Consider the following 144,179-nt stretch of genomic DNA (forward strand, 5'->3'; position numbering starts at 1 on the left):
AACAATTAAGGCGATGCACTACGTCATGTAATATTTTAAATCGAGCCGCTATCAATAACAGCCCTTAAGTAGATGGCGATAAGGTTTAAATTCCCGTTTAACACCATCCGCCTGTTTTGATTTATACAGGGTGGCGCAGATGGATCGGGTGGTTTTAAAATACTTGTCAAACTGTCAATTTTAAAGGTATTGGATTGAAATAAAGTACAAAACGTGTAGTTACAATGGAAATTTATTAACAAAAAATTAGTATAGTTAGTTTTTAAAAATTACATCCATCAAATGCCCTCTTTCTCGAGCGACGCATTCTTGGAGTCGGTCCTTAACGTTCCGCATTGCCCGCTCAAGCACATCACCAGGAATTAATGTGATTTCGTTGTGAATTGCTGTCTTCAACTCCTGAATAGTCCGGGGTTTGTTCATGTACACCCTTGCTTTTAAATAGCCCCGAAGAAGTCATATACCGTGAGGTCCGGTGAATGAGGGGACGTACAGTCCACTTCAAAACCACCCATTGCCCCCCTCGTTTGTTTTTTGTTAATAAACTTCCATAGTAACTATACGTTTTGCACTTTATTTCAATCCAATACCTTTAAAATTGACAGTTTGATAAGTATTTTAAAACCACCCGATCCATCTGCGCCACCCTGTACAAGAAAAAAACATGGCCAAAAAGTGCCTTTTAGTTTATTTTGTGGATGTTCAGGCACAAATTTTATTTTTTTCAGATCATTTTATAAATAACTTAATTTGCCACATTATACAATAAAACCATAACTGAAAATGGGTTAGTAAGTAGGAGATTTTGAACTTTGAGCATTTTTCATAGGCCTTATACATTATTTTTTTCTGGGCTTATAAAAAGACTTATCTAAAAAATACTCGATTATTTCAAAGGCCAAGATGTATTCTGCTCGCAGTATTTAATTAAAGCATCTGAAACCTTTCTAGGCGACCACATTTTCAAACCAAAAACACATGATTTTGAATTACTACGTAGTGCATTGCAATAAAATAATTTTCTGTTAACTTGTAGGTAGGTTATCGCTTGTCTGAATTTTTGCCACAATCAGTTCCAATTTTGAAAATGACACATAAATTCTAAACAGAGTTTAGGTTGTAGATAAAAAACCGAAATTTGTATATTTTATGATTAATAAAATGATTTCTTCTTGGTGAATTGCAAGAAAAAGCCAATAGGACAGTGGAGTAGATAAAATGAAATAGTGATTTATTTTAAATATTTTTATTTGTTCTTTAGATAGGTACATAACTTAAGAACACATTTATAGACTGTTTCCAATTCTTTTAATTCTCATTAAATGTTTTCCAGTAACAATAATAATTCTATACGCTATTTCCAATGATTAATGTGTCCTCGTAAACATTCAAATGTACTTTACATTAAACGGGAAAGTTTATAAAAAAAACTAAATTATTTAAAACTAGGAATATTAAGTTAATAGTAGGTTCATAATATACTTTTACGCAATATTTCAAAAACTTACAATCTAATTTGTGAAAATATGCTTCATTTATTAAATAAAAAGATTAAATAAAAATTAAGATTTTTATAAATATTGGCTTTAAATTTTATTAATAATTTTTGGACCAGAGGCATTTTTACAAGCAATTGAATATTTTTAATAATAATTCTTTCTACTAAGTTTTCAAATACAAATTTAAACATAAGTAGTAGTATGTATTATTTAAAAAAGTCAATAATCTTGCATTAGTCATTCTGTGAACCTTCTAAGGATATAAAAAAATATGTCATATTATTTTACTGAATTTACATTACAATTTCACAAATAGTTTTATAAAACTTAAATTACACTGCAATTAAATGAATTGCTACAATAATAATTTATTTACAGCTTTCTTACAAATATGTATATTATTTACAACTTTGTAGGCAATAAAAGCAAAGATATTTATTTTTTACAATTTTCAATTTGAAGTAACATTAGCATAGCTTCGGATATTCTATTTACATAAAACATTGACTGTGGGTGATGTGAAGAATTCTGTTCTAGGGTCAATTTTTTTTATGTATGTACCAAATCATAGCCCTTTACAACCTTTACAGTCCAGGTGTAAATGTTACGCGGCGCGTAAGGTCGAATTAGTAAAAAACTTGACTTATTACCACCACGGCATGGATAAAATGGTCTTAAACAGGGCTTAAGGCCATTACCAACGCTACTAAGTAAGACTGCTGTGTCAATGATGTTGGCTTTGGTATTGTAATCTTTTTCACTGTCTGGGGATTTCGAATCACAGAGGCCCATCTGTACTTGTTTCAAATGAGATAGTCAATATTCAATATTATAGCTTCTTGTGGCATGAATGTATGAAATAGTTCATGAAAACGAACAGTTGCAAAATAAAAGTTTGAAATCAGAACTGTTAATCTGTGAAAATATCTGTATCTGTGTTTTTGTCCTTAAAAAAAAAAAAATCGCCGGCGCCTGCGCTGCCACTGCATTTGTCTATTTCTAATGTCTGCACAATGCTTTCAAATTATTACAGATAGTCTTCAGATGGAATAACTATTACAACTTTACTCCAATAACGCATAATATTTATTAACATATGTTTAAAACAATCTAAAAAACCTAATTTTTGTTCATTGCTATAAAACTTGTATTAGAGAGAAATAATAAATTAAAATTTCTCAAAAAGCGATGCTATACCTCTACCCTCCAGTAATAAGCGATGGTATACCTCTGCCCTTCAGTAAAAAAGCGATGGTATACAGGCCCTCCGGTAAAAAGCGATGGTATACCTCCAGTAATAAAATTTTTTGAGAAAGTTTTAAAGATTATTTTTTTATATTAAAAGTTTTATTTTAATGGAAGTATTTGGCATATTCACTTTAATTATAAATAATTTAGAAGAATTACGAATAAAACAGTAGATACAAGTCCATTTAAAAATAAAGTTATGTGAATATACACGGTGTCCGGAAACTCGTAGTACAAGCGGGAAACTGGAGAATCTACACCACATGGGGAACCCAAAAAAACATTAAGTTTTTTGATTTGAGCATTTTCAAAAAAAAAAAAAACCAAAAAAAAATATTTTTCGGCTATTTTAGGGTTAAAGTTTTTTCTGGTGTTTAGGGTTGAATAACAGATGTTTTAACCCTGCAGAGCAGAAATATTTTATGATTACACCGGGTTAAATGAAGGGTGATTTCAAAATAATGCTTCAAATCCGAGTTTCTTCATTTGTTTTACTTTCAAATAGTTTTAATTAGTTGGGTACTTTGATCTTCAGTAATAATTTATAAGAATTTGAGTAAAAAAAAAAAAAAAAAATCAACTTCAAACTCGATTTACTCGATAACGAAAGCTCAAATAAAAAAAAAATATACTACAAAATCGACTCCAAATGTGATGTAGATTCACCAGTTTCCCGCTTGTACTATGAGTTTCCGGACACCCTGTATAATGGTATTGTGGTAATTAAAAAATAATAACAAACAACATTATATATATACTTTCTTTCCTACAAGAAATTAAAATAGTGGTATAATATATATAGTGATTGTCCTTAATAAATTAAAATAATAAGAACAAAAAAGCAAACACCAAAAAGCGAAACAAAAATTGCAGCTCCATAATTTTTAAAATGTAAATATTGTGAGATAGCTACATAATTTTTAATTTGATGGAAAAAAGGTTTTGTCTGCTGATGTCTGTTAATCGATTAATTATTTTTAGATTAGTGCAGATTATTCACAAATAAATTATCCAGTTTAGAAGTGAATATGCCACGGGAAAGGGTTTATACATACATACAAGGGTCATATTTCTATATGTTTACAATAATAATATTAATTAAGCATTTAACAATATTAAATCCACTGTTTTTCTAGCAGGAAAGCTCCCTTTATTTGTGTCAACTAAACCAGTCTTATAATTTTTGCTTAGTTTTCTAAATTTACATGCATTTATTAACAATTTTTAAATTCAAACGAATCTTCACAATTTACTTTAAACAAACATTAAATTTCATCTTAAAAAGGCAAGAATGTAACATTTTGAATAAAGTATTTAAAAATTTTGTAAAAAAAATTCTTATTCGTTTCACTTTTACACCTGCTTCCATCCAGCCAGTGCTGTTTTGTAGTTATGACTGGATAATAAATAACATACAGTCCAGGCTTGGTAGATGTAAAAAAAACATTTAAAAAAAAAAAAAAATGTGCTAATTAAAATAATTAATGTGGTTTGAACCAACAAAAATAGGAAAACTAATAGATAAAACACAATAATTATTATCATGAAAATAATATATTTTGTATTTGCTATTGGTTCTCAGTAACCAATATATTCGTTTACCTATATCTGACATATGAAAATATAAATATTTAATGGTAAAAATAATACTTATACTGATTTGGCACAAATACAATATTAAAGTAATTACTAGCACATATTTAAATAAAAAGTATAAAAAGCTGATTAAAAACACCAAATAAAATAATGTATAAAAATCTGTTTAACACTAATTAAAAGAATCATGATTATTTAATAAAGACACCAAAACATGATTGTAAGATTAAATGATTAAAAACACCGTTTATTTTAATTAGTCAAGTAAATATTATGTCAAGCACCTTTTGGTGGGTACTTTGAAACTTGCGTACACATTGAAACAAAAACATTTGCCTCAAATTGAAAACGCATACAACATAATGTCAACTTCAAAATGAATCACAGCTTAAAACTATATAATAACACCGGTGTAATAATTATGTTACCAGAACTTAATTAACAGTTACATTAAATTTACACAAAGTCGTCAGACATGGAAACAAATTTAAAGACAGTGAGGGAATGAGACGCAATAAATGTTTTTAAAAATGCAAAGAAACGGTCTAATTGTATTTTAAGAACGAAGCGACAGTTTATCTACAGAATTGGCTGAATATCGAAATTTTAATAATGTTATTGTTTCTAATGACAAATGTCCATTCCATCATTGTCAAACAATTAATAATAGCTTAATTTTATTTATAAAAATATTTTATCAATCACATACGCCTTCAATTTTCGTATCTAGTTCTCTAAGCTAGGGTAAGAAAAAAGGAGCATCAACAAAAAAACATAATTTCAGCATTCAAAGTTAAGTTTTAAATATTCAAGTTCGTTACATGCAATAATTCTATTGCACAATTACACTTCTATAAATATTTCTATCACTCGAAATGTCAAAGACAATAATTGAGGCCTACAGTTTATTTGGTTCAAAGTATTTGTCTCTCGTCAGCACACACGGACACACTATCGGCCTTTAAAATTTTTCTTACTCACAAAAGCACCACTTTTTCTATTATTAGACGAATGCCAAATCTGTTATGACTGTGTCAGGATAGTCCGTATGACCAGCTTAAGCAACTCTCAGACTTCTGTCCCGTCTTCCCCTTCGTCCTCGAACAGGGGACGGTCGGAGTCCGTGGGACTCTTCTTCCTTGGCTTGGGAGGGATTCTAGGGGGTACCTTTCCACTTGACCTACCCAGCGTGTCGTTGTTGGCTGCCGCCGTATCGTAGATCCGGCTACCTGACAAGGAAGGCGCGGGAGACTGTCTGCTACTGTCACTGTCGTTCAGTGTAAAGCGTTTAAGGAATCCAGTTTCCGGAGTGGTTCGCTGTCTTCTGTTGACAGGTTCTTGGGGCTCGGCATTCGGTGATAGCTGTAAATGGAGGGAATTGCCGTTCATTCTCGGGAGAGTAGAACTGTACGGAGTGCTCGGAGCTGGGGAAGGCGCTTTTTCGTGCTCTTCAATCGGCGTATACAGAGTAGGCAGGGGTCCGTTGTAACTTCCGGGAGTAGCTGGTAGAGGTCTTCCTCTCATTGGTGAGAACTGTTGCTCTAATCCCGCTTTGTTTAACGACAGAACGGAGCTACCGTCCGCAGTCGTTCTGAGTCCCAAGTTATCGTAAACAGGTTCCACATACTCTCCGAGGACTGAAGGAGTGATGGTACTAGCTGTGCTGGACCAACTGGGGACTCTGGGTCTTCTCGGGATTGTGACATATCCTTGTCTCGGTATAGCAGTCGGCGGGCAAACTGGCGAAATGAAAGGAGACTGCGATCTGGAATGCGGAAGAGTTCTGAACATGTTTGTTCCGTAGATAGGGGAGTGTATGGGGCTGTGAACTTGGGGTTGGGGAGGAAGTCTGGAGGTGTCAGGAGCGGTAGATGCAGAAGACGACGCCGGAGAGGCTTGCGCCGCTCTGGGAGGGAAAGAGAGCAGGTCCGGAGGGTAGGTGCGAGACTCTCCTCTGACGGAGTGCAGACCAGAGCTGGTGCTGTGAAGGTCTCCCAGTAAGGCCTCTCTGGAGCGTTTGGGCTGCTGGTCAGCAAAATCCATGGAACGGCTCTCATCTTCATTGGGGGCTGAAATGAAAAAAGAAAAAGATCAGTACAATTTAATATCTAGGTATCTGCTACATTTACTATCATCTAAAACTCATTTCTATCTGCTATAAAAACATAACAAGGTTAATGCCAAGTGACTCATCACCTCAGTACAGAGCTATAAAATCTAAAATGAATTATACACAGTGACTGGAAACTTGTAGAACAAGTGGGAAACTGGTGAATCTATATCATATTTGAAGTCGATTTTGTGTCAATGTGATCAATACCCGGTGCATGTGCGTGAAACTCGAAGTACACGAGCGGAACACCCGTTCACAGTTAATGTTGGTTTCATGAGAACAGACCGATTCTTCGACTTTGTAAGTTTTTGTGTAAGACGGCTTTTATTTGTGAACAGATTACCGGAATCTGTTTTTCCTCTCTCATATAATCCGGCCCTCCTCAAGACCTGCATTAATAAATCCCTCCCTACAGCCCCTATCTTAACCCGCCTCACAATGCTACCCAACCGGGAGGCGACATAGCTCCCCTACTTTTACACTGTACAGTCAGGGGCGCTCTTGTGAAGTGTCACATAAAAAAAAGATTGTGTTGATAGGGGGGTAATGCAACTATAAAAGTGATGTTTACAAAGTTATTGTTTTATTTTCAATTATAAAAGTATACGTACCAAATACAGAATCATTGTCCAGTAGAGTTTTATTGAGTTCGGACATCTCAGTCGCACCACTCATGATAGAAGTTGGGGCGTCATATATTCTCGGGGGCTTGGTGACAGGATTCACTGTGGTGATGAGGCTCTTCTCCATCTCGGGGATCACGGAGCCTTCGATCAAGGCTTCCCCGTTGGAGGAGTGCATGTCAGACTTGAGGTGCCTCTTATTGTCCCTCCTCCTGCAGAAACAGAAGCACAGCACCGCGATTACGATCATTACAGCAATGGCGCCAATGGTGATGCCAATGACCATCCCCATGACGTCGCTAGTATGGAAGCCAGAGTTAGCAGCCCCTTGAGTTCTGCTGACGGATAAAGAAACGACCCTTTCTTCAACACCTGCGGGATTTTTTGCGACACAAGTGTATTCACCTCTATCATGATATTTCACGTTGGAAATCGTCAAGTTGATGTATCGTGTCATATCGTGGCCACTCCTGTGTATATGGTATCTTCGATCACCAGACCTTCTGGAGTCCCCGTCAATGACGCGAGAGTTCTGGATCCAGTCGAGCTCCGGTGGAGGATTTCCGATAGCTTTGCAGGTAAGCGTGACATTTTCACTTTGAGCTTCCATCTTGTTATCGTGCAGAGGTTCTAGGATGCTGGGCTGACACGCAAAGTCTCCAGACTCCGTATGACTCCACATCACTTTGTGGAGCAGGGCTGGTTCTGCGCAAGCCGTCGGTGACGTGTACAGATTATGATCCATGATCCAATTTCTGAATGGCATTAAATTACAGTCACACTTCCACGGATTGTTGTGCAAGTCCAGACTGGACAAATTCGTCAAGAGATTGATTGTGTCGAGTTTCACAAAGCTCAGATTGTTGTAGGCCAATCTGATGGTTTTGATTGTATGTGAATTTGTGAATGCTCCTACACCCACCTTGTGGATGTGGTTATTGCTCAAATCTATCTTTTGAAGATACGGCAGGTTTCTGAACACTCCATCTTCTATCTTTTCCAATTTGTTATTGCTCAAATTCACCAATCTCAACTTTTCCGTATGTTTAAAAGTATCTGGATGCAAAATCTTGATGCTGTTGTGGGAGAAATCAAATTCAATTACGATTCCGAGAGTGCTCAGGCCATTTTTGTTAATGACCTGAATGTTGCAGTTTCTGAGGTAGAGCTTTTTCAGGTTGCTGAGTCCGACCAATTGGAAAGCGTTCTGGGTGATTTCGTGCAGCGGGTTTCCTGAGAGATCCAGGTTTTGTATCTCGTTGCTTAGCTTGTCTGGGATGGTGGAGAGACTCTTGTTGGAGCAGTCGGCCGCCTTGTTGCCGGACACCCACTTGCACTCGCACAGAGCGGGGCAGTTGGTGGTGAAGTCCGAGGCGGCGGCGGGGGCGGGGGCGGCTAGCAGCAGGGTCAACAGCACGCTCAGGACGGGCAGGGTCAGCAGGGCGGGGCGGGGGGCACCCATGGCTGACGCGAGGAGGGCGGGGGCTCCACGCAGCTCATCCAACGCCAAGGGGCAACGGGGGACCTGCAACAATCCAACACCAACAATCCATCAGATAAATAATATATCAAAGAGTCACTAAATTAGTCACGAATAGATGGAAAGAAAAGATAGCCCCGCAAGTAAGATATCTACGCAAATTACATTTTATTTCAATTCAATTCAGTTTTAAGGAAAAACTGAACTAAATAAATATTAAAACAAATTAGTATTGCCAAATTTGTGGCAGTCCATTATCTCTGCATACTCGTGCTGCTAAATGGCGTGATGATTATTTATTTAGTTCAAATCACTCTCAAAAGGAGAAAAAACGAAGTTTTTTATAAAAAATATAGGAGATAAAATAAATAAAAATATTACATGTATAATTTTTTATATTGCGTAGAATTAGATTAAATACTACTAGATGTGTAATCAAAAAGATTATTCTATTTCTTATAAAATTATACACGAAAAATAAATAAATTTTCGTAGCGGAATTGAGACAAATAAAATAATACATCTCTTGGAGGATGATATTAGGAGACTTAAACTTCTTTAAAAACATCAGAATTACTAACTTGCGGCATTTATAAATAAATATACATTTTCAAATGTAAAAAAACTCATATTTCGCGCGAAAACTTAAACCAACCCTACACGGGGCATAAATAAGTTTAGCTTCAAACATTGCCGTCTGTGGCGCTAGTTGACACAACAAAAAATGACAGGTGTTATAACCGTTATCATAACTTTTAAATTTTGCATTCAGTTCGCAATTATCATTTGTAATGAATAATAAATAAAAATAATTAATAAAATAATTTGTAATAAATAAAAATAACTGTTCATAATTATTGCTTGTAAAACACAAAACTCAAATAACTGTTACAACATGGAAGATTAGAAGCGGATATCATATGTATTAATAACTTTAAGACGATTAGGATAAATTGTGATTAGGTATTTATATTTTAAAATAAAATATATATATATACACACAGACGAAGATAATGACGGGTAACGGATAAATAAACTGGATGCATTTGAACTAAACTGGTGCAATGTCAAACCGTCAAACGTCACGCACAAGTTATTTGTTGTTATCTGTTGCGCGCTACCTGACGGGAAAAGAAGAAACAGTTGCTGCATAAAGCCATAGATAATTTGGATAAAAAGGGCTCAGATAGTATGGGAGGCTTATTTTGTCTAGGTCTAGGTAGAAACCATTGATCTAAAATGACTTTTTAGGTTCATGGTACAAACTGAGGGTTTATTATAACATTTACATTGGTACCTACCTGGAACAACTTCTGCAAGATCAATGTAGGGGAAGTGAATGAAGTTTTATTTAACAAAGGATTGCCTTTTCCATTCGTTTAGTTTAAGTTTGACAAAAACGGCCATTTCTTAGTAGTTGTAAGATTCACAAATATATCTTTAACGTTTCTAACTTTTATGTTAATCATATCAGTTTGTTATCATGCTTCCTTATCTACAAATGTAATACCTTAGCAAAGTAAACTTATCGTTTCTTGACCGTCATATTTCATTTAAAATATTTTTTTGTACAGATATCTGATTGTACGAGCGAATAAAAACATAGTGAACTTTGGAATCTCAAATTTAGCACCGATTTTTTTAATATCTAGAATTGCTAGATTAACGTAAATATATCGAGCTAAAAATATAATTATATCATGCTACGGAGCTTTGAAATATATAATTACACAATGATGAAAAAATAAGATAAGACACTCATGATTTTTTTAATTGGTCAAAAATTATTTTTATATTTTTTCGAAAGATTTATTATTTATAATCTAAATATACAGATGTATTTACTTGATAATGGTGGTCACCAAACACGGCTAAAGCTATTTCAAACCACGTTTAAATTCTGAGTGGTTGTCTTTAACCAGGGCCATACTGAGCGAATTTCCCTTCTGTAACTTGCCATAAATATATTATTTTAAATTACCTAATCAATTGTAAAAAAGAAAAATTAATTATTTAAAATTTACTTGCGCACGCCTGGATTTAAACTCACGACCTCCAGATTCGTAGTCGAGATCTTTACCCCTCAACAATGGAGGCAGTCAAATGGATGTAATGGGTGGAAGAAGCCCAAGTCGAAGCGATGAGTCTCGATCCGAATATGACAAGGGGAAGAAGATGATAATGAAGAAAAATGATAGTGAATTATGATGAGATAGTGAAAATGATAGAAATTCTGGCGAAGCTGGTTAGTGAAGATAGTTATTAAAGAAAAAAATTGTATCGAACGCTTCCTTTGCGTATTTTGTAATTTTAAAATGGAAAATAATACATTACATTGGAGTCAAGTGTCGTTATAATTTGAAATAAGAATTAAATTCATGTGCAACCCTTTTTTCTCGACAACTTGTGGCCCTTGTAGGGTTAACTCACTGAATGTATATCGCCTAGAATAGCGATTGTAAGAAGCATAACCTCATAATTTAAATAAAAAATAATTAACCCCAACACAGGTTACTCCTAGCGAGGTTTAAAATTGCAATGTAAACAATCATATCATGTGAAGAAACAATAAATAATACTTATCTAACAGAAAACTGATTTCGCCGTTTGACAGATAAGTCCTTTCAATTCCCAGACCCCAAAGAAATTGATTATCTGTCCAAAAAATCAAATTTATCAGATGGGAGAGATAATTTTGTTTACTTCGGGCACAAAGACACGCCTATAACACACTTCAACCGGTTAATCTCTTCAGTGGGATAAACAAACAATAAATGTCGTGGTCGTGTCCTCGGGTAAAACTGATAAAAATTTTTTAGAATATCGAAATTAATTTTTGAACAACTAATTTCGGTTATCGGTGTGTGATTGTTTGTCTCTTTGAAATCTAGTTCAATGAACTCAAATTTGCTTTGGTCATTTTCCAAATTGGAATCAGTTGTTCGTAGAATTTAGACAAACTATAAAGTACCCACCTACCTTATAATGTAATTGGAGCTGATTTGTCAAGAATCAAAAATTAAACTTGACTATTCCGTGATTTTTAACGGGTCTGCGCTAGTCGTCAAACATACTAATATTGGTTGTCCGTGATGTGCGCTAGTTATTCCTCCTTGAAATCTGGTTCAATGAACTCAAATTTGCTACGAATTTAAGCGTAATTTTCAAAATTGGACCACATTGTTTAAAAAATTCAGACATGCGTTAAATTACCTACCTATAACAGATTATTTTATTTACAATTTTCAAAATTGCAACTGATTTTTTGGTCAGACTATCCCGTGATTTTTCACGGGTCTGCGCTAGTTATAATGTATATAAACATTGATCTGTCGGTGGCGCTTGAGAGTCGAAAGGTCTTATGTAAATTGGCGACATTAAAATTAGTTTTCTTTCAACCCGGTATAGATAACACGTCTAGTGATTTTCTTTTCAGTGGTTTCACCCATATAAGATTTACCCACGTAAGAAATATGTTGATTTCATTCTCACATACTTCCCGACTTCCCAGCAGACGACAGGCGACTTCCTGCGGCAATAATTTGAACCCACTGTGACCTGTCCCATGTTTTATTCAACATTTTTAATATTTCCCCGTTTTCATGCTTTATTCATGACGTATTAATATTTTCTCCATTCTTTACGTCACTTCGAGTGGATTTCGGTGTCAGAATGCTTCTTGATTCATCGACATGAAAAATCTAAGACATGAGAAAAAAATTGCAAAAAAATTTGATATGGAAATAAATAGTAATAATTCAAAAAGGAAAACCAGTAATGAAAAAAATCTGAGATTGAGTACGTTTATTTTGCCCGGTAGTGTAAAACGAAGTTTATAAATGTCAAATGATTTCTTAAATAATTTTAATATGAATGTATATTTTTATTTATTTTTTTACATGAATACTGCACAACAGTTCCAACTGCTCTCAACCGTCTGGAGCCAGTGAGACTATGGTGTCCCTGATCGGGGTATATTATGAGGTTGAAGGTTGACGTTTCAATTCTGAATGGTGGTCTTACACCAGGGCGATACTGAGAGTATCTTCCACTCTGGAATACTGACATACATGTATTTTAATTTATAGACACCTTCAATTTTTGTAGAAGAAAGTGTTTTATGTATAATTAGTAATTTTACATAAAACACTACTTTTTTTTTACTAAAAGTGGTTTTAATTTTTTGTTATTTTTATTCACTGATATTAATTAATTTGCGAAAAAAAACAGTTATTTTATAAACAAAATCTGGTATGTCTGCAGGCAGTTTGATAATACAGCAGTGACGCGTAATAATAATTACACAGCAGAACTTGTTTACAAAGAAATTGTTTCTTTTATTAAAATTAAATTTTAAAAAAAAATTGGAGTTTTACAAATAATTAAACTTAACGATGAATAGTAAAAAACACGAATTAAACCATATTTAATTACAAATATTAAATAATGAAGCCATCTCGTTAGTTAGCCCTGGGAACTCAAAAATGCATTAGGGTTTCCCAGTGTTCAGAGCTCCAAGCTCGAATCTTAAAGCAAAAGTTGTGAGGATTGCATGATAGAATAAAGCAGGCGTAAAAATGTACCTCTCCAATCTCTTGTGCTCCTGGGAAAATTTTCATAAATAATTTATTACTTATAACATGCGAGACAGTCTGAAACTACTACTTCATGGAATCTAAAATATTAATTACGGTTGTCGGTGCGTGGAAGTGAAATATTCCAGCATAATCGTGAAATGATATCAATTTTGATTTGAAAATTTTCAAAATTGAAACTGACTGTGAATTCAGACAAGCGATAATGTAGGCACCTACTATAATCAGAAAGTTATTTTATTTATTTTTCGGAATAACTTTATTGAGTAAAACCTCAAATTGTAATATTTAATTATTGAAGACAATATTAGCGATTTCTAAACGAAAATCTGAAACGGAAAAATCAGAAAAGGATACGGTCACATCTAGGACTCGAACCCAGGACCCTTGTATTTCCGGGACACCGCTCTACCACTGAGCTAATGGGACCCTATCCCCCTCGGTCACTTTTAACTGTAGAGACACACTAACACTTCTAGACTTGCAGAAAAGTCAATAGATGTCGCACATTAAAAATAAAAATAAGATAGGTTAATCTAAAAAGACGCTTTCTAGATTGCATTTAGTTCGGGTTGAATCTTGCGATCATACATAAAGATAGTTGCCAGTAAAAATGTGCGGTGAAAAAATGAAGACAATGTTGGTAGTTCTTATTCGAAGTATGATACAGTTAAAAGTGACCGAGGGGGATAGGGTCTCATTAGCTCAGTGGTAGAGCGGTGTCCCGGAAAGACAAGGGTCCTGGGTTCGGGGTCCTAGATGTGACCGTTTCCTTTTCTGATTTTTCTGTTTCAGATTTTCGTTTAGAAATCGCTAATATTGTCTTCAATAATTAGTTATTTTATTGTATTATTATAAAAATAAAAATTCTATTTTTGAAATGTGAATTTCTCTTTTATTTTTACGAAGGTGGCAATTTTTCAGGTTTACTAAAGGTAAATACCTATTTGTCACCAAAAGCCCACAGTTATAATATTTGTTTTTGAAAGCAAACCCGAGGATAATATTATTTTACAAAGACTTTCAGCTTCACCAATCCCACCTGCGCCAGTTTTAGTAATAATTTTGATTTTTCTTACCTCTCGGGCATTATGTGCTCCTGGTATATTTTGTGAGAATTTACTAAACGAGAGGTGCCGTTCATAATTTATTTACCAGTATTGAAATTACTTGAGTTGTGAGGATTGCACGCGTAAGGCGAATCTTTTACTTTTTCGCGTTTTTGGCAGATAGTCGATTAATTTTCCTTTATCGAGAGAGTTTTAATAATATTTTATATTTTGCTCACCTCCCAAGACGTATGTGCTCCTGGTACATGTGTGTCCTAATTTCAAACTGTAAAACTGTTCAAAGTGAAAAGAATTTTATGTCGGCTTTCTCATTTTTATCCTTTAACTTTTTGGGTTTATATTTTATTTTGAATCAAATATATTTTAACTCTTTGTTTCCATGTATAACTGAAGCAGAATCGCGGGGTATTATAATTCCAATTTCGAAAATTTCCATTAAAATACATTTTATATTATAGGTGGGTACCACTTTATTGCTTATCAGATTTTTTATACAGTCAGTTCCAATTTTTAAAATAACACTTAAATTCAAAGCATATCAGAATTCTAGAGTTGATTAAACCGGAGATACAGACAGACACGCAACCGAAATTCGTATTTTTGATTATTATTTTCATGTTATTATTATAAAAATTAATGATTCAATTTTAGTTTTAGATTGAGAACACAAACTGTTTATAATTCACTGAACCAAAAACGCTGAGAAAACTGACAACCAAATGATTGGAATAAAAATGGAACAGTCGGTACCTATAGCAGAAAAGAATTTTGAGACGGTGCATAAAACGGAGGAATACTTAACGAAACTTAAGCGATAGATGGCGCTAGTCATAAAGCTTACTCCAGAGTCTGTCAGATGTCGCTAGAGTGTTAACATATGCTTGTGAGGTTAGATTGACAGGGAACAAGCTTCTCAAACCAGATAATTACCAACCCTCGAGTAATGAACAGTGTAGCTATATCCAGACATATTATAATATAATATGTTATTTGTAACGTAATAAACACAATTATAAGTAGAACCTTTTACTTTTTAACAAAGGGTTCCCAACCCTTAAATCTGCAAAGTAAGAACAGATATAACATATAATAATAATAAAATTGAATCGGTCTTTCCTGAATTGAAATTGATATTTGATATTCGTCGCAATTGGTGATTTGATGATTTTTTTGGGAATATCCACAAACGGGGATCTAGGGGATTTGAAAAAATATAAAAGTGAAATCCCATTTGATTAATTTGTGTTATTTCTCAAATTACTAATTGAAAATAATATATAGTATATTTGCGGCATCAGAGTGGATACTATCAGTATCGCCTTGGTGTTAGACAACCATTCAGAATTGAAATGGGTTTGGCCGTATTTGGTGGCCAGTCTGAATAGTCACGTACTTCCCAACCTCCCTTCTCTCATCCGCACTACATTGAGCCTTACAAGATACCCCAATTGGGGATGCCATAGTCTCACTGGCTCCAGACGGTTGCGAGCAGTTGGGACTCTTGTGCGGTTTCACATTATGAAAAAGCCGTCAAAGTTGATATTTGCCGGCCAATACGCGCGTGACGTCACGGTACATACAATTGTAATGATTTACAAGTTCACTTTGAAAGCTCATAATATTCATTTTTGGAGATATCGAAAAACTAATATTCCTGCGTTATTAACTTTAAATTCATTTTCAAGAAAAGAAATATAACATCAATCAGAATAATTTTCTTAGGGGAATATTCCCGGAAGTCAGGATAAATGTCTCCCCAGGCACCCAATAACAGGGCAATAAGATATAAGAAGTCTTCTCTCATTACTGTGGATTGGATGGCAGAATTATTTGCTATTTGCATGAGCTATAGCTCACACAACTCAGTTCACAGCATCCCGCCAGCTGGACCCGACAGCAGATCTCATTATCCGGAGACAAATCGGCTCTCAAGGAAGTGACGGGGGTGACATGACGGCTCGAAATACAAGACTTAACGTGGGTTATACGTTCACTTGGGGACACTGCCATAAAGAGTAAAAATGAGACACTTAAAAAACTTAAACTGTTAAATAATTTATTTGACAGATTATTTTATTTTTAAAATACATGTATTACACACCGGTTTTCATTAAATCAGTTACTCAAGATTTATTCGCACGATTAAAAAAAATCTCATATATTTTCACAATTAGATGATTTTGTCAAAGAAGGAGCTGTGCAAATTACATGACGACAGAGCTCACCGAATTGTAGTGGGACATACAAATAGATTTAGAATAGTTGTTCATATTTTATATTTAATTATTATGCTACCCTTATATGTTACTGTTAGCCTCAGAGAAAAAGGAAAAACATGAACTATTAACGATTCAAGATATTCCTTCTCGTACCCCACATTTATAGCAATTAGAACAATTAAATATATCCTAATAGTATGTATTATGCAATCTTGATTGGAGTAAAAGATCATTTAGTGTCTCACCTTAAATTTTTACAACAATTCAACAATATTTTGGATAGTTTTCTCTTCGGAAAAATACATGGAATGCAATTAGCTTTCGTAAATCAAGGCTGTCACAAAACTAAAGAAAGAAATACATCGTCACGAGGAAACTCTAGATTTGGTTGACTCCAGAAACAGTTATTTCTCATTACAGAAACACGCCGCTTCAACAAGTCAAGGCTTTTTCAGAGCAACGCTGTCTCATTTGGCGCTTTGAAATGTATCCAACGTGCGGCTCCGATGACACCGAGAGATACGTGTTAGAATCTAACAGTTAGATGTACGTCTACTATCTACGTTAGACTTTAGCGACACTAATAAGATGGATGCGCGCCTAGAGACGACGCAACATAGACACTTCTCAAAGACATTTCATCGACATCCCGATACAAAATGAGACGATTTTACTTTCATAGAAATGTATAATATGGGAAGCAAGTAAGGGTCATTTAGGGAGAGGTAGGAATGATGGGATAGCAAAGGAAGGACTAGGGGTGAGATACCAGCGAACGATTTATTGAAATATATATATACAATAATTAAAAAAAGAACACAAAAGATCAAAATTAAGAAAAAAAAATTGTTGCGACAAAAACTCTTCAGTGTGAACCCTTTAATTTTGGGATTGTAAGTAATTATTAAGATTGATGGAAAATGTCACTTTAATCAGCACTAAAAAATCACGAATTGACCATAATTATTAAGAACAGTATTTATGTATAGGAATAAGGATGCACATGTACTAGATGCACATTTGAAGAATGCAAATACGCTCAATCGGGCATCTACAAACATGTGACATATAAAATAATTTAGTGGAACAGTATGACGAAGTAATCATCTTTGTAAATTGTATCCTGTTAATCGTGTTATCTTTATAAATACTTCGCTATTTGCAGATAAAAAAAACTTCAATACAATGGAGCTTATACATCAGACAAAAATAAGCGATTAGGGTATTCCGCAGAACTCAGTTTTGAGGCCTTTTCTAATTATGAATAAGAAATAATTATTAGCCAAATATTAAATGAAAAAAATCAGAAGGCTGCGGGTTCGATTCCCGTCGGCGGCATTCATTTTTTCTCGGAAGACTTTTCAATTTAGTGTGGATGAAAACAAAACATATTTAAAAATACGAATTCTATAATGCTTTTTCCTAAATTTTGATACTGCAATACGGTCCAAAATTTTCACTCACGAAGGAATAGGAAACACAACAGAGCTTTATGCACTATAAGTGAAACTACAATAATTGATTGAGGAAGAGGATAATATTAATAAATCTAAACGAAACATGAAATAGAACAAAACACAGAAAAATAAAAAAGATAACCAAAACCACTCGACCATTGGGACCTATTTATTAAAAGGGAGCTACAAGCCAAAAATGTGTATATTCTTGGTAAACCTTATATGCATTAAAATCGCTTGACAAATGGAGTCTAGAAACGTTCGATTTCAAGCACTAAACTGGTTTTAATTTATTTTGTAAATAATTATAAAAGAAAGCAAGAAAGTTAATCAAGTGAAACTGTCACAGATAATCTTAGCTATAATACTGTATTTTTAAAAATTGTTTCCTTTATGCTTTCATACATTTCTATAAAAAAAATTTTTTAGTAGAGTACATTAATTTATATTTTTTATTGATTAATTAATTTTTTTATTTGTATTCTACTCAAGCGAAACGATACGGGAATAACGGAAATCTAAAATTTATCTAAAGCATATTTTCGGTATTCATAATGTACACCAATTCGTTATAAAGATTAATCAAAATAGTGATTTGGCATTAAGCTTCGCCTTAAAAGAAAAAGTTTTTTCAAAACATTATTGTTACCAAAATGATAATTGTAGGGAAACCACAGATTAGGTGAAAAAACGGAAGGTTAGATAACGGTTTTAGATTTGTTGGAGGTAAGAGTAATGTGGCAATAATGTAAAAAATTGAATGTGAAGATATTGAACAGAAGTTAATCAAAATGACCATGTACACATTTTACACGTAGTATCCAAAAATAATCTTTTGATATTTGAAGTCTTATAGGAGCAGGGATTAATGGCGGCTGAATTAAAACTTAACGAATCAAACACGATTAAAACACAATATTTTCTAAATTAATTTGTTGTGAAATAATACGGATTACGAAAAAGCGTGATTATAAAATAAAATTATCTGACAATGATCGAATGATTTTATTAAAGCCGTAAATACCCAACGATTTGTAATGGCTACTGGCATATCTTATAGATTAAATATTGATCTTATTTCTATGATTTCCTAGTTATTGATTATCTCGAGTTTATTTATATCCCAGATTTTAATTGATGAATCATGCTTCAATTTAATTAACAAGATATGGAAATATGTCGTACGAGAAGTAAATAATAACATTATCATATTTTTGGTTTATGTAATTGAAAAATTTATCAATTTAAAGGTACACCTGGACTGTGAAGCAGAAATCTGATCTGAAAAAGTGAAATCTGAAAAAGTGAAACCTCTCGAACGGAGAACTTCAGCGTTATGAAATTTGGACAGCTTTTCTTTGCATCGCGTTGTTTCCATCAGTAACTTTGAGATATTAATTGAACAGTAAAAATATTAGACAAGGCACAACATTTTTCAAACAAATTTCAAAACCGACAGAGAGGCGAGAAATTTAATATTATATGGAATTATAATTATAATATTATAATAAAAAAAAACAAACCGAGCAATATTTACACTTACGTTTTAATCTATAATATTGTATTATTTTTCTTCTCTTTGTGTTTTTTTCTTCTTCTTCTTTTTTCAAAATATGATGTGATTAATTAATTAAAATGCAAAGCAAACACCAGTTGACTACTTTTATATTTTAATCCCTTTATGTTACTTTACTATAGGTTTTAATTTATTTTTATATTTTATTCTTTCTCTTTTTTCTTTGATGAAAATAACTTTGTAAGTATTACATGGAGGACACGTAATAAAAAAACACAATGACAACTAATCAAAGAGTTCGATAAGATGAATACATGTATAAATAAAACAGGCGAGACATTCAAGGATACATGTTAACCAAACAACAAATAGGCTTAGTTAATAGAAACCTGCCGACCTATAATAAGGGTTGCTTCAGAGTATGAAGGCCAAAATTGCATTATTGGGAATAATAAAATAAAGGATTCACGAATGGAAGCACTTTTTAGAGATGACCAAGACTCTCAACGTGTAGCAGCACCAAGGATCACGACGAATAACTCAGGAATCAAACCAACATAAAGCATGATTGTAAAGACATTTTTGAGACGGGACGTTACTAGACTGATCATAACGCTCAAAGCATCTGGATCCAAAAAAATGCAAAAAGATGACAAGAAATATGTTCAATTTGGATAATTCAGAAACTGAACAAAAAACCATTAGCACACAAGCTTATTATAAGATGTCTAGTGAAACCGAGATGTCAGTAAATGATAAAATGACTAAACCTACTAATCAAACCTCGCAAAACTAAAATAAACAGAAAAGATATGTACAAATTTTTGTAAACTTTAAACTCCAACTTTTACAAAACCATTAATGAAATCCATTACGGTAACAATCGAATAAAAACTGGTAATTTTTCGTTGAAAACGTTGGTCTTTTTTGCATAGATGAGTGGGTGAATAGTCAGAGAAATTTAAGAGATTAAACACAATGAGATTTCAAAATCACATACTTAAAGTCATGCGCAGAACAATGCCGCAGATTGATATCCACAAAAGTAATTAGAGATATACTTACATAGACACAATAACTGACTAATCTAAGATGAATATGTAATGACCGATTATCGGTACTTGAGCTTATTCAAGAATACAACAGGGATACAGACGGGGAAAAAACCCGTGAAAACCCAAGATAACAATAAGGAGGATTTAATAAGAACACTATAAAAGCGGGAAGCAACGTTGGCAAGTCAGAACAGAACTGTGAAGATGAAGTTGATAGTGAGCGTGTTTTTAGTGGCTTTGGCCTTGGCTTCTGCCGAGTTCCAGAGGAGTTTGGAAGGGTAAGATTATCCACCTTTTACCTTTTTTAAACTTTACATATGAGGCTTTGTGGCTTCCGTCAGGGCCTGAGTGAAGGGATTTTAAAAGTAGAGGAAGGAGACAATCCGGGTCTTGACGGGACAGTAGAAAATGAATTTGTTCCAGAGGTTATTGGTTTTTGGACCACTAGATTTTAATTTTCCCTTTACCTTTAACGATCACTTCATCGCATAAGATCTCAACTGATGGTTAAGAATACCCACCGGGAGTGAAAACAAAACATAGTTGAATCTCTGTGATTTTTGAAAATTTTTCCATAGCGAAATGATAATATTAATGATACAAAATTAGCTTATTTACAGGAATTAAATACATTATTCTAGCTTATTTGAGTTCTTCAACACTTTTAGAATCTTCAGAATACTAGGATAATAGGAGTTAAAACTAATAATTATGTATTATTTTCCATTGTAGAAGCAAAGTCTACAATGTGTTCCCAGAGAGCGACCCCCACTTCGCCCTGTTGAGCACCCTTGAGCAGATTGTCGATGGAGTCGATTTCTGGCAGCGCGCCCATGTCCTGGGCCGCGAGGCAAGGATTCTGGTTCCCCAGGCGTCTCAGGCTGTCTTCGAGTCCCTGCTCGAGAACGCCGGTATCTCATGGACTATTTTAATCAACGATCTCGAGATGTGAGTAATGTCTAACGACAAAAAAACAACAACGAGTAATGAATACAAAATTGAAGCATAATGTAAAAGTCTCCGAAAACAGAAAATAAATCTATTAAAATTGCACTTTTTATTGATTTCGTTAATTTGTGAATTTGTTAGACAAATTAACAAAATTCATAAAAAGTGCTATTTTGATAGACTTATTTTCTGTTTTCTGGTCAGTCTCCGTATGTAGACGTTTTATTGTGACGTCTAAATGTCATTTATTATATTTGGATGATTTTTGCTATCCCTTACTTGAAAATATATATTTTTTTATTACAGCACCCTGGAAAACGAACGTCACGTTAATGAAATCGCAAGACTGACCGCCCCCAAGGACTCTAAGATCAGTTTCACCGCTTACCACCGTCACGCTGCTGTAAGAACTATAAAACTTTTTTGAGTACCACAGAAAACTATTATTATTTAATTCTACCTGCATTTCCCCTAAACATCCAACACTTTTACCGTCATTGTTTTTTCAATTGGTCTCACAAGTCTCAATTCCAAATATTCTATCGATGTTTGAAGAACTATAAGTTGATTGTTTTTTATAGATCAACACCTACTTAGATGGCCTCGCAACCCAGTACCCCAGCAAAGTGACTGTCAGAACCCTCGGCAAGTCTGGCGAAGGTCGCGACCTGAAGGCCATCATCATCTCCACCACTGGAGGAACCGGCACCAAACCCGTTATCGTCGTCGATGCCGGAATCCACGCCAGGGAATGGGCCGCCCCCGCATTGGCTCTGTACATGATCACCAAGCTGGTTGAAGAGATCACCGAGAGCGATATCGTTAACAATATTGACTGGGTTATTGTTCCTCTGATCAACCCCGATGGTTATGAATACAGCCAGAGCTCTACTGCCGTAAGTACAGTGAACTGATTAGTTTATGTTTTTGTAGCTTATGTGGATTGCGTGAAAAAAGAGTGGGTCTTAAAATGATAATATAAAAACACCTTAGTTGGGGTTACAATGCACAAGTTATTTCTCTGGTTCTTCGAAACCGAACAGATTGAATTTTGGTTTTTTTGTTGTTGTTAATATTGAGTATGACGGTCCGAAGACGACCCAATAAACAGAAACAATCAAAAGTTATATTTGTTAACAAATGATGAGCCATTTATAAACCACTCGATATAAACACCTAATGAAAAGAATCTGTCAGCAATTATCTAACTATATGCTTTTTTACTGCACAGAACCGCCTGTGGAGAAAAACACGCTCCACCGCCTCCTCCACCAGCTGCCCCGGAGTCGATGGAAACAGGAACTTCGACTTCCAATGGATGGTTGCCGGAGCCAGCTCTTCCCCTTGCTCTGACATTTTCGCTGGACCCAGGGCTTTCTCTGAGCCCGAGACCCAGTACCTCCGCGACCTGTTGGTCGAATTCAAGTCAAGGGCGAAGGCTTACTTGGCCATCCACAGCTACGGAAGCTACTTCCTGTATCCCTATGGCTACAACGGTCTACCAACGCCCGACAATACAGAGATCCACGCTCTGGGAGTTAGGGTTGGTGCTGCAATCGATGCCGCTTCTCTGGCTGGATCCACTAAGTACTTGGTAGGAAACTCTGGAGCTGCTTTGAATTACTTGGCTGCTGGAGCCAGTGATGACTACGCGTACGGAGTTAGCGGCGTCAAGCTGTCCTACACCCTGGAACTACCCGGAGGAGGAAGCGCCGGATTCGATCTGCCTCCTTCGAGGATCGCCCAGGTGGTCAAGGAGAGCTGGGAGGGAATCGTCGTATTGGCTCGTTATGTCCTTGCCAACTAAATAAATAAATCGTAAATCTATTCAAACCAACCCCCAAAAAGTCCTAAAATTTATTGCACTTGTAATTTAACCACTATCATTTAACAACATTGTTATCAATAAAACCGATTTTCCAACATAAGACCGTTTTCATAAAACCTTCCACATACAATAAGCCTATTTGTTGTTTTGTTCACAATTTATTTTTGAATTTACGCCGCTTACCGATGTTAACAGAAAAACAGAATATTCAATCATTCTGCATGTAAGACCAACATGCCAATAGGGAGGAGTATATTGCTCCCGAACCAAATCTATTCCGGTTTATACATATTTTGCGTCAGTGAGAAGAAATGGCAATCCCTTTGATAATAATAATAATAATATAATATCTTTATTGTGACAAATTTTCAAACTATAATATAGAAATACATGAAAGACTGTTTTGTGTACATTGGTTTATAAATTAGATGAGTATATAATTTTATCAACGGAAAGTAATATATAAACAGTAGGTAAAATAAATTTAAATAATAGAAATGTTAATGTAGTTATGTGTTAAGTTTTATCATAGCCCGCCTCACTAGGCCCAGCCTGTGTTGAGGCAGCTATCTACCAAGTTTATTTAAGGTACTATAACGTACCTACAATTATATAAAAATACGAACACTCAATAGTTAGGTAGCATCAATATCAATACATCGTTTACCAAGTTCGTCTATAGTCCTAATAATGTACCTACAATTATATGAAAATACATACAATAATTAGGTTGCATCGATAACTGCAAATTTGGATGAGTGCACCGGTAAAGGCCCTATCATTACTTTTGATCCAAATTTTTACGCTATCCTTGAATTTTTTTTGTGAATGACATGTTTTTATTTTATCAGGAAGAATGTTGTAAAGTCTTGTCGCAAGATATCTAAAGTTTTGTTGACCAAAAGTAGTGTGCGTTACAGGAATTTGAAGTAAGTCTTTGTTATTGCTTCGAGTACAGCGAGTATTAGATCTTTTTTCGTAGTATGTATGTATATTTGTGTATAGGTGAGTGAGTATTGTTTTTACGTATGTCTGCCGAACATCAAACACATTCATAATATTAAAGATTAAGTTCGAGTCAGTAATTAGAGGAAGCCTAAGAATTATTTTTATAAAAGTTTTCTGTGCATTTATGATTGGGTCTAGTGCAGATGAAGTTCCACCTCCCCACGCTATGATACCATACTCAATAATAGATTGACAGAGTGCAAAATAAACCATTTTCAAGTGTTGTGAGTTGAGGAAGTTTGGTATTGTTCTGAAGAAGTGCACGGTTTTTCTTATCATGTTTGCAATTATTTGAGAGTGAAGATTCCATTTGAGGTATGGATCAATGGTGAGGCCGAGGTACTTTATCTGAGCAGTGCGCTCAATGTAGGGACACTGACAACATTCTTCAGAATTCAAACATGTGTGTATTCTAATAGAGGCATCGTCATGAGGTTGACCTGTTATATTAATGCTTGATGTGATTTATTTGGTTTTCTCGGCATTCAGTGTGAACGTATTTGAATCCAACCACTTTTTTACAATGCTTATGTACGTTTCAGCTTTTTTGTAGACAGCTGGCCAAGTGTCAGTTTTAAACAGAAGAACAGTGTCATCGGAAAAACTAACAATTTTCCCCTGAATATTAATGTTACATAAGTCGTTAATATACACCAGGAACAAAATCGGTCCTAATATGCTTCCTTGTGGTATACCATAATTAGTTGAGCAGGTGTTGCTTAGTATGATATTTATTTTAACTTGTTGCTTACGTCCATTAAGGTAGCTTTTAAAGAATTTAAGTTTGTTGTCCGCAATACCGATTTTTTCAAGTTTATTTGTTAATTTACCGTGCGATATTGTATCAAAGGCTTTAGAAAGGTCTATATATTTTATTGGCATTGTTATCATCATAACGATGCCAATAAAATAATCATAACATAATAGAGAAAAACCTACATAGACACAATACACGACTAATCTAAGAAAAAATATGTAAAGACCGATTACTAGTTCTTGAGATTATTAAAAATACAACAGGGATAACAGACGGGTAAATAAATCAGCGAAACACCGAGATTAGATTATGTTTAACGATACCACTATAAAAGCGGGGTGCGACGTTTGCAAAATAGTGAATAGCGAAGATGAAGTTAATAGTGAGCGTGTTTTTAGTGGCTTTGGCCCTGGCTTCTGCCGAGTTCCAGAGGAGTCTGGAAGGGTAAGATTATCCATCTTTTACTTTTTAAACTCTATATAGGAGGCTTTGTGGTTTCCGTCAGGTCCTGAGTGAAGGGTTTTAAAATTAGAGAAAGGAGTCAATCCGGGTCTTGACGGGACAGTAGACAGTGAATTTGTTCCAGGGCTTATTAGTTTTTCGACCACCACTTACGACTTTTGTTTTTTCTCCTTTACCTGTTATGACTTACAATGGTTTACAGATAAAATTGTTTTCACGCTTTCAAAATAAGATCACTTCGTAGAATGAGATCTCAACTGATGCTTGAGGGGAACGGCTGCGTGGCTTTTTTCATACAAAACTTAAATTTGGATTAAAGACCAAAATAAGTAACCAAAGTAGATAATTTTTTTAACAAAACATAAATAAATAAAGGAGCACATGTCCGTACTAGATATGTTTTATAGTTTTTGTTTAAAACTTTTTTTTAATTTGGTCAAGTTTTTTGTCCTCAAATTCACATTTCAGTTTTGTGTGAAAAGGGCCGCGCAGCCGTTCCCCTCAAGAATACCCTCCAGGAGTGAAATCAACACATAGTTGACTCTCCCGTGATTGATATATCCAGAGTGAAAATTTTCCCCCAGCGAAATGTTCATATTAATGATATAAAATTAGCTTATTTACAGGAATTAAATACATTTTGCTAGTAGATTTGAGTTCTCCAACACTGTTAGAATCTTCAGAATACAGAATAATAGGAGTTAAAACTAATAATTATGTATAATTTTTTCCATTGCAGAAGCAAAGTCTACAATGTGTTCCCGGAGAGCGACCCCCACTTCGCCCTGCTGAGCACCCTTGAGCAGGTGGTCGATGGAGTCGATTTCTGGCAGCGCGCCCATGTCTTGGGCCGCGAGGCAAGGATTCTGGTTCCCCAGGCGTCCCAGGCTGTCTTCGAGTCCCTGCTCGAGAACGCCGGCATCTCATGGACTATTTTAATCAACGATCTCGAGATGTGAGTAATGTTAATAACGACAGAAAAATAACAACGAATAAGGAATAAAAAATTGAAGCATATTGAGAAAGCTATTAGACAAAATTAATTAACCAAATCCTTTATTGAACTCAATAAAAAGTGCATTCTTATTTGATTTATTTACTATTTTCTTCATTCTCTCATCTTAACATGTTTTACTGGGACGTCTCCAAATGGGCTTTTCATCTTATTTTATTGTCATTTATTATATTTTCATGAATTCCCCTTTCCTTTATTTGAATATAAATAATTATTGAATTACAGCACCCTGGAAAACGAACGTCACGTCAACGAAATCGCAAGGCTGACCGCCCCCAAGGACTCTAAGATCAGCTTCACTGCTTACCATCGTCACGCTGCTGTAAGAACTATAAAACATTTTTATTACCCCAGAAAACTATTTATTATTCTTTAATTCTTCCCGCACTTCATCTGTATATCCAAAACATAGTCTCCCATGCCACAATTCCATAGATTCTAGCGATGTTTGAAGAACTATAAGTTGATTGTTTTTTCTAGATCAACACTTACTTGGATGGCCTCGCTACCCAGTACCCCACTAAAGTGAAAGTCAGGACCCTCGGTAAGTCCGGCGAAGGTCGCGACCTGAAGGCCATCATCATCTCCACCACTGGAGGAACCGGCACCAAACCCGTTATCGTCGTCGATGCCGGAATCCACGCCAGGGAATGGGCCGCCCCCGCAGTGGCTCTGTACATGATCACCAAGCTGGTTGAAGAGATCACCGAGAGCGATATCGTTAACAACATTGACTGGGTTATTGTTCCTCTGATTAACCCCGATGGTTATGAATACAGCCAGAGCTCTACTGCCGTAAGTATAAATAACTGTTTAGTTACTATATTTTGCAGCTTCTTCCACGGATTGCGTGAAAAAATAATGGGTCTTAAAATGAATTTGTGATTTCCCTGGTTCTTCAAAAACGAATGGATTAGTATTAGTGATGAACGATTTAATTTTATAATAATCATCACAAATAATATTTGTCGACAAATGATGAGCAATCTTTATACAACTTGACATCAACATCCAAATGAGAAGAATCTATACAGCAATCTAACTATATGCTTCGTAATATTTAGAACCGCCTGTGGAGGAAGACACGCTCCACCGTCTCATCCACCAGCTGCCCCGGAGTCGACGGAAACAGGAACTTCGACTTCCAGTGGATGGTCTCCGGATCCAGCTCTTCTCCTTGCTCCGACATCTTCGCTGGACCCAGGGCTTTCTCTGAGCCCGAGACCCAGTACCTCCGAGATCTGTTGGTTGAATACAAGGCGAGGGCGAAGGCTTACTTGGCCATCCACAGCTACGGAAGCTACTTCCTGTATCCCTATGGCTACAACGGCAGACCCACGCCCGACAACACAGAGATCAACGCTCTGGGAGTTAGGGTTGGAGCCGCCATCGACGCTGCCTCTCTGGCTGGATCCACTAAGTACTTGGTAGGAAACTCTGGAGCTGCTTTGAACTACTTGGCGTCTGGAGCCAGTGATGACTACGCTTATGGAGTTGGCGGTGTTAAGCTGTCCTACACCCTGGAACTGCCCGGAGGAGGTAGCGCCGGATTCGATCTGCCTCCTTCAAGGATCGCCCAAGTCGTCAAGGAGAGCTGGGAGGGAATTGTTGTATTGGCTCGTTATGTCCTAGCCAACTGAATGCATTTAATGTATTTAAACCAACCAACCAAGTTTATAAATCATTTATTGCACCTGTAATGCAACCACTGTGATTTAACAAACATTTTAATTATTAAAATAAACGATTTTTCCAGCACAAATTTTTTATCAAAACCTACGACATAAATAAAACCTATTTATTCGTTTCATCATTTATTTATGAATTAACGCTATTTACCGGTTTTAACTGAAAAAAGATTATTCTATCTTCCTGTATGTATGATGAACATGCCAATGGTTCTACCAGTGGGGAGGAGTATACTGCTCCTGAACGAAATCTCTTCCGACACATATATAGGATATCCGGGGATAAAGAGTACAAACTTCTGTAGGTGATTCCGATTTTTAAAATTCTATTGTTTTTTTCCCATACAGAAAAATTTTTCCATAGAAGAATATTATTTTTCCCACACAAACAATATAATTGTTTTACCTGAAAAACTACCTTAAAACGTTTAAATTGCGAAAAAAATATTTATCTTTTTGTCTTCAACGCCAACATTTATCAAATATAATGAAAACCATAAAAATTCTTAATCAAGTAACATTTGAGTCAAGGCTGGTGATTTATTTGGTTGATAACCTGTAAACTAATTGTTAGCATGGGACGTGTGCATTAAAGAAGAGAAATTGGAGAGGTTTAACACCATGAGATTTCAAAACCACACCCGTAAAGCCATGAACACAATGTCCGAGAATGATATCAACAAAATAATTTACAAAAAAGGACTTACTTACATAGATATAATATACGACTTATATAAGAAAAAAAATCAATTCGAGCAATTGTTTGTATATATACGTTTACCATATTACATAAATAATATAGTTCCTCAAAATATTAATATGGAAACATATGAACTGCTTGCTTCGGTTCAAAAACAATAAATCCAACTATATTTCTCCTTCTATCCAATATTTTTAGGTTTCATAAATATGACACATTATGACAAGCGATCGTTCAAAACGTTTTTGCAAACTTGGCATAATATGCCAAAAATCGCTCCGGTGCAGTGGTATGTAATGACTGATTATAAATTCTAGAGATGTTGAAGAATACAATAGTTGATTTATCGTTATCTGTTACAGGTAGTGATAAATCAGACGGAGAAATAAATCCTCTACAATTCGAGATAAGATTAAGGAGGATTTAATGAGAACACTATAAAAGAGGGGTTCGACGTTTGCAAGTCAGTAGTCAATTGCGAAGATGAAGTTGGTAGTGAGCGTGTTTTTAGTGGCTTTGGCCCTGGCTTCTGCCGAGTTCCAGAGGAGTCTGGAAGGGTAAGATTAAATCCACCTTTTCTTTTACTTCTTTAAACTCCACATAGGAGGCTGGGGGGTTATGTCAGGGCATGCGTGAAGGATTTTTAAATGAAAAAAAAGGAGTAAAACTGGGTCTTGACGGGACAGTAGACACTTGTATTTGTTAGTGGAGTAATTTGCTTTTTGACCATTAGATTTTTTTTTCTACTTTATCTTTTATGAGTACTAAACGTATAGAGATCAAATTGTTTTCGCACTTTCAAAACTACATCACTGCGTAGCATAATTTAAAACATTATTTTACACTTTTATATTCAATGCCATGTTCTCATCAGATGGTTACGAATACTTTTCAGGAATGACTTCCAAACATAGTTCACTGTCTATGATTTCTTTAATACGTTCAGAGTGACAATTTTACCACGGCGAAATGTTCGTATAGAGGTATTGGAATACAAAAATAGCTTCTTTCTGGAAACTAACTACGAAAATATATTATGCTAGCTTATTTGAGTTCCTAAACACTGTTAGAATCTTCAGAATAAAGAATAATAGGAGTTAAAACTAATTATTATGTATTATTTTCAATTGCAGAAGCAAAGTCTACAATGTGTTCCCGGAGAGCGACCCCCACTTCGCCCTGTTGAGCACCCTTGAGCAGATTGTCGATGGAGTCGATTTCTGGCAGCGCGCCCATGTCCTGGGCCGCGAGGCAAGGATTCTGGTTCCCCAGGCGTCCCAGGCTGTATTCGAGTCCCTGCTCGAGAACGCCGGCATCTCATGGACCATTTTAATCAACGATCTCGAGATGTGAGTAATGTTAATAACGACAGAAAAAATAACAACAAATAAAAAGGAGGAGAATAACACAAACAAGCATTAAATTATCCGACGCGGCAAAGTCACCAGCACGATGGTTCACTTTTGTTTTTAAATGTGGAATCAATCATAACGTTCTGATAAGCTATGAAATGAAAATAATTCACAAAAATCTTTATGAAAATCAATAATTTTTATTTGATTAATTTACTGTTCTCGTCACAACGGAAAGGAATGTGTCCATACTAGCATACACCACTTCTTACTCATCTATACATGTTTTATTGGGACGACTCCAACTACTCGGTTTATCTTCTTTTAGTGTAATTTAATATATTCTCACCATTTCCCCTTTCCAAACCTTCAATATAAATACATTATTGAATTACAGCACCCTGGAAAACGAACGTCACGTCAACGAAATCGCAAGGCTGACCGCCCCCAAGGACTCTAAGATCAGCTTCACCGCTTACCACCGTCATGCTGCTGTAAGAACTATTAAACATTTTAGACTACCTATTATTTCATTCTGCCTGAATTTCAACTGAATATCCCATCTTTAATCGTATTTTTTTCTCAATTAGTTCCAAAAGACACAATTCCATAGATTCTAATGATGTTTGGAGTACTATATGCTAATTGTTTTTTCTAGATCAACACTTACTTGGATGGCCTCGCTACCCAGTACCCCACTAAAGTGAAAGTCAGGACCCTCGGTAAGTCCGGCGAAGGTCGCGACCTGAAGGCCATCATCATCTCCACCACTGGAGGAACCGGCACCAAACCCGTTATCGTCGTCGATGCCGGAATCCACGCCAGGGAATGGGCCGCCCCCGCATTGGCTCTGTACATGATCACCAAGCTGGTTGAAGAGATCACCGAGAGCGATATCGTTAACAACATTGACTGGGTTATTGTTCCTTTGATCAACCCCGATGGTTATGAATACAGCCAGAGCTCTACTGCCGTAAGTATAAAGAACTATTTAATTACTATATTTTGCAGCTTCTTCCACGGATTGCGTGAAAAAATAATGGGTCTTAAAATTAATTCGGGATTTCCCTGGTTCTTCAAAGCCGTTCTTCATTAATGGATTATTATTAGTGACGAACAATTTAATTTTTTTTAAATCATCAGAGATAATATCTGCCAACAAATGATGTGCAATCTTTATGTAACTTGACATTAATATCCAAAAGAGAAGAATATATGCAGCAATCTAACTGTATGCTTCGTAATGTTTAGAACCGCCTGTGGAGGAAGACACGCTCCACCGTCTCATCCACCAGCTGCCCCGGAGTCGACGGAAACAGGAACTTCGACTTCCAGTGGATGGTCTCCGGATCCAGCTCTTCTCCTTGCTCCGACATCTTCGCTGGACCCAGGGCTTTCTCTGAGCCCGAGACCCAGTACCTCCGAGATCTGTTGGTTGAATACAAGGCGAGGGCGAAGGCTTACTTGGCCATCCACAGCTACGGAAGCTACTTCCTGTATCCCTATGGCTACAACGGCAGACCCACGCCCGACAACACAGAGATCAACGCTCTGGGAGTTAGGGTTGGAGCCGCCATCGACGCTGCCTCTCTGGCTGGATCCACTAAGTACTTGGTAGGAAACTCTGGCGCTGCTTTGAACTACTTGGCTGCTGGAGCCAGTGATGACTATGCGTATGGAGTTGGCGGTGTTAAGCTGTCCTACACCCTGGAACTGCCCGGAGGAGGTAGCGCCGGATTCGATCTGCCTCCTTCGAGGATCGCCCAGGTCGTCAAGGAGAGCTGGCAGGGAATCGTCGTATTGGCTCGTTACGTCATTGCCAACTAAATACGTCTTAAATGTATTTAAACCAACCACCGGGAAATTCGCAAAATTCATAAATAATTTAGTGCACTTGTAATGCAACCATTAAGATTTAACACACATTGTAATTAATAAAACCGATTTTTCCACCACACTAAACATATTTGTTTTTTTCACAATATATTTATGAATTAACGCCGTTCACAGGTTTTAAACGAAAAAAACTTAACATAATTTCCAATAAACGGCCTGCGCGGCCGAGGGGTAAGGCTTTCGACTAGCAGGTACCAATTCCGGCATGCGTAAATAAATATTATTTGATTAATTTGTGTAATTTCACAAATTACACATTTAAAATAATATATAATATATTTTATTTTACTTATTTTATTTTATTTTATTTGTGTACAAAAAATTTTACAACATTACAGATATTTTATCTAATTAATTGTAAAAGTACCATTTTCACAGTAAGAATGTAGCGCCAAAAACCTTACAAACTCGTCAATACTATAACTTATAACTCAATATCGTTGATGAACAACAAAAATAATAGCGGTCCAAGAATTGATCCTTGCGGGACTCCAGAAAAATCCAGGAATTCAGCAGAGCGAGAACCTTTATAAAAAACGTATTGTTTGCGATTAGTGAAGTATGAAGCAAAAAGTAAGTATATTTGCGGCACGTTCCAGAGTGGCCAGAGTGAGTTCTTAGTATTGCCCTGGTGTCAGACCACCATTCTGAATTGAAACGTTGCCTGAAATGGCTTTGGCCGTGGTTGGTGACCAGATTAGATCCCCTCCCCGCTACATTCAGCCAAACAACATACCCCAATCGGGGATTCCATAATCTCACTGGCATCATATGGTTTGGAGCAGTTAGTAGTTCTTGTGCGGTTTGCATATAATAAAGTTTAAGAATTAATAATGTAAAAATAAAAACAAAATAAAGCAGAAGCGCTGTATGTTCCTGATGATGATCTCAAACTGCGTCATCATAGATTTTTCTATCTTCCTGCATGTAGGACTAAGCTAGCAATGGTTCTCCCAGTGGGGAGAAGTATTATAATGTTGCCGAACCAAATCTTTTCCGATATCGACACATAGGCCAATATGCAAGTTATCTATAATACAAAAACCTTTTTTAAAAACTATTACTAGATAAAATTTCTCCGTAATATATTAATCATCCCATTGTTTGGAATCAACATGCATTTGCCGGGCAGGTGAACTTCCACAAATCATATGAAAACGATATATTAACTGCATTAACTAACCAAAGTTAAGTCGATTCCATATATACGGACTTTATTAAGACCTTTGAAAAAGTTTGTAGTAAATGGTAGTATATATTGCCCTGATTTACCTCATTCAATTTCACATATATAAGAAAGCTACTCGTTCAGAAATCCTGTATAAATGCAACAATATAGGGACTTCAAACATTTGCTTGCACCTAAATTATATGAAGTTAGTAATACATACGCAGATGTGGCAGATCTAATTGACTGCACAAACGGTAGTAACAAAAAGGCTATAAATACTATCATATCGTTTCAATCAATATATTTTAACCTAAGTCTACTTCAAGAGCTTGTATTCATTTTATATTTTCTGAGTGTACTTATTTATTTATTTATTTATTTATTAATCTTAAGTTAGCTCACATCTTCGTGTGTGCTAATAGTTTTATAAACATATAAACATGTACATTGTACGATCTAATTCCAAATAATTTTAGTAATATTATAAATATTTAAAGTATATTCTTATACCTAGCAGTTTTGTGCAATGAAGATAGATAACAAATGGTTATCTAAACACTTCACACCTACATATTTATAATCCAGGTGGCACTTCTAAAATAATATCTTAATGAAAAAGGTTTAACGCGAAACACATTAATAATAATTACTATTCGTTTCGTGTAATAATAATTGATTTTATCAGTGAGTTCTTGACCAAACTAGGCCAGTAATCTCTGAAATGAAACTTGAAATCTCTGGTATCACGATTGAAACTTCGTCCATTGTCAGGGCACATACTTTTGTTTATCCATATTATTCAAACAACTTCTTCTGCTAATTGGAGATTCACTTGATCAGGAAAGACGCATAGTCAACATATGTTTACGGTTGACTCGTTTTTGAGTTCAACAGCTTGGCTGTGGAACGATTTTCTGTCCTCTGTGTTTTCTCCCTCCTACAAAACAGGTCTGTTCAAGACTCATGTTCTACTTTTCCTCAAAAAGACTCTCTACACAGCATCCCCAAATATGGGATAAATATTGTCTTCAGGACCACCTGTGTGAAGTTATTGTAAAAACAAAATACTATCAATCGTCCTGTCTCCAGCCATCGTAGTCCAGGGAACCATTCAATGTATCATCATATCTGCCATAGGGTGACCGGATAAATCATCAAAATGATAATTCATCACATCTTTAAAAAGTTATATAAAGTCATGAAAAGTGATGAACCAAAAACTTTTTTAACTGGGTTAAGTAGGTTAGGTTAGGTTAGGTTGGGTTAAAAATTTTTTTTTCATCGTTTCTAATGACTTTATATTAATTTTTAAAAGTGTGTTGAATTGTCACCGTGTTGAGTTATTATGGAACCGTATTATACACCGGTGTTCATTAAATCAGTTACTCAAGATTTCTTCGCACGATTAAAAAAAAACTCATATATTTTCACAATTAGCTGTGCAAATTACATGACGCCAGAGCTCACCGAGTTGTAGTGGGACATACAAATAGATTTAGAATAGTTGTTCATATTTTATATTTAATTATTATGCTACCCTTATAAGTAACTGTTAGTTAAAGGTGTGTTGAATTGTCGATGTGTTGATTTATCATGGAACCGTTTATCTATTTTGAGGCACGATCAACTTTTTTGTTCTATTCATTACTTAGAAAGAAAATGTCTAGACGTTATCGAGGAGCACAAAGGCACAATGCAACATGTCTAGGCGTTATCGAGGAACACGAAGGTAAAATACAAAATGTCTAGACGTTATCGAGGAGCACGAAGGTACAATACAAAATGTCTAGACGTTATCGAGGAGCACGAAGGTACAATACAAAATGTCTAGACGTTATCGAGGAGAACGAAGGTACAATACAAAATATCTAGACGTTATCGAGGAGCACGAAGGTACAATACAACATGTCTAGACGTTATCGAGGAGCACGAAGGTACAATACAACATGTCTAGACGTTATCGAGGAGGAAAAAGGCACAATACAATATTGAGGCATTTCAATTGCAATTAGTAATAAACTTTTATAAAAAACTTTCGTCGCTGCATAAGAATAAACAAAAATTGACGGTCAGTATGACCACCAACTCACTTGCGCCATCGGTTGATTCGGGCGTTCAAAGGGTCAGTGTCAAAATTCTAGGTTAATTGTCACGAAAACGCGCGTTGAACAACTTAGAATTAGGGCCTACGATGACTCTCCAATCTTTTATTAGACGTACCCTTAGTACTAAACCTGATACTTTATGCTTTCATACATGGTGAATATGCGGTTAACGGTCACGACAATGCGCGTCAAAAGGTAGACAATCTCATAGTGATCGCATAATGCGATGGCCCTTGAAATTATCACGCACTCCTTGTACTGGCAGCATCGACCAATGGCTGGCGGCGAGTGTATTGAAACTGCCGAGTCACGCCTGTCTGGAGATACGCAAAAAAATGTTAACAAAAAACTGAATTATTTTATTTTATGCACTTTTAGGCCCAAATTCAAAAATGTTTTCCAATCAGAACTTCATCAAATAAAATTTGTCAGACCATACATTACAACTGTTCGTAAAATGAAGGGAAAAGATTATACAAAATGACTCGATGTTAATATAAAAAAATTACAAATAATAAATCCAATGCCGGTGTAGAACGCACGAAGAAAAATGAATATTAGCGATGATTTACCAAATAAAATTAAAAAAGATCTATTATATAACCTCTTACATTCACATTTAAACTACTTGATTGAAATCTGGGGAAACGCATATGAAACCTATATAAATGAATTACAGGTAACACAAAACAAAGTAATCAAAAAGCTATTTCACTTCAAACCTAGAACATCCAAAAAAATGGTATATGGACACAAAACTGTTAATACTAAGAAAACTATATGAATATAATACATGTTTCGTTATTTACAAAATAAATAATAAACCCATACCTACATACAAATACAGAATTCATTAAAACGTCCCAAGTACACACACACTTTACACCGCAACACGATAACATACATTTGAACACCGTACATACACACTATGGCAAGCAATCCATTGGTTAGAAGGGGGGCAATATAATATAATTGCCTTCCAGACAAAATTAAAAATTAAATAAACTTTTATGCTCAACCAGCAAAACAACAAACATGTGAATAATATTGTTATGTAATGTATTTATGTGTAATGTAGTTAAAAAAATATTTAGTTTAGTTATTTCTAGTAACATCAGTGAATATGTAATTTTCTTTTATCTGGAATAAAAAACTTTATTTTATTTTATTATAATCTTCTTCAAAATTATTATTTAAAAAACCTGATACCATACCATTATCTAATAAAGTATTATTCATTTCATTATATATCAGAACACATGTTCATGCAGCTGCGTTTATGCTGTTATTACACGGGTTCCAACATCGCCATAATACATTCGTGTTTTACTGATAGTTTACTAAGAAATCTGTCAATTAATTCGTTAAAGACCTGCAGTCCCGTTTTCAACAGGAATACAACAATTTGAAGAGATTTTTAATAAATTAGCAATATTTTATATGGCTTAGTTTTCTCCGTGCAATATGTAAACAAAAAATAACAAGTAGGTATGAAAAAGACAAGTTTGAGTTGAGAGGAAGCTACAAGCCAAAAATGTGTATATTCTTGGTATACCTTATATCGTTGGTAATAGGCGTTAAAATTGCATGACAAAAGGAGTCTAGAAACGTTTGATTTCTAGCAAAAAAACTGTTTTTTATTTATTTTGTAAATAATTTTATAAGAAAGCAAAAAAGTTAATCAAATCAAACTGTCACAGATAATCTTAGCTATAATACTGTATTTTTTTAAAAAGTGTTTTCCTTTATGCTTTCATACATATCTAATAAAAAAAAAAGTGGGTGTGTCAAGCCTACGCAAGACAGAAGTGAAACTTCTAGTTTCAGCTGATGCTTGGCGTGGCGCAGTTCGCTGGTGTCTGAGAGAGAGGAAAGAAGAGAAGAGAGAGAACGTTCGTGAGCGGCTCCCCCACCTCAACAAGGTTTCACTTCAAAAATGCCACAGCCGAGAATCGAACCTCGCTTAACTGATTGAAAGCCAACCACGCTGAGCACCAACTGTAAGCAAAGCCGCATAAATTGATTATATTATGTAGGTTCTGAAAATATGAGAGCTTGTTATGTTTTATAATGTTACCTACATCACACCCAAAATATAATATATTTTTAAAAATAATGTACAATGTACAGAAATAGAATCCCACACAAGATCGCGTAGTGCGCTCTAGCGAACGGATATTTTATCAGAGGGAGATAGTTTTAATTTTTTTTTCTGTAAATTATTACATATTATCAAAATAAATAAATTAATTAAATAAATGTAATACAATTATCATAATATACGGATTAGATAATAATTTTAATCCAACACAATAACGCAAAGCGCGCTCTAGCGGAGTAATGTTTTATCACAGTGAGATAAGTGTTTTTATTATTTTGCAATATTATTTTCTTTTAAAAAATGTTCTGACCTACTAAAAAATAAGATATTGAATGAAAAAGGCGTTAAAAACAAAAAAATAATGTGCGATGGCCGAGAATCGAACTCGGATCAACTGCTTGGAAGGCAACTATGCTGACCATTACACCACCAACGCCAGTTGTCGGGATGAGCTAAGAAGCATTTATATGTTACTTCAAAACTTTGACTAGATCAAATGAACTTTAATCGGTGGTGGGGGTACCCGCATTTTCGTTTCGGTCATGAGTCGGTTTTACTCCGGTCCTCGAAATTGCATGACGCGCGTAAAGAAGTTTCACTTCAAAAATTGTTTTAGTAGTTTATATTTATTTTTTTGATTGAGTAATTTATTTTTTTATTTGTATTCTACTTAAGCGAAACGATAGAAAAACCTTTAATTTATCCAAAGCATATTTTTGGTGTTCATAATGTACACCAATTTGTTATAAAGATTAATCAAAATAGTCATTTGGCTTTAAGCTTCGCCTTAATTGAAGTCAAGTCATAATAAGAAATTTTGTATCGTTCTAAGGGCTATCGCTCTAGGCTTGCCACTACAGACTACAGTGTATGTTATAAAAATCGACACATTCGTACAAGAGAAAAATATTATTTAGGCTATTGTGAGGTATCTATAATCGTTCTAGATATTATTTCAGAATGCTAAAAGATAATGATTTTCAAGCTTTTAAGATCGTGTAATAAGTACGTAGATAAGTGATTGCATCTTAATTATGTATTTCATAACAATCCCCAGAACGAACAAAAGGGCACGTAGATCGTTCAAAAAACCTAAATACATAATAACCAGACAATGTTATTCAAGGCCATACTACTATTATTGTCTATCATGTAAAAATAGAAAAAAAATCATCGGAAGGACTGCGAACGTAATGAAAGTCAGCATATTTTAACTAATTATTCAGTGTATGACGTCTACAAGAATGATGATATAAAACCCACCCTAGATTAGCAGACTAGATAGCAGCGTTGATTGAATCTTCCATTCATTATCATTATACTCCTACCAGTGAAACATTAACATCACTTAATAATTCGCTACAAACAATATGTCTTTTTTAATTTATTTATTTATACGCCCATTGGGCTTTTACATGCATAGTTTATAAAAAAATAATATTCTGAAGATTGTAAGTTCACAATAGTAACAATACACATAATCATATCCATTTGACATATTATAACAGCAAGTAATTAGTAAATGCATACAATAATTATTTGTACGTGTAAATCTGTTGTACAAAAATAAGAATATGTCTACTCCTAAGGTATACAAACGTAAATTAGTTAAAAAGAAATGTAAAGTTTATATGTAAATACTAGGTAGTGGCAGCAGTAACATGATATCATACGACACGTAGTGTATGAGGCCTTTGAATTAGAAAGTTAACGAAATAATTATTAGCGGTATTGTTAACAAAATTAAATTTGGAAACCGATTGGAAACGATAGACATAATTTATAATAATAATTTATACTTCATCCTGATGTTCTGGAACGTATACATTTGCGAGCCGAACTGCCAAGCTGAAACTCAACTTAAAGGAAAAAAACGAAGCTACCGCAAATAGCGCGAAACACCGCTTGCAGTTGCTTCGTTTCTTTCCCGTAATTCGTGGCTCGGCTCGCGTTTACGTATACGTAACATTACGTTTTATGTCCCCAATAACTTCACCAAAAGCAGCAAAGCCATTTTTATTTTTCCAAGAGGCAGGACCAACATACTAATGACTTCGCTTATGAACCAACTTTGTTTTGAGATAGACATTTTTCAGTCAAACCTCAGTGAATCAAAGATTAGAATAAGTATTTATTTTATCAAGATACTGCAACGCAACTGATCAAATTAATGTAAGTAATTTATTAATATACTCGTATATAGGTTTTCCACAAGAAAAATAAATAATTAAATCATTTTATAAAGATTTATTTATCTATGAAAACATTGTCAGAAATATTATTTTAAATTGTGTGTAATTGCTTATTGAGGATGCTAAAGTCACAGTTTCTCAGAGCTGTTGGGACTGCACATCACATAAAAATAGGTTAAATTTGTTAATAAAGCTGTGTAATTCTTGTTGTATAAATATTGCCTATGGAAACTTTAAAAGAGGTTTATTTGAAAACTCCATTAATAAATAAAAATATTAGCAAAAAATATATTTTTTTAAAAGATTACGCCGAGATTACTCGTCGGTGTGACTATAATTAATCACCGTGAACATATTTAAGGCATCCGTCACACTTAATGTTGTATTGTATCCAAGATGAAGTTGTCAGCTAGTGTTGTATTGGTGCTTTTCGCCTTTGGGGCGGCCAACGCCGGGGCTAATTTGAAAGGGTAGGAAAATTGATTATTTTATATTGAAATAATAATATTTAAAAAAAATTGAAGGACAATAACTTCTTGTAATTCTAATAAGTTCCACTTATTTTAATTATGAAGTCTGTAGCCTACCAGTTTAATACATAAGTTTCACAAATAATTTGTGTCAATAACTGACCTGATGAAGCTTTGGTATGAATGACAACGAAAGACTACCGTATTAAAACATTTTTGATTTGTTCATATTTTCTCTACTGATGCGATGATATTGATAGACAAAAATAAAATTAGTTGCATTATTAACTACGTATATAATAATAACATTTGGATGATCAGTATAGCGCTGTTATTGTGCAAAATCACCTCAAGGGCAGTATGTATTTGAATTCTCCATAAGGAAATTGTTGCTTGTGCAATGTTAACTTCGGCTCGCAGAAAATTAAACTGAATCTGATTCTTTTAACCTCTCGATTAAGCCCGTAGTAATCCAATTAATTGTGTTAATGTAGCTATTGAAGTTGGTGAATGAATACAGTTTAATTATTAACGTTTTAACTATTATTTATGGTTTTCAGGAGCAAAATCTACGACATTTATCCCACATCAGAAAGCCAGTTCGCAGCTGTGAACAGCTTGGATTTAAGTTCTTATGGCGTTGACATCTTACAACACCCTAGCAAAGATGGGCGATTGGGCAAAGTGCTGGTACATGCAAACTCTCAAGTTTCTTTTGAAACTGATATGAAATCGGCTGGAGTTCCTTTCATCGTAGCTGTTGAGGACCTTGAACCGTGAGTATTACTCCAAATTTATCATAAATTAAAAATAATAATTAAGAGTTAGATAAATGAGATCTGGACTCATGGTGAAACACTGTTTTGGGCACATCTTTATTGGTGTATATATCATGTAAAAAGGATTAAAAAAAATAACATAGAAAGGACTGCAAATGTCAGCATATTTTAGGTAATTATTCAATGACGTCTAGAAGAATTGTGATATAAAAAAAGATATATCAATTATAAAATATACTAATTTCGTTATCTGTGCGTTCTGCGGGAAATCGGGTTAAATGAACTAAAAATTGCTTTGAATTTAAGTGTCATTTTCAAAATTGGAACTAATTGTGTGAAGAATTCAGGCAAGCCATATAGTAGGTACCTACCTATAATGCAATATTTTAACAGAATTTTTTTTAAAGATATGTTATATTTTTTGGAATTGGAACTGATTTGTCAATAATTCAGACCATCCCGTGATTTTTTGTGGAGCTGCGCTAGTGATAAAATAAATAAAGTGTTAACATAATAAGAAGTTATACAATACAAAATCAGTAATGAAAGAAGACGGGGAAGGTCGAATAGGTGAAGGACATTCTGTGTTTGTTTATATTGAGCACGCCTTAATAACATTTTGACAGTGGAGTGGACAGGAGTTCCTCCTTATATTGGCTCCAGACTTAGAATTAGTTTGGCAAGATGTTTTGTCAAGATTCTTTGAAGAATAGTAGACCCCAGAAAAAAAGTTAAGGTGAGGATATCACCCGTAGAGAATATTTAAAAACAAATTAAACTTATGCTTTTAGTGTCATCGAGAACGAGAGACGAAGCAATGATTTGGCCAAGATGACCGCTGCCAAGGCAGGAAGAAATATTGACTTCACAGCTTATTACAGACACGATGAAGTAAGTGTACACAGCAAATTTATATCAGTAGGTAACAATTACGATTCGATCTTTAAGGTCGTTGTAACTGTCGACTATTTGAAAGAATATTCTATGCCACACGCACACTTCGGAGCGCAGTTTAGTAGTATATTCTTTCATTTCAATTTCATCAATAAAACAGCCATATAATGTACAGTCAGATATTCCCTTATTATGGGATTTGATTTTCATATACCAGAATGCTTACTCTTGTTAGTATTGTCTCTTCAACAAATAAACCCGAATTTATGATATGTATATGTTTTTATAACTCAAAATACTTCAGTTGAAAACAAAGCTTGAATTTCAAGTGTTTTCGATTGATTTTTTAAGGTTTTAGCTAATCTTTCTAATCAATGATGTATTTAGAATGAATTGTTGTTTACAAGCATTTAATCGTAAGTAGGTAAATATTATATTTTCGCTTATCGTTATTGAAATTGTGTATAATGAAATAGAAAAAATCTGAAATTAAAACTCAATCCGAAACAGACACGTTGTTATCGTTTATAAACGTAATTGTAGTAATTTTAAATACAGGATCTCCGGACGTTAAGTACGAAATTCCAATTCCAATGTTTTAAGGTAAATTTAGGTAAAAAAGTTGTATGGGAAAATAAATATTCTTCATTGAAAATAAACATTGGAATTTCGAAAAAGTTATTATTTTTTCGAATCTTTTACCATCGGCTAGAATAACCTCCCAAAGTTAGAAAGTTGGTTCCCCGGACACTTTACCAGTGAAAAATTACAGGATATAATTTTTTTAATTCAAAGAGATGTATTTAAAAAAGTTAAAAATAATTATATTTATCGTAAATAAATGCCACGACCGAGAATCAAACCCCGATCATCTACTTAGAAAGCAACTTTGCTGACCATTAAATCACCACTTATCGTAAGAGCGACGGCATTAATTCATTATATTTACTGAAAATATAAGTATGATGTATTTTTGAATTTTTGAATATTACGTAGGCACACCACAATCGAAAAGTTACGTTCGACAACCGAAATTATACAGTGTGTTTACAAATAACATTGTGTAATAATTGTTCTTTTTGCAGATCAACGCCTATTTGGACGAGCTGGCAGTAAAATACCCTAATGTGGTTACCATTGTAACCAGGAAGTCTTACCAAGGAAGGGATTTGAAGGCCATCCTCATTTCAACAACAGGAGGAACCGACAAGAGCAAGCCTGTGCTCATTTCCGATGCAGGAATCCACGCCAGAGAATGGATCGCTCCTGCTGTGGCCCTCTATATCATCACCAAACTGGTGGAAGATGTCACCGAGAGTGATCTGGTCGACAAAATTGATTGGGTTATTATCCCAGTTGCGAATCCGGACGGATATGAATACACTCACACCACGGTAAATATATATTTTTTATTTTAGTTAAGGCGAAGCTTAATGCCAAATCACTATTTTGATTAATCTTTATAACGAATTGGTGAACATTATGAATACCAAAAAATATGCTTTAGATAAATTGAAGGTTTTCCTATCGTTTCGCTTGAGTAGAATACAAATAAAAAAAATAAATTACTAAATAAAAAATATAAATGCAAACTACTAAAAAATTTTTTTTTAAAGAAATGTATGAACGCGTAAAGGAAACAACTTTTAAAAAATACAGTTTTATAGCAAAGATTATCTGTGACAGTTTCACTTGATTAACTTTTTTGTTTTCTTATAAAATTATTTACAAAATAAATAAAAAAAAACTGTTTTTTGCTAGAAATCAAACGTTTCTAGACTCCTTTTGTCATGCGATTTTAATGCATATTACCAACAATATAAGGTATACCAAGAATATACACATTTTTGGCTTGTAGTTTCCTCTTAACCTTCCAGCGGGCGCGTTGAGAAATTTCCCTTGAGCGGGCGCTTGTCGTAAATTTTACGTCATCAAGTTTTCTCCATGTAAGTGGTGTTTTCTTTATACAAATGTTAGGGAATTTCTTTGAGGATATGAAAAATCATAATAGGCAGTACTTTAAAAATATATATTTGACTTTCTTAAAAAAAACGAGGCAACACTATAAACATGTTAATATTTCAAAACAAAATATTTTATCCACCTATTTAGTCAGTATCAATATTCTCATCCTTACAATTGTTACAAACCACCTCAACTGAAGAATGGTTTTTGCATGTAAAAGACTGGCAACGGCAACACTTCATTGATGCGGAGGATCTTTTCTTATCCAGTGCACATAACCGACAAACACCGCATTTTGGAAAGCTTCTGTTTTATTCTTCTGTTATCGGTTTAACTGCCCTACGGTAATTCACTTTGAGAAAAGCATTTATATCTTGCGGTAAATGTTTGACATTTGATTTGACTCTAGCATAGCTCGAAGCTCGATGCTTACAACTAAGTCGCAAGAGTGGGGGAAGCGATAAGGCGCGTTTGTCGTAAATTTTACGACAGCGCGCCCGCTGGAAGGTTAAATAGCTGCCGTGTACCCGGCGTTAGCGGTTATCCTTAGGAGATACGTTGTAAATACACATAGTCAACAACTTAGAGTTTTCTGTATGCCTTTTTGAGATATACAATTCCGTAGTACCTAAATTATTTTGAGATATACAATTCCGTAGTACCTACATTATTTTGAGATATACAATTCCGTAGTACCTACATTATTTTGATGTATCTCACAAGGTTTAGCCAGCGTTAGCAATGTCAGCGTCAAAAATATTTTTTTTCGACTTGATTACAAAACATCGAATTTTCTCTTCTTTATATAAATAAAATATATGCATGTATTATATACTTGAACCTATAAAAATTTGTTACGTAGTTTAGAAGAACTAAGCGCACAAACAGACAGAAGCGGATAGTGTGTTTGTTTTTTTACTATTAACAGATTAAAGATCGCAGAACCGTGAAAAATAACGGGACATTATTGACTGAGCGCGAGCGTAAGGAAGTCCTGTTTTAACTGCACCGTTTTTCATTTCGTCTGTCTGTAAATTTGTTTAGGTATTCCGTGTCCGATTCAAGATGGCGGCTGCGTTCGATAGTACATTTTATACCGCCAGAGTTAGCACGAGCGTTACGGGCTTTCAAATCGGAATAATAAATATTACGCTAGGTCTATTTTTCACAGACTTACTAGTAATTGTAGGATGTAAGATTTGTGAAGCTGAAAGAATTTATTTATAAAATATTTGCAACACAATCATTACCTAGGAAAAAAAAACAATTAGAAAGACGATCAGAACTTAACTTATCGAATGAATATCGTTACTCGACTTAAAAAATCATTTTTTTATAAAATACATAGTATTTAATTGAAATTTACAAGCATTGATACTATCACCAAACTAGGCAACTACTTGTTTTATGGTGACCAATACATTATAGTTATTTTGTATAAAATGAAAAGAATATAACGTAAGATATTTGATTTTACTAATAAACGTATTTAAAACCCTACACAAACGATAAACCATTAGTGATTCAGTTTTAGGTCCGTCCATTTTTGACAGATTTATGCGTCAACAAGCGATACCGCGTAGTAAGAACTTATATAATAATAATAAATATGAATAATACAAAAGTTTTACTTCTGACTATGAATCAAATTGATTGTACAGGTCGATTGTAAAAGTATTAAAAAACCTCATTAAAATTACTAATCACTCTAAGAAGTGCAATTTAATATTTTTCTAATCTGTTATTAACTTAAATTAAGTTAAAAACTGTCATTTATAACTTTGAATTCTTTACATTACGGTGATAAGTTTATATTGGTACAAGTGTAACCATCGTACAAGTACTATAAAAAAGTAACAAATACCTTAAAATAAACCATCTTTCTAAAGCCTTTTTAAATAAAATACGAAAAACTATTAGGGAAAAACGCATTTTAGGTGAAATAAAACTAAATATATTAACGGGATGTTACTTGACTTATCTAAGTAAAAATTAAAACATTTTATTTCTACAGAATCAAAAAAAATATACATTTCAAATATAGAATTAAAACAATAGTGTGGGAAATATATTGTAGGTAGGTACTTTTTCGAAAGTCTTGTTTTTTAGACTAGCTCCACACAGGGAGCCCTGAGGAAAATATTTACCGATATATGACCCCAAGAAAATATTTTCCCTCAGAGCCTATGTAATTTTTGGGGATGCTATTTAGAGTGTCTTTCAAGGAAAGGTGGGAGAGGTAGATCAGGGAAGGAAAAAAAGTATAAGGTGTGGGTAGGAATCAGGGGGTCAGTGTGTTCAGGAGTGTCGGGGGTATGAAGCTATCCCTCCCAATGCGGTACAATTGAGTCCTGCTAGAGAGGACGAATGGTCACCCTCAACCAGTATCTCCCGATCCGGAGTCACCAAAGTCACCAAACGGAGAGTACCACTTGGGGCGATTTATGGCAGAGGTCTTGGTTATTCAATAAATGGTTCCCAAATCCACCTGCAAAATAGAAATTGTCGAGATTTCAAAATAATGATTTTATAATTTACACAATGCCCAACGAATAGAGCCTTTGACAGACCACTCTATATATTCGTGGCTTGGCCTATTTCAGCATATCGCTCACCATACATTCCCATTAGTAGTGTATGTGCTGAAATAGATCAAGCCATGATGTGTATAGTGTAATGAGTCACCTACCTATTTATCGGTTCAATTTGTGAAAATGTCGCCCTCGTACGGTTAAGGAAAATATAATATTGTTTAATTGAGTGAAAATATTGTTATCACAATAAATAATAATTATTGGGTAGAAAACCTAATAAGCTGGCTGACTGGAGACAAAAGAATGCTAATATCATATTTATATATTGTGTAATGTTGTGATTATTCTCAAAAATAACTGATTAAAAGCAAAAATGAATGTAATGTCATAAATCCAGTATCAGAGTGATCAAAGAGTGTGATTGATAGTTTTATTGATATAAAAAATGTTATCTTAAGTTTTGTCGTGTGTCTGCTGATACACGTAGAAATTCAATTAGGTACAAATATCAACAAATTAATAATGATTAACTTTATCGTGATTAATTTTTGAGTAATTTTGCCATATTCCTCCTTCTTTCACCAATATTTCGGACAGCTGCGAAGTTATCTGACCTGATGATGGATACTTTAACGCGGTCTGAAACTTATTCATTAATACACGTATTTGCCAGACATCTCCTAATTCGTAACCCCACAATGTTTTTGTAAAACAATGAAGGGATTTAATTTCTCCTGCATTAGCCTACTAAATCGAATCTACGTTTTAGACTACCACGACTACTTTTGACAACTGCCTTTAGAACTGTTCGGTTTCAGATAAGCACTTAATTTAATGGTTTTTATTTTGACTTTAGGATCGCTTCTGGAGGAAGACAAGGTCCCCAACAAGCAGCGTCCTGTGCACAGGAGTAGATGGTAACAGGAACTTCGACTTCTTCTGGAATGGTCCCGGATCGAGCAGCATCCCTTGTTCCACCACGTACGCTGGACCGACTGCTTTCTCCGAAGTGGAAACCCAGTTCTTGAGAGACCTGATCGAAGAATACAAAGGAAGGACTCAGGCAGTCATCAGCATTCATAGCTACGGATATTATTTCATCTACCCTTACGGATATAACGCACTCCCTACTGCCAATGACGCAGAGCTGGCTAGTGTTGGAAGGAAGGTAGCAGACGCTATTGATGGTGCGGCGTTGCCAGGATCTCCAAAATACACCGTTGGTAATTCTGGAGCCGTTTTGTACGTCACTTCTGGAGCAACCAACGACTACGCTTACGAAATTGGACAGGCAAGGCTTGCTTACACTCTGGAGTTGCCTGGACAAGGATTCGATCTGCCTCCATCAAACATCGACCAGGTCGTCAAGGAGACTTGGCAAGGATTCGTCGTCCTGGGTCGTCATATTATTGATACTCAGTGAGAGGATTAAATACGCAGAAATAATTTAAAAACAACATATCAATCTGAACACAAACGTATCCATGTGATTTTTGTAATAAAGTAGAGTTTTCCATAAATATGTTAATTATTATTTATTAATTTCCCCTATCGTATCAGGCTTCAGATACACTTTTTATATAGTTATTTTTATTATTTTCATCTGTTATCAAAGTAAGGTGTTTTGATGACTTTACAATTATCGCTACACTGAACCATTTTGTTTGACTTGGTCAAGAATTAATATTAGAAAAATAATTATCATTTTCCGTTTCGAGTCTTCGATAATATTTTTTTTGTTTTGAAGTAAATACCTAAGAACATAACATTATTTATATATACATATATATATAGGAGAAATAGGTTTTCAACCTTTAAATGATTGACTGCAGAAATAAATGCTTTTGTATAAATTAGCTAATAGACGTAATGAGTTGGTATGGTAACTGCAAATAAGGCTTATCTCTTTATATAAAGAACAGAAATGAAAAAACAGACTCGGAAAAGAAAAGACCTCATTTGCTTCCTCAAAATTATAAATGGTATTATTGATTCACCTACTCTACTGCTACTCATTCCCTTCAATATCCCTCGCAAAGACTCAGAAATAATGAACTGCTCTTCCTCAACCATCATTCGACAAATTATGGATATTATTCACCATTGTCCAGAATGTGTAGACTGGTCAACTCAAGTCAAAACCTTAACTTTTTTGGGATAAGTCTGAATGATTTTTGCCAGTCGCTAAACAAGTGACGGAATATTATAAGTGTCCTGTGGTCCTGACCCACGGCGTATTCTTGATTTGATTCGACTTGTCACTTTATTTTCTTATATTATATCCACCATATGTCTTTGCTTTTATGTACCTTTGTCTACTCCTGTATTTTTCATTTTACTTTATTCGTGTTATTATTTTGTAATTTGGACGATGTCCGTTAATAAATAAATAAACATAATCTGTAGCGGGCGGGCGGCGTAGATATGATTTTTATACAAATCTACAGTTTTATTCTGAGATTGATGACATTCTGTACACTTGACTTAGAAACAAGAGGGAGGTCACTGTCCACATCTGCTTTTGACAAACTTCCTGTAAAGCTGGGGCAACGTCCGGGACTTCAGCTAGTTCAGGATAAAAAAGATATTATGAACTTTAGAAAAAAAAAATAAATTAAACAAATACTTTGTTTTAAACCAATAATTTATTTAAATTTACCCACCGGTTTCGCCTGACTTAAACTTCACCGGGGTAACAATTTAAACTGCTTTAAGTTGTTACATTTTAAATTAATTAAATAATGGTAATAATTAAAATAATTTAAAACAAACTGTTTGTTTCATATAATAATAATATGTCGAACCACAAATTGATTGCATTCTACGAAAATAAATTATTAGGAACATTACGAAAAAAATCAGATGGCTAGTGTTAATTTCGCTGGTCAAAACAAAGTTTTATCTACGTAATTTATCTAATTTTAATCTTAAAAATATAAAAAAAAAATATATATTTAAAAGGTGCCTAGTGCAACAAAATAAACGTAAATCTCAAGACAAAATGACACACATAATGGAATCAATCTAAGATTGTAGAAAATAATAAATTTTTATTATCTTTGACATATTTTATTATATGAAAGATAATAAAAAAAACCTAAGAATTCAAGTATAATCTCATCCAGTTGATAAGACTTATTTAATCGGTAGCACAAAACAGTAGCTCAGTCGCAAAAGAACGATGAAGCTATTGGCTGTATTTTTCTTGTCGGTGGTCGCCTTCGTGGGGGCTTCCGAGGAAGAAACACTTTTAGAAGGGTAAGCGATAGCTAATCTCAATCTATCTTCTTCTTTTTAATCTTCTACATCTTCTAATACATCTCTTACTACCCATTTGTTTAATTCTACCTTTTAAGTTCCTTGTCTTCCAGCTTTAGACATCGACTTACTACTAATTGTCTACAGTTTTGATGATTCTTGGCAGCTCTTTCATTTTAATAATTTATTTATCTTTCCTTGAAAATCTCCATGATACGCGAAGTGACGTTTATGTAATCTAAATTAAAATTCTACCTGACGGTACGTGATTGATATTTTTTATCTGACACAAGTGCATTGATTCATCTATAAAAATCTTTCAAAATTTCTGTACAATTGTATCTGGGCATTTGTTGAGTATTGAAGAATCGAGGAATTAGATTCATGACTTTTATGATCGCGTATGAACCCACTGTCAAATATCAATTGTTCTATCTTTTCCAGGTACGATTTAAAATTATAGTATAAAACCAATAATATTTCGTTGCTTGAGTGTTGGGTTCTTGAAAACAAGTGCCTACTCGACTACTTAACACCACCAAGAGTGCTAAGTCTACGATGCATAGAATCCACAGTCATAAAACATAAACGCATAAAACCAGATATTTTATAAGTCTAGTTTAGACTCAAGACATAAATGGGTAATCATTCAAGATCAAAACATTGTAGAATCAAAAAGGCACCAATATTTTACTCCGTAAACTAAATATTATTCTAATTATTCCGTTTAATGTCCGGTACAAACAACCACAACAAAAATAAAACTAGTAGTATTAGTAATAACAATAATGTTATTAATTAATTTAAAAAAAACATTAACATAATAATCTAATAACACGCTTGCTATTTTCTTATTCCTAAAGACCAAATCACTACGGTAACAATGCCAATGTTATTATGTTGTTATTTAGAAATGTTTATTATAGGTAGGTACCTATAATTTTTATGAAACTTCATATCAAACGTTAAAGATTATATTGATATGATTACAACAATCGTGATAAAAACGTTTGAGTTCAAATATATGTGCAGCGAACCATTATTATTAATCAGTTTTGATTTGCTGTTTCTTATCTGTTATAAAACATTATAACTTTTTTTTAATTTTCAGGAGTAAAGTGTACGATGTCTACCCCCATAGAAAGGACCAAGTCCAGTTTGTGAATAGCCTTGATAATACAATTCCAAGCCTAGATATCTGGCAACGTGCTCATGTGTCAGAAAGACAAGCCAGAATCTTGGTTCCCCAAGACGTGCAATCTGAATTTGTGAATATTCTCAATAGCGAGCGCATTCCTTACATAATCACTATTGGAGATGTCAAAAGGTAAGACAAAAACGACGTTAACATATTATTTAGCATAGTTTAACAACATTATCAATAGTCAGAAACGCATTCTAATCCATCGATAATGGAAGTCGACCAATCTTGACGTGTTGTAAATTTTAGTGTCTAGTGTCAATGCTTCCATTCTGTCTTATAATAGAAAATCTGTGCCTAAAGGCACAAAGACGAGACGAGATAATACCCTAAATAAAATCAGAATCTTAGCGACAGACGTAGCAAAAAAAAATATGCGATGCGTGGCCCTGTGTATTGGACCAATCTCTAAAATAAAGTGAGAATCTTAACGACATAAGTAACGAAGTCGTGTAAAAACAATATTCGGCGCGCGGCCCGGTGTAATGATTAGACCTACGGGCGACTTTGCCCTAGCAAGCATAGAAAATCGATCTTTCCGTGGAGTTAATTTTAATTATTTTTGAAGAACGTATTACTAAAATCTCAAATGTTTATAAAGGGAAGTTACTGATTCATCGTCTAGAAAAATAAAATTTGGTGCTTACTGCTAATTTTATAGCTGAAAGACGTTTTATACATTTTTCAAACCGTTTTATATAAAATATTTTAATGGTAAGGTCCCGCTTTCATTAATATTAAATATAAATAACTTGCATCTGTAGGGATCCCTTAAGAAATATTTTGAAATTTTAGTAATACTTTCATCAGAAATAATTAAAATGTGAGCGTCGAGCAACCCCCCTTTATTAGAGTCTTATGTCGCATTTTTGCATAAAAAATTGATATCGTTGTAAATTTCAATGTAGGAGCATTTACTAGAAGTTCTAATGATGAATGCTTCAATATCTGCGAGACAAATTGTTCACCAAATAATAATCTGATACCGGAGAGCAAAGTTCCCGTATTCGAGTCGAGTGTCAAATAAATATTTTATTTTTTCTTCATATGAAGCGGTTACTTTGTGATGTGACATTATAATTTAAAATTAAACAGTAACTTTGTAAACATCACTGTGATGTTTACAAAGTTACTGTTTAATTTTAAAATATTTTATTATTTGTTAAAAATTAAATGCTGATAATCTTGTAAAACTTTTCAGCGTTCTGGAGCAAGAAAAACTTGTCAACGATCAAGCGAGACTGAAAGCAAGGAGCGGAGATGCTAAAATTAGTTTCACTGCGTACAATCGCCACGCAGAAGTAAGTAAAGAGAAATCGGTAAAGTTTATCAAATCTGATATGGTATAAAGCGTAATACATGGCGAGAATTTGTTGAGGGAATAATATTAAAAAAATAACTTTTATTTTTAATAGATCAATGCATACTTGGATGACCTCGCTGCCAAATACCCAAACGTGGTCACCGTCGAAACTTTAGGAAAATCCGGTAAAGGCTTGGACTTGAAAATGATCCGAATTTCCACGACCGGTGGAACTGACAATAGAAAGCCGGTGGTCCTCATCGACGCAGGAATTCATGCCAGGGAGTGGATCGCTCCGGCTCTAGCTCTTTATGTTATCACCAAGCTGGTGGAAGATGTCACGGAAAGTGATGTAGTGGACAAGATTGATTGGATTATTATACCCCTGTTGAACCCTGATGGTTATGAATACAGTCACACTAATGTAAGTCTACCAACATCCAAAACTTGTAACTATCTATGAACATGTGTTTGCAATCATACGTAAAACTGAATGTTGTAATGATTTCAGACTCGTCTCTGGAGGAAAACTCGTTCCACCGTATCTAGTACACTTTGCCCTGGAGTTGATGGAAACAGAAACTTTGATTTCAAATGGATGCAATCTGGAGCTAGTTCCCTTACTTGCGCTGAGAACTACGCTGGACCCAAGGCTTTCTCTGAGCCAGAAACGGGATACCTCAGAGATTTGTTGGAACAGTACAAAGGACGTTCAAAACTTTACTTGGCCATGCACAGCCACGGAAGTTACTTCCTTTATCCATTCGGCTATGACGGTTCTCCTACTCCAGATGACGCGGAGCTCCACAGCCTGGGTCTGAAGGTGGCAGCAGCTATTGATGGAGCGGCACTTCCAGGATCTCAGAAGTATTTGGTTGGAAATTCTGGAGCAGCTCTCAATTATCTGGCAGCTGGAGCTAGTGATGATTACGCTTATGCAGTGGGAGGAACAAAACTGGCATACACTCTGGAGCTACCATCTGGAGGATCTTCTGGGTTCGATTTGCCTCCAGCGCGGATTGATCAAGTGGTCAAGGAGTCGTGGCAAGGTATTCTTGTTCTGGCAAGATATGTTATCGACCAGGCAACCAAGGAAGGCATGTACGTTTAAAATCATATGTTTTAAAAATATATTTTTTAATTAAAGAAAAACATTGTCCTGAATAAAAGAAACTGAAAAATAACCCTTTGTTTTAAAAATCATTAGCTATTATACCCAGATTTCAGGGGGGGGGGGGGATCAAAAGCTGTGCAATAAAATCTGCAGAGTATCGTTTTAACCCTCTCACGCAAATAAATAATAACAAAACGCCAATCCACTATATTTTTGCGTCCCGCTCCCGTCCAGAGCCAGTGAGACTACCCATTTGGGGTACGTTGTGAGGCTGAAGGCAGTGGGGATGGAAAGGAGACGTAGAAGTCAAAAGAGATGAAGAAAAAGAATGTGGAAAAGTAACAGGCTATTCAGATCTGGTCACCAAATACAGTTAAAGCAATATCAAGCAACGTTTCGATTCTGAATGGTGTTCTTTCACCAGGGCGATAATGAAAGTATATACCACTCTAGAACGTGCCGCAAACGTACTAAATAATACATTATTTTTATATAATAAACTGTGAAATAGCACAGATAAAATTTACTTGCGGACGCCGGGGTTTGAACGCGTGACCACCAGGTTCGTAGCCGAGGATCGCAACCACTCAATCACGGAGGCCGTATTTTAGTCGTTGTCGTGAAACAATGAAGAAATCTGTTAGATTACTCTTATTCCTAGTGATATTCATAAGAACGTTGATGGCAGGTTAAAAAAAGTATTAAAACTGTTGAGAAGCGGGAAATTTCGTTACAAATAAAACCTGACAGCTTTCATTATACCATCATCGTATCCAAAATTGTCATGTTCCGGATTTCGGACGACAACCACTATAAAAGAAGAAAAAAAACTCAAAAATGAACGGAGATCCTCGGCTACTTAATTTTATAAATAAAAGCTGATTGACCATCAAAATGAATATGCACTTCTTACAAACTATAGACAACTAGAACGCTACCTTATCTCAGATATTGGACACTATCCACATATTATGTACAACCGTACTGCAAAATATTGTTCATCCAATGGGCAATCCTTCAAAAGGATGTCATTTAGCGAGCATGTTATACTAAAAATGAAACAATTGATCTTTTTTTCTAGGAGTAAAGTATATAATGTTCATCCGGTTTCAAAAATCCAAGTGAAGACAGTGAACGACTTGGAGAATAGATTGCCAGGTTTAGATATTTGGCAGTTAGCCCATGTATTGGGAAGAGAGGCCAGGATTCTAGTACCTCAAGCCTTGCAAGCCACCTTTGAAAGCATTCTCAACTCTGAGGACATACGACATGACATTTCAATCGAAGATGTTAACAAGTAAGTTGTTATTAAAAAAATAGTATTTTTGAAGTGCCTTATCAAATGGCAAAATTTGCAATACATTCAAAAATAACACCATACTTAAATATATGGGTTCCATCATGAGGAGCAACAAATACAATTTGAGTTAACAGAATATCTAAGGGAATATTGATAGAATACGTAGTAAGAAAGATGATGTATCTCGACGTGCTTAAAAACCTACGTTTAACTGTTCCGGGCTGCAGCTGGGAGATTTTCTTGATGATAGCTAAACGATATGATGGGGCAGCAGAAGAAAATAAATTAATGGGTGATTGACAATTGTTTTGTTTTAGAGTATTGGAAAAAGAAACACAAGCTAATGAAAATGCAATATTGAGAAGTTTAAACCTGAAGAATGGGAGTATAAGTTTTACAGCATATCAACGTCACGCAGAAGTAAGTGTGCTAAACTGTATATACAAATGATCGAATTGATGTAATCAAGAATCCAGTTACAGAAAAGTAAACAAAGAGTTCTTGCAGATCAACAGTTACTTGGATGATCTGGCCATCAAATACCCACAATTAGTCACTGTTGATACCTTAGGACAGTCGTTTGAAGGCCGAGATATTAAAGTAATACGTATTTCTACAACTGGAGGAGCTGACAAAAGCAAGCCAGTGATCATATCCGATGCAGGAATCCACGCTAGGGAATGGATTGCTCCAGCTCAGGCACTAAACATTATTACCAAGCTGGTGGAAGATGTCACGGAAAGTGATGTTGTGGAGAATGTTGACTGGGTCATTGTACCTTTGCTGAATCCTGATGGCTATGAATTCACCCATACAACTGTAAGTAACCCAATCTGAAGATGGTGAAGAAAATACTTAAACATTTGAAATCGTATATCGTCCATGTTGGAATTTATCTAGACAGACCAATGTAGAACTTATAAAAATAATTAGCAAAGGCAGAAAAATTATCAACTCCAAAGAAAAGTTAGATAAAAGTGGCTTAGAATAATAAAACTTCGTGTGTGAGAAAATTCATATTGTTGTAGAGTATAGATTCAAACAGTGCTTTTTCATACTAAAAATGATTCTCTTCTCGATTCTATTTATTGACTAATTACTATATTTAATATATTTGAATGTCCACAGACCCGACTCTGGAGGAAAACGCGCACAACAGAATACAGCACGGTTTGTCCTGGAGTTGATGGAAACAGAAACTTTGATTTCCAATGGATGGTTTCTGGCTCCAGTTCTATTTACTGCCTTCTTAACTTTGCTGGGCTTGCACCATTCTCAGAAGCAGAAACCAGGTATCTCAGAAATTTAATGGAAGAATACGAAGGACGTCAGAGATTATACTTGGCCATACATAGCCACGGAAGCTATTTTCTTTATCCATTCGGATACAATGGATTACCAACTCCAGATGATGCTGAACTCCATTCCTTGGGTTTGAAAGTGGCTTCTGCCATTGATGAAACTTCTCCTACATCCCCGAATTATCTGGTGGGAAATTCTGGAGCAGCACTTAACTACTTAGCTTCTGGAGCAAGCGATGATTATGCGTATGGAGCAGCTGGTATTAGACTGGCTTATACCTTGGAACTGCCATCTGGCGGCAGTTCTGGATTTGACATGCCACCAGAGAGAATTGAAGAAGTTGTCAAAGAGACATGGCCTGGTATTCTTGTGCTAGCAAGGTATATTATCAATAAGGCAGGAAAGGTTGTAGGATAAACTTTAATTTAAAAAAATACTAAGCGAAAAGAATGTTGGGTAAAAACAGAAATTACTGTTTTATTAATATGTAAAAACTTTTGTACCAAAACATTTACAGGAATAAATAAAAAAAATCCTACGGGCTGTCCTAGTGAGGGTTCCACTAAACATCACGACATAATAAACATTTACGGTTACACGCTGGTCTAAAACTCCTCAACAACGCACACCATTATTTATGGTACTAACGAAGATGTAGTAAACCGTGAAAATTTTGACAGATCAAAAAGTAATATAACAAAATCGACTAATGTGATGTAGATTCACAAGTTTCCCGCTTGTATTACGAGTTTCTGGATACGGTGTGTATAAAAATAATAAAACATGTTTTCATAGACTCTTAGATATACATTAGAAATTGAGAAAAATATATGTCCAAGTATTTCTTTTTGTGGTTTTAATATAACAAATTTACAAATGTCCATTTTACATGTTGCGAAGGTTTTCGCTTCGAAGCCATAGTACACTAGTGTAGGGATGTTATGGCTGTGTTTAAAGTAACTTTTCTTGTGTATTAAAATGAACCTTCCAGATAAAATAATTTTCTGGCAAGAAACATATATTTCAGGTAGGTACTTTATCGCTTGACTGAATCCTTAACACATCAGTTCCAAATTTGAAAATACAATTAAAATAATTTTTTGTCAAAATGTTGTATTTAAAGGTAGGTACTTTATTGCTTATCTGAATTCTTGCCGTATTCAGTTCAGATTTCGAAAATGACTTGTAAATTCTAAGTAAAATTCAAAGATTAAGATTGATTTAAAAAAGGAATTAAAAAAGTATGCACACCTCAAAAATTGATGTTGTGTTTTAATATGTTTAATTATTATCGCACACCACGATGTGAGCTAACCTAATATTAGACATTTTCTATAAAAGCCTACCACACAAATGCAGGATATTTTTCCCCTGTACCGCGAACATTAAGAAATTATAACATTATACATGGCTCTAACAATGAAATAGACATTTTTAATGACCAATTTAAACACTTAAAAAAAAAGTATTACCTTTAATCATATAAAGCTGATATTGTGATGAAGCCCTTTATTTAAAGGGAAGCAATGTTGTACCTATCTAATCAGAGTCTCACCAGTACAGGTGTGACAATAACAAATCGTTTATGAACATAAATATTTGTATTTACCTTTTACCCATTCTTATCTGTCATTTACAACTGCATATTTAGCTTATTCATTTTGTTAATATTTTTGTTATTATCATTTTGTTATTATTATGTATTTAAACATCCATATATGTAATTTTAGGGCACCATGCCTGTTTTATGTACTTAAATAAAAATAAATAAATAAATTAATAAATACGAGCTCATTGAACCCATAGAATAAAGACGAAAGTGACTGAATGAAAACAAATGTTCCATTTAGCCCAATAGCCCAGCGCTCTGTCTCACTTACACTCGCCTGATATGGTAGATCGCCATCCCACTTGAATTTAGCAAACACAGTTTTAAATTGGAAATTTATGCCTCGAATGGGCAAATATTTGGATCACGAAACATGCCCATAAGGCACTAGTTAGTTAGTTTTCTCCTTAATTCTATGATTGAACCAGAGTTATACATATACAGACAGACAGATCCACAATCGAAATTAGTATTTTGAAGATATTAAATGTGAATACCGCACAAGATCCCATCTGCTCCCAAATGGTAAGGAGATGGGGTAGAGAAAGGTGGGCTAGTAACTGACTATTCAGATCTGGTCACCAAACACGGTTAAAGCCATTTCAAACAACGTTCTGAATAGTGGTCTTACACCAGAGCGATACTGAAAGTATCTTCCACTCTGATATAGTATTTAATTAAAATAAAATCTCCCAAGTTTTGGGAGATTGGATAATTTTCACTTCTCGCAACATTTCCAATACATTGGAGCTTTTTTATATTTAGCATAATTTAAGAATTTTTGGCCATATTACAAAAAAGGCATTTTTGTAAAAAGTGATGAAGGTTATTTATTCCCTTTTGCCATATCAGCGTGGAATTGTGAGCAAAAGTAAAGACTTCGAAGGGGAAAGGGAACACATTCAAAACATCGCAGCGTTTTAACAGATAAGCAGTTTTTTCTTTTCCTGAGTCATCGCAGAATTTTCTGTCAGAGTGATTCAAAACATATTCCTGCGATATTCCGATTTCTCTTATTTTATTTTATAGTTTTCCCATACACACTTGTGGCGCAATGATGTTTGTGTTCAAGATTACGAACACGAATATCGTAATCGATTTTTGACTGATAATTTTTTATAGTAATAAACTGTTACGATATAATGTGATGAAATCATCAAAACGGGGAAAAATTACGCAGTATAATATTATGTTGCTTTATTTCTGTGATTCCTGAAAAATTACGTAGGATAATATTATGTTGCTTTATTTCAGTGATGCCTGTAAAAATTACGTATCATAATATTATGTTACTTTATTTCTGTTATGCCTGTAAAAATTACGTAGTATAATATAATGTTGCTTTATTTCTGAGATTCCTGAAAAAATTACGTCCAAATTATGTTGTTTTGTTTCTACGATTCCTGAAAAAATTCTTCGTAATAAAAAGTAACTTCACATGTATTCCATAAATTAAAATATATTATTGATTGACTAACGACTTCCGACATCGCTCATATATCGTTAAGGCCCCGTAGTAAGCGTTCAAAGATGGTTTGAAAGGGAGATATAAAAATATGAATGTTAGAGGGAGCGCGATAATATTAAAAAAAAACGATAAACGATAAAAAGCTAAAATGGTGAAAATTTTTAATAAAACACGACTCGTTTGAAATAGAGCAAAAATCTCTTGACAAATGCTTTAGTTGCATTTAAAGATACACTGAGATTTTTTCATGCATAATAACATATTAAATAAAAGAACAAAACGGGTTTTAATAATTTTCGAAGCTTACTTTGCGATTTTTTTTAATAATGGAATTTTATATAATTAATGTTTCGGCATAACAAATGAATAGCACGGGCATAAACTGGTGACTTTGATCAGTTTTTTTATAAAATCATCATTTCATTTTACTTAATTAATTTAATTTAATTTAAAAAGTCAATTTTATTTTCATACCTACATAAAATGTGTGTAAATAAAAAAAAATGATATTAGGTATATTGTATCTTATAAAATTGTTAAATGGGGACTTCAGCACCCAGTATGGCTTGTTTATATTAAATAATGTTTATTTTTTAAATTTGCTATTGTATCAAATAAAAGAATAAAATTTTTATCGGAAGATTTTATGTCATATTTATTGTACACATTTAAAATATCAAAAGAAACGAATACTAACTTAGTAAAATTAACTTATTATTACGGCACTTCATTAATGAAAACCAAACCAAATTTTTGTCTTTTGCAAATAAAAAAATGGCAAAATTAATATTAAAAATAATCGTCATTTACGAAAGCCGAATCGTAATAGTAATCGTTGCATCACTGCTTTTACTAAGACGTTTCTTAAATTCTTCTATCCGGTCAGAATTTAAATAGCGAACAGTCCCGTTTTCAGACCAATTTTCAGAATCTTTCAGCGGGACGTAAAGATCAATGGACAGAGATTTCAGTGAATTTCAGCCACCAATTTCTAAGATAAGAAAATTGCAAATATTTGCATATCGCATGGATATCTAAGAGAAAAAATCTGACGAAGAAACACATCAAATTTTATAGCAATGAAAAGTTATTTTAAAATTAGCTAGGTACCTAGGTATTTAAGAGTAGAGACGAATAAAAATGGATGCTTTCAAGATGTTAAGTTAATTTAATAAAGCAACTTTGGAAACTATTTATGAGTTACCTACTGCGTATATATTTATTTTATTTAATTTAAATTAAAAACGACCGATTTAGGTTGGAATACAAATTTCAACCAAAAACGCATTAATAAAGATGTTTAATTTTTTCTAATTATTTACTCAAAAAAAAAGTCAAAATTGCCTCCTAAAATCAAGAAAATTCGAATTATTTAAAGGCCTATATTTTATAACTTAAACAACGAATAAGCATTATAGCTGACATCCGTACCTACTAGATAATTGCTGTAATTTTTTCTTTTTTAATTATTCAGTTTTTTTAGGGTATTTTGGCTTCAAAGCAAAATTCAGTTTTTAATAAAAAAAAGGTCGCACAGTCTTTCCTCTTAAGAAGCGTAACCGCGAATGTATTCTGTAATAGGATATTCACAATAAAGGTGGGAAAATGGTTATTTTATATGAAAAAAAAATAGTTGATCTTTGAAAGAACTTGTTAGGAAAAGCTGTTAGATTTACCGCTTATTCAATTTGGGAGGCGGGTTTGAATACCGCCGCCCCGGGAAACATTTATTGTATAACCAACATTTCTACTATAGGTCACCTCAAGTGGTTCGCTACTTTATTTTATTTATTTATTATTGGATAATTTGTATAGCGCCGCTTTTGTGAGATATCACCTCAGGGGCGCTTTACAGTTGATGCAGGTATTACAGAAAATATAAATATTACAAAAATAGAGTGAAGTTAAGTTAAGTAAAATGAAGTAAAGGAACAGGTGACACAAAGATAGAAGATGGAGACTCTGCAGCAAGAATCGCAGGTGGTGAAGAAACTGGTCCAGCTGCTGCAGCGAAAGAGTCCACCGCGTCCACCAACAGTGCCAGCACGAGGTTCGTCATCCGTCCAGGAATGTGTCTGCTGCTAATAAAGCGCTGACACACTATCCTCTCACAGATACCAGACCTTGGCAGCACCGCTGTGACGTTCTACGAAGATAGAAGATGGAGACTCTGCAGCAAGAATCCTAAGTGGTGAAGGAACTGGACCAGCTGCTGCAGTAAGAGAGTCCACCGCGTCCAACAACAGCGTCCAGGTATGTATCTGCTGCTAATAAAGCGCTGACACCTCACATAGATAAGAGACCCTGGTAGCACCGCTGTGATGTTTGGCAAGTCCATCATTTATCTCCATGTAATCCTGTTCCTGGTAATTGTTGAAGTGGTGCATTCTGTCCGCAATAAAAAGCGACGGTTGGGTAATAACTTACCCTGGGCTTAGTAAAAAATTTGCCAGTGTCCAAGCTTGCCCAGTTTCCGAGAATTTTGTTGAAAACATCTGGAGTGCATTTACCGGTCGCCGTTCGTTTCGAAAGTCCAATATTTTTGAGCAAATTTCAGAATATTCACTTTAAAACACTGCACTCAAATCACATATTATAAAGTTCTAATAATTATTAAGTTTATTTTTATTTAAGTTCAAATGTTGATGGATTGATTTTAAAAATAATTTCAAAGGGATGTTGCTTCATTTCCCTTGAAAATACTAAAAAAACACAAAGCGGTTGGAGGAAGCGTTAGGACGCGTCCTGCTGCCACGAAGGGCGCTACAAACTCGCTACGTTTGGTGAATTAGCAGGGGTGCCCGGGTTCATTGCTTGAGGTGTGTTACAGATGCGCCTGCACACCAACTGATCAAGAGACACTGGTTTGGGGGCCTTGCGCCGCAGATGAACCGCGTTTTCCTGGACACACTGATCCATAGATTCCAACCCACCCCTCATACCCATTTCCTTACCAGAACTTCTTCTTATTATTTTCCTAATCTCCACACAGCATCTCCAAAGATGAAATAGGCCCTGAGGAAAATTATTTTCTTCAGAGCCTAGACGTTACTGTAAAAAAACATTCCATATAGAGTGAAAGTTCCGAGTTTCTCTCTTATTAGAGGTAAGAAAAAATCACTTTACGATCTGAATATCCAGGTTAAAAAACTTCTACTTACTTTCTTCAGCCTTGAAACTCGCAACACTACCTTAATTGGGATAAAATTAAAAAATAATGATGTAACATTTATGTAATGTTATGTAGCATGCAAACCCTTCTATGGTGGTTTGAACGTTTCGTAACACCGTGACTACCCTTTTCTCTGAGCTAAAAAACTAACTATACATCCGTGCATTAAAGAGATACGGCAAAATGTACAAAGTAAAAGCTCTACTTCCGATTCTCGCGGGTTTTTCAAACGCGGAACGCGAAAATGGCGCGCGATTAGATTCGGAGATAGGAAGTTTCGCCTCGGTGCCGCCAGAGTGCCAGGCTTGATGGCGAATCGCTTTTTCCCTTCGTCAAATGGCTTTCCAAGTTTTTCTATTCCAAAAATAGATAGACGTAATAAATGAAGGTATCTTTTAGAATAGTTAAATGAACCGAAAAAACGCGTGAATGAGACAATTTTATACTTCGTATACTTCAGACTCTTTGCAGTAGTATAAGAGACAGTGGCGGTAGGAGATTTTTCTTGCTGGGGGTTAAATAAAAAAAGGTTAGAAAGTTCAAAGAGAACATTTTAAAAACGTGCCAAAGATACTGATCATAACGTCATTTCTGCAGGGGTTAGTAGAGAGGATGAAACGCCGTACAACTCTGTTCCGGGACATACTCTTTGCTTTATGAATCTACTCATGAATGGGATATTATCTTTGGCAATGCTGTAAGGAGAGTCTTTATCACTCGACAGCCGAGATTTAAGGCGCAAAAACAAGTTCGAAAAAAACGAATTGTTTTCATGTCAACCGTGTAAAAATGTTGAGCAACCGTTTTTTTGTTTGTTTACATTAGCTCCACACAGGAAACTGTCATTTTTGGGGATGCTGTGTGGAGGGTCTTTTCAAGGAAAGGTAGTTTTAGGTTGGAATACAAATTTCAACCAAAAACGCATTAATAAGGATGTTTAATTTTTTCTAATTATTAACTCAAAAAAAAGTAAAAATTGCCTCCTAAAATCAAGAAAATGAACAAGCGAATCTGTCATCTTTGGGTATGCTGTGTGGAGGGTCTTTTCAAGGAAAGGTAGTAGAAGTAATTCAGGGAAGGATAAAGGTATGAGGTGTGGGTAGAAATTTAAATGTATGAATATATCCGTTCCACTGCGGTGTAAAGTCGTGAGAGTCCTGCCGGACAGGTCAAATGGTCTTCCAGTCTCACCCGATCCACCGTCATGACCGAGCAAAATCACACCCTATTAACCCGGGCATTCTTGCTAAGACACAAAACGTAGCTAACCACTTGGAGTGACCTGTGGCAGAGGTGTTCAAATGAATAGATCACGGGGCGGCGGTACCCATACCCGGTTCCCGAATTGTTTGTTTTGTCCTCCGGCTATTTATTCGAAGCGATATATATATATATATATGTGTTAAAAACAACAATCCCACCCGAAGTCCACATTCTAACTATTGCAATCCGTCTAAAGAAACATTTTACAAACACTCATATGAGAGAGCATAGGTGGTTATAAAACTCCACAGTAGGAAGAACTTACCTACTTAATGAAGGGTTAGCCGTTTTATACCATTCCTCTATTAAATTACAGTTCTAAATTAATTCAATTTTCTACGTTATAAATCACCACAACAATGGTTTTATCTTGACCGAGTTTAAAAACCTCCCTAAAGATTATTCAGACAATAAAGATTATTAAATACACATAATTCCTGGCTCAGCTACTAAATCCCTTGTGATAATAATTTACCAGATAAAATGGGCTTCTTCCACAATGATCTACACGTGTATTATGTCTACTTTGTATCAGAGAGACAAAAAATATTGCCATAGATTTTTTCAATTTCTTATATTATGATTGCTGTCAGTCAGAGTGTTGGCGATATAGGTTGTTAACTTTAATAGAACTATCAATAACGACTTTACCGCTAGGAAAACCCAAATTGCATAAATAATGTAAAGACGTTTGTACATAACTTGTCAAGCTCACCTATGATGGGACGTTACCAGTAAAGTAAACATATTTAACCCCTAGTGTGCCAGGAAATCCACCGTACAGCTCACCGCACCGCCTCGATTTTATGGTATTTCGAAACATAAAAAATGCTCTTATCACATAAAATAGATATAATTAGCTTGGCAAGTAAAGAAGAATCTTATTATTATTCTAACTTGTCGTTTTGTCACTTGTGAATATGTTTATTTAATTTTAATAATTTCAATGCGTTGTTGAAGCGTGTATCGTTCAATTTTTATTAATGGCGTAGTTTCTACCTGTCAAATGTCAAAAAATTACAGGCTATTCAAAATAACACCTCTTATTGGAAAACCCTGTAGTATGTACTGCATTTATTTACAGGATCCTCATACAACTTTTTTTAAATCTGAAGAACGTTTATTGGGGTGAAAAATATAATAAAATTCGAAAAAAATTATGTATATCTTCATTATATAATTTATTTTTAAACATTAGAGGAAAAAAAATCTATGAATTAAAGTAGCTATATTTTTTTAATGTATAAAAAAAATATTCAGTAAGACGTTACAATTTACAAAAATATCATTTTACAAAAAACAAGTTAATCATTGGGAAAATAGTGTCAGCCGGCCTACGTTGTGCGATACGAATTTTACCTCTGAAATTCCAAGGATTAAGAAAGGAATCGATGATTTTTACAGCAATACCATAAAAGATGTACAGATAGTGGTTTTTAACTTGACTTGACCTATGATGAAATGCTACGAGTAAACAGATTTAAGGGAGGAATTAATGAATTTTACGGCATGTTAAGGGTTGAAAAGCCTAGCACAGAGTCTGGTTAAATATACGTGGTAGAGGGGCAAAAAGACTTATGACCGAAGCAGGTAGTGTAGCGCAACTATGTTTTAAATGTTGGAACTAGAGATGCAGAGGGGAGATTCAAGCCATTATTTTAAATAAATTAATTCGAAGGGTCAATGCAAAGTAAACCACTTGCAATATAATTTCTTTACAAGAGCCAACTAAGTATAATAGATACATTTTATTAGAAGTTAATCACAAGTACCGACTAGTATTGGTGTTTATCTAGTAGTTAGTTCTGCGAGCAGTTAGTAGATTTCGAGTTAAAAAGTATGTTCCTATGAAATTTAGTTCTTATTTAATAAATCATGATCTGGGTAACAAGTATGGGGGTGCTATTGATTTATTTATTGACTCCATATATAGAATTAAGCATAATCTATACCAACACTTTGTTGAATCCTACAAATTAGAGTAGCGTTGGTAAATTAGTTTTAATGATTTATCTTATATGTAGTGTTGTTGTAATTTATTTTTTACTTTATGTTACTCTTACGTTTTATTGCTTCATATTTTTTTTATATTTTCTCATTATACTTGTAATCACAATTTTACAAGTGTGTATTTTGTACCTTCTATAAAATGGATTACATCTATTTCCTGTCAATATCTCCTGTATAATACATATTCTCCTATGTACACTGCATCATGTATCACTTCTATGTAAAAGCCCTTTTAGGCGTATATATATAAATATATATATATAAATAAATCGAAACCAAAATTTCCTCTAAAGTCCAATGATTTGTAAGCATGAACTTAACATAACATAAAACCTAGTTACTTATAAATAAATTGTATTTTAAAATTCAAATAAGGAATTATACAATTTTTCCAAAGAACCTGGCAATTCTTTTTTAAACACTTTGCTAAGTCTTTGTATAATAAGTATAATAACTCAGTAAAAATTAACCAGCTAGTAAAAGTTAGCTATCTAGTCAAAGTTAACCATCTAGTCAAAATGAGCCATCTAGTAAAAGTTAGACATCTAGTCAAAGTTAGCCATCAAAGTAAGTTTTGCTCGAATAATAAAGTGAATGCAGCAGATTTTAGGAACCGGAAACGAAACGTACACACAATTATACAGACAGGTAAAATACCAAAAGGACAAGTTAAAACAGTACATTGGAGAATCACTATAAGTTGTATGGGATATAACAGTTATTTAGTAATAACCTTTTCTTTGCATTTTTGTTTATTGTTGGAAATAAAATAAGCGATACTGTTGTATGAAATGGCTTTATCTATGTTTACTAACCAGTAATCCGATCAAATATGAGTTTTCTCCTATCGATTGAAGAAGTAGGTGAAAAAAATCAAAAATCAAAGAAATAACAAAATCAATTTTTGGACTAAATTCGACCCCAGGCCATCAACTCACACCCCTGCAAGGTATCTCTACAGTATCCAGCATCCAAGCCATGATGTACCGACTACGGAGAGCTGATTTATTAACCCTGTGAACTCAGTTCAAGGGAGGAGAATATTTTACTGCGACCTAACGGGACGCTTATCATACGAAGGGATGCAAAGAGGCTCCGGTGATCATATTTTAAAAGCCATAAAAAGCACGAAAATATTCATAAGGCAGTTTTAAAACAATGTAGAGATTTTATTCTGGAATCTCTAATGTTGTGAATAGAAATCATGAAAATTATCTTTGATTAATGTAAGCAACAGTAAAATTAAGAAAAAAAGGTTATTTGAATTATTTCATGGTTAATATTTACTAAAGGTAAACATATGTTTATAAAACAAGGTTTTATGCAAACCACAAAGGATAACAAATTATTATAAGCAATAATTATTAGCATGAAACACATATACATTTTTGGGGGTTAAAAATAAGCCAACATAGAACAGTGGTTCCGTGCACCTGACCGGTAATCAGAGGGTGCGGGTTCAATTCCCGTCGAAGGCATTTATTTTCTCCCGGAATTTTTTTTCAATTTATATTTGTGTTTCAGGCTAATGATTATTGCTTATAATAATTTAATATCATGATTAATTTTGGGTTAGTATGCCGTGTTGCGCTTCCTTCTTCTTAAGCCAACATTACCGAATGTTTCGGACAGCGTTAATAACCATCATGTATGCCTCGATGATAGATAGGGGAGCCAGGGGCTTGTTGTAACGGGGGTAAGTAGTAACAGCTTAATAACTCAGCCGGTTTCAAATATTTTGTTTCGATTTTGAACTCAACGTGCCCTTTAAGATACGGCTTACGACGTAAGCACAGTCAGTACAGTGCGGGAGAGCGCCGTGACCGGTTTTCTGCAGGAGTGCGTTTTTTTGCCAGGTAACCTAAAAAATATTATTTCGTAAATTTTGATTTCAAGATCACACTGTGTCAAATTGAAAAATATTTCTATTCAATTTTGCTAAGCATTTATTAAGCCATCGTATTATGGTACTTTCACATAACCAAAGCCAATAATTTTTTTTTATAAATAAAAATTTCAGTAATTTCGGTTTGGGGCTAGTTGTAGCAAAATTTAAGGGGCAAGTAGTAACCTGTTACAACTTGCCCCAAGCCTGCACATGCGTAAAGGTTGGTAAAGCAAAGGCGAATAGACCTGAAAAGACCAAGATTGATTAAGTGAAGAATAAAGTTTTCAATGAAGACTTAGATTCTGAAGAAGAAGAGTGGTTATGTTTGATTTGCGGAGAAGAATATAGCAAATCAGACAAAGAAGATTGGGTCGATTGTATGATCTGTAAACTGTGGTCACACGTTAAATGTGTAAGAGGTGAACCTGTTTAGTACATTTGGATAAACTGTGAATCTGATGAAGACGAAGCATAAGCAGCGAAGGTTGAGGAAATTAGTTGTTTGAATTAATTTCTTTAAACTTTTGACCAAAAATAATGTAAGATTTGTTTGTTTTCATTTTTTAAAGCCCATGTAGCATGCCACATTGATTGTGATAGTTGAGTAAATACAAAAATTAAAGAATTCTTATTAAAAAATTGTTTTATGTCGATTATAAGTGCAAATTATAAAAAATGTTTTCACTGATGATTGAGTTTATTAATAAGTTTAATTAACCTAAGTATATGCTATACGAGTCTAAAGATGACTATTGTTGTTAAAGAAAACGATAAGTATTCACTTCATTAGTTCGTAAGAAATACAATTGTCTTATTATGTGTTCGTTGGTTTTATAATACAAGCCTTAAATAATGAAACCTGTTGTTTTAATATGACGTTACTACTTTCCCCACACTAGTTACAACTTGCCCCAAAAACGGGGTAAGTTGTAACAAGCGACTATTTCCACAAAAAGTGTTATAAATACAAATTTACTATAGATTCAGGAAAAAATATAGTGGGAATATATTTTCAAATATATGATTACTCATTTAAAAGCTTTTTTCAATTAAAATACTCAATAGTTTAGTCACTCCATCGAAAGAAGGAAAAAATGTTACAACTAGCCCCTCTCTCCCCTACTGTAATAATGTCGAGGAACGAATGAAGAGGAACGGCATAACAACCCGAAAATAATCACAATAATTCTTTTGGCCGTGAGAATCTCAAATCATATCTGATAAAGCTGTAATTTTAATCTCCAATATCTGAGTAGTACACGGAGAAAACATATTACTATAAAATATTGCTATTGTTATAAACGGGACTGCAGGCCTTTAATGAATGAATTGTGTGACGAATCAAATTTCGTCACAAATAAATATGAACGTTAAACTGAGTATGTCCCGCAGTGTGCGCCCAAAGACAAAGAAAGTGTTGACAGACGGGGGTTGTAAAGAAATAAGTGAGAAATGCGGGGTAGGGCGACAGGTCCTACGAGCTCAAGAAAGAAAGACAGTCAAGATCGAGGCGGGAGAGAGAGGAGACCGAGACAGGAGTGGTGGTGAAGTACGCGCTCCCCGCCCAGCGGTGTGATGCTGGGCGGCGGATGAAGAAGTTACAGTCGAGTTAGAGGAAGTGATTTTCAAGTGTTGTCCTCCGCCCGGCGACGTAATGTTGGGCGGGAGGCGAAGAAAGTGCGGTGATCAGACGCGGCCGGGAGGGCCTGAGCTGCAGAACTGCAGAAGCTGCCACCTAGGACATCGGCCTTACTAAGGCCATCGAACAGAATCAACTCAGTGACAACAGTGTAGCTACAGTGAACAATGACAATGCGAATAGTGAAGAAGTAATCCGAACCATATGACAACTAGTTAAGTTATAGATGTAAGTAGATCTAAGTAAAATTTAAATTTAGTATTAACCCTTGAAAAACCCTATTAAAATCAAGACTTATAATTATTAGATGTTCTTAATTAAATTCACCTCCCTAGTCCAGACATAAGCGATACGAATTGGTGAGAAGGCAGAACATACGAATTGGTAAGTATAAGAACAGCAAAATATTTAAGTATGATTCTGAGCTAGATGCCGGAGGAGATGTTAACGTGATTTTGTCACAATTGACAGATTTCCTAACATAGTATCATTAAAACGCGAATGTGTTATGGGACGGCGAAAACCGAGTTCATAAAGATTCTAATATTGTGGCATTTCGTCAGTATATTAGGTACATTTTTGCATGTTCCGATGTATTGTGAAAGGGCTGATATTTTATCAGGAAGTGGATTGACATCACGTTTTAACAGGATTTCAATGAATCAGTAATACTAGTTTTCACGTGGCAACTTAGAAATCCCTAAATTTAAAATGAACGCTTCTCAACACAATTATATTTATCAAGGTACAAATTTTTTTAATGCACTCCCATATAAAATCAAATCTGAAAAAAATTGTAAAGCCTTTAAATTACAAATAAAACAACTTCTTGATCAACCAAATAATAATTATAAGTTTTAATTTAATTTTTTACGTACCATACTACTAATATGTACCTGTTATCTTTTGATAACAGGTACATATTAGTAGTAGTTGATCAAATTCAAATTTTTGTGGTACATACTTGGTATGTAATTAACTATTTAATTTCATCATTAATTAACAATTTTTTTTCTGTTTATTACCATATCCTCTTGAAATATTATATCAGCATTCGAACCACCAACAGCTTATTGTCGCAATTTATTATGTACCTTCGCTTGCAATATTATCAGCTCCGTTTACTCCAAATGAATAAAATAACTCCATGTACTTATACCACCTACTACCTACTTATTAATCGAAATGTAATAATATTATTTTTATTTAACTACTATTCCTTAATTAATGTTAAATGAAAATAAATATATTCTTAAATTTATTTACATTTACTGTGTATCTAATTTAGTTACTGCTATTTTAGTGTATTTTCATTATCACGCTATATACATTTCATTTATTTATTACTTTATAAATTAAAACTTTCTTTCTTTTCTTTACCCAATGTATATTGTAATGGCACTACTCCCCAACTCAAACACGAGAAGTGTTTTTCTCTATTGAATTGGGTAGATAAGTAAAAAATTATTGTAATTAGTTTTTTTATTATAACATATTTATGTTTTCATTTAAAAGAAATATATTTTTAAATAAAAAAAAATTAAAAATAAAACAAAATTATTATCCAGATATCGGAACAAGTGTTCATAAAAATCATAATATTTCCGCATTTCATCATTGTAAATTTTCAAGACAGTCGCATGAACACGTGTTCCGATATGTTAGGAATTTACCAATTGTTTATCAAGAAACGGCCTGAAATCCAGTTTTTAATCGAATTACCAATAATATGAAGAAGTTCTGCCTAAAAGTCAGTCACTTGAATACTGCACTTAGTTTCAATTCTCCATAATAGCAAAATAAATACGATTTACCTTATTTGGCAAAATGTATTACAGTCTTTGTATGTTTGGAATATTTGTCCAGAAGTTCTGCAGCAAATCTCTCTGCAATCTGTTTGACCGTTTCAGATAAACGTACTTTTCAGATATCTCCGAGACTACTTGGACCGCGATATGATCAAAAGAGAATTTTCTATGTTACAAAGTATTTACTCTGGAAAGATTATATTGAGATAAATATATTGAAGAAATGCTTTGCAGTGTATGTTCCCAGAAGTTACATGTTTACTATGGCAGTAATGTCTAAGTGATATGATACATTGTCAGATTGTTTGATCATTGTTTGTCAGATTCTACTACAAATGGTATCAGCTGTGTTTAGTGACAAGATTTGAAGAGCTAGGTGCTTCTCAACCTCCCTCATTCCCATCTCTTTCTCCATCGCATTGCATTCAGTGTCACGACATTCCTCAAAGTGGGTATGTCGTAGTCCCATTAGGGCCCATTGGGCAGTTTAAATTAGGGAGGTTTGGGTACCGCCGCCCCGAAAACCAGTTATTGGATAACCAACCAATCTGCCATAGGTCACTTTAAGTGGTTTGCTACGTTTGGTAACTTAGCAGGGGTTCCCGGGTTCATTGGGTGAGGTGTGTTCAGGATGCGCCTTTCAATAAGCTGCGTGGCGTGCCAGATCGGGAGAGGGCGGTTGGGGAGATACTTTGGCCTCTCCAACTGGTTTCTCTCGACCCATCGCCTTGTGCGGTTTCGGGAGGGACAGATTAATACGTCCGTCACTCCTGGATACACTGATACCAAGATTCTTACCCAATCCAGAACTTCCTGTCGTTAAAAACAACCCTCCAAGGCATCCTGTATGGGGTTAATGTAAAAAAAATCGCAAGATAGGATTTAAGATAAATTTCTTCTATAACAGTTATTCGATGTTAACACTTCTGATCTTCTCTTAATGCCATTTATTGATACACCAAATACTATTATTGCGGACTAACTTTCTTGGATGATGGTCTGGTACAGAAATATTCTAAATTAAACTACTTTATATGAAGTCTGTTTTCTCTTACTAACACCGTTCATATTTCTCACTATGACAGTAAGGGAGACAACGATTTCTATGAGAACATATGAGCTGTTCCGAAAAGCGAACAAATTGACTGTACAGGTAATAGCTTTTTATTCCCAATACCGAATAAATTAGCCCGAGAACTTAAAAACCAAAATAAATTTACAAAGGAAGCAAAATAATTTCCGCAAACCGCGTTAAAGCACAGGTCACTGGGTATGATATATTTATAATCACTAATCACGTTAAAGCACAGGTCACTGGGTATGATATATTTATAATCACTAATCACGTTAAAGCACAGGTCACTGGGTATGATATATTTATAATCACTAATCACGTTAAAGCACAGGTCACTGGGTATGCTATATTTATAATCACTAATTACGTTAAAGCGCAGGTCACTGGGTATGATATATTTATAATCACTAATCCGTTGCCGCAACTTTAACCAACTCCAGTTAGAAAGCCCGTCTCTCACAGCCTTGAAAGTTTCCCGCAGCGAGGAGAGGGTTGTAATTCAATATAAAAGTACTCGCAAAGTAATTAGGGGTTGCATTTTGCATGCAACCCATTTCTCTCTAATAAGCTATCATTTGGTATAGCTGCATGGCAACTAACTTAATTGAAGCTCCACAATGTTTTTACTTTATAATGTGATGCATAGGGATAAGAACGATGACTAATAACTCTAAAATCCAGAGCTTAATTCCTCTTGGGAACTGACCTTTTGTTGCCCAAGGCTTCTTGGAGGAAGTAAAATAAATGTTCTCTTTTCTGGGTTATGAGGTCTATGTGGTCGTTATGTTAGGATTTTACTTAGAAGCATTTTTGAACATGTTTCAACTTAGATAGGATCAAAAAATTTACTTGAAAAAATACTATGAATGACGTAATTCAATATTATCACGTTTTGAGATTTGGGTTTGGGTCGTGTTATTGTCAAGCCCATCAAAACGCATTTTTACAATTTCCCAGAGTTGAAGATACTAGCAAAAACGTCCGAGAGCGAGAGAAACTACCATTTAGAAAGAAAACATTGTTTCAAATGACGAAATTTATGTTTAATAACCATCTGAATTGACTAGAAGATACTTCCAAATCTTTCAGTTTCGAAACGTCTTTTCACCCCGCATCCTTTAGAGTTCGACAAGCAATATTCTCTGAATCCAGGACGTTAAGGTATATGAGATTTTTTTCCGCGGCATCATATATAAAGCGAACGAAGGTACACACATTAACAATGATTGAATTTGAAGCGGTGACTATATTCCTAAATCTACTACAGTACTAAACTTCTGCCTTGATAATGAACATCGAAAGTCAGCCCGAAACGCCAGATCAAGAAAGTGGAGGACACACGGTTCATTACGCCAAAAGTCAACCAACGTATAACCAAATAGTCAAAACTACGCCACGCTAGTTCATACATATTTATCAGAAGCCAGGGATATCTATGCAAGTAAAAAAGTAAAACCAGTATCATTTTACATAAAATAAACCATAGCAAGGAAGAATTCTTACAATTTTTGCAATGCAAACGAGCACCGAATGTAAAATAACAATATGGCAAGATAGAAAAGAAAGATAAGTGTAGAATTACTTTAATGGTTCACTCCGAGGTGGTTCCTCCTCGTCATCTTCCGTCTTCTCCGTACAATTCTTATTTGTATTCCTTCTTTCGTCTCGCATTCTCAAATTTCACCTCTTTCAACAGGCATTATGCAATTCTCTGAGAAACACTCCAAGGAAAGATGCAGAGAAGTTATATATGATATTGGAGATTTTGAGATATACGATTCAGTTCGGTTGAAGATGATGATAAAAAATATAAATAATAATTGGATAATTACTTGGGCGCTGTTTTCGTGAAAAATCACATGTCTGTAAATTAATGACTTCCCATGCCCTAATTATGTAGGTAAAAACAGATACAGAAAACACACATACCTACCTAGCAGGTCATTTCAGATAAACGCAATTTATTAGTAAGTTTAAGTTAGGAGATACAATTTCGTACGCAGAGGACACAATATTAAAAATACAGTACATTGCATGATTATATTTCAAAGAAAGTTTTTTAGTTTAACTTAATTCTCATTTCAGGATTATAGTTTCATTTAGTTTTGTATTACGAAGTCACATTGCAATTAAACATTACGGTCATAAGTATTTAATATCCAAGCGATGAAAAGTGATAAATCGGGAGGGTATTTATTTTCCAACGGTGGGTGGTGTTGCTATTACACACGACTGCATTTCGATGCAAATCTCTTTAAAAATTAACCGAACCAAACCAAACCCAACCTAAGCTAATCAAACTACATGAAAACCGCTTGAAAAACTCCTGAATTTCTTGGGAAAGCGAATAACGAAAAAATTGGAAGAATATGAAGAAAATATATTTCATACTTCCTGTTTCGTTGACAAGGCGAATTGAAACTTCAGGAATCATTATCGGAAATGGAAATGAAATAATTGACATATGCTGTGTGAATACTGTTTGGTGACATACGCTGTGTGAAGACTATATGGTGACATACACTGTGTGAAGGCTGTATGGTGACATACGCTGTGTGAAGGCTGTATGGTGACATACGCTGTGTGAAGGCTGTATGGTGAAATACACTGTGTGAAGGCTGTATAGTGATATACGTTGTGTGAAGGCTGTATGGTGACATACACTGTGTGAAGGCTGTATGGTGACATACGCTGTGTGATGGCTGCATAGTGACATACGCTGTGTGGAGGCTGTATGGTTTCATCGAATCTTTAAACAATTTGAGAAATATACAGAAATGCACAAAGATTTGAATGATAATAATCTTTTTGTTTTCAATTTTTTAAATAATTATTTAATACTTTAAAAAAAAGTTATATTATATTATTAATTTCTGTTATATAGGTCTGCGTATTCAAACATTATTGTTTAATGTTATTATTTTGTGGTGAGTTGATCATTAGATTAGATATTAGTATTTTGCTTTGTGTTCTGTTTATGGTTATATGCATTTATTATTCTTTATTTTCCACTTTGTTTGTTGCTGTTTTTTTTAAATAAAATCTGTTCCTGTTGACCCAGTTAAAAAAAATGTTTTTCAGCTCTAGCTAGATTGTTTATTTTGTTTTAATTATGACCGGAATAACATTATACGGTTTTGGTCCTAAGTAGCGCTGTGTATTTTTAATGGTTATAATTTTTTAAAGTATATAAAATATGAATTCAATCTCATTATAAATTCAAGATGTTTCAAGAGTTGAGTGGCAGTCTAACCTATTTGCCAAACCTCCTGGGAAACTGCGGGACGGTTTATTAGATAGTTTGATCTATTAATCGTAATTCGGTTACAAATGGTTTTACGACACACAATACCATAGAGAATCAATTGCTACTGCATACATGCTTTCATAAAAAAATGCCCTGTCACTTCTACGCCTCACTGCTATACAGAAGTGTCGGTATCAGAACCCCATTGTAAACCGCAAGCATCGATTCCTCTGATGTAGTTTACAGTGTCAACTACATCATTCCATTCCCATAAATTGAATTTTCCGTGTAAATCGTTCAACAAATATTCTACTATAGCACAACAAATTTTCTTTTTGAAGTGAAAGCGCTTTCTTGTTATTAATATTTTATAATATTCTGTCAGAATAAAAACCAGCTATAGTAGAATGCAAACATCGCCATTGCAAGGGTAAAAGTCTCGTTACCGGTAGTAGGACAAACGAGAAGAGAATTCGGATTCAGCAAAGAATTCCACTTTTAGTACGTTTTTCTCTCCACTACCCCTAGTAACCTCCCCCTGGAACCACCCTTGCACCTTAGGGCAAGGCGGTATGCAAAACCCACCCCTAGACTTCGGCACTTTGAACAATTTAACACGAAGAAGAAATTTATGTGAAAATTGTTCACGTCTGGATTAGAGAAGTAATATGATTTTTTTGTAATGTAATTTGCATTATTTTGCAAGTATGTTTGTGGTTCAGTGACAGCTTTTCTGAGCTAGAAAATATGAAAATAACCATACAGTATTTTTTCATTTATTGTATAACCGATTAGTAAACCCGAGAAGATCTATGTAAATATATAATAACAGGGAGGTTTTTAATTCGGTTGTGAATTATATAAAAGCGTTCAGGCCAATGTCAGATTTGAATTGTGCTTTCTGCAAAATTAGTCATAATATTCTCAAACGACGACAACTTTAGACAAACTTATTTTCTTTCAATAAAAATTGGTTGTAGATTAGTTGATTTGAAGTAATTTAACTAAGCCGCAAACTTGTAATGGTTACGTATAGGAAACTTAAGTGATATAGGATATAAAAGGAATCTATCGCACCGATTTTAGTGTTTATATTACATACGGCGACTTTGAATTTAGTAAAAATAAAAGTTTTCATTAATATCCATGATCAAAGATTACAACGATAGTTTGAAGAAACTTTACTATCTTCAAAGGGTTTTTTTAACGTAAGCATGCTAAAGATTATACTCGGAGAAAAATTAGGTACATTTTTAAATGCTGATATCAAAAAGCAATTTCAGAAAATCAATCTCTTCCATTTTAAAAAAGGGGTTAGATTTCCTAAAAACGGTTCGTTCAGGACAACAATTAGTCGGTATTCCTCTAAAAAATTCTACCAGGATTGTTAAAGTGATAAGTTCAAGTGAAAAAAACAATACGATCTGAAATTACAAAAGAGTTTTTAATTGCAACGTGCGATGGACCAGAAAATCTCCACCTGCTTACGAAATCACAACGTAAAAAAGCATATTGTGGGTACACCATAACACCAGTTAAATTAAAATTTATCCAAAACATTAATGAAGTCACCAACAAAGCTAAAAATGTGCTGAGAATTATAATTAGTATACGTTTCCGCAACATAAAGAGTATGTATCTGGCCCACTGCACACCAATATGGATTCCCTTTTACCAAGCCCATATTGAAAGAATAGAAAGAAATAAAAAGATTTAAACACATTAAATTGTAAACTAAACTTACACATTTCAAATTACATTGAATCCATTAAATTTCACAATTTTAACTCCGATCAAACACGAAGTTTAATTTTTGATTAAATATTGTTATTTAAAATTCTGAATAATGGCCTGAACCTGCCAGACTTTACCAATTTAATAAACATCCATATACCGTCAAGATCAACACGACAAACGATTTTTTTTTGTATTTACAACCAGAATACAACCCCATATTTATATGTGCGCAATATAACACAAAATTTTACAACGAAGACATTCTTAACAATATCCTTCAGAAATATATAACAAAAGTAACGCGTACGATTGCAAATTAATACGTGAGTGTGGAATGCATCGGGAACATCTCCTATTCTTATTCTAATCCTTCTTCTTCTTCTCCCCCTTATCTAAAATTAGTTTTAAAACACAATTAAACTCCATCTAGCAAAAGAAACAATTTTGATATAGCATCAATTAATTTCATATGTAAATTTATCTTTGCATTCTATGTATAAGTTGTTTGTTTCTTACGAAATTGCATTTCTGCATTTAAAATTTTAAGTGGGTTCTAAACATTTTCGATCTTGATCGGCCATTTAAAATTGGTTATCAGTTCGTTTCAATTAACTTAAAAGTTTGTGATATCCGTGAGACTTTCCGGAGTTGAAGTATTCGAATTTTAGTTTAAACTACTTTATATGGAGAGTCTCAGGTCTTTAAATTTATTTTCAATAAGTTCCGCTATAAACTGGATGCATTTTCCCTACTTTTGTTAGAGTTTAAAATCTCCAAAGTTTGAATTTAAGTTCGGTTTCGTGGAGTTTGTAGAGTTTAAGCGGTTTCCCGGTATCAGATGCGGCAGAATGTTTTTCCAAGGAGCACACATGTTGAGGGTAAATTAAATCTTGTTAATCCTAACCTAGATTCGACGAGGTTGGAAACATGCATTTTAACTATGCCTGAGCGAAGTGTTTTGCTTGAGCTTGGTCTATGATATCTTTCAATGTTTCGTATGTAGTACCAGCCACTTATTATGATGTAATGCAAATTTGAAATAATACACCTAACATTTTAGAGTGTAACGATTTTCGCAGCACTACGGAAAGAAGAGCCATCTACCTACCTCGGTTCAATTCTAACACTAGTGATGTGCACCCAGGAATATTATCCGATCTAATAAATCCCCCAAAGTTGTATTCTATATAAGGTATTCTCCTAACTATATTTCTATGAAAATACTAGCTGCACTCCGCCACGCGTTGCTGTGGCTAAGTCTCTCTGTGGCTAGTCTCTAGGTAAGTAATTATTTATTTATTTATTTTTCAATTAGTTCAATTAGTTTATTCCTTTAAAAACATTACAAAATTACATTTTATTTCGTTTTTAAGTACATTTGTAAAATGGAATTACATAATAAGTAAGCGGTGTATCAACTATACCAGCATCAATAGAGCTTGCCTTTTAAAGTCAGCTTCACCGATGCTAAATATGTCGGTATCCGAATTGATTCTGTTCAACAGCAAGACTGCTCTCCCCACCGGCATGACCATTGGCAAGTTAGTCCTGCAGGCCGGGAGATAAAATAGTCTATGCTGTCGGTGACGGAGATAACCATCAGGAACATAGAGACTAATACTCTCCGTGATAGTCGGATTTTCAAACCATCCACAAATCAGTTTGAAGAAGTGTGATACAATATGCACATCTCTTCTGACCCGTAGATGGTTCATACCGAGCATGCCCAAGAGAAAGTCAGTAGGATAGAGCCACGGGTAGTAGCCATACTCCCTCAGGAGTATGCCATAGTATATACTCCCTAGGTTTTTACATACATATATAATAATATTTAAGAAATTATACTCGTAAATAGTGCAGGAAATGACTGTTTAAAACACATATATAAATACAAATATTATTGATCCACACAGTATGTAGGTACAAAATATAAAAATAAAAAATCCAAAATAATTTTTTTTTTCAGCCGACAAAATAGTGTAATACTGTCAATTTAAATAGCTTTATAAAAATTTTCCCTACTTGATGAAAAAAAACTTCAATAAGGTATGCTTATATAATGAAATTGATGTACTAAATATATCAACAACATCGGAGTATTTGTTTCCTAGCTGTTGAATCCGTCGCATAGGAGTGTGATATTGGGACGTTGATATAGAATTGCTACAATGATATGGTAGGTACTGTCTATGTTTAATAGTCTTCCAAATCGTATAAGTTTACCCATATAATTTACCCATCACTAAACACTATCGAGGGAAAAGTTATTTGTTCCATCCGTAAAAAATAAACGATCTTAAAGATCTAATTAAAAATAATTTTCAATTATTTACCAATGCTTACAACTTACCCGCTAAATCGGCACTCAAGTATTTGTGCATCGCATCTTAAGCGCACATCATAATGCGTGTCCAGGTGTATACAAAATGTTATAAAAAAAAATAAAAAAAATCACGTGGCACAAATAAAGCACAACGTTTTTTTTCTTCACTACATACAAGTCAATCTTTTTTAAACATAGTTAACATAAGAATTTTGGCTTACTTTGCTATTCAAATTTATTAAAATTACCACCCTCTCAGTCGCCAACAACCTGCAGGTAATATATATGGCAAGTCCTTCAGTGGGTACTTCAGGGGCACTAACATAATATTTCCTGTCACTCTAAATTATTGGATCGAAGGGATGGAAGTTTCTTATCTGGTCCAAGGGGGTTCTGTACCTGAGTGTTTAGGGGATGTTACGCCATAAATGTCCTTACCACCCCGTATAATATAATATTGTACATTATATGTAAACATCCTGTATCTCAGGTTAAGGTGCAGGCAGACCTGCTCTATCAGCTCCCCTCATAGATATAAGGCATCCGTAAGCAAAATCGATACACAACTTACGGGAGAAAATTCTCTGCATAGACTTTAGCTAAACGATGTAAGTATCACTTTATATTTAAAATAGATCCAGCCTTCTATTATATAAAGCTCGGTCCAGACATGTTCTTTTGTCCGTACCGTACCTCCGTTTCGTACCAGCGTCGCGATCAAGAACGCTAGTTTGGACGCCCGTTCGGTACGGTACGGTGGTACGGCATCTCGATACGGATAGAGGTACGCTCCGATCCATCGCGAGTCGGTTTTTCGGCCCGTTCAAAGGCGATACGGTACGGGTCTGCGCCAGTCTGGACGTGTTCGCGGCGTCTTACATCTTTCTCTGTTTTTGAACAATTCTAACTCCCACCAACGTCGCCTTTTTTGTTTTTTTTTCGTTATATTATTGTGAATAACAATGAAGGACGCGCAAGCAATCGTCAAATTCTCAAACACTTCCGCAGTCGACGACATGGTGGGAGGAAATGGACACGCGATGATCGCAGCGACGTTACGGAGATACGGGCTCTTGATCGCGACGCGGATACGAAACGGAGGTACGGTACGGACAAAAGATGATGCGTCCAGAGTTTTTGGATCGCGACGCTGGTACGAAACGGAGGTACGGTACGGACAAAAGAACATGTCTGGACCCAGCTTTAAGTACAAGTAGAAGGGACCACAAATGTGCTCGTAAAATGAGTAAGATTGCATGTATTATACGCAAGCTGGCCATGGAACTTTATAATATTTTACAGTATGTACTCGTACATCTAAGTTAAATATTGCGCTTTTTTTGTGAGAAAGGCACTTTATAATTATTACCTAAAAAAAACATTACCTTACTCTACCTAAAGTTTATTGAAATTCAATGAGATTTTAAAGATGTTTCGTGCTGAGAAAAGGTTTGGAATTTTACAATAAACTTAACTCAGATGTAGACATTGACCTTCCTCTTGTTTTGAAGGTCGAGTGTGCAAAATTTTATCAGTCTTGATAAAAAACTGTATATATTTATAAAAATCAAATTTACACCGCCCGCCACAGACACTCATTTACATAAAGAGACTTGTGGATCCCCGCAATGCTTTGCTATTGCTAATTTATTTCTCGGGCGCCTCTGACTTCTTCCACCATTCACTACTATATACTACAATATCACTTTTCGGAATAACTTTATTGAACCTCAAATTGTAATATTTAATTATTGAAGACAATATTAGCGATTTCTAAACGAAAATCTGAAACAGAAAAATCAGAAAAGGATACGGTCACATCTAGGACTCGAACCCAGGACCCTTGTCTTTCCGGGACACTAAATATTCGGAAAATAATAATAGGAAAATAAATATTCATTCTAGACTTGCAGAAAAGTCAAAAGATGTCGCACATAAAAAAATAAGATAGGTTTATCTAAAAAGACGCTGTCTAGATTGCATTTAGTTCGGGTTGAATCTTGCGATCATACATAAAGACAGTTGCCAATAAAAATGTGCGGTGAAAAAATGAAGACAATGTTGGTAGTTCTTATTCGAAGTATGATACAGTTAAAAGTGACCGAGGGGGATAGGGTCCCATTAGCTCAGTTGGTAGAGCGTGTTCCGGAAAGACAAGGGTCCTGGGTTCGAGTCCTAGATGTGACCGTATCCTTTTCTGATTTTTCTGTTTCAGATTTTCGTTTAGAAATCGCTAATATTGTCTTCAATAATTTAATACAATATTACTGTTAAAAAATTACTTTACATCAACTTTTATTCGACTCCGTATCTCATTACGGTGCGGAGATATAGCATTAAGTATTCCTCGGGCGTCCCTGACGTCTTCTAACATTCAAACATCTCTAAACAATCATGGCCCTAAAAATATATTTTTTAATTTTCATCGATTTAGCCGACTACTTTTAGAGTTTTGCGAGCACAAACATACGCAAGCTGAATTATTATATGCTTAGATGTTCCCGAGCGTTTTAGACTGTTCCTGGACATTCCACAACATTCCAGAATGTTCCGGGATGAATGTTGTGGAATGCTGTAGAATACTCTCGAATGTTCGGGACTACTCTAGAAATTTCTAGAGGGGAAATCTACCAGCCCTTATATCTACAAAAGCACGCGCTTCCGGTAAAAACGGGAACCTTTTTCATGGATGGGGGATAGAGGGCTACCACACCAAATTCCTTTGATCGTAACGGGACTAGTTTCTGAGTTTTTACAGAACGCGTATTGTGCTCTTAATTTTATAATGTAAGTGTAAAATATTGATTTCTAAATGATGTATTATGGCCATAGCCATCGCCAACACTTGTAAAAGATACCACATGGCAGAGCAGATTCTAGCACAGCACAGGATGATAAGAGGAATGGTACTACTGAATGAAATTTCTAGAACAATAGATATTATAATCAAATGTAATAATTAACTAATTTATTATAATATTTATGTCTACAGGTACTTGTCAACTTTCATTATATTATGTTTATCCTGACGAAGAAACCATTGTTTTCGAAACATGTGGATCCTTTTGATTAAATGACGATTAATACAAAGTATTTTATTTTCATGTAAGTAGATGCTATATTTAATTAGTCTTTAAATAACTTTAAAAATACGATCTTGTACTATAAAAAGTTGATTAATTAGGTTAGGTTAACCATGGCCCTGATAAAAATGTTTTAAAATCTCTTGGTTATCTTTTTTTAAGATGTAGTAAAGAATTTAAAAATAGTAATGGAAATTCAAATAGGCTATGCAAACAAATTTATTATATAATAAATATGAATTTCGAATGCTTAAATGTATCGTATTAGTAATTTAAGAAGTGTGGTTATATCAAAAAAATTTCGGTTGATGAACTTACGAAATATATCAAATTTATTTTAGTATCGCATAGTTCTAGTATGTATTATTAGTTGTAAACATGTGAGAATTATAATGGAAGAAGAAGCACTGCAACACGATATGCCAATTATAATAATACCCCAGTAACTTACAACAAATATTATATTTTGTTAAAGCAGTTTAATGGCCCGGAAAACAACCCTAAGAAAACACGATAACAATATTAACGCGGTTTTAGTATACAATATTTACATTTCGTAATTACGGAAAATACTCTCAGTATCGCTATGGTAAGAGAACACCACTAAACATCCAATCGTTACTTGAAATGGCTAACTGATGAATGGTAAAACTATGTATGATCGTGTGAGAAATGTAGAGATTCGCAACGAATGCAAGGCTGATGTAAACGTAATGAGTAAAATTAAGAAATGGACGCTTAGATGGTTTGGGGATGTAGAGCGAAAGAACTAAAAAATGAGAGTAATGATAATATAATATTACGTCGACGTGAATTGCAGAAGAAGGGCAAGTATGAGACGACGAAAAAATGTGATTGAAGCAGAGAGTGTGTGCAAAGACCGAGTTGAACGAGAAACGGCGTGACGGCTAGTAGGTTAATTAGTGACTAGATCTGAATATCCAAGTACTTCCTAACCTTCCTTTTCACATCTCCTTCCTATTTTTATCAGTTCATAACATACCGCAAATGAGTATGCCAAAGTACACCAAGACATTTGGGATTACTGTCACATAAAAAACTGCCTCCTGATTGGCTACGAAAAAAACAAATATATATTTTCTATAAGTTTCGGGATAAGCTGGAATGCCACACCCCTCGGTTTGTTCAATTAAATTATTTCGAGAACATTACAAAATTTAAATTTTTATTCGTTTTTTTTTAAATTTTATTTTTTATTATTTATACCCGCTAAACTGCCAAAGCAGTTTGTCAGCAGGTCAGTTTAACAATATTAATATATTACTAAAGCATACAAATAACGAGAAATCACAATATTTAAAATAGATACAGAAGAATTTAAATAAAAACTTAAATAACTACAAAACAGAGACATATAAAAGATATATGTATAAGGAAAACGGTTCCATGATAATTCAACACAGTGACAATTAAACACACTTTTAAAAAGTGATATAAAGTCATTAGAAACGATGAAAAAAAATTTTTTTTAACCTAATCTACATAACCCAGTTAATAAAGTTTTTGTTTCATCACTTTCCATGACTTTTTAAAGATGTGATGAATTATCATTGTGATGATTTATCCGGTTACCAAGGAAAACAATATGGGCCCTACAGATAAAAGCGCTCTTCACCCTACACAACTAACAAACAACTAATATTAGGTTATTATTTACCTATTTTTATTTAGTTATTTTATTTTTTCTTATAATTTATTATTCATACTATCCATGTTGTAATTGTTAGTGTGGTTACCCTATGCTTGTGTCTGATAAGCCAGCACAGGTACCTTGTACTTTAGTTAATAGAAGAATATTATTGTTGCCAACTTACTTACTAATGCTTATTTTGTTGACATTTTTTATTTTTATTTTTTCATACATTTGTTGCTAAAATTTTGTTTATTTTTGCCTACCGATCTCGAAAGACCGTGTCATAAACTTTTCTTTTTTTTGGTTTAAATTTAATGTTGTTATTATTTTAAGTTTACATATATGTATTTTTTTAAATGATATTATTGTAAAGCTGCACATCTTGATACAGGAATGCCCTAGTGAGATGTGCAGAGTATGTTTTTTATGTAAAAACTGTTTTTTGAATAAATAAATAAATAAATATATCAGCCGTGCAAATTCCAATAAGTGTTAAGTATATAAAAGCATATTTTATACTAGCAGCAACAAAGCTTGTCGGCTAAATTCTGCTTCGTTGATGTTAAATATGTCGATATCCGAAGGTAAGAATCACTAGTAATCACGGAGAAACGTGATAACAAGATATCTCTCCCCATCCGCATAACCATCGGCATGACCATTGGCAAGTTAGTCCTGCAGGCTGGGAGATAAAACAGTCTATGCTGTCGGTGATGGATTTATTAAAATTAATGTTCTCCATTATAGTCGAGTTTTCTAACCACCTACGAAACAGTCTGAAGAAATGTGATACATTATGCACATCCCTTCCGACCCGTAGATGGTTCATTCAATCAGCAGGATAACGCTAGGGGTAGCATACTCCCTCAGAAATTTCTTCTGAATCCTCTCCAACATAAAAGTATATTTCATCTGGTGTGAAGTATATTCATAAACACTAGTCAATTATTCAATATGAGGGAATACTTCATCTGGTATGAAGTATATTCGTACACGCTAGTCTATTATATTCAACATGAAGAAGTATATTCATACATACTAGTCTATTATACGACATGAAGGAATACTTCACCTGGTATTAAGTATATTTATACATACTAGCATATTATTCAACATGAGGGAATACTTCATCTGGTATGAAGTATATTTATAAACACTAGTCTATTATTCTGACACTAGACGAGGACCAAAGAAAATAAATAATTTACTCGTAATTCTCCTTCCCCTTCCCCAAAATCCTTCAACTTAACAACATAATCCAAATTATTACCTTAGTCCCATTGGCTCCGGTCAATTGTGACCTTGAAGACACATCGAAATTATTAAAAAATAAACTTAAGTTTCTCCAGTAAAACGTTGTAAATGTGGATTCCCATACGTCTTATCACAGTTAATATTAATATTATAATGAGATATTCCGCGTAATTTACTTTCTGAAAAATATTCTGTTTTCTCAACACGGACAAGAGAGAAGGATAAGGAATTTTCATATAAAACAGTATAATGGAGTGAACTTTCAAGGAAATATAATTTATTTAACAAACATTTTTTATGAAATTTTGCCATGTAAAGTTTGATAACGAGCACTCCCAGAAATAAAACCACAAAATAATTGAGAGTTTAAAAGATATCTTCCTTGAGTTTAATAAAAAATATGTTTAAAAATATTTTAAATTGACTACAAAGGACACATGATATATAAGAATATTATGCAAGAACCATAAATTTTATATTCTTAAATAAGCTTTCAAAAACATAATTGAAGATGTTTTAAATACATTATTTTTTTGAGAAAAATAAAGTTTACATTTTATCAGTTTGTACAAGTTGTGTGGTGTAGCCAAAATAAAACCAATTACGGATTTTCTCCTTGTGACTTTATTATTCCTATAATTGAAGATTATTGTTATTTTCAGGCTTTGTATATTTAAAAAAAATCACCACAAAAAATAACTCGGTGGATGATTAAATAACTGTAATTTTCATTGGTACTACAGAACATTTAGACTAAATATTACGTAGATAATTAGACAAGGGGTACTTTAAAATACACTTCTGTACAACTACATATTGTTGAAACTACTGCCTGTAAGAAACCATACAAAATATTCTGAACAAGCTTCCGTATCTAATGGCAATCAAACCAACAGCAAACAATACATGTCCTCCCCAGTGGAGATGTCCCAGTTTTAGTTTTGTATATCTTATTACTGACGGCTCTTCAAACAGTTGACGTAACCTAGGGTTACAACTTTTTCCACAGAAACCATTTCATCATTAGGTACTTAACTGATTGATATGAAATTTGTAAGCAGTAATTTCAAAATGGAATCCACCGTAGAAAGTTTGTTGTATTTAATTTTTATTTTCATTTTCCGTACTGTCCAGCTATCGTTTTATTACAACTTGAAAACAGTTTACATCACCCTAGTAGGTATACATTTATTACAACTTGGACACAGATAGTTGACATCACCCTAGTTGGAATACATTTATTACAACTCAAACACAAACAGTTGACATCACCCTAGTAGGTATACATTTATTACAACTTGAACACAAGCAGTTGACATCACCCTAGTAGGTATACATTTATTACAACTTGAACGCAAACAGTTGACATCACTCTAGTAGGTATACATTTATTACAACTTGAACACAAACAGTTGACATCACCATAGTAGGTATACATTTTCGTACAGGAACCATTTCATCGTTAACTGATCATAGTAATAATTGAAAGCTGTCGTAAAGTTCCCCCTAGACGACCAACAGCAATAGGTTACGTCAATTTTAGTTATTGACAAGATTGTCAATTGATAATTAATCATTTAGAGGTAATTGAAGCGGTTGAAAATTCATAATTGATCGATTACAAAGACAATTTGTTGAGATTGACAATTGCTAATTGATCGTTTTCAGAGGGAATTGAAGAAATTGACAATTGCTAATCGATATTTTACAAGGGCAATTACAGAGATTGACCATTGCTAATTGAACGTTTTAAGAGGCAATTGAAGCGATTGCCAATGATTAATTAATCGTTTTAGGAGGCAATTGAGGCGATTAACCATTGCTAATTGATTGTTTTGCAGATACAATTCTAGCAATTAATAGTTGCTAATCGATAGTTTACAGAGGCAATTGAAGCGATTTACATTTGCAAATAGTTTTCAGGGGAAATTGAAGCAATTGACAGAGGCAATTATTGATATTTTGATTGAGCGCATTGACAAGCGCGATTAGTTGCCTCCAGATGGATCGCACAAATGAAGTGAGCAGCTTTTTTTAAAAATATTTTTTTTTGTGAAACCGCACAAGAGTCCTAACTGCTCCCAACCATCTAGAGCCAGTGAGACTAAGGCATACCCAATTGAGGTATGCCTTATGCGATAGCTTGTACAAGAATATTTTAATGTGGGTTTCACAATTGCACAAGCACATTGACAATTTATTGTCATTGATAGTCTAAGAGGGGGGTTTAAGAAAAAAACCTTTTAATAAAATCGAGGTGAGAAGTTCGTCGTATTTCTTTTGTATTTTCACTTGGAGGCAAACACCATCAAGCTATCGATTTATCACGAGTTAAAATGGCATGTCAGTGTACACTGTACACTTGTCGAGTACAACGAAACATATCGCAGCACACAAACTGAACAATGTAGGGCTAAATAAATGTGGGGCAGCGACTAACATCGGCAAGCAATTCAATTAAAGGCATGATTCGGAAAATCCCGGACAGGTTGACACAGGCAGACCCGGCGGGGCCCGTGCTAATATTTGCCTTTCACTTAACAGGCCGGGAATATTTTGGCATCCGGGCCGCTGAATATCTTTCATGAAAGGCGTCTGAAACGATTGACACTCGGAAATAATAATACATATTTCACAATCAGCACTACTTGTGCTTTTTAATCATTTATGTATTAAATAGGTTTGAAATTTTTTGTAATTTCTTCAAAACTGAGATATTAATTTAACCCAAATAAATGGTTACTATGTCAACTGTCTTATATCTTGATTTTAAATTTTTGTTGAAAATTCGATGCAACTGAGGCTGAAGATAGCGGGGAGGGAAATGATATGGAAAGGTGGTGAGGTACCCGGCTATTCAAATCGGATTACAAAACATGGCTAAAGCCATTTCAAGCAACTTTTTGATACTGAAGAAAGTATCTACCATTCGATAAATAAATTGTAAAATATCACACATTTAATTAACAAAAGAACGCCGGGATTAGAACCCGTGACCTCTCGACTTGTAGGCAAGGATTGTAACCACTCAACCACCGAGGCCGTCAAAGTCTGTTGTCCCTACTAGTAAAAAACATATTTTTTTAGTTTTTTAGGTACAAAGATTTTTTTTTAATTCTTCATATGTGGTTGGCTACCACTGCACATGGAGTAAAGAATGTTCCACTAAGCTGAATGAAGGTGACTCGCTGGTTTCAAGGGGTTAACAATGTTGTCTACTCGCGGGTCTATGGGGCTACAAGGCTACTCAGATGCGGAAGTCACGAGCCACAACATTGAGCAGGAGGTTCTGTTTACTGTGTCCTCACATGCGACCAGAACTCAATAAGGCTTTTAGGGTCACTTAATCTCCAATGTCTATACAGTGCTTTCTCCACGAGGTTCAAGCGTTTTTGTTGAAATTTAAAAAAAATGTGTCATCAAGTCGTGCACATAACCAAATTAATTTGTTTTTTCTGTGATAGTGTAGATATGGTACACCGAAAATGAATGAAATGAAATATTACTGATACGATAAAAAATATAAATCGCACAGGAAATATTCTATTATTTATACAGAAACATCTTGGGAAATGTCTTTTATTTGAAAAAAATATTTTTAATGCGAACGAACAGTTAAATTTTTCATGATTTTTTAAACGCAACGGATGAATAAAAAAAGGTTTTTTTCGGAAGCCGTAGAGTTTAGACAATGCACCACGTCGTGTAACAAATGGAATCTAGTTTCTAACAAAACACTCCTTGTGTAGAATATGATAAGGTTTCAATTCCCGCTTAACACCAGCCGCCTGTTTTGATTTGTTTTTTTATTTGTGAAAAGCACATGGCCAAAAAGTGGGTTTAATTTTATTTTGAGAATTTCAGTAACAAATATTTAAATATTTTACGGACATTTTATAAAAAACTTAATTTGCTACATTTAATTTATTCTATAGATACGCTCGACAGTTTTTTTAATATTATTTTTTTTATATTAACTCCACACAGGAGGCCCTGAAGAAAATAATTTCCCTCAGATCCTATGTCATCTTTGGGGATGCTGTGTGGAGGGTCTTTTTGTGGAGAGGAAGGAGTGAACATGGGTCTTGAAGAGTCCCATGTTGTAGGAGGGAGGAAACACAGAGGCCGGCAGTTCATTCCACGGCCGAGCTGTTGAACTTAAGAACGAATCGTAGAAGCGTCCCGTTCTCATGTGACAAATGTCAACTGTGTACAAATGTTGGGCGCGCGTTTGGCGTGTATCCCGACTACGCACCGGTGCCGAAGGGATCAATGACGCAAGTTCCACAGAGCATCTTCCATTGTAATACCGATAGAACAAGGACAGCATACCTACCTGACGCCTGTGCTCTAAAGTTTGCAGTCCGTTTGTTAAGATTGGGGAATCTATCAAACGGACCGCCCGTTTTTACACAGAGTCAGTTTTTCAGGTATTTAGGGGCTCCGGACCAGAGATGGCTGCCAAATTCGACAGTAGGGCGCACTTGCGATTTGTACAGGGTCAGCAGTTTGTATTATTTGTAATTGTATTATTTGTAAATGTAATTTTGTAATGTTTTTAAAGGAATAAACTAATTGAATTGAATTGAATTGAATTGAATTGAATTATTAAAGTATCTGCGGGCCCTGTACAGTACGCCCAGCTTCTGAGAGGCCAACTTTACTCTGGCTTCGATGGAGCCCCCGTACCTGAGCTGGTCACTTATAGTTATACCAAGCATATCAATGGAAGGCCTGTTCGGAAGATTGCTTCCGTTGAAGGAGACTAGATTATCATTTGGATTCCTTTTAGACGTAATCAGACAGGATTGGGTCTTTGAAACATTAAATTCGACGAGATTATTTTTACCCCAGGAGGAAATACTCTCGAGATAACCGTCCATTCTCTGCTTCAAAGCCCTCCGAGCCGTTGGAGTTTGTGTGCCCTTTGGGGGCTTGTCAAACAAAAAGCTATCATGAACTGTACTGTCATCCGCGTAGCAATGAATCGGTGCACATGTCAAAAGGTCATTGATGTGCAACAAAAACAAAGTCGGAGACAGAACCGATCCCTGTGGGACGCCAGCATTTATTGAGTGCGAGGAAGAGGTGAAACCATCAGCAACCGCCTGAATCGACCTATCCCTTAAAAAGTCAGCAATCCACGTACACGGGGATGCGGGAAGTCCGTAAGAAGGCAATTTGTTGACAAGTCCTTGGTGCCAGACCCGGTCAAAGGCCTTGGATATGTCTAGTGCGACCGTTTGGGTCTCACCGTGACGTTCCAGGCACCGCCCCCAAACATGCGTCACATACGCGAGAAGATCACCGCACGAGCGGTTCCGCCGGAATCCATATTGACGGTCGTTGATAATTTTGTTCTTCTCGAGGTATGTGAGCAGTTTGTCGTTGATCACACGTTCCATCACTTTGGACAGAACTGATGTGATCGCTATGGGGCGGTAGTTGGCCGGGTTGGAGCGGTCACCTTTCTTGGGAATAGGGTGAATGACCGCTTTTTTCCAACCAGAGGGCACAGTGCCACACTTCAGGGACATTTCGAAGAGCTTTGTCAAAACTGGAACTATTTCCGCAGCACACCTCTGCAATACCAGGGCAGGTATTCCATCAGGTCCACTAGCTCTGTTAACATCGAGCCCCCGTATGACGTGGAGTACATCCCGATGCCGGATCCTCAGCTTTTTTATATAGAAGCCGCAGTGAGGAACCGACGGCGGAACAGCACCTCCGTCGTCGAGGGTCGAGTTTTCCGCAAACATTTTCCCTAATAGGTTTGCCTTTTCGGTGGCGGTGTTTGCTAGTGAGCCGTCAGGTCTGGTAAGAGGTGGCAAACTGGGTTTGCAAAAATTTCGACCTATTGAGCCCGCAAGCGACCAGAATGCTTTGCTGCCATGCGGGCAGGCAGCCAGCTTTTTGCTGATCTGCAGGTCGTGTTCGAATTTTGACCTATTAATGATTCTCTTGCATTCCTTTGCCGATTTGTTGTATGCTGATCTGCTTTCGGGCGTTCGAGATGTGTTGCAGTCTCGGTAAGCCGCGTTTTTTCGTCGAACTGCTTCGGAGCATTGTCGACTGAACCACGGCTTTGAGCCCACACCAGTTTCTTTAGTAGTCGATTGTATAAAGCCATCCATCGCCAATTTGATGACTTCACCAATCTCCTGGGCACATCTTGAAGGGTCCGAAGTCCGAAAACAAACAGCTGACCACGGAAAATCGTTGAAATGGGCCCGCATACCGAACCAATCTGCTGACCTATAGTGCCACACTTTTCTCCTCAGCCTCTCATTGGTTGGTCTGAGGTTAACGGGGATTGATGTCGTCACTAGGCAGTGGTCGGATGATCCCAGAGGCGCTGTGACGTCAATCTTATAACCGTGTGGCACAGTAGTTAAGAATAGGTCTAACAGATTGGAGCGGTGAGTCTGGACATCAAAACCCTTGTAGGCTCCTGAACCAATTGCTCTAATCCGTAGCAAATGGCAAAGGATTCCGCCTGTCGGCCAGCCGAGTCCGTTGGGCCTGAAAACTTCAACCATGGTTCGTTATGAACATTGAAGTCCCCCAGAACAATAAACTCGGCCGAAGGGTAGCGGGGCAAGAGATCATCAATAGTATCGCTCAAATGTTTGAAGAGTTCGGAAGTGTCTGATTCGCTATGGTTCGGCGAGCGGTATAAACATGCGTAGAATCTTGCCGTACTGGCAAGATTGACGCGCACCCACATTACGTCGAATCTGGAGTTTTCCAGACTCAATAGTCGCACACAGTTGACGTCAGCTCGACTATAGAGGCAGACTCCTCCTTTGAGTCGGAACTTGTTTGCGAGGGTAAAGCCCGGGCAGTCCAAATAGGAGGAGTCTGGCGACTCGGCTATCTGAGTTTCGGATAGGAAAAGAAGGTTGGGACGTTGGGACAAAAGATGGTGATGAACAGAGTTTAAATTTGTGTGCAGGCCGCGAATGTTGGCAAAATTTACCAACAGTTTCGGCCCGCACCGGGGACGCCTGCTACTCGCCGCTGTATTGATGTTAAATTTATTTTGTATATTCATGATTTTAGGTTTTTCTTTTTTTTTTGTAAGGGTACCTATGAGGTGAAAGGAAGGTCTGGAAAGGAAAGGTATGAGGAGTGGGTAGGAATCTGGGGTTCAGGCTGTCCAGGAGTGATGAGCGTTTGGTTCCAGCCCACCCACTGCGGTGCTAGGCGATAGGCTGGGAGAGTCCGGCTGGAGAGGGCATCCAATGCGCCCCAAACGCTGCTGCTGGGTCCCCTCCGGTCACGAACCGGCACAACAGCAGTGGCGGGGTTTTTTCACTCGCTGATGAAGCAGCCCACCCTTAGTCGTGAGCCTGAGGGTCGGGCCCCTGTACTATCGAGCGGCCCGGACAGCGGTAACCGGTTGTAAAGGGTCTCCCTCAACCAGCATCTCTCAACCGGCCCGCCACGCAGAAGGTGGGCCGACGCACCCGCCACCGAGACCCGGGCACCCCAGCTAAGTCACCAAACGTAGCGAACCACTTGGGGTGACCTGTGGCAGAGGTGTTGGTCATCCAATAAATGGTTCCCAGGGCGACGGTACCCATTCCCGCCTACCAAATTGTAAAAAAAGTTAAACTATAACTGAAAATAGGTTCGAAAGCAGGCGACACTGTATTCTTTTTTGGGCTTATAATTATTATATTAAAACTAGTTTCACTATTACTAAAGTATTTCTCTGGCGTATTCAACTTCTTTCACCATTCACTACAGTATACCACAATGTTATTGTTATAAAACTACATTACATGGACTTTTATACGACTTCGCATATCATTCCGGTGCAGTGATATTGCGTTAAGTATACCTCAAGCGTCTCCGACTTCTTCCTGGAACTAATAAGAACAAACTTTGAAATTTTCAGCGATATCTGTCGACTACTTTTCGAGTTTTGAGAGCATAAACATACGCAGGCTGATTTTTTAAAAATATATTAAGATTATTTCAAATCTCATAAGGTCTATATATTAAGATTATTTCATATCTCATAAGGTTTAGCCAGCGTTAGTAATGAAAGCGCCAGAAAGAATTTTTTTAACGACTCGATTACAAAACATCGACTTTTCTCTACTTTCTATAAGTGTGATGTATTATATAGAATTGCGTAGTTTAGAAGAATTAAGCGCACAAACAGACAGACGCAGAAAGCTACTTTATTTTATACTATATAGTGATTGTAGATAACCCATCAGACGCCAAACATATAAAACTTAAAATAACTTAGGTATAAGTTTTTTTTTTAAATTATAAAATCAATAAAAATTAAATTTAACCATCATATGTTACAAAAATAACTCGAAATAAACATACGTTACTGTCGTACATGTCGTGTGGTTCAAAGTAACAAAAGTACTTACTTGCTACTGGCTATTGGATAGGGGTGGCTCCAGGTGGTATTTCGGAAGGTATTTTCAATTAGACGGGTCTCAAATAATAATAATATTAACCCGGGCAGACATTCATTATGTAAAGCCAGATGTCGCCGGCTGTACTGTAACTGTAATTTAGTATTACTGTAATGCTCCACTGCACTGGATATTAATACTGTGAATAGTGACCTAAGATGAAGTTGACAGTGAGGTTATCGAATTTAACTGTACGATATCCGTGACAGAGGTTAAGTTCCATTTCATTAGAACTCTAGACGGGTTAGATGTGGGTTATTCTAATAATATAACATAACAGGTATCTATATACGTACTTATATATAAATTTAGTATCGAAAATTCGTTTGAAATGTCTCTATGTTATGTTAAGGGGAACGGCTACGCGGCCCTTTTCATACAAAATTTTAATTTGGAATTGAACACAAAATTTCCAAAACAAACCTAAAAAATGTTTTTTTAATCAAAAGATATAGAAAATGTCTAGTACGGCAATGGGTTTTTTTTTTATTCGATTTGTCAATTATTATTTGTGATTTAGCTATATTTAACATACAAATTAAATGTAAAATAAAAATATATATTAAAGATTGCAAAAAATATTTTCATGGGCGTTAATTTAAATTACAATTTACGTTTAAAGACAAATTTGAGGCATATAAATAAAAATTTCTCAAAAAAACGCTCTTATCACAAAATGTTTTGTTTTTGTACTCGTATATCTTATTATATTAATACAGCAGGTAGAGCAACATTATTTTTTTAATAGTAACCATTAACTTATATATCACTCTATCTAGTAATCTGGAGGTTTGTTATTATAAAATAGGCTTTTTGGCAATTATTTGTGACTAAAGGTAACTTTTTGTGACAAAAATCTTAATCTACCTATGGCTCAAAACGCTTTTTTGGGTCGGATTTTAAAATTACAAACAACTTGGTGTGCAAATTTTTCGACACCAATCTTTTGTTAAATCGACCCTTGTCACCACCCGACTCCAATATTTGATTCACTTGATCGTGCCAAATATTTTCAAGATACTCCTTTACCATGGATCCACTACACGTGTACAAATCATCTAAGATATAAGAGTTAATGACATAATTTAAATTATAACGTCAGAAAATTGCTTAAGACGTTTGTTTAGCAAAGAAAATCTACCGTTAGAATGCCGGAATTGAGTCAATTAACGATTGGAAATTAAATGTTCAAAATCAATTATTTTAATTGAAGACAAATTAAAGTAAAACCTCATCAGAAATGGCTTCAATTTGCCTGAAAAAGATAATTGCAAATTAATCACCGAATCGAAAAATGGAAAGCTATCCATTTAGAAGCATAATTATTCTTGTCTTTGATGAATGCTCGCTTTGTTTTCAGAGACTATTTTTCCGTTTGCGTGAACCAAAGACAATGCAAATAATTAATTCTAAGTGCACAAATTGCCGATGGGAACAGTCAAAGAAGGGTTCGGCTGGGCTAATTACAGACTGACCTCTCTCGGCTTATAATGGCAAGGCTGCGTGTCTAATTAAATAGTCACAGATCAAAGGAATCATCGACATGCGCTCAGGTATGCGACTAATTGTTTATAATTTGAGATTGATTACCTTAACTATAAAGCATAAAATCTGTTTGTTGTTTGTCTCAGCAAAAAAATTCTCGAACTGTCAGCTCTACGCTATAAAATTTTTATGGGTTATCAAAGGGAAGGTATTCTTCGAATTGATTGACTATAAGGCATGTTCTAATTTAAAAAAAAAGTGTTTGACTGTGTGCTAAATTAAATTCAACTTGAAAAATACAAATAAAAGCTAGGTTAACTCAAGGTTGTGTTAGGTATGTAATTTCAGTACATGTTGTTTAAGTATGTGCAATATTAAATGTCCAATATCTAATATTCAATGCACAATACATATCCGAAATTGAAAAAGTGTAATTTATTCATTTATTCACGCCTCGAAGGCTTTTACACGTATACATTGTTATAAGTAAGTTATTCAGGAGTACAATAATAAGTGTATAGTACATAACATAATAAACTGAGTATGAATGATATAAGCAGGTACCATACAAGTTGTCATAGATATTTCTGTTTTACAAAAGAGTTCAATAATTGAATACATTAACAAGAGTACAAAATAAGTACTTAAGGTATTATGAAATAGTTACAGAAAAATGTGTAGTAACTTTGTTGGTATTTCTTAAAAAACTTATCGTAAATATAGTAATATTTAAACTCGTGCTATTTGCCTTCCGGTAGTCGTCCTGTACAGCTATTTACTAAGTAACTCCATTTAAAACATACCGCCACATAACCATTTTATAAATACATCTAATTGAATTGAAATTGCCTAAATATTTGAGGGTAAAAATTGGAGTGAAACTTTTGAAAAATGTGATACAGGTTTAGGAGTAGTTAATAATTATCTGAGTAATAATATTTTAACTTTAAATACACAAAAAAACCAAATACATCACTTTTAGCATTTCTTATAAAAGTCAGCCATCTACCTCTCATAATTTGATTATTCACAATTGTGTGCAAACGTGTAACTGCAACCCCTTGGAAAGTGTAGACAGCCTCAAATACCTGGGGGTAAAAATTGATAAATTTTTGAAGTGGAATGATCATGTCGAAATGTTAGTAAATAAAGTAGGAGACTTATCTATATTTTTAAATATCTCAGAAATGTACTAGACAAGGAAAAATTAAAAACAGTGTATTTTTCTATAATTCAGTGCCTACTTTCATATAATATAGTGTGCTGGGGTTCCTGCCTGAAGACTGTAATAGAACCACTTAATATTGCCCAAAAACTGATTCTCAAAGTTATGTACAAGAAAAAATTTACATATCCTACACAGTTACTTTATAAGGAATGTAATATCATGAATTTAAAACAACTATTTATCCTACAAACGTTATGCAGATTTTTTAACAATATTAGTTCTGCGAAAAGAACGCAACAAATTCGTACTACAAGAATTGGCTCTGGTCTGAACTTTATGGCAATTCATCCTAAATCCTCATTTGGGCAGAGACATTATTTGTACCAGGCTCCACTTTTATTTAATAGCCTTCCAGATCACATTAAATCGTCAAATTCCTTGTGTACATTTAAAAAGAATGTTAAATTATTTCTGCCATCCGAGGATTTCCAACATATTCTTTCATCTTTGTCCTTTTAAATTGTGGCATAATATTTTGAATAAGTTAATTTTTTCATCCTTTTCTTTTTTTAATGTAATTTTTTTTCTCTCTTTCTTTCTTCTCTGTTTAGAAAAAAAAAATAGTTTGTTACATTTTTATTGCAATTAAATATCATGGTCACCCTACATGTTTACAGCATTATATTGTATGAATAGGCCGTTAGGTACCATGTAGGTATCCAATTCGCAGAAACGTCAATGTAACAATATTGTTATCTTAATATTTGAATTATTTTTTTTAATATTTGTACTATTTTAAATCTCATATAATCTTTGTACTATTTTTTTAATATTTTGTAAAATTATTAACCTCAACACAGGCTTGTCCTAGTGAGGTTAAAAATTATAACTTAAAAATAAAGATACAATGTAAAGAAACGATAAATAAATAAATAAAAATAAATAAATTCGTGAATGAACAAATGCAAGTCTTGGAAGCGGAAATTAACGAAACTCGACAGTAGACTCGCTCTCGATGACAATGCATTTTATCTACTTGGTGCTACAATCACGCACGCACAAGCAGACATATACGCACATTTATAGCGAGACTAGACTCTATTAAAGCAAGTATTATTAAATATATTAACTGTTGATGTGCCGACGCAAAATTTTCGCGTGCTCCATCTGATTCTATCTTCATCATAACCTTTTGTTTTACTAAATTGTTGTTTATAAATTCTACGGTCTTACCTGTTAATATATTTGTACATTTATACATTAATGAGTATATTTTATACAATAATGTAGTGTCCCCAAAAGAGATAGTTATATTCAAAGAAAATATTTTTTATACATATCCTTTAATATTCGCTGGTTTTCAAAAGATTAAAGTTAAAGATTTTTTAGTATTTTCTACTACTATAAGACACAATAAAAGAAACGATGAAAAACAAGTCTAGAAAAAGCAAAGAACCTAGAAGAGTAGAAACAGTTTAGAGAGACCTTCATAATTCAAACAAAGACTTTGATGGCAACGTCATAATAAGTACATAGGTTAGCGTCTGTGAAATTTCCTTTCAACTTTACCCTAACAATGACGAAGTCTTTACACGTTATAGTCCGTAAACACCGGTAAATGCACATAATACATTTCTTCAGCGCATTACCATGCAAAACGTCCCACAAAGGGGACCATAATACACAAAGAACGCTAAGCCTATTAGCAGAAGTAGGTAAGTGACCAGGAACGGTAATGACAGTCTTGATTACGGGACAAAAGAAGTGCTTACACTACGTCATATGGGTCAGTCAACAAACAATGACAGTAAACAGATTTGACACAAAATTTTATTTGAAATAGTTTTCTTGTGAAGAACTCGACTTTTGAGTTTGGAAGCAATAAGTAGTAAACTAACTACACAAATTTTATAACCAGATAGACATTTGCAAACAGACAATGTCCAGGAGGTGGTAGTATTGAGTAAATTTATCTAGCGGGTAAGACATTCAGATGTTAATAAATGTATCAACTTCAATTTTCACATTATCTTCCGAAAAATACTTACAGCGCCAATAATTGTTTAGTTAGAAATAATATTAAATTGTGAAAATATTATTATTACCCACAATCAAAAGAGGTTTTCAATTGCTTCAAATTAATAAAAATAATGAAGTGGATAATCTGTTTGTGTATCCAACAATACAAAAATTAAACTATGTGTTCTGGCGTTAGTAAAAATGAAAAGATTTTACTTTTTGGAAATTCTAGGTTCTAAACACAACAATTTTAAGGTAACAACTTCAATTTCATCAGGAGCTGAGGAGCATTGATGCAACAAAATCCTGCGAAAATATAACTAAAATATTTTTGAATAACTAGACTGTTCCGGAAAAATCACGGGACAGTCTGAATTCTTGACAAATAAGTGCAAATTCATTCCAATCAATATTGAAAATGGAAAAATATTTTTTTTTCAGTTGAAGTGTGTTCTTAATTGTTTGTCTGAATTCTTCAACCAATCAGTTCCAATTTTGAAAATGACACTTTGGTTAGCATTAAATTTGAGTTAATTGAACCGGATTTCACAATAATCAATGCACAGAACATAACGTGTGTCAATATTTAAAACTAAAATTGGGGATAAAATGTCTACAAAAATATTATTTTAAAACTTTTTGGAACAGAGTTGAAATTTTAAGTTCAAAAAGTCATAAATCCGGTATTTGTTAAACTTGTTTAAATTTTATTTAGTTTCACATCCCCCCTAGCCACCCTTGGGGGCAGAGAGGCTGCAATTCAATAACCGTACCAAGGCTTCGGGCTGCGGGCGGGGCTAATAGCAGCCATCAATCTGATGGTTGCGCATTCAGAGTTAATGCTTTATTTCACTCTTACAAGCGCCCGTGATCATTTTAAGGGATTTAATGCGGTACCATTAGATATGCAGGCCGTCATACAGAAAACTGTAGAGGTGGTTGGAATAGTCCAACGAATTTTTGTTTAACCAATTTGCCTTTATGAACAAACTTTTATATCATAACTACTAAACTTATCAAATATTCAAAAATATTCAACATATTTCAAATTATTGTACCGAATAAAAAATTATAATTTTAGACCTTACTTGTCACTAAAATATTCACATTTTTCTTTAATCTCGTAAAGAATTTTATGTGAAACATTTTTTTTTTTTTTTTTTACAGTAATACCGCACAAGAGTCCCAACTGCTCCCGTCTGGAGCCAGTGAGACTATGGCATCCCCAATTGGGGTATGTTGTGAGGCTGAGGGTATTGGGGAGGGGAGGGAGATGGGGAAGAGGAAGGTGGGGAAGTACCTGGCTATTCAGATCTGGTCACCAAACACGGCTAAAGCCATTTCAAGCAACGTTTCAATTCTGAATGGTGGTCTTACACCAGGGCGATACTGAGAGTATCTTCCACTCTGGAACGTGCCGCAAATATACTATATATTATTTTAAATTAATTAATTGTGAAATAACACAAATTAATCAAATAAAATTTATTTGCGCACGCCGGGTTCGAACCCGCGACCTTCGGATCTGTAGTCAAAAGCGTATACCACTAGACCACGCCGGCCGTCAAATTATGAATAATAATTAAACATAATATGAAGTCACCCGAGTTTCTCTTCAGTCATTAGAAGGTGTAAGTTTTACTTGAGCATTTTGCGCCGGCATATAACCCTTAAATTATTAATTTACACTATTGTGGAAATGTCACAAAAGCGAAAAGGTACCCGGGTACCTCTTCAGCCACACAAAGGTAAGTAAAAACTAACTAAACTTACGTTTTACAAATTCCACCAAATGCATTAAGGCGATGCACTACGTAGTAATGCTAAATAATATGTTTTTGGTTTGAAAATTTGGTCGCCTAGAAATGTTTCAGATGCTTTAATTAAATACTGCGAGTAGAACACATTTTGACCTCTGAAATAATCGAGTATTTTTTAGATAAGTCTTTTTATAAGCCCAGTAAAAATAATGAATAAGGCCTATGAAAACTGCTTTAAAGTTCAAAATCTCCTACTTACGAACTCATTTTCGGTTACGGTTTTATTGTATTATGTGGAAAATTAAGTTAATTCTAAAATTATCGAAAAACATTTTAATATTAGTGCCTGAACATCCACAATATAAAATAAAAGGCACTTTTTAGCCATGTTTTTTTCTTGCATAAATCACAACAGGTGGATGGTGTTAATCGGGAATATAAGCCTTATCGCCATCTACGTAAGGTGTGTTATTGATAGCGGCTCGATTCAAAATATTACACGACGTAGTGGATCGCCTTAAATCACAATACTTCAACTCCCTTTAAACACGATGTTTAACTTTTGATCAAATCTCATTATAAGACTCGCCTTCTTGTTGTTAATCTTTTAATCACGTGCCGTCAAGATTAACCCCACAAAACACTTGCGAACATGCAGAACCAAAGTTAAAAAAATCCACAATTCTTTGGGCATAATATAACACAAAATTTCATAATGTACATATTCTTAACAATAACCTTCAGAAATATGGAATCGAAGTAACGCGTACGAACATAAATTAATGCATCAGTATATGATATAAAAGCATCTCATATCCTTATCTTATATTATATTCTCCCTCTCCCCTTTAATCTACCTATTACTTTTAAGAGGAAACTACAAGCCAAAAATGTGTATATTCTTGGTATACCTTATATTGTAGGTCATAGGCATTAAAATCACTTGACAAACGAAGTCTAGAAACGTTCGATTTCAACCACAAAACTGGTTTTTATTTATTTTGTAAATAATTTTATAAGAAAGCTAATCAAAAAAGTTAATCAAGTGAAACTGTCACAGATAATCTAAGCAATAATACTGTATTTTTTAAAAGTTGTTTCTTTTATGCGTTCATACATTTCTATTGAAAAAAAATTTTTTTTAGAAGTTTACATTTATATTTTTCACTGAGTAATTTTTATTTATTTATTTGTATTCTACTCAAGCGAAATGATAGGGAAACCTTCAATTTATCTAAAGCCCATTTTTTAGTATTCATAATGTATACCAATTCGTTTTAAAGATTAATCAAAATAGTGATTAAGCACTAAGCTTCGCCTTAAAGCACAATAAAACGCAAAAATTTAAGCTGTTTAGAAACTTTTTGGCTCATCCTTTTATCCAGATGTTTGAAACAATTCGTCAACAAAATATCTGTAAAAATCACAACTTTTAAAATGGTTTAAAAAATAACTTACCCTTTTCAGGCCGCCGTGGGTGATGCAAAGCGGTGAGCGGTTTACAGCAATATCTTTTTCAAAAGAAACGCAGCTTAAGTCAAATGCGGTCAGCCTGTAAAAAAAGGAATTTCCAATTAACAAGGCGCCTCGGGGGCGGGCGGCGGAAATTTGCGCCACTGCATAATTACAGGTACCGAGAACACAAGTGGAATTTGCTCAGGAGGAGAACTTGGTTAATTGTACTGGGGATTAAGAAAATAAATATTTATTTAGCAGTAGATACTCTCAGTATTGCCTTAAGTGAAAGGCCACCATCTATCTTCACCCATCCATCCATCGAATCTAAACGTTGCTAGAAATGGCTTTAGCCCTTTTTGGTGACCTCACCTTTATCTTACTTGTCTTTTTCCCTTCCCCACTCTCTTCAGCTTCATCAAATCTCCATTTTTCGATGCCATAGTTCCACTGGCTCCGAATAGTTTTCAGCACACTTGTGCGGTATTCACATTAAAAAACTCATTTAAGATAGATTTGCAGCTAGCTAAATAAGTTAAAAAAATATTGACAAATTTTTGAAACCTTTATCAAACGCATCAATTATTAAAACTGAAAAACAAAACCCTCGAAAAATGTATTTTGACATACACACGAGATTCCGAGAACCTCTCCTTTCTCATCACGAGAAACTTGGACGAATCAAGGACGCTGTAATATTGACCTCGATGCCATGGCCGCCAGAATGGAGTCCCGTTTGAAGGCCCTCTGGAGACAGGACACTATCAAATATCCTCAAAAAATTCAAATTTATACAGTAGGTATTAATTTTTTTATGTAGGTACTGTTTTTGTTAATCAACTGAACTCTCAGTTCATCTTCCACTGTTCATAATCCCTAAAATCGGACACGAGCAATAACTGATTCGGTATACGAAAAACACAGAAAGGGATAAAAGTTTGGTGTATGGTTTAAATCATAGTTCCATCGATAAAGGGAATTATTTTTACTGTAAAAAGAGAGAAATAGATAACCAACGATGTAATTTGTTGTTTATATTTATTACTGCTACATTAAAACTATTAGCAAATGGAAATAGTTCATTAAAGTAGTCTCGTTTAGTTATAAATTGAGTTGTTATTCATTACTACAGACACACTATAATGTGGCCAAATAATTAGTTACACTAGAGTTTTTCTTAATAGTAAAGAATATAGAGCTTTCAATGCACATATAAATTTATTGCTGATTTTATTAATAAACTTGATAAAAAATACCTATATTAAGTCAGAGATTAGAAAATGAGGAGGAAAGCTCTTATATAGATAATCACTCGCCTTGAAATGATCGAAAAATGCGTGATATTTCCCTGGAAAAAAGGAGAAAATGTATGAAGGAATTGCGCTAGTTAGAAGTGGGAAGGACGAAAATTATAAATGAAGATTGAATCACTACTTTTGCAAGAACAACCAGGCGCCGAGTTCTAAAAACTGTAATTGACGCTAAGGAAGTTATGCTAAATATAAAGACATTTTTCGAAAATTTTGTAAGTAAGTTTTATAAGGTGGGTGAATTCCTTGTGCTTTTATAGCCGTTATCATATTGTGTTTTATCCTTTGAAGAATTATTAATTGTGCCGGAAGTATAACCATAAGCTCCCTGTAGACAAGAATAACTTCAGAAGAAAGTTGTTGATGAATTTGTTCAGTTAATTTGCACAAGAGAGTTGCTCAAAACTTTGAAAGTATTGAAGGGAGATAAAACGATATTCTTATGGCCGAAGTAACCTTATGCCACTGTGAAAAATAATATGAAAGATGGATGAAAAAAAATGTTAAAACTAGATTGAAAAACGTGAAAAATAATATCTTTCATAAAAACTTCATATAATTATTCCCGATTTCTTCATATATTCCCTTGCACGGGATCTATTTAATACATTCTTATTTCTCTGTTAACTTGCTTTACAAGTCTAACATATTCGAAGACCACAGAGGAATGTCAGTTAAATCCCAAGTTGAAATAACACTGCCATAAAGTGACTTGTGGCATTACTATGTATCTTTCACACTTCAACGTTGTAAAAATTATTTTAGCAACAACCATCGCTGTCACAAACTATGGCGGTTTATTTGGTTATTTATGATAGGCAAGAATCATGAGCGTTTGCACACAAAAACAAAAAGCAGTACGGATGATGATGGTAAAATGCATTAACGATTAATGCTAATGACAAAAATACACACTTTTAAACATTAAATTTTGATTTATGCAAATTTATCTGGAATTATTGACATTTCGTGTGCGCCCTCTGTGGTTTTAATACAAGATTCTTTAAATTCCTTCATTCCAAAACATTCAGTTTACATTCGTCCTTTACCTCCCAATTCCATTCTTCACTGCCGTAGGCACGTCAGGGTTGGTATTAGAAATCCATTGTAGAATGCTAATCACACGATGGCGATAGATGGGACATTGTTTGAAGGTATCCCGTAGAACCTAGACTCCGTTGTAACCTAGCCACTAATAACCTAGTCATAAACAACACAAGTGATAGAATGAGAAGTTATAACAAAAGATACGCAAGACAGTAATGAAATGCAGATAACCCAACGAAAATAAAAATAAAATTTTAATATCCTAAAATGGATATTTTCGAGATGTCATAACTTAAAAATCCATTATCTTTATTGTGTAGTCCAGTTTATTTGGGCAAATATGCGAAATTGTCAAAAGTTCCATAAGGCTCCAGTTTTTTGACAGAATAAATAGAAATTACAGAAGGTCAGTCGAGGAAAAACGGAAATACAAAGGATTGTGGAAAAGAGTATGGGAAAGGGGAGGGTTAGTTTCAGTAAACATAAAGAAGAACGGATGTACCGGCGGATTCCCAGACGGTGAAAATTTCAAGATGAAATGTTTTACTTTGACTAGAAAAGATGTGGAAATAATGAAATAAGTTAAAACTTATTCTTGAAGAAATTTGTAAAAAACGCGAAACGTAATCTGAACTTTTTGCATGAAAAACTTTAACTTAAGCTAAGTATTGAAAAAATGATCAAAGAGTTGTTTGTATTCTTGTGTTAAGCGGGTCAGCCACAACGACAACGGAGTCAAAATATAATTTTATTTACAATTTGTTGTAAAAAAAACTCTTGTAAAAACCAATATTTACAAATTCGTAGAACTAATTTAAGAATCCTTAGAAGTTTATGTGAAAGTGGCTATTTGTTTTTGAAAATTTGGGTGTAAAATGTTGCAATTCTATTTATAATTATGAGAGATTTGAGGGTTGAAAAATTTCATGTATGGTTTTCTTGATATGACCTAATAAAATAATTCATTAATATACTTATTTCGTATTGGGGGAGGGAAATCCAGCCGGAAAATGAATGCAGCGGGCATTCTTTGATCACATGTTTAACGTACCGCATTCACAAATCGCCTACTGAAGGCCCCACCTGTGCATCAAATGGGTACAACGGTGTGGGTGGACCATATCCTATTGTTTTCGGACCAGAGCATACACGGCAGTGAGAATCCAGGCTGTCTCTCAGTGGGGGTAATGCACGAGATGGGCATTTCTCACGTCGGCAATCGGCAGTCGTTCCACCCAACTTCTGGAGGGAGAGGTACCTAAACGGAGGAGGCTCTCTCCTTCCATCCAGAAGGGAGTTCGGGACTTTAAGCGGCATGCAGGGTGAGAGACGACATCATCGTACAAAGGAATTGCACCTTCTTACATTCTCTCAGTTTAGCAATATCTCGCCTGATATTTAGCGGGGTTATATTTGCATTATTAAAAATGCCTTAATCAGCAAATATAATTTTACCTTGTTGTACTGAAAAATATTCTAAATCACAACGACTGAGAAGCAACAATTCAAAAAAAATTGTGCATTGAACGGTTTACCTAAAACAATCGATATACATCCATCAATATCAATAAGGTTGATGAGGCTAAGCTTAATACTTCTTGTTACATGAAACTAAACGCCGAAAACCACAATGATTTCATTAACTATTATACTGAAATACTGTCCTTAAAAGTATTGACGCTTCTAATATGGTATAACTCTGCATACAAAACACGAATTCACTACAATCTACTCATACATACCGATGACGGACACTGTAATGTTGTCCGAAGCGTAGGCTAAAAGGAGAAGCACAATAGGGCATAGTAGCCATCAAAATTAACCACGATAATAATTTATTTTTATTTTTAATTAAACTTTATTTTCATGCTGATAATTCAATCTCATACAGATTTGAAGGAGTTTATTTAGAAAATTCGCTACAAAAAGCTTCGAGTGAAAAACTGAAACTAAGCAAGTATAAAAAAATCCTATCAATTTTGTATAGAAACCCGGTTCTGCGTTGCTATCACGTAATAAAGGCTGTATGTACCATATTAAATATGATACTTGTAAGGGTGGGCTTACGGCTCGTATTACATGGGTCTGGGGTTTTTGATGGCGCGCTCAACCCCTCGATAAGATCCTGAAAGGTTGCCACGGTCCCTGAAATACGTATTGAAATACAGTTTCAGAGATACGGGGAATAATGACGGATTCAGCTTTTGGAAAAGCTTCAATGAAATGACGAGAAGAAAATAATTTTAAAGTCACATTATGAATTAGGTGTGACCAAATAGGAATCCACGCCAATTACGATGATAAACAAATTTTGATATTGATGTCAAAAGACCGGAGTTTAAAACCCAGCGAAAGAAAATAACCTTAACTAAAACATCTTTTTTCCCATACTCCATAGTACTTGCAATGTGCAAAGAATCCGTATTGCCATCTACGAGAATTTCATCCATGTTGAAATGAAAAATTACACACGGACTGAATTAAACACGGACAAAATTACACAAGGAGAGAAATACTCTTTTATTTTTATTGTTACGTTTCATTTGCAGAAGTCTACTTTAATTTTAACATAAATAAATATTAACCAAATAGGAATTACGACTACATAAATTACAAACACCTGAATTATCTACGCATGTCAAAAAAATATTTTTTTAATAGGTTTGAATTTAGTGTTTTAAGTGTGGGCTAAATAAATTTTATGTGTGAAAAATACAGAAGTTTGGTTTGGTAATGTTATTTCAAAGTTATTTTATTATTCTAATGGTGTTTTTTGAACACCGCAGGGTTTAATAAATAATAATCTGTTCGCGTTTAGCGAACATGGCGTGCAAAGAGAAACGCGAATATTCGGATTGTCAATTCATATTTCAGGAATTTCATAAAGGATTCCGTTGAATTCCTGCGCGATGTCGAAGTTGAGTACGGAAGCCGGGAGATCATATATTATTATACAGGGAGTTTAGGGATGTACTTGACTTACGTTAACCGGTGATTCCTGACATTATTTAGAGTAAAAAGAGTAATGAAATTTTGGCCTCTGGTGATAATTTTGATGTTTTATTTGCAACTAAAAAATACTAAAAATCAGTAAGTATTGGACAGTTAGGGTCGGGGTGAGGAGTTGGCGGTTCAAGTACGTCCCTAAACATCCTGTATCATCATATAATAACCTCGCAACTGGATTGTGCGTATTAAATATTTATGAAGTTAGCATAGCCGAACAGGTGAAGCGTTTTTAATTTTTAGTAACAGATATATATACCAAATTTGAGTTTGGAACGAAACAATTTAACGAATGTAACTAGATTATGAACAACCAAAACTAACCAATAATAAATTAAGAGTATGGCGTCCATGGTCGAGGGGTCAAGGTCCTAGGCTACGAATAGGGTGATTGTGAGAAGTTTATTGTATTAATTTGCGTTATCTTACGATCTAAAATTTAAAATAATTTATGGTATATTAGACAGAGAATAGTAGAATATGGAATAAAGAAGAACACAAGAAATGATATATGGGCGTGTTTCGTGATCCAAAAGTCTGACCATTCTTTGCTTAACTGAATTTCATCATCATTATACAATTTTAATTACGATCAAATGGGATTGTGGTGTACGATTTCAAGCTAGTGTAAGAGTGTCAGAGCGCATACTAAATGGGCTAGAACCAAAAGGTACTAAGACACTGACGACATTGGTTCCATTCGAAGATTCGAATGAAAGGCATATCTAGTGTATTATGTATTTAGCATACCCATATAATAACATATTTTCATACTACAAATTCAAACAGGCAGATTGCAGGTAGAGAAGAGAGTCTACCTATTTAAGACAAAAGTTCAACGAAGCATTAAATATTCTAAGGAGGTACGCTGGGAGAATTTGCGCCCCATTAGCCGCGGTCCAATCTAATGGACCGTTTCATTATTATTGTGCCCACGGTCTCCTGTCATAATATGTGCTCCTGGTATAAAATCATAATATTCGAACGTATTGTTGCAAGTTAATAGAGTTTAAAGGGTTGTTCATTCTATTTAGGTAAGAGTTTTCGCTCATAATGATAATAATAATATTTTGCTGATTTATATAGTGGCGTTTTCGTGAAATATCATCTCAGGGCGCTCGTTTTATGGGAAAACCCTTAAAACTATCACACACTACACGTCATTATCATCCATAATCTATCCGAAATTATTTGGCTCTTTTTCTTTGTATCAAATTCTTACCATATCAGGTGAAAAGTCCACATCTATTTATTTACTTTATTTTAATAATAATGTAAAGAAGAGACAGAGGGCTAACATAAAAAATACCAAAAAAATAGAAACCGTCCAATAACGGCGTGCAACAATATAGGAATAAATAAATATTTATATAGATTTCTCCGCAGACAGACCTAGCAAAAAGTTACGTTCACGAGAGCTCAATGGCTTAGGCTGATCACGGAAACCAATCATTCTTTATTGTAACCATAGACATATGAATATTAGTAGACCTGCCCTTAGTGATTAAAAGCGTATTATCCCCACTCCCCATACCAGTTCCATTGGAGCCGGCTGTGCTCGCGTATGGCCTCAAGTGAAATTTGAAAACGTGACGTCATCATTCTTGTGCGAACTATGGTCGAGGCATCATCGGTTCATTTTACGAAATAACACTGCAAAATGTTGACTTGTGATATGAAAACTTGTAAAAATAGATGTGAAAAAGAGAATAAACCCAATTGTCGTATTACATTCCATAAGTAAGCATTATTTTACTTTATTTTAAGCTTATTCACACCGTATTATATGGATCAGTTTTAGAAACATATACTATCACATCACAATGTAGCGATTCTCAAGTGTGCTCATCGTTGTTTACTGGGGTAAGTAAATTATGAAACATTTGTAAAAGTGTCTTAACTAAATATTCTGAAACTAACTACGACTCTGAAAATAGAAGCTGCCTTACTTTGCCGAATTTGGACTTCGCAAATTAGTTCATAACGTGGCGAGTAATTTGCGCTCCCATGTAAAAATGTCTATTCATTCAAAAGCAGATTTTACTTTTAAGAACTAAATGGTGATATTATAATGCGAGATGCCTATTTACTGTCAGATTGATTTATTGACGAATCACAGTCAGTCTTACCCCCTTCGTTCTTCAACAGTTGATTTTACCCCTCGCCATTATCTTCTCGTCTATTAATTCCTATGTCTGTGATTGTAACCCAATTCCAACCGACATTGAGATGTTTCGGATTGTTTTACATCCGCAATTTCAACAATAATTTTAAAACTAGCAGTTAAAAACCCGCTCCGCGGGTTTTTGCTGCTAGGCCCTGCGGGCGGCACTTGCTTGGGCTGCGCCCAGTTTAAGTGATATTAACAACAGTTACATTTAATAGATAGATATTAGGTCATTCACAGAGAGAGGGTGAGTATATATTGTTAAAACACGGAACAGGAAGGAGTTAATGAATAATAACATGCTCAATTTAGGCATAATAAGAATGACAGTTGTTTGAATAAATGAAATTTTACGTATTTGTGATGGATTATTTCAAATGAAACACTATTATTGACTACATGTCTACAACTGATATTAACTGTTATGGTACCTAATATAATTTGCTCATAGGAGACTTGCAGTGCTTAAATATGTGTTACAACCGTCAATGTCTATAAGTTGAATCAATATCGTATAGTTTGTCACAACAATTAAAGATAGTTACAACAAAGTTGACTGAAATAATACATTATTACATATTGATTAATTGTACCCGTGTTTATGGATAAAAGGAGGGTAATTGTGCAATGTGATTAGCAGTCGGTTTAATTAAAAGGTGTGAATTTTACTCCAACTGGTGGTAATTCTTTTCCTAAAACTGTTACTGTATCTAATAAAGTTTAAAGTTAGATTATATATACACCTTCATCAGGAGAGTAAAAATCTATATATAAAGGTAGATTATTACAATATAGCGCCCCTGAGGTGATATCTCACAAAAGCGGCGCCATGCAAATTGTCCAATTAATAAATAAATATAATGTTTACATTTTATTATGTACGTATGCATTGATATACAATGGAAATAGATAAAATAATGTTATCCGATTAAACTTTATTTTATTAAAAAACAAATAACTTTTTTAACTTCACTTTATTATATACAACCAATACATGTTTCATGAACGAAGTATACACCGAAGTCAAAAATTAAATATAGATTACAATTGGAAAAAAGAAGTGGAAGGAGGGGCGAGGGGTAAGAGTAGGCTGGGTTTATAAGAATTAGGAATTACAATATGAAAGACCAGTTAAGTGGGAAAATATTTAAAAGAGAGTTTATAAAAAAAAATTCTTGTTAATTACATCTACTTTTATAAACATGTTCTCTTATTTCTAAAATTTCGAAATTATTTATTTGTGATGCTTTATATCCTGTGTGAAGTATTTTAAGACCTGAAATTTTTTTTGCATATAACCATAAAACAATATATTCATAAGACAAATAACATTTAATAACGGTTATTCTAATAAATTGATAGTTGAAATACTAAATAAAATAATTAAACATATTATCTTCAAACGGTATTTTTACCCTAGTTCTTAAGATATAAATAAACAATGGCGTAGAATTCTGTTTGTGGATAACGACACTTCTAAAATTATATATGTATATAAACATTCCTGGTACTATTCAACCGGCGTTTTACACTAATAACAGAATGAATAAATATATTCTTAATAATATAGATTGCGAAAATCAAACAAAAAAATCAGGAGTTTATAAACTCAGTTGGGCTGGATTGTAATTTATTTTACAAAGGTAGAACCAATAGAAACTTTGAAGTCAGAACTAAAAAAAATCTCAGGGTTCTAAATGGAAATAGTGAATATGAGTTTGCAAATCATCTTTTGAATCACACTTTCGATAAAAATTCAGGTCTTAAAATACTTCACTCAGGATTAAAGCATCGCAAATAAATAATTTAGAAATTTTAGAAATTAGAAAACATGTCAATATAAAATCAGATGTAATTAATAAGCAAAAAAAAATTATAAATAATAATGAAAAATGCCATTGCAAAGTAGAACTAAACTTCCAGAAGAAATCTTATTATTAAACACTTGATGTTCAAGTAATTTTGCATATTTAAATATACGCGCCAGTCATTTGATTCGTTTCTTCACCGCCAGAGGGGCGCTCTGTCGGCCACCTAGCCGCGATGCGTATTCGGGTATCGGCCATATTGAATTAACGCTTGCTTTTTTCGTCAAACGTCAAACGTAATCACGTAATTGTGGATAATTTTCACTGTAATGTAATTAATCCAATGGATTATGAACTTTCTAAGACATATTTTCTTCGATATTATCCAAAAATTGTATAAGCAGAAACGATATTTTTTAAGAAATATCGTATTACATGTGGCGATTCTATTTCAGTATGAAATGGTGTCTTAATCTTTAAAGTCTTATTTAAACACAATTTGAATTTGACCAATCACAGGGCCTACACCGTCCAGACGCTGGAGTAATAATATTATCAGATAAAAGAAATAAGTTGTAAACACCTCCATCCAGCAAAAATCTAAGATAATTTTGAATATAAAACTGTAACAAATACCAATATAGGGTATACACTGAAAACAAATTTAGTAATATAATATTCTTATCAATTCAAAACTGTGCTACGTGCTTAGAACAGTTTTACGTTTACAATATTAATCGGTTTAGGACTATATTTATATTTAGATTATATTTAAAAGATCCAACTAAACGATGGGCCATTCATTCTAGAATATGAAACAAAAAGACAAAATGTCGTTTAGGACAGTTTTACACTAGATAGACGATTTGTTCAGCCTTCAATTAATCAAATTTCAACGTTCATTTTCAAATTCTGTGAAAGATTTTTTCAAGTTTTGTTTTTATTTCAGTTCTGTCAAGCAACTAGCCTATAACGATATAATAACCGAACTTGAATAGGACTTTCATAGAACCCGAAAATGAACGTTGAAATTTGATGAATTGTTCAAATTCTCCGAAACAACCCGTCCTTACTCTTTGTTATGTTAACAAGTTGGATTCATAGGGTGAGGATTGTCTAAGTCTTGGTAGCGGATATACCTACTCATACCTGTTTTCTTCGCAGAACTTTCTCTCATTTATTTCCTTAAAAGACCCTCCACACAGCATCACAGATGACATAGGCCGTGTGGGAAAATATTTTCCTCAGGGCCTACTGTGAGGAGCAACCTATTTCCGCGAAATCTTCCTTTGCGAGGCTAGATGAAAAGTTATTATCTGCTCTGACGATGGACCACCCATTCTTCCTCTAAAATCTGAACCTAACAACTAAGTCTCGATGCAGATTTCTACGGAGGCATTGGGAAAATCAATAATCTTCTCCCCGCACTTTTCCACATACACTCGTATACAGGAGGATTCTGAACAATGAATTAGAATACGTGAGATTGGAAAACACGGTACAAAAATATCACTATAATAAAAAGTCTGGCAAGGCGCGAAATGAATAGTCTAGAAATCAATTTCCAGAAGTATTGTTCTGGAAGTGATCAGACGTTTTATTGCCGTATTTCTTACGATCGCCTAAGGAGACATAAGACTCTAATAACGGTGGTTTACTTTAGGCTCAATTTACGGTGACCGGATAAATCATCACAATGATAATTCATCACATCTTTAAAAAGTCATGGAAAGTGATGAAACAAAAACTTTATTAACCGGGTTAAGTAGGTTAGGTTAGGTTAGGTTAATTTTTTTGTTTCATAGTTTTTAATGACTTTTTATCACTTTTTAAGAGTGTGTTGAATTGTCACTGTGTTGAGTTATCATGGAACCCAATTTACATCATTAATTCCAACGAATTCGTAAAGATAACACATATTTTTTAAGGCGATCCATAAGTATGTAAGTTAAATATATTTAAGGTTAATAAAACAGTACATTATCATTACGATATTTTATGTAAAACATTTTTAAACTATAAAATTAGCGGTAAGCACCAGATCTTATTTTCTTGACATAGAATTTGTAACTTTCCGAGGGATTCCTCTGCAAACATCTGAAATTTTAGTAATACGTTCATTAGAAATAATTAAAATGCGAACGTCGATCAAAACCCCGTTATTAGAGTCTTAAGGCGATGCACTACGTCTTGAAATATTTTAAATTGAGCCGCTATCAATAACAACCCTTATGTAGATGGCGATAAGGTTTAAACTCCCGATGTTCAGGCAAAAATATTTTATTTTTTTTCGTTTATTTTATAAATAACTTAATTTGCCACATTATACAATAAAATCATAACCAAAAATGGGTTCGTAACTAGGAGATTTTGAACTTTAAAGCAGTTTTCATAGGCCTTTACATTATTTTTTTCTGGGCTTATAAAAAGACTTATCTAAAAAATACTCGATTATTTCAAAGGCCACGATGTATTCTACTCGCAGTATTTAATTAAAGCACCTGAAACATTTCTAGGCGACCAAATTTTCAAACCAAAAACAAATGATTTTGCATTACTATGTATGGCATCGCCTTAAGTATTATCGGCAATGTAATTCCTTCGAATCTCCAAATTTCTCGCGTGATTATATCTTTCATTTCATTCTACAGCATTCTCATAGATCTGATTTCTACAGAATTCAGTATTCCTACATAATATTATTTACTCGCAAGTTGTAGGTAGTAAGTTTTAGTGAAAGTTTCCCTACACGGGAGGCAGCAGGAGAGAGAGAGTAAGAGTAAATAGCCGGCGGCGCTCAAAGTGTTATGTTGAAGTTCCAGTAACGGGCTGAACGGGTTATTTCACAAACCAGCGAGTTCCCAGTTCCAAGACAAAGTTTTGACCTAAGGGTTCATGAATTTAATTCCGTGTATGCTAGGTGGATTCATACGTACTTTAATTTTGAACGTTTTTAGACAAGGTAACGTCAAAAATAAATTATTAATGAAAAATTAATTAGGTGTTATTTCTTAAATCAGCGAAAGACATCTTTAAATTTATTTAAAAAAAGGTTCTGATGGAGGAGAGCGGTACAAAACGGCTGGGGGTGGAGCGCTTCAAGGGGTACAGTGGGACAAACAGCAGAGTGAAAAAATATGTTACCTACAATTTTAATTGTTCCGTCACGCCGTTTGCTTTGACAGGCCGTGTGCTAACCAATCGTATGGTCAGAATTTGAAATGTGTAGTTTGAATTCGCACACGTCAGCTATAACCACGGGGGGCCGTGAGCCGAACAGTCGCACAAAAACCGTTCGTCCTGTCAAAACCCACGTGTACACCGTCGCCGGTTATCTATCGGAATAATAACTTAATACGTATTTTATCGCAAATTAATTTAAAATAACGAGTGCTAATGAACCACAATCACCGTCCCAGTGCTGACAGATGAGTCTCACCATGCAGATTTCATTCGCCACCCGGTAAGTTGATTGTGAATTAACCTTACGAATTGTGTTTTCGCATTCGCCTGTCACAAGCCATAGACTTCATTTATGCTTTATCTGTGTGGAATAGCCCTTTAAAGTACGGCTATCCCAACGCTTGTTCGTTCCTCGAACACTAATAATTATCTGATGAAGGATGGGCACTAAACCTACACCTCCCCACTACCTCCAGCCTCAAAACATACCTCAATTGGGGAAGCCATAGTTTTACTGGCTCCAGACGGTTGAGAGCAGTTGGGACTCTTGTGCGGTTTCACACATAATGAGTAAAATGGCAATCGCCCACCGCACGCCGGCTGACACCATTTTTGCATTTACTTACTTATTTTTTTGCAAAAAGAGGTGTTTGTAAGTTGTCTGACCAGATTAATATATTTTCATACATCTATTATATGTAATTTCTACAGGATAGCTACTTATATTTCGAGAAATGTTTTTTTCTCTCTAATGTTGTAACGATATATTATATAGTAAAAAAATATGGAAATATTCTTGAGTTTTATTATTCTTTTCAGCTAAAGAAGCGTTTTTTTACTTTAAAAACCAGTCATAAGAGGCTTTCCTGTAAATGAACACAGAACTATGACTTAAAAGTCGGAATTATTACCTTCAATGTGAAATTTTGTCACGCTCTTTTTTTAAGATAAAGTAAACATATTTGCAAGTGACGAAACGACAAGCTAGAATAATAAAATTAAGTTACATTATTTCCTTGCCAAGCGAAATATGTATTTTAATATGCTTGAATCATTTTTTAGGGTTCAAAATACCATAAAAATGAGGCAAGTGCGATGAGCCACTATGGAATCCACGTTGGGATTCTTGGCACATCAAGGGTTAAAAAAAAAATTATTGGGCTTATGGCAAGTCACAAAGTAAATATTTTTTACGAACACTTATTTCTAAATCAGTTAAAATAACTTTTTTGTTTCAGGTAATTAGCTATCCTACGTCAAATTCTAGTAATTTATCGATTATACCCTACGATAATTAAGACGGAAAATTAAACGAAACAAAATATCTACACTAAATCAAGGCCGCGATGATGAATCACACTGTTAAGCAAATCAAACAGAAGAGATTTATAGGGGTAAATGACACAGTATGTAAAAGATACAATATTTATTTTTTCATGTTATCCAATCTCAAAGAGTAGAGATGGACGAACGCGCACAAATTAAATGAAACACTTTCCCTTCGTACGGTAATACTTTACGCGACTTGGAACAAATGGTAAATTTCTAGCCCCATTAACCTTCTCATAGGGGAGAGTAGTACAAAACGACTAAGGGTAAAACGCTGTAAGGGGTAAAGGGGGGAAAAAACACAGCGGAGGGCAAAGCGAATAATGCTATCAAAAATTCATACGTGATATAGTAAATTAGAGACAGGTGAGATATTAACTGGATTCAAACAGAATTTTTTGGGAGAACTTAAAAAAATATATTATTACAGGGTCACCACAAAAAAATACTTTGTGTCCATGTTGTGGGATTTCACATTTGATGTCGGAGGCATGGTAACGATAAATTTGTTGACTCATTCTTTTCCATTATATATTATTTTTTGGGGTATTATGCCGTATTGCGCTTCATCATTCCTTAGCCATCGTCCGAAACGGTAAACGTTAAATAGGGGAAGTCCCGCAGTGCCAAACACCTAAGCTTAGGAGATAAACCGAATGGATTTGTATTTATTTATTACACATTATTGGGGACACAACAATCATAGACATGTAAACAAATCAACAATTAACCAACAGAACACAAACTAAAAGTGAAAACAAAAGGTAATCATTGGCATCACTTTTTGGTTATCATTCTGTGGCATCTAGTACCGAACATACATATAAAATGGCACTTATGACCGAACACGTTTCGTATTCGTTCGGTACCACCTGCCGTTCGGCGCTTCCCCTAATACTTTTTGCCGTGAAAATTTCAAATCATATCTATATTTTACTTAAAGCTATTAATTTTTTACATTTATTCTAAAACTACTATAATAATAATATTCTATTACCTACGTACATATGATTGGTCTTGATAAAATTGAGACAAAACCCACGAAAAACAGAAAGACTTTTAGCTTCCTTAACAATTAAAAAGAGTTCATTGACCATTTTAAAACCTTCATAATTGATATTAAATAAATTTGAGTAATCTTAGAGTTTGGTGCCTGTTGTATGCTGATGATACGGTGCTGATTGCTAACAGAATGGAAGATCTGAAGAAGAAGTGTCTAGAATGAACGAAGTATGTATGAAGAATGAGTTAATGATGAATGTAAGTAAGTCTAAAGTAATGGTGTTTGAAAGAGAGAGTACGAAAACAGTGTGCAATATAGTTGTGAAAGAGGAAAAAAAACTCGGAGCAGGTGGATGAGTTTGTGTATTTAGGAAGTATGTTTACGAGAGATGGGAAGGCTGACAGAGATATTGAAAGAAGGGTAAAAGCTGGTAACTACATTAATGGAGTACTGAACGCAGTTCGCGCTAGTAAAAAATTGTCCGAAAAAGCGAAGCTAGTAGTCAACAATGGAGTGCTGGTACCTACCCTGATGTACGGAAGTGAGGCATCGAACTGGCAGAGAAAGGATGAAAGAAGACTGAATGCTGTAGAAATGAGATCCCTGAGGCGTATGTGTAGTAAAACAATGTACGATCGTGTGCGAAATGTGGAGATCCGCAAAAAGTGCAAGGCTGATATAAGCGTAATGAGTAAAAACAAGAAAGGGACGCTTATATGGTTTGGGCATGTTTTAGCGAATGAGCGAAGAAAGGAGTGTAAGGAGAATATACGATGCAAATGTGAATAGTAGCAGAAGTCGGGGACGCCTGAGGAATACATGGCACTACCAAGTGAATTAGATACTCGAGTCGGGCCATGTCAAGAGTCAGAATAATAGAAGAGTATGTATGAGACGATGTATGAATGTGAATGAGGCAAGAAGTGTGTGCCAAGATCGAGTTGTTTGGCGTTCCGTCCTCTCTTCCTACCCCTGCGGGAAAACGGCGTGATGGTTAGTTAGTTAATAAATGTTGTGTTCCCGATAAATTCGTGTCAGGAATCTTAAACCGTTGCAGCTTCTTTAAGTACAGCAATGAACTGTACTGTTGCATTGATCTGATGCATCATGTTTATTTAATACGGGTGTCTTTACCAGCACTAAAACAGGATCACAATGTTACCCAACTGGATGGAATTGAAAAAAAAACCGCACAAGAGTACCAACTGCTCCAAATCATCTGAAGTTATGAGGCTGAAGATAGTGGTGGGGGGAAGGAGATGGGGAAGAGGAAGGTACCTGGCTTTTCAGATGTAGTCACCTAGCAACGTTTCAATTCTGAATGATGATCTTGGCGATACTGAGAGTACTCACTGGAAATATACTAAATATTTTTTTAAATGAGTCAATTGTGAAAAAACACAAAATTTTCTTAAAATTTAATTTCGGGAAAAAAGGTTTTCCTGAAAGGAATTTATAGATAAAGCCTGCAGAAATAAAAAAAAATATTACCATTGAAAAATGAAGCGTTAGTGCGTAATTACCCTGAATCTGAATTTTGTATGGAATTATGTAAAATAAAACAAAACGTAAAAGAATAAAGAATAATACAGTCTACAGCAATTTGTTACGTTTTTGCATATCCGTCATTCTGTATTCCTTGTATACCGTATAATAGAGAACTAACTTTATTTTGACAAGAGAACAATGCTCCAAGTTTTTTCTCTCTTCATCGCGCCTTTATTCTTTACACAAACTTGTAAAAAAATACACGGAAAATTGGTAAATGTTTAGCGGAATAATGTAATTTTAACTTTATAAGCATATTGGAAAGTGCTTTCAATATAGGTAGATTTATGTGGACGGAATATTTAATACCGAACCATTGCTCCAAATATTCGTTGTTAGACGGCTGCGCCAAAACTAAAGAGGATTAACACTTGCAACACATTACAATTACTAACATAAATAATAAATAAACTTCAACGCAATCTACATAAATCTGCCCCGACGATGGACACTGTAACGCTATGCGATTCGTTAAACAAAGTAGGCCGAAGCGCAACACGGCATAGTAACCTAAAAATTAATCCCGATAATTTACTTGTTTTAGATGTCTTTAGTAACTTTATCCGATTGCTATATGTAACACGCAGACGTAATGTAGGCATCTTGAGTCTGTTATACGGGTATTTTTATGGAGTCTGCTCTATGGAGCTAGCAGCATTGACCACCGGTGCACGTGCGCAAAACTCGACGCACATGAGTGGAAAATTCGTTCGCTGATGATATTGTCTTCATGAGAACGGGTCGTTTCTTCGACTCGTTTTTATGTACGTCGGCTTGTATGTATAACGATCTACGGGCATCTGTTTTTCCTTCTTCATACGATCTGGGCATTTTCAAGCCTTACCCCGCCTCACAACGCTGCCCAACCGGGTGGCGACATAGTTCCCCAGTCTTTTATTTGTACAGACAGGGGGCGCTCTAGTATTATATATTTTTTTAAAGAAATGAATGACGTAGCATTTCTCAACTTTTCTTTACTAATCTTTTTCCCTTTACCAGAACATTCCCCGTAGTGAGAATGCTAAAGTACAACCGGTTCTTGCTTTTTCTCTACGGGTTCTTTGCAGCTCAGTCACGGAAATTTAAAAAATTTTCTATGTCTGAGGAAAAATCTACACAAATATTTTTTTAATAACACGTTATTTACACAAAATCGGCGCTAGATGATGCAAATCTACATTTGGTTTCATCCCCGACTAAGTCTCGCAATTATCGCATCACAGCAGATTACACGAAAATGCAATTAGCGGATGTAAAAATTTAGTAGTTAACAGTTTTGTTTTTATTTTGTAAGCTTTCAAATTCATATTTTTTCACACTCAACATTAGCAGAGCGCAATTCAAAAACTCATCTGAAAAACACAAATTTCATAAATATATGATAAAAGAAAATCCCTCACCAGGGTTGATAGAATTATTCTATAAAACAATATTTTGTTGATTGTAATGTTGTATAAATAATATGGATTTGCTTTGTAGTTTTTTTTTCTTCCTATGAGATAATCTTAAATCTTCCTCCTTTGACGACACAAGACTCAACAACGGGTTTTGCAAGAGGCTCACATTTTAATGAATTCCGATGAATTCGTAAAGAAAATACAAACATTTTTAGAGCGATTCCTACGGATGTAAGAAGATTAAGATATATTAAATATTAATAAAAACAGATTTATTTTAAAGTTTTTTCAAGTATAAAATTAGTGGTAAGTAGTACATTTTATTTTTCTAGATGATGACTTAGTAACTTCCCGAGGGATCTCTATAGAAATATCTGAGATTTTAATAATACTTTCATCAGAATTAATTAAAATAAACTTCACGGAAAGACCAATTTTCTAGGTCTGCTAGGGCAAAGTCGACCATAGGTCTGTCCATTACGCCGGGCCGCGCGACAAATATTGTTTTACACGACTTCATCAAATGTTTTTTGATACGATTTCTTCACTTATGTCGTTACGATTCCCATTTTATTTTAGAGATTTGCTAGAGCACGTTCAACCGTAGTTCTGTCCAATACCCCAGGGCCGCGCGTCGCATATTTTGCATGGCTTCTTTACTTACGTCGAGGTGCTATGATTCCGACTTTATTTTAGAGTTTTGTCAAAGATCAATCTCCTTGTATTTTTATTAAAAAAAATGTTCAGTACCTCTATTGATCTCTCTTTAGAATTTCTGTGTTTTGCGTGACTCACTGCGGGGACTTTTTATTGGTACAGCTTAATTATTCTGTAACTTTGAAGGTACAGAAAATAAAGAGATAACGTTTACAACTGAGAACCAGGATCTCTGCCTTAAAGAAAACTACGTAACTTAATTTCACTTAGACTTATAACTGATAACCTACAGCGAAGATTTATAACTAGTAACTTAAAACTACGACTTATAGCTAGCTACTAACTGCTATAACTAGTGACTTACGTCTAAGACTTATAATAGATAGTAACTTACAACTAAGGCTTATAACTAGTGACTTAGTAACTAAGACGTATTTGTAAAACTAATACATGTTTTTTGGCAGTTGTAAGGTTCCCGTAAAGCTTCAATTCTAATTCCATTTAAGCTTTTGAAAAAATTATGATCAGATGAAGAGGACTTATGTCATGTGGTTAAGGGCGCGCAGGAGCGCCGAGAAATTTTAACGATAGGTATTTGTAAAAATTATTTCTATTTCGTTCATCTCAGCGGGGACAGCAAAAGCGCTATCGGTGTATTGGTGAACCCCAATGCGTGTGTGTGCGTGGCTACAGGTGTGCGCCCGATAGCGACTTCGCGTCATATTATCGCGATCAGTTCTTATTATTTCATTTACTGTTATTCATTTATTCCAAAAATTAAGTAGGTGCCTAGGTACATATTCGTAATAAAATAGCGAGGTCTACATTATTTAATATTGTATTGTACTTAACTTTATTATTATTGTTACTTACTACAAATATGTACGTAGATACATTTATTTTGCCTCCGTGGTTGAGGGGTAAGGCTCTCGACTTCGAGTCCGGAGGTCTCGGATTCAAATCACGGCGTGCGCAAGTAAATTGATTTTAATTAATTTATGTTGTTTCACAATATTAAAAATAATATTCATTAAAAAGAATATTAATTAAATATAATATAAAATAATTGTCTGGAGAAATAATGATACACGCGGCGACTTAGTTACGGCCAAATCAGCTATCAGCTTACAGGGTTTTGTAATACTAGTCCAATTAAGTCGCCAATTGGGGAATCCACGGTCTCACTGGCTCCAGACGGGAGCAGTTCGGACTCTTGTGCGGTATTCACATAAAAAAGTCACGTCGCAACTCGCAACTAGAGCGCCTGCTGTTCGCTCATCACCTCAGTCACATCGCGACTTGTGCGTAGTTATATACATGTGACTGCCTGCTCCGAGCTCATCTTCTGCACACGCACAAGTAAATGAGACTTGTGGGTGCGTGTATACAGGTTGCTGCAGACATTTAGTAAGCGATCTTCGAGATTGTGGAATATGGACTGATATCCAACAATTCTTATTGTCTCTAATAGCAAATGCAGAAAGTCTTATTATTGACGTGACAAATAACACTGTGGAGCAATTCAACAACGTTATCGCCAAATTTATAGGTGGAAAAAGGGTAAATTTTACTACAAGAGGATCTTACCAAGCAAGATGGTTTGGAGCAGTAGCTTCGTGGAATAGTGAATTGGCAACCCATTCAAGAATACAAAAGAAAATCCAAGGCCACAGTCCCGGCAAACACACGAAGCACTTTATAGAGAGAAAACGACGTTCGAAGGAGAATACACAAATGTGTCGAAAAAAAAACTAAAGTATAATGAAAATACGACAGAAAAAAGAAAAAAAGTTACAGGGCCCGATGAAAATTATGGTCAATTGGAATTAGAACCAGATATGCCACCTGAAATATTTGAAACGAAAAAAGAGGAATTTCTCAAAGAATTATCTTCAACGAATAAGGAAGAGCTCGAACGGAATACGGTAGGTCAAAGCAATAACAATCTGTGGGCAATTGAAAGACGTAAGCGGATAACGGCGTCTAACTTTGGAAAAATATATAAGCTTCGGCAAAAAACTTCAGTTACGGGAGTATTAAACTCTTTACTGTACTCACAATTCAAAGGAACTATGGCCACAAATTATGGAAAAGAAAATGAAAGCCTAGCAATAGAGCAATTTAAAAAAAAACAAGTTTGCAGGTATCCGCTTGTGGGCTATTTATCGATAAAACCAAAAACTTTTTAGCGGCAAGTCCGGATGGCCTTATCGGTGAGGATTCTATAATTGAAATTAAATGCCCTTATAGTATAGCAAATATGTCACCAGAAGAGGGAATTGCACAAAAGATAATTGATTACTGTAAATTGGAAGACCATTCTTTAACATTAAAACGGAATCATAATTACTTCTACCAAGTACAAGGCCAGTTACATATTACTCGTCGTAATTATTGTTATTTTGTTGTGTGGAGTCCAAGAGGTTGGCTGTATAAAAAAATTGAGAGGGACGATGAAATCTGGCAACAAATCGTTCTACTGTTAGAAAATTTCTACCACCAATGCCTTTTACCAGAAATAATTGACGGTCGCATACCAAGAAATTTACCGGGGAGGGAAAGGTCTGGACCATAAATTGTTTTAATTTCATTGTGTAGATGTTAAACAGTAATTTTTTTTACAATAAAGCGTTTAAAAACAAAAAATATTAGATCATTGAAGAAGATTGAAAATGTCAAGTGATGTAGGAGGTATTCCCAAAAGTGCATTTTTCTGTAATAATATAACGTATTAAAAAAGTTAAATAAAAACTAAACTAGTTATGTGTATGTACCTAATATGTAGCACAATAAACAATATGGTGCCTTTTATACATAGATTTCAATATTCATTTGTATAATATGATATTATAATAACATAATCGATTCAACAACATGTGGTAGATGCATGTACCACTGAACATACACTGTACCAGCATTCCATCAAACGATCAGTGGTGTATGTACTTACCATCACACATTTTCTTGTAAAATATATATTTTTTTTTTTAAATCTAGAACAATATATTTTGTCAAATATAAAAGTTTTTTTTTGGTTCGGTAGTTGTATCTTAAAAAAAGTGTCCTATAAAGGGATAATATTATGTTGAGTACAACCTTCAAAAGTTATCAAAAAATATTTTAATTAATTTTTGTGTTCCATATCCAACTCGGCAATACGGAACGGAATCATCTCGGGGTCTGTCTGTAACAGGTGTTTTTTTTTTCAATTTTTTTCCATTAATTTATTTGACGTAAAAAAATTAAATTTGTCACAATAACTTTAGTAAATAAGCTCGGTAAGTATTGGCACACTCAAGATAAGTCACCAAACAGAAAAATAATTTAAAAAAAACATCGATAACTCGGGACATGACAACACTAGTGGACTAGTGTATCGATATAATTATTGAGAATGTCACATCACTTCGTTGACTGTATACGTATTCAACAAAACCCTCTCCGCCCCCCCTCACCCCCGAATACTGAGAGAAAGGGACACATGCACCTCAGCCTGATAATACCTAAATAAAATTGTCAAAATCGAGGTTTTGTAGTCCTCATTTTTCTACTCCAAAACTGAACCGATTTCCAAGATTTTTTTTACCAAATGTATTAGAAGAAAACATTCTATGTCTGTACCTTTTGCTTTTTTTAAAAATACATCGTCTTATTTATATACTGAAGTTTGTTGATGGCGTTAAAAAAAGGAAATTTTAACAATTTTTGAAGGGTTGCCTCTTTGGCCTTTTGCTTTTTTTAAAAATACATCGTCTTATTTGTATACTGAACGTTTGTTGATGGCGTTAAAAAAAGGCAATTTTAACAATTTTTGAAGGGTTATAACTCCTATAAAAAGTAACTTATCAAAAAAATCAAAACGTACCGACACGCTTGCGGTCAATATTCATATTATGTAAAAAAATATTTTCTCTAGTGTCAAAATCCAGAGAGGGAAATGAGGAATACGTTTGTATGGAAAAAACACCACCCGGTTTCCTCTTAAGCTTGTCTTATTACAATTTGATGGAAAGCTGAAACGCAGCTAGAATCGGCGTTTAACAAGCAGTTAGAGCAATAAATGACACGACATTAACACTCCCATGTGTGTGGGACACGTTAATGTTTCTGTTTTGCTTCCGGTTTAACTGTCATTAGGCACAGGGTACAGGGTGGTCTACGTGAAAACTATTAATGAATTAATATTTGAAGAATAAGTGACAAAAGAAATCATAAAAAAATGTTTCATTACCCTATCATTTCCGGAACATTCAATTTATTCAACATCTCCAAATAAGAACCATGTCATTTGTATAAAACATTATTTGCACAGGGTATATTTTTTTTAATATGTTTTATATGAGTACCACACAAGAGCCCCAACTGCCCACAATCATTTGAAGCCAGTGATACTATGGCAAACCGAATCGGGGTGTGTTGTGAGGCTGAAGGCTGTACGAAGGGAAATCAGATCTAGTCACCCAACACGGCTTAAGCCATTTCATGCCACGTTTAAATAGTAAGTGGTGGTCTTTTACTAGGGCGATACTGAGAGTATCTTGCACTCTGGAAACGTAAAGCTGTTTCTATTAGGAATATCAAGCTTGATTTTCAGCTTGCAACGTCATTTCATTCAGAAAAGGTCGTAATATTTAAGAAATCTGGTAGGCAGAACCAGTAAGGTATAAGTCGTTAAAGTTGATAAAAAAACCAGGCAGACCCGCGAAAAATCACAGGACAGTTCTTCTCACAATCAGTTCCCATTTTGAAAATGATACTTAATTCAAAGCACATTTGAGTTCATTATTGAACCAGGGTTATGCAGGACGCACAGACAACCGAAATCACTATTTTCGATTATTTTTCTATGCATGGCACAAAGGATAATAAATAATTATAAGAAATAATTAGTCGCCTGTAATATCAATACAAATTGAAAATATCTCCCGAGTAAAAATAAATGCGTATTAATAAGCGCGGCATTTATTTTTAATCGGGAGATATTTTCAATTTGTATCGATATACAGGCGACTAATTATTGGTTATAATAATTTATTATCATTTGTGCTATGCATAAAAAATCTTGTCTTATAAACATAGTTTATCATTAAAAAAATAATAATATTTAACAAGTCAAAATATTTCAGCAACAAATGCAGATATAATATGTCTCGGCGCCATCTAGTTGGAAATTTAGCACTAAAAAAGCCTTTCCTACAAAAATAAAGTTGGTTGTTTACAGGTGGACAAAATATAATAAGCAGTAATTTTTGATTGAAGTACTAGTATCTACATATTGAATTATTTGGCGTGTTGGAAATAAGCCGACGTGGTTCAGTGGTTCAGAGCGTCTGACCGGACATCAGAAGGCGCGTGTTCGATTCCCGTCGGCGGCATTTATTTTTACTCGGGAGATATTTTCAATTTGTATTTATATTACAGGCGACTAATTATTGCTTATAATAATTTATTTGTATTTTTGATGATTGCTATTTCCCCTTTAAAAAGGGGATACATTTTTTCATAGCTTGATACATGCTAAATATTAATACTAAACATTATGAAAGATTTATCGAGATACCCTATCTCCACCGTTTGGAATGGCCTGGCCTACTTTCAACTCTGGAGCATGTATAATGTATACTATGAACTCGATATGGGGAGAGAGGCGTAAACACAGCCGCAATGCTTGTGATAGATGCCCCGGCAGTCGGGCTGCCCCCATCTCCCCGGCGGATGGATGGGTTCCGTTTCCGCGGCTGATAGCGCACGGAGGCTGTATTTTTAAGGCTCTAAAGTTTCAGGACGGATTCGGCGATGTTTCATGGCGGGTTCGGTCAACAGTCACTGCGGGTGTGGTTGTGGGTGAGAATAGAATTGACGGAAAAGTGTCACGCTAAAACCTTTTTCATAAAACATAATACCTGTCGATTAAGAGATTTAAAGCAATGCAATATATCATTCATTTAATTAAAAAATATCAGCATTTCTGATGTTTTGAGAAAACGCTGTCTGAAGATTATTCGACGATTTTTCAAATATTTGTCAAAAACCAATCATTTGCAATATCCGGATGTTTATTTCTGTAGTAAAAGAAATTTTGGGAGACAAACATTTTTCTAAAAATATATTAAATTTCTAATAAAGGCAAAAAAATATTTTCACAATAACGTTGAAATTAGATAAATGGCAAATTTGGTCTTTTAATAATTCACGTATATTTCTACATTTTCATCTTAAAATTACGATTTACGCACATTTGGTTAATTTGAATTACATAAGCGATTGTAATTTAAATGAAAATATTAAATCACACTAACTAACTATCGTGATAGTTTAGGCACTGCCTCATTCTTTAGCCAACAGTTATGTTAATAAAGACGACGGGCCTAAGCTTAATAGTTCATGTTACCCTGTACCTGACGGCTGCACCAGAACTAAATGCTAAAAACCACATTAATTTAATTTAGCACTATACTAAGAGAATTTGTGCGGAACACGGTATCACTTCTACATATATAAATACAAACTTCACTTTTGCCATGATGGTGGACACTGTAACGCTATCCGAAACCTTGGATACAAGGGTATAAGGAATAAGGCATAGTAACCCAAAAACTAATCACGGTAAATAAACATAATTAATTATTTTTCGATTAATTATGTATCAAACACGTCTCCTCTGGATCAAAACATCGATATAGTTCTTTCAAAATCAGAGTTACAAATTAAGAAACATTGGCGCAAAACACGAACATTATGCCACTTAAAAAAATAAGTAAGGTCGACAAGATGTGAGATATGAGTTCATAAAAGTAAGTCAAAAAGAAGCTTTTCAACCGAAAACATAAGATACGTATTTTAAATCAAGAATAACGATGTTATTCAAGAAAATTTACTGTAAAGTGGAGACTTATTCGAAAATAACAATCGTAAATCACATAGCCAAACTTCCAAGTATGAATGTGGAACAACTAACTACGTATATTTATCAAGTAATACTCCATCACAATTTGATAATTTATCTAGAACATACTAGGCTAATTGCTTTACTGAAAACAACCTCTCGTCGATCAGGATAATTAGTTAGAAGATGACACTGAGAATGTTTAGTCTATTTAAGATACAAACAATAACTAAGAAGTAATTAAGAAGTTTTGAGCACACAACATATAAACCAAAAAACCACCTTTGCAACTGTAAAAGCCGCTGTTAGTGTAACCATGGTATACCTAATTGAGGTTGTTGTACGGCTGAAGGTAGTGGTGTGGAGAAGTACCTGGCTATTTGTATCTGGTCATCAAACTCGGTTTTGCAAACAATGTTTTAATTGAATGGTGGTTTGTCACCAGGGCGACAGGTATAAACTGTACAATATTATTATATTTTGTATACATTTATTTTATTTTTTTATTTATGACTATTTTAAAAATACAAAGCAGGTATATTCACAGTCTTCCTCACTAGGTATTCCTGTTTCGAAGCGGACTGTAGGTGGTTGTATGGGTGTTACATCATGATTTCCAAACATACACGCATGTTGCTTTCCACAAAATAAGTTTGTTGACTGTAAGTTTTGTGGATGTTACTTCACTATTTTAATGATTATCTCAAATGCATGTTTAGTTAGCCATATTTTGAAGTTGTTTTAGAACTTTTTTATCTTCATGGTTTTTTTAAATTACATTAGGAAGGACATTAAAAAGGAAATTATGATTTTAGTTGTCAAAAGATGCATTTAATTTAGGGATGTTCAGTAGATAAAGACGTTGCCTCGTTAAGAAAGAGATCCTGCGTTCGATTCCCTGTTGAGAAGGTTATCTTTTTTCTGTGTCTTGTTCGAATTTGTTAGTATTATCTAATTCTCCAATAAATTGCAAAATTTTGTTGCATACGACGGGATTTGAACCCTCAACCTCCTGTTTCGTAGCCAAGAATCGTAACCACTCAACTATGGAGGATTTCACCTAATTTTTTTAAGAAAGCATTTTTCGAAGGTAAAAATAGCCCAATACATATATTATATATTAATAGTACTGATTTGGGACAAGAAAAACATCTATGGTATTAGTTACAAATATTATAAATACATTCATTGTTATACCATTAATTTAGTCAGTCATTCAGGCATACATTAAAACTAATGTGTCGATTATTATCATTATCAACACATTATTAACACGATTGTGCTTTATCACAAGCATTACCGTTTGTTGTCATCAATCAATAGAGCTTTTAAAGCACATCAAATGCCTCCAATATCAATTAATGGTTGCTAGCAGGCGGGAAAATAATATTATGTCAAATCGTATCGGTAATCAATATATTACCGTTATTACCATAGACAAATGAATATTAGTAGACCTATACTAAGTGTTTAAAAGCGTATTATCCCCACTCCCCATACCGGTTCCATTGAGCCGGCTGGGCTCGCGTACGGCCTCAAGTGATATTTGAAAACGTGACGTCATCATTCTTGTGCGAACTATGGTCGAGGCATCATCGGTTCATTTTACGAAATAACACGGCAAAATGTTTACTTGTACTATGAAAACTGGTAAAAATAGATGCGAAAAAAGAGAATAAACCCAATTGTCGTATTACATTCCATATATAAGCATTATTTTATTTTATTTTAAGCATATTCACATCGTATAATATGAATCAGTTGTTACTATCACATCGAGAAACGTCTGGACGCGAAACACAAAGCTGGTTGGTTGCTGGGAAGTAAATTATGAACATTTATAAAAGTGTCTTAACTAAATACTCTGAAACTAACTACGACTCTGAATATAGAAGCTGCCTTACTTTGCCGAATTTGGACTTCGCAAATTTGTTCATAACGTGGCGAGTAATTTGCGCTCCCATGTAAAAATGTCTATTCATTCAAAGCAGATTTTACTTTTAAGAAGTAAATGGTGATATTATAATGCGAGATGCCTATTTACTGTCAGATTGATTTATTGACGAATCACAGTCATCTTCACTCCCTTCGTTCTTCAACAGTTGATTTTACCCCTCGCCTTTATCTTCTCGTCTATTAATTCCTATGTCTGTGGTTATTACTATAATGCTCTATTAAGACGACACACACTTAACATATGAGTATGCTTTATCTAGTTTACAATATTTTATTTAAACTGCCAAGCCTAAAAGCATTTAAGCATTAAAATGAATCATCAACATCAAAAAGTGTTTTTTTCAACTTTGACGATTTAAAAAAAAAATCAAAAGTTGCGCCACAATACGATGTATGTCAAAAAATACAAATAAATAGTAGTATATCTGTGTGTAAGGATAGAATGGCTAACCTTATGATTCCAGAGATAGCCTCATTTTTAATGTCAGTGCCATACAAATTTTTCTATAAAAAATCATAACTCCTTCATTTGTACACGAAATTGCTTCGTACGAAATTTTATAGCTTAGTAATGATCAGCAGAATCCATTTCTATCCAAAAAAAATACCCTTGAAATTTCAAGTCTCTATGTCTATGAAAGGCGATTTTCAGCCCACTGTGCGACGCGAGACTCTAATAACGGGGTTTGCTGGACGCTCATACTTGAATTATTTCTGATGAACGTATTGATACAATCTCAAATGTTTCTAAGATTAATAAAAACAGGACCTCACCATTAAAATATTTTACGTAAATCGTTTGAAAATTTAAAAAAATTAGCGGTGAGCACCAGTTTTTATTTTTCTAGACGATGAATTAGCAACTTCCCGAGGTACTCTTCTAGAAACATTTGAGATTTAAGTAATGCGTTCATCAGTAATAATTAAAATAAACCCAACGGAAAGATAGATTTTCTAGGCCTGCTATGGCAAAGTTGACCATAGGTCGGTCCATTACGCCGGGCCGCGCGCCGAATATTGTTTTTACACGTCTTCATCACTTATGTCGTTAAGATTTCCACTTTATTTTACAGATTTGATAGGGCAAATTCAACTACAGGTCTGTCCAACACTCCATGTCTGCGCGTCGCATATTTTTGTGCACGTCAGCTTCACAAACGTCGTTAAGATTTTGTCTTTATTTTAATGTATTGTCTCGCCTTAAAAGAAACGCACACCGACTAAATTGAACAACTTTATTATTGGATTCAATGATGAAATATTAAAATTTATTTTTACAAAAAATAAAAAAAACATGATTCACATAACATTACACAGGTAATATACATAATTTAATAGTCCCCTCACTTTAAAATCCACTCTGATTCCATTGAAAATATTCAGCACACATTTCTAAGAAATATTTAATAACTATAATCTCGGTCTACCTTTAGAAAACAATAAATAACAACCTGTTCGAGGAACGAACATGGGTTGGGATAGCCGTATTTTAAAGGGCTATTCCACACAGATAAAGCATGGATAAAGCCTATGGCTTATGACAGGCGAATGCGATAACACAATTTGTAAGGTTAATTCACAGTCAGCTTACCGGGTGGCGAACGAAATCTACATCTCGAGAATCATCTGTCAGCACTGGAACGGTGATCTTTGTACGGTAGCACTCGTTATGTTGAATTGGATTGCGATAGTTGCGATAAAATACGTTCAAGGGATTATTCCGATAAATAACCGGCGATAGTACACACATTGGTTTTGACAAGACGAACGTTTTGATGCGATTGTACGGCTCACATCACTCCGTGATTATGGTTGACGTGTGTGAATTCAAACTGTACAGTTCAAAATCTGATCATACTATTGGTCAGCACACGGCCTGTCAAAAGCAAATCGGCGTGACGGAACAAACCAATTCATGAAATAATCGAAATTATCAAAACTCTCAAAAAGAAGACTTGTTTCCGAATTGACTTTTATTTATAAAATTGTTAAAGGTAGAAAGGTAGCTAAAAGATCCGCTAAATGTGCAAACGGAACCTTATCGTTTTTTTTTAACATAACTAAATTGCATTTAAATTTCTAATGGAACGCAGTTTTATAAAAATAAATACAGCTTTGTTGCATATTTATATGCGAATTTAAATAGATGTTAGAAACATTTTAGAAAAAAAGAATTTTAAGAAAAGTCTAAATTTCAGATAGAACCTTGTTACTCCTAGGGAAGGAAATTTTAATGCGTGAATTTGTGCGAAGAGTTGTGTTATTATACGATGCTTTGATGGGCCCTTTAGATCACTATACGAATTATCAGCTTGCCAAATTATATGAGGGGGAAACACAATCAAATTAATATAATAATATTGTTGAAATTAATGTTTATATGCGATAGTTCACCTATATAAACTACTCTGTTTCAAATCATGAAATTTATTTCTACCGTTGACTGGTTTCGGAAAACCTCCCTTATATCAGAATAGAAGTTAAGGGATTACTCCCTCCCCCCAATAAAGACTCTATTGTATTGGTTAGAGTAAAATCTCAGACCGGCTCAAGTATTAATAGAGAAGCCCGAGTAAATCTGGTTTCCAAGAGACTGGACGTTTTGTATAGGGCTAGAAGATTCTTCAATAGTGACCAGCTGCTAAACATGTACAAATCTCAAGTAGTGTGATTATTGAATCTGGGAGCCACCTCTGGGCTGGAGCCCAGAGGTGGCTCCCAGAAATCATGGCAACCATTTTGCACAGAATCATTTCGGATAAACCAAAATGATTCTGTGCAAAATAAGGCGGGCTGTGTGATTGATAATAAGTTGGTAACACACCGATTGCTATCTCTAATGCACAGACGCAATGTAGGCATGCTGAGTCTGTTCTACATATATTAAAATACTGCCTGCTCGAAGAAGCTAGCAGCATTGATCCTATGTGCATTGGTGCACTTACGCGAAATTCGACAGTCACGAGCGGAACACTCGCAGTTGACGTCAACTCACTCTGTATCTATTCAACCTAAAATTTTACTCGGTAATTTTTTACTTTAAACTTTAAACATCACTCTGAAAATTATCACCCTATAACTAGACTTTAAAATGTGGTCTACATAACCATTTTATATTATTAATATCACCTTTCAAATGTTATAACTTCAATTAATGTTACAACCAAAATTAACGTCACAATCCTCTTTTAAGTTTATATTTATTGTACTGTATTTATGTTAATTACTGATATAAACATGAAATAATTGTGAAATAACTCCTACGCCAAGCTGAAGAGCTAGCACTCTTCATTGGAGTAGAAATTCAAAAACATATGTTTTTCACTATTACCTAATTTTATGTACAATGTAACAATGTTATAAGTTAAACAATAAAAAAAAATTAAAAAAATATCATACGACGTACGTCTTGAAGACTTCAAGATTAACACACCAAGGACGGGTTGTTTCGGAGAATTTGAACAATTCATCAAATTTCAACGTTCATTTCTGGGTTCTGTGAAAGTCTTATTCAAGTTCTGTTATTATATCATCATAGGCTAGTTGCATGACAGAACTGAAATAATAACGGAACTTGAAAAAATCTTTCACAGAACTGGAAAATTAACTTTGAAATTTGAATAATTGTTCAAATTTCAACGTTCATTTCCGGGGTCTGTGAAAGTCCTATGCAAGTTCTGTTAATATATCATTATAGGTTATTGGCTAGACAGAAATGAAATAAAAACAGAACTTGAAAAAATCTTTCGCGGAACTGGAAAATGAACGTTGAAATTTTATGAATTGTTCAGATTCTCCGAAACAACCCGTCCTTAAAATTAGAAGGCAATTCACGACCATCTTAATACTGCATTATGTCTTAGCAATATTGAAATAAATGTTCCAAATTCCAAATGCTTAAGACGCCATAGCATGTTTCACCTAAATACTAAATATCAAAAATAATATCGCCTATTTTAGCCCTCTGACCCAAATTGTCGTCTATTTAATGAGTGTGCTGAAGTAGACATTTTTGTCGATAATTTATACGAATTCAGAAAAACGTTCTGCTATTGCTAAAAAATATGTTGCACTAATTATATTATATATATTAGTCTCTATTCATGTCTCTTTTGTATTTTACTTTTCTGTACTATTTGTCTTTTATATAATTACTATTTAGATATCTTTGATATTTAAATCTGTATTTAGATATATGAAAATCAATGTATATTATATCTATTTCTATATTAACTGAGGTTTATAACTGGATTATTCTCACGTAAGTGAGATCGCCCGTATAAACCAGTATAAATAAATAAATAATTAATTATTGAAGACAATATTAGCGGTTTCTAAACGAAAATCTGAAACAGAAAAATCAGAAAAGGATACGGTCACATCTAGGACTCGAACCCAGGACACTTGTCTTTCCGGGACACTGCTGGACAGGTGTCCCGGAAAGACTGGGGTCTAAGGGCCCGTTCCCACTTCCGTTTTCAAATCGGGGGCGGGTCCCGTTTTAAAATCGGATGCCCTAGTGGCTGTAGTGGATGTATGGAGCTGGTCACACTTGTCCGACACGATTTGAAAACGGATCCGACATTTTTTGTCGGATGGCTCGCCTACGCAGCGCGTCCGTTTTCAAATCGTGTCGGCACACGCTCGCTCATAGTGTTGTATGGAGCTGTTCACACTTGTCGTCCAGTCGTTCCGGCAGAGTCCCCGCCAAACCCCGACCCCTCCCCGCCCGCTCCCTGTCGCAAGGAAGCAAGCACGCTGCGTGCTTGTATTTTGTTAAGTAAATAAATCAAAACTACAATAATGGATAAGGAAATAAATTCCGAAAATTTAATACCACTGGTCGAAGAAAGAGTATGGTAATATTTTATCTTTAACTAAATAAAAACAAAACACTTGGTGTACACAACTTTTGTACATCAAAATTTTTATTTTATTTTATTTAAGTTTACTTTTTTTTAAATTTTAAAGCTTTAATGAGATGCACGGAAGAGCGTATTAGTTAAATAAACACATAATAAAAAATATTTGAGTGTTTATTGTTTTCTTACTTTAAAATATCGATAGCCTTTCTTCAGGACAAATGCACTTTCTCAATTTTGTATTTTGATATGTTAAGCTCTCTGAAACTCATTCCAGTAGATGGTTAAAGGAAGTGATAGACATTCTCTTAAGCCATTAAGCGCCCTTGAGGTGATTTTTCATGGTGAAAACGGCGCTATATAAATAATCCATTCATTATTATTCTAAAATAATTAAAGAACTTTAGTTCATCACTTCTTAACTCACCAATTAACACTTGGAAAATTCCTACAGAAAATCATTCGGCTATGATTGGGTGTACTCAAAATTTTCTTTTCACTTTTTTCCTTCTATTTAATAAGTACCACATGACAACAAGAGCTTCATCGTCGTCCATTGCGCACCATTACTGAATAATGAGCAAATAACATGTTTTTGTTGAATCGACAATTATTTTTTTTCGTAGAGTATGGTCCGTTTTTAAAACGGATCCGTTTTTAAAACGGTAGTGTGAACAGGGCCATTGGCCGTCCGTTTTTAAAACGGGACCCGCCTCCGATTTGAAAACGGAAGTGGGAACGGGCCCTAAGGGTCCTGGGTTCGAGTCCTAGATGTGACCGTATCCTTTTCTGATTTTTCTGTTTCAGATTTTCGTTTAGAAATCGCTAATATTGTCTTCAATAATTAAATATTACAATTTGAGGTTTTACTCAATAAAGTTATTCCGAAAAATAAATAAATATATTTTTTTTGTTTTTCATTTACTAACTTTTCACAATAATATAGACAAATAATTAGTTGTTTTTTTAAGTTTTCGTCTCCTGAGCACAATAATCAGTTTTATCAGAAAGTGTATCTAATTTAGTATAAATCCTTATTATTATGTACTAAAAACATATTGTTATATTTAAAATTTATGAAAAATAAATTCATTGAAAAAAATGTCGGCTTTATGAAAACGGGTAACGAGAAATGTCTCCGAAACGTTATTTGTTTTTGGGGTGTTATGCCATGTTGCGCTAACTCCTTATATTTAAAGTCAACACGGCATAACACCCCAAAAACAAATAACAAAAATACTTTTGGCCGTGAAAATCTTAAATCGTATTTATCTCCGAAACGTTTTATGTAAGTCGGCTCGCATGTGGAACGAGCTACCGGCATCTGAATAATACGTATATACCTGCATATTAATCCATGATCCAACGATGTACGAGAATATTTCGGCACAGTTTTTTGTATATCGAATTGTTTTGAAATTTGAAATGTGTACACATAAAAAAATAGCGCATAAAACAACGCAAACTGAATTGAAAATAAGGCAATAGCTAATTTATGAATAACAATACCGAGAAATTAATGAAAAATAGAAACATTATTCGGTGAAATAACGTACGATAATACGCATAAATGCCCGGTAATTCATTGTTATTTCAATACATTATTTTGACGGTGGTATTCACTAATTTTAATTGCCTCAATTTAGAATATAATATAGTATATTATGGGTCGTGGTGATACTTGAGTTTTAATGGCTTATTGTTTAATTATTTTAAACAAAATACTTCAATCTAAATTATGATATCGGATTTAAACTAATTGTTATATTTTAATGAATTTTCGCAGATTTAAATCATAATAACTGTTGTGTTCACACAAACAGTTCTCTAACTCTTTGTGGAAGGAGATTTTAAAGAATAATTTTTTAATATTAAATCAGGGATTTATTCAATACTTCGCGTATTACAATAGTGACTTCGATAATCGACCTAACTAGGAGCTGGCTAAATGAGATCTGCAAACACCATGTTTGTCTGAAAGCAGCCTAACTGGCCCTAGCGACTACTGACTACTAGCTGCCATCTTGCGGACTTCCAAGCAAGCTCTTTGCACTGCCCTCTATGAGTGCATCTGTGAAGCTCTTAGCTAACTCACTTCCCAACAATAACCGTTTCGAAAACAGTGGTTCAATAATAATACGATAAATATGATTTGGTCACATGCATATTAGACTGTTCAAAAATACAACAAAATAGTGAAAAATATTTCCCGCTAAAAATACATCACAAAACCATTCATAAGAGAAACTTTGGTTGAAATGACTTTAGCTATCTATGTTTTGAATTGAAGTGTTTTAAGAGAGACACTAAAATTATTTACGTATTTACTACACTTCCGATTTTTAACGCTTAAATCCGAAATAAATCGTTTCAATTTTAACGAATTATGCGGAATCAGAAAAGATGCCAGGGGCTACAAAATATCAGATAAACAACATGGGATCAAAGGAAAACAGAGGAAAACCTTAAAAAAAGATATGTCGACATTAAAGCCAAAGCTGTTTCCATATGACTGAGTGCAGGGAAGGAAAATCAAAAAAATAATAACAAACACAAGGGTTTATACAATGGAACGTCCACGTACATAAGTGAAAATTTCTCCAGTTACAGATTTTCGTATAATATATTTATAAGTTATAAATTCAGGAGTTAAAAGAATAATAATGAGGCGAAAAATGAAAGAAAACGTAAAACAGCCATAAGAAATGCGAAAATCCGACCATTGAATGCGAAGGGGCATAAAAAAATAAATAACGGGGCTCTTAGGAGAAAGGTTGTAACTTTTCAATCTCAAACAATGTGGCCATAAATAAATGCAGGATAAATAACATTACATTATATACAGCGAAATAATAACGGAACACACGGCAATAGAACAAACAAGATTGACCTACGTAGATTAAATAAAAAACACTGCGTTCCCTTACGAACAGATTAAAAATGACACAAGATGAAAGGACGGTTGAAATTATGACCCAAAAGAAGACCCAGGAAAAGGTGGACTGGAAAGCGTGAAAAGGGATTGGGGCAAGATGGAAATGCTGGAGGACTGAAGAAGAATGACAAGGTGATACTCCCATTGTTAGCAAAAACAAGAAAAAAGATTTGGCGAAATGCATTGACAATGGATTGTATTTTTATACAAAGCTAGTCAAGTAGTGGTACTGGAGAATAATACTCAGGATGAAATGGGCAGCCAAGCGCACCAATTTATCAATTCTAGTAGGTATCCATAACAATATATCAAATGGATGCATCCACAATATATCCCAATTGATTTGTCTCATTTTCGACATGCCGCAGTTCACTAAATTGAGAACTCAAGTCAAAAAACCAGATGGTCACCGGAAAAGTGCAAGGCAGAAGAAGCAGAGGAAGATTACCGATAAGTTGGGAATAATAAAGATATAATAAGAGATTTTCACAAACGTGGTATTATTGCATACTATAAAACCGAGTGTGTGTTATTATTATTTTTGTCTTTTTCTACAGGTCTACAGTCAGTCATTTGTAAACAACTCTGGCTTTAATGTCTTCATATCAAATTTTTCAAAGCTTTCCTCTGCTTTATATTGATCCCAGGGTTTTGAGATGAATTTTAGTCACCCCCTGTCGTTGTTTTCAAGTCAAAAACTTAATCACGATTATGGTTTTGAATTCTTTAAGATCTTTAGGTAGCACCGTCCATTCTATCGCTAACTAAAGTGTTTTAGGTGATCTGGGATCTGGTCTGGTAACTCTTTTATTCATTTATTTACGACCTTCAAATAAACTGTTACATAATAAACATTTACATAGTTTATACAATATACTCATAAACAGCTCAGTAGATAAGTTTGTCTGATATAAAAAATGTTTAAAATATTGTACCAGAAAGAAAAAAATAAAATTATATGGGTACCTACGAAGAAGGGCATAATTTAAAAGTATTAATACAGTTTGACACCTTCAGCCATCGAACAAACGCTCTTTTGCAAATCTAGAGATAAATAATATCACCAAATAAATTGGCTATACCAGATGATAAAAAAACGTACTAAAGTCAGCTTATAATGCAATGTTAATGATCTAAAAATATCAACAACTTCGGAGTGTATTGTGTTTCCCAAATTTTGAATTCGTCTCATAGGAGTATAATATGTTATACTCATATGAGACTATATAGTTGATGAAGAATTTTGAAAAAAAAATGGTAGATACTCTCTTGCGGTTGTGACTGTCCTCCCAGATACAAAAAAAACATATTTACAAAACTTGCAAAACCCGCTCTGGATTTTTTCCTAAATCTGTAGATGGTACACAAAAACTGTAACATCTTTTATGCTAAACATCAAAAAAATATTATTTTTAACTAGCTGAGGTGAACTCGGCGTTGCTCTACTTTCGATAAGTATAACTTGAATGTATCTGAAAGAAATACTGAAAATTCTGGAAGAAATTCTCTAAATGATAAAGGAAACCCTATCAAAATCCGTTACACAGTTTAAAAGAACTACGGACACAAACAGACAGACGCAAATAGCGAATTTATTTTATACTATTTGGAGATTTATTTTATGTGAATGTATTAGAACCAGCAGAAATTACCATGGCGGGATTTGCAGGTCTACGACTTAAATATAATAATTCACGGTAATCAACATCGAATTTCGTTCTGTCGTTTTGGCATCTAGTATATTGTATATCGATGGATTATAATATACACATAAATAAGGCAACCTGGAGTGGAGAAAGAAGCAGCTAAAGTTCAAATGAGATATTATTTCTGGCGGGCTATAAGGGCGCACGAAAGCCGAGAGCTTTTTGTTTATGCCCGTTTTATGGAAAAGAGCGGCTTCGACTATACGAAACTATGTAACGGGCATAAATTATAGCGGATGCGGAAGATGTATGGAAATGTAGAACCCACCAACCAGCGGCATTAAAACAACCAACCAACTTATTTATATATGTTTGTACAATATTTTTGTATTGAATCCAAAGAACTGCCAACGCGATACGCATCAGAATACGGCCTTTAAATATAAACACAAACAACGTGGAGATAATAAAGAAGTTATTTTTTCGTTCGAGTGATTAGTAAAAAACACTGAGTTTCCTACTAATTCATTATTAATTATTTACAGTGTTATAGCCCCGTAGTAAGCAATCAAAGATGGTTTGAAAGGGAGATATGTAAATACGAATGTTAGAAGGAGCACGCTTATATTAATAAAAACGATAACAATTAACATTTAAACATAAAATTAAATCAAAAATGTCATCAAAAATCTCTGGAAAAATACTTTAATTGCATTTAAAGATATACTATGAATTTTGCCTACAACATATTAAATAACAGAACACAACGCGTTTGTAATAATTTTCAGAGCCTACTTTGTGTTTTTTTTTTCTATCGAGGGAATTTCATATAATTAACGTTTCAACATAAGAAATGTATGGATATTATCTTTAAAATTAACATTTTTTCGGTACTTAAAAACTTAAAAGTTAAATACAAAAACTGTTATAAATCAGCAGAAATTGGGAATGCGGGGGCTTAACATGACTATGTGGTTAACAGTCAACTTAGTTAGCTTGATAACCAAAAATACTAATTTTGATTGTCTGTGCGTGAAATTTGGTTTAATTAACCGAAATTTGTTTTGAATTTAAGAGTCATTGAAGAGATGGTGTGAAGAATTCAGAAGAGCGGTATAGTACTAAGATGAGGTACGATAAGGTACCGTTTCTACAATATAATATTTTTAACACATTTTCGAAATTGGAACTGATTTGTGAAAATTTCAGACTATCCCATGATTAATCACGTGTCTTCGCTAGTTATTTACTGAAAAAATGGTAATTTTTTAAGCATTTTTCATTTTTTTGGCATTCCAACAGGGACTTGAAAAGTATCTAATCTTAAAAAACGATGATTGATATCAATGAAAAATTTATGAAAACGCTCTACTTAACATGATAGCTCTAAAAGCACTAAATATATTTTCATCTGCTAGCAAATATATTTAGTGCTTTTTCGTCTGCTAGCAAATATTTATTTATTGTTTGTTTGTAAATATTACATAATACGATTAATGAACTTAAAATGTCCAACTAGGCGATTGCCCGTTTTAGGACATTCCAATATGATAATGTTTTTACATGTAAATTATAGTAAATTATAGTGTTGACTATTCTGTTGTTAAAAAAATACATATGTATATTCATATTCTAGAATACTTTCAGTTATATCACGACATATTTTACTATTGTTTAGCTGACATAATAAACTAAAGAAATATTAATAGATAAAAACAAGAAAATGAATTTGAAAATGAAACTGAATTGAAGAAATTCTGTTGGTAAAGTAATACAAATGTATATTCATAATCTAGTATACTTTCAGTTATACCACGACATTTTTTTTTTTTTACTATTGTTTAGCTGATATAATAAACTAAAGAAATATTAATAGATAAAACAAGGAAATGAAAAATAACAAAAAATAAAAAATGAAAGTAAAGAAGGAACTTTTCCTTTAAGGAAAAATATCACGAAGAATTGAACAATTTTCGAACTTTCTTTATGTAAAAATACAGTTCCTGTAATGCTAATATAATACCAATATAAGTTAAAATGTAAAGAAGAATGTAAAGAAAAACAAAATTTACAATTTAATTACTGTTTTTTAGCATATTCTCGCATTCAGCTCTCCCCAAGACCAGAAGCCAATTGTTTACCTGCATACGCAGAATATTAGTACTCTTTGCCTTCCATGCATCAGGTATGAGATTGAGCAGTTTAGGGCCTAAGTATGAGAATTGTCTCTGTGCTAAAGATGAGGAAGTGGTGGGCGGAACTGTTGGGTTTTTTTTTGCATGTCTTGTACTATGACAGTGGTTTACGGAAGCTAAGTAGTGCCTCTATTTTTGAGTATGTAATATGATTTTCCTCATGTATAATTGTCTTACATCAAGAACACAAAACTCTGCGAACAATGAATCGCTGGGAATATAAAAGCACTAAATGTATTTGCTAGCACATGAAAATAAATCCACAAAACAACGTTTATAGTTTTAATTTTTTGCTATTAGTTAAAATGTGATTTTTAAAATCTGCTTCTTTGCATAATGCATATTTTTTTTTTTTTTTTTTTTAAATTTTTAAAAAGAAAGTCAAACATTCCCAGGTTACGAATAACCTGACAATATTTGAAAATCTCCTACTACCACCACAGTAAGCTGAAAATGTTGATTGTGTTGTGGTGGAGGACTTAGCCAGCCGAGAAATTGAACACACTACGCCTGGGTGGGACCCAAACGCGATGTCAACTCGGCCACCGACCCGTTGTGGAATTGTTGTGGAATCGGATATTTACAAAGAAGAGAAGATTAAAAAAGAGACGCTTAGATGATTTGGGCATGTATAGCGAATAAACGAAGAAAGAAGTGTTAGGAGAAGTCGGGGACGCCCGAGGAAGTCATGGCACGATCAAGTGAAGGTCTTGTATGAAACGACGTACAAAAGTAAATGAAGCAAGGAGTGTATATCATGACAGAGTTGTTTGGCGGTACATCCTCTCTGCCTATGATATGGTGATGGTTAGGTAGTTAGCAAATTACCAGTTCTACAAACTTAATGAAACAATTGTAAATCATTTATAGTCAAATGATTAAAACTGGCAAGGCTGGACACAAAAACATTAAAGTGGACCTAAAGATTTAAAGCAAAACGTTAAAATAAAGTTACCCAAATTGACGCAGAGGAAATGATCAAATTAAAATACTTTCATTTAAATAGTTATACTTTTTTTAAGTACAGATATATTAATTGCCAAAACTTCTTAATTTTAAGTAATAAAAATAATTTTATCGTCGACAATAATATAATGTCTAACTAAGTGAGACGGAAATCAATTTGCGAATGTCGTTAAACAGTAACAGTAAATAAAGTAGACTCAATAAATTGAAAATGAAACTAAAATTGATATTCGCTAAAATATTTTTACTGGCAGAAGGTTACCGGGTCTTTTATGAGGCTTTTCCGGAGGTAAACGCTTTTGGAAAAGCGTAAATAAGAGGTGAATTTCCGGTATTACCAATATTTTTGCGTTGTTTTAGAACAAGGTAAAATAATCAAAAACAACAAAATATTGTATTCAATTCTAATATGTGCTCTACAAGAAAAAACAAACTCAAACATATTACGATAAGATTTACAGACATGTTTTTTAGAAAAATGTATATAATGTGGTTTATAAAATAGAAGGATGGAATTAAAATATGTATTTTATGTGAATACCGCACTCGAGTTTCAAATGCCTGAAGCAAGTGGAGGCGTCTTATCGAGGCGATTGGTCCCCAACCCGAATGGGACAAGGGGAAGAAGATGGGATAGACAGTTAATAAGTTTATAATACCGTAAAATGGGGTAAATTTGTCAATGTTCAACTAATATATTTAAAAAAAAAATTTTTTGGAAAAATTATGTCTTTTATGGCACGTATTTAAACCAATCGAAAAATATTTGTGCTTCGAGAGTCAAAAACTCTTATAACAATGATACTTCAATTCCCCCAAAAAATGTATAAAAACATGCGAGTTCGGATATTCAAGTACTTTTGTATGCATCGATAGATACTTCATATTCATATTTCACAATATATATTACACAAAACTAATATAAAGATTATATAATATGTGTTTACATTTATCTCTGTATAAAAATATTTAAATACAGCTTAAATTCAACCGTCAATTTCTTTGAATATACGTAATCAGAAATCAATTAATTTGACACTTATTTTCGAAGCCTAATTGTGTTCACGTTGCTTGAAAAAAAATCATTGAAAAGAAGAGAGGAAATTTCAGAGCGATAGTGAGAACTATGCAGATATTCGCGATGATCAAATTCGCCCCCCAATTAAAAAATCACCCCATATTACTATATTCGTGCTATTCAAATGAATCAACGAGGGGTAGTTTTTCAAGCTCTACGAATCAAATGTTTTGTTTGTGTATTTTAAGTTCAAACAATTTTTTGTTCGTTTTCCCCAGTTGCAGAGAAAGAGCAGAAATAATAAGCGAAACTACTATTTAGGTCAAATACTTTTGTTTCCTTTGGTGCAAAGGCCATAATACTCCTTTTAGAAAATAAAACGAAGAAAGTGGAAAGCAACATAACCGATAGCCTTTAAAAAAATCTCCATTTTCTAGCAAAATGTGACTTTGAACAAAATTATAAGCATATTTGACAGAAACAAGCCCTATGTTGCTGAGGTCAAACATTTTTCAAAGAGTCTTTTAACGCGATGTAATTATCGCCATTCTGATGTCTTATGAAATTTTATTTAATTTATTTTAAACGGCTGAAATTAGTTACTTACCGAGTTTGTAACGTAACATACACGACATGCAGTGCTATTCCACACGCTAAATTATAAAACAAATGCAGCATCTAATTCGACCATTAACCGAGCTCTTCATACTCTAAATAATATTTGTCTTAACTCTAAAATTGACATTTTTTCGGATTCACTGACCAAATTCAAACGTGGCATCATGTCAATAATTTAAACTGTTCAATGCGCATATATGCAGAGACACACACACAAACACACCCTCATACCTTACACACCTCACACACACACACCTATAAACTACACACGTCACCTGGTAATTAAGGAATAAACATACCACTTAGCAGATATTACAAGGAAACATATCATAGGTACACAACATGAAGTTTCTTATTCCTGTATATTGTTTCAACGCTGTAAAATCATGTACTGTTTGTTTCTATAATATAAAATTAATATTAAAAAACTACCATAATTCAAATTTAATTTTGAGATTAAGCGTTGATATTTAAAAATTATTCATGTTTTAAAGTAGAGATGGGAGATACATTCAGTATCGTCCTCGTTAAAGACTGCTATTATTATCTGAAATTATGATGCTTGAAATGACTTTAACCGTGGTTGGTGACCATATATGAATAGCCAGGTACTTTCACTTTCTTCTTTCCCCTCCCCATACCCTTGAACCCCAATTGCGGATGCTATAATATCACTGGTTCCGGTAGCAGGAAGCAGTTAGGACTCTCGTGCAGTATTCATATAAAAAGGTATATAAGGAGTATGATAATCTTAGCACTCAATTCATCGTCTGTTCCAAAGCATGCGATAAAAACCCAAGTGTCGTCCATACTGAATGGTTCGATGCAAAAAGCATTTTTTTCCAATTATACATGCCTGTATTTATTCATTTATGGTATTTTTAATAGGTTTATAGTTATTTACGTCCTAATATCATCCTAAAACATGTATTAATAATAAAACATAATTTTAGAATAAATCACTATTTCAAGGAGAGTCTTTTTCATTAGTTTTCTTTGTATAAGAGAATGTCTAACATCCTCCCGGCTTAGAGTACATCTGTGTTGTGGAGGATTTTAATCATTTAGCACTCATATTATGAATGAGTACGATGCGCCGCGCCTAAAAGTCTCGGTGCTGAAATTTGTATTCATGTCTGAACGCGGCTTTTCACAAAAAGAGTTTGGCGCTTGGCCATCCACGCAATACAAAAACAGAAAATTTACAAATGTATTTTTGCGGATTTCCAATTTTATTCCAATTCATTTCCCATTTTGAAAACAAGAA

At 34.5% G+C, this 144,179-nt stretch overlaps 7 protein-coding genes across 7 annotated transcripts; 6 read left to right on the forward strand and 1 right to left on the reverse strand.

Annotated features, from left to right (window-relative positions):
- Positions 1-1,719: 1,719 nt before the first annotated feature.
- kek5 (leucine-rich repeat, immunoglobulin-like domain-containing kekkon 5 protein) lies at positions 1,720-101,466 on the reverse strand. The gene is made up of 3 exons (XM_089644562.1): positions 101,379-101,466; positions 7,068-8,604; positions 1,720-6,412 (listed from the first exon to the last, which is right to left on the reverse strand). Exons 2-3 carry the CDS (start codon positions 8,539-8,541, stop codon positions 5,412-5,414), a joined length of 2,475 nt encoding a protein of 824 aa, XP_089500688.1. The 5' UTR covers positions 8,542-8,604; positions 101,379-101,466; the 3' UTR covers positions 1,720-5,411.
- LOC149413661 (carboxypeptidase B-like) lies at positions 20,676-23,277 on the forward strand. Its single transcript, XM_089644440.1, has 5 exons — positions 20,676-20,749; positions 21,204-21,419; positions 21,726-21,822; positions 22,001-22,315; positions 22,651-23,277. The coding sequence occupies exons 1-5, from the start codon at positions 20,676-20,678 to the stop codon at positions 23,224-23,226; spliced, it is 1,278 nt and encodes a 425-aa protein (XP_089500566.1). The 3' UTR covers positions 23,227-23,277.
- LOC149413662 (carboxypeptidase B-like) lies at positions 25,380-28,251 on the forward strand. Its single transcript, XM_089644578.1, has 5 exons — positions 25,380-25,456; positions 26,214-26,429; positions 26,715-26,811; positions 26,970-27,284; positions 27,554-28,251. The coding sequence occupies exons 1-5, from the start codon at positions 25,383-25,385 to the stop codon at positions 28,127-28,129; spliced, it is 1,278 nt and encodes a 425-aa protein (XP_089500704.1). The 5' UTR covers positions 25,380-25,382; the 3' UTR covers positions 28,130-28,251.
- On the forward strand, positions 29,358-32,191 carry LOC149413663 (carboxypeptidase B-like). Its single transcript, XM_089644545.1, has 5 exons — positions 29,358-29,434; positions 30,011-30,226; positions 30,627-30,723; positions 30,888-31,202; positions 31,481-32,191. The coding sequence occupies exons 1-5, from the start codon at positions 29,361-29,363 to the stop codon at positions 32,054-32,056; spliced, it is 1,278 nt and encodes a 425-aa protein (XP_089500671.1). The 5' UTR covers positions 29,358-29,360; the 3' UTR covers positions 32,057-32,191.
- LOC149413664 (carboxypeptidase B-like) lies at positions 40,091-47,845 on the forward strand. Its single transcript, XM_089644725.1, has 5 exons — positions 40,091-40,164; positions 40,725-40,940; positions 41,735-41,834; positions 42,923-43,231; positions 47,193-47,845. Exons 1-5 carry the CDS (start codon positions 40,091-40,093, stop codon positions 47,757-47,759), a joined length of 1,266 nt encoding a protein of 421 aa, XP_089500851.1. The 3' UTR covers positions 47,760-47,845.
- Positions 49,482-53,275, forward strand: LOC149413665 (carboxypeptidase B-like). The gene is made up of 5 exons (XM_089644537.1): positions 49,482-49,594; positions 50,706-50,921; positions 51,997-52,096; positions 52,211-52,522; positions 52,610-53,275. The coding sequence occupies exons 1-5, from the start codon at positions 49,518-49,520 to the stop codon at positions 53,207-53,209; spliced, it is 1,305 nt and encodes a 434-aa protein (XP_089500663.1). The 5' UTR covers positions 49,482-49,517; the 3' UTR covers positions 53,210-53,275.
- LOC149413666 (carboxypeptidase B-like) lies at positions 53,528-56,231 on the forward strand. The gene is made up of 5 exons (XM_089644449.1): positions 53,528-53,550; positions 54,294-54,509; positions 54,830-54,932; positions 55,020-55,331; positions 55,641-56,231. The coding sequence occupies exons 1-5, from the start codon at positions 53,528-53,530 to the stop codon at positions 56,229-56,231; spliced, it is 1,245 nt and encodes a 414-aa protein (XP_089500575.1).
- Positions 101,467-144,179: the final 42,713 nt, after the last annotated feature.

This window comes from Hesperophylax consimilis, chromosome 21, assembly GCF_061612785.1.
Source record: "Hesperophylax consimilis isolate HC1 chromosome 21, BYU_Hcon_1.0, whole genome shotgun sequence".
NCBI lineage: Eukaryota > Metazoa > Arthropoda > Insecta > Trichoptera > Limnephilidae > Hesperophylax > Hesperophylax consimilis.

What these genes read in the sequence shown, in the direction of transcription:
- kek5 (XM_089644562.1), bottom strand. Translation starts at nt 8,541, where the DNA reads ATGGGTGCCCCCCGCCCCGCCCTGCTGACCCTGCCCGTCCTGAGCGTG. An exon ending in GGACAATGATTCTGTATTTG is followed by an intron (nt 6,413 to 7,067) that starts GTACGTATACTT and finishes TTTTCATTTCAG; the next exon opens with CCCCCAATGAAGATGAGAGC.
- LOC149413661 (XM_089644440.1), top strand. Translation starts at nt 20,676, where the DNA reads ATGAAGTTGATAGTGAGCGTGTTTTTAGTGGCTTTGGCCTTGGCTTCT. An exon ending in TTCCAGAGGAGTTTGGAAGG is followed by an intron (nt 20,750 to 21,203) that starts GTAAGATTATCC and finishes TTTCCATTGTAG; the next exon opens with AAGCAAAGTCTACAATGTGT. An exon ending in TTAATCAACGATCTCGAGAT is followed by an intron (nt 21,420 to 21,725) that starts GTGAGTAATGTC and finishes TTTTTATTACAG; the next exon opens with CACCCTGGAAAACGAACGTC.
- LOC149413662 (XM_089644578.1), top strand. Translation starts at nt 25,383, where the DNA reads ATGAAGTTAATAGTGAGCGTGTTTTTAGTGGCTTTGGCCCTGGCTTCT. An exon ending in CTTACCATCGTCACGCTGCT is followed by an intron (nt 26,812 to 26,969) that starts GTAAGAACTATA and finishes TGTTTTTTCTAG; the next exon opens with ATCAACACTTACTTGGATGG. An exon ending in ACAGCCAGAGCTCTACTGCC is followed by an intron (nt 27,285 to 27,553) that starts GTAAGTATAAAT and finishes CGTAATATTTAG; the next exon opens with AACCGCCTGTGGAGGAAGAC.
- LOC149413663 (XM_089644545.1), top strand. Translation starts at nt 29,361, where the DNA reads ATGAAGTTGGTAGTGAGCGTGTTTTTAGTGGCTTTGGCCCTGGCTTCT. An exon ending in TTAATCAACGATCTCGAGAT is followed by an intron (nt 30,227 to 30,626) that starts GTGAGTAATGTT and finishes ATTGAATTACAG; the next exon opens with CACCCTGGAAAACGAACGTC. An exon ending in CTTACCACCGTCATGCTGCT is followed by an intron (nt 30,724 to 30,887) that starts GTAAGAACTATT and finishes TGTTTTTTCTAG; the next exon opens with ATCAACACTTACTTGGATGG.
- LOC149413664 (XM_089644725.1), top strand. Translation starts at nt 40,091, where the DNA reads ATGAAGTTGTCAGCTAGTGTTGTATTGGTGCTTTTCGCCTTTGGGGCG. An exon ending in GCCGGGGCTAATTTGAAAGG is followed by an intron (nt 40,165 to 40,724) that starts GTAGGAAAATTG and finishes TATGGTTTTCAG; the next exon opens with GAGCAAAATCTACGACATTT. An exon ending in ATGAATACACTCACACCACG is followed by an intron (nt 43,232 to 47,192) that starts GTAAATATATAT and finishes TTTTGACTTTAG; the next exon opens with GATCGCTTCTGGAGGAAGAC.
- LOC149413665 (XM_089644537.1), top strand. Translation starts at nt 49,518, where the DNA reads ATGAAGCTATTGGCTGTATTTTTCTTGTCGGTGGTCGCCTTCGTGGGG. An exon ending in ACTATTGGAGATGTCAAAAG is followed by an intron (nt 50,922 to 51,996) that starts GTAAGACAAAAA and finishes AAAACTTTTCAG; the next exon opens with CGTTCTGGAGCAAGAAAAAC. An exon ending in ATGAATACAGTCACACTAAT is followed by an intron (nt 52,523 to 52,609) that starts GTAAGTCTACCA and finishes TAATGATTTCAG; the next exon opens with ACTCGTCTCTGGAGGAAAAC.
- LOC149413666 (XM_089644449.1), top strand. Translation starts at nt 53,528, where the DNA reads ATGAAGAAAAAGAATGTGGAAAA. An exon ending in CATATCAACGTCACGCAGAA is followed by an intron (nt 54,933 to 55,019) that starts GTAAGTGTGCTA and finishes GAGTTCTTGCAG; the next exon opens with ATCAACAGTTACTTGGATGA. An exon ending in ATGAATTCACCCATACAACT is followed by an intron (nt 55,332 to 55,640) that starts GTAAGTAACCCA and finishes GAATGTCCACAG; the next exon opens with ACCCGACTCTGGAGGAAAAC.